Source organism: Moschus berezovskii, chromosome 5, assembly GCF_049115385.1.
Source record: "Moschus berezovskii isolate FMDL1 chromosome 5, NW_MosBer_1.0, whole genome shotgun sequence".
NCBI classification, from domain to species: Eukaryota; Metazoa; Chordata; class Mammalia; order Artiodactyla; family Moschidae; genus Moschus; species Moschus berezovskii.
This window is the reverse complement of record NC_142464.1, coordinates 79,559,588-79,703,766: the sequence shown is the minus strand read 5'-3', so window position 1 is coordinate 79,703,766 and position 144,179 is coordinate 79,559,588. Positions and strand designations below refer to the sequence as shown.

The following is a 144,179-nucleotide window of genomic DNA, read 5'->3' as shown; positions in this document are numbered from 1 at the left end:
TTATATTTGCACATGGGCATACAGAGAGTAAAATAAAAGGGTGCGTAGATAAGATTAGAATCAATTCCTAGTGTTGACTGCTTCAGGTCACACAAATTCTAGTTAGCTCAACCTAGTTATCTAATTAACCTTGAGGGTCTTCTTAAGCAAATAGTAAAATCATCATAATACCACAGCTGCTGCTGCTGCTGCTAAGTCACTTCAGTCGTGTCCGACTCTGTGTGACCCCATAGACGGAAGCCCACCAGGCTCCCCCATCCCTGGGATTTTCCAGGCAAGAACACTGGAGTGGGTTGCCATTTCCTTCTCCAATGTCTATTTTCTCAAAAATAACGAGTCTGAATTCTTGCTGTAGTCATTCCTAAATTAAGGAGAGACTTCCTGCTCCTGGTTGCTCAGATTCAGCAGTTTCCAGGAGGCAAGGATGTCAACAATTTGGCAAAAGCAGAAAGAAAAAGAAAAAAAAAAGGCAGTAGAACCCACATGAAGTTTCAACACAGCGGTTGCCTTGGAGCCCATTTGGGGGTTAACTTGAGCTTGTTTCCCCAGCCTTTCCTCGCTTAAGGAGACTTGTGCTCCAATTCCAGCGAACTCCAATAAAATGGAGATAAGATGCCCTGGAGGCTTGAAGGCAACCCTGTGGGTGTGAGCAAGGTCACATCACATCATGGGAACTAACGAGATGGGATTTTACATAGTTTGAGTGTTGGCTCTTTTTCATGTGCCAACAGTGGGACGTTTGTTCTTGTTGTTCAATAATTAAATAGGCAGTTTGTATTTATTTAACATACAGACTCTAGCCAATTCCTGCTGACAGCTACCAAAATAACCCCACACTTCCTAGCTCCAAACGGCTCCCAAGATTGTTCGCTGACTGCAGGGGCATCCCCGCAGACTGAAATTCTCCCCGGAGTCTCTGAACACCGTTTTTCATCACTTTAAACAATAAATCACTTCACAGCATGTGATCCAAAAACAAGCAGCCCAGGTTTATTGGATGAGGGTCCTTCTCTGAGGCTCTTCCTGCTGCCAGTGCTGAGCTGTCGTGAAACCGTGTTTAGCTAGGGCAGAAGAAAACGTTGGAAGGTTTTCCTTATCTGTGCATGTCCACTAAAAAAAGTGAATTTGACCTAATGATTTTAGGAATGAAGAAGGGGTGATAACTTGGAGCAGAAAGTAGGGAGTTTGGGAAGAAGCAGGCCAGTCAGGGAGTCAGGAAAGTGAATATTGAAAGGCCACATTGGGTATCTTTGGAACAACTGATGGTAAAGTTAAGGGCCCTGGCTGGTGCCCTGAACGAGGAGAGGGAGAGAGAAAAAACTGAGTGGTGGAAGACTGCATTCTCTTCCATGGTGAAGGGTGATGCTAAGAGAGATACTGGGAATGTTTCTGTACCATTAAGGCTTTACCCTATCACGTGTGCAGAAAATGGTATCCGAGGAGACGCAGACCAGACCCCTGTTGAGGTTTCCTGGAGCTCATACATAATGTTTGGAGTACTTAGGCTGTACATGCTAAAGAGGGATCTTTGGTAGGAGTTTAGGTGGGAGAAGGATGCTATTCGCCATGCCCTGTTTGGTTATCAATCAGCCAGCAGCAGGGCAATGGATGGTACCACCACACTTACCACCTTTCTTCTGATGCCCTTACTAAAGTGGGCCTCAAAGGGTCACCCTGGGAAGGAGCAACCAAAGGTATGAAGCAGCAGTCAGTGGGAAGAAGATTCTTTTCCTTCTCAGCATTCTACCCACACCCTCTCCCTGACTCTTGAAGGGCCCCTCGACTGTGAAATTTGCCTTTGAGTGACTCAAGTGACTCAATTTTCCTTTGAGTGGACTTATGGTGTCCATTCCAGTATTCTGGCCTGGAGAAGTCCATGGACTGTATAGTCCATGGGGTCACAAAGAGTCGGACACGACTGAGTGATTTTCACTTGATGGTGTACACTGAAGGCCTCCGTGTGGTCAATATTAAAACTAAGCATTGAAGAGTCAAATAGCTCCACTTTGAACTATTCAACATTAGCAGCACTGCAGAGATTGGAACTCGGGTGAAGAGAATCATTCATACCATTAAGAAGGAAGCAGCCTGTTAGGGTGACATCCACATTTCACCTAGCATATAGTATCTGAAGAAGGAGGTGTGTCGCTAAGTTATAAGTTGGATCCTCATAACCTTTTTTAAAAAAGAGATGCAGTTTAGAAGCTGGATTCCTTCTTGATTACTTTTGGCTGTTTGATCTATAAATCCCTATAAATCTCTTCCTATTATCTGTGCATATCCAACAGTCTGAACTCAAGTTTCCTCATCTGTAAAATGGGTCTGCACCACTTGTCCTTATCAATGACTTGTTCTGGAGGTTGAAATGGAAGTACTCTGCCCTCTGTTACTCACCCTTAATCCTTTCCTTTTAATCCACCCTGAGGATTCATTTCTGCCTCTTCCAGAGATGTGAAACTATGGATGTAGCCGTAGAAGTCGAAGTCAATTTTTTAAAAATGTTATCACTCTGTCCCTCATTTTCTCATCTGTGAAAGGAGGGAAAAAAATCTTTTTTGACTGGGCTGTGTAACTTGTGGGATCTTAGTTCTCCAACCAGGGATCAAACCAGAGATCTGGTAGTGAAAGCATGGAGTCCTAACTGCTGAACTGCCAGGGAATTCCTGAGGAGGAAATTTTTTAGTAAGATCTCCAAAGTTTCTTCCAACCTCAAAGAAAAAAGGGCAGGCAGTCCATTCAAACATATTGGTTGCAGAATCTTGACTACCTTTGGAACGAGAAACAATGTCTAAGTAAACTCAGCCTAGTATACTAATATAGTATATAGAAGCAGGTATTCTGGGGTTGGGTGTCTCAGGGGTTGGGTGTCTCAGGATTTGGGGCAGAGATCTTGGCATGTTTCTGAAGCATAATCAAATGGGTGTGGATAACAGAGAAGTCTGTCATCCCGCTCATTATCTGGGGCCATATTCCTAGGAGGCTGATTCAACTATTCACAGCCAAGAAACATTTTTTTTAAATCACAGTCTCAAGTCTCCCATCAGAAACCTGCTCCTGGCATGTCACCTACACTGCTGTAATGCTTTCAATTCCCTGGATCATGAATCAAGTGACTACTGTCAAAAACAATGAAGTTTCTCATTGTGTATATTCTGAAAGGGTCCCTCACCTCTCTTTGCATCTGATTTCTTCTCTTCTCCCCTTCTTGCCTTACTCCCAGAACCCTCTACAATCTTCATCATCTCTTTTCTCCCCTACTTCTTTCTTTCCTCTCCAGTTTTTCCTTCCTCAGCACATCTCCATTTTCTATACTTCAAAGCTTCCGCTGGGACTGACACAGTCTGTTTCACTCACGTTTCCCTCCTTCTCTTCCTTCCCCGTCCCATTCTAATTCCTCACCATGGAGGACAAGAAGACTGTGTCCAAACTGGGACTGAATACAATCTGCAAAGAACTTAAAAATCTAAGCCCCACAGCCACAATGCACTATATTCTAGTATAATATCAGCAGATCACAGGATAAAATATCATGCCCTTATTAGGATGGAGCATTGTTGCTCCCCATGGAGAATTGGCCTCTGTCAATGGAATCCTTTGATATCCATAATACAGAACTGGATAATGGGCAAAGAGAAAGAAGATCACAAATTGGAAGTTATAGGAAAGAAGGCAGAGACAAACCAAGTTACTCTAAAAAGTGAGGGAAGACAAAAAGCTAAATGAGATGAACAGAGAGGCTGTTCGTGACTGGGCAATCAGAGTAATACGGGGTGCAAGAGACTCACGAGGAGAAAAAAGGGGAGATGAGTAGTGTCGCTAAGTTACAAGTTGGATCCTCATAACCTTTTTTAAAAAAAGAGATGCAGTTTAGAAGCTGGATTCCTTCTTGATTACTTTTGGCTGTTTGATCTATAAATCCCTGAATAAAAGTCTCCCTAGAAGCTGAAACAGGTGGGTCAAAGAGCCATATAGGTTACACACCAGAGTTCATGGAAGTATAGAAACTTCAGAGATGTCTCTGAATTAAGTTTAGACCACTGAGGTTTAGAAAGAATGATATTTGCAGGAATTTCCCCTATTGTACTCTCTCATCAGATTTTTCAAAGGGCAGTCACTTCAGCAGAATAAGAAAGAGATAAATGGCAGCCTGTGCATTTGATATTTGATACATTCTTCCTCCACGGAGAAGTTAATGCTTTAGTTCCAACTTACCTGAAGTCATCAGGAGACTTATCAGAGATGTCAAACTCCCATGCTATGCTGAAAGGAAGTAGGTTTTAGAGGCAAAAGGAGAATTGTGTCTCTCTCTGTAGTTCAAATGGCATTCGGAAATCCAATTAATGTTTGGTTTTTAAAGCAAAATCAGTAACTGTGTTCAAAACTGCCGACTGTTCAGTTTGATAATAAAACAGGTTACTCTAAAGATGGCTTACAGTCATTAGGGAAAGTCTCACTCTGTAGAATAAACTTTCTCTTTGGAATAATAATATTTTATGTTTTATGATTTCTTTCATCCAAGAATTTCAAAGCATTTTAAAACAGTTTGGGGCGATGGGAAATGTAATGCTTCATAACTTAAGCTACATATGTCAATACTTTGCCTGGGGACAGAAATTAATTATTCCATGGAAATAATGTTGGTACCTAATTTTATTCCACTTATACTATAAAAATATCGTTATTAATAATTATGATAGCTATTATTTATTGAAAGGAGAATGCTTATTCTGTTAGGCACTGTGTTAAATGTTTTACATGCATTATCTCATTTAATATTCATATAGATCTAAATCTAATGTCATTTTAGTATGATTCTTTGAGAAAAGTACTACTTTTATTCTTCTTTCACAGATAATGAAATTTAGGTTCAGGAGGTTAAGTAATTTGTTCATTGTCATAAAGCCAGTAAAAATGACAGTATGTCGTTAGTGGGTGAGGATCAGTTAGCAACATTTCTGGTGGTCGGTTTCCTTTCCGGTTGTCACCTGAATGGCATTTTATGCAGCCTCTTAGATCATGAAGAGAGGGTTTTCTTAATCCTAGAACTGTGTGGCTGCAATCTTTGCTGATCCTTGAATGTGTCAAGAGTTCTGTTGTCCCTTGACACCTAGTAAGTAGAGAAAACTCAAGGGTGATTAAAAATATTGTAAATGACACCCCTTCTCAACTGTCAGCCAAGTCTCTAGAATTACAACTACAAAACGTACTGTAGCCAAAAATTCCAGGATTTCAAGATATAGGGCCTTTACCTTTCCCCTGGATTGTTGCGATATTCTCCTCCTAATTGGTCTCTCTGCTTCTACGCTTGTCCCCTACAACCTAATACTGATTGAGTATTCAGAATAATCACCTTAATATGCAAAAGCAAGTCAAGTTCCCTGCTTCAAATTCCCCAAAAGGATTCTCATCATATTTAGAATAAAACCCATGGTTAAATGCTCTCCATGATCCATCCAAGCCAAGCAATAATCTGATCTCATCTTAACATCCCTGTCTTCCTGGCACACTCCATTTCAGCTTGACACACTCAGCCTTTTTCAGATCTTCAGATACACCGAGTTTGTCCTGCCTAAGGGTCTTTATACAGGCTGCCATCTCCTACTGAAACCACTCATCCCTGCTCTTTTCCCAATTCCTCCCTCCTGTTTCTCAGGACTCAAAGGTTACAGTAAGTCTTCAGTGATACATACACCCCTCCCTACCACCATCCACAGACACACACCACATCGAAATTTCATCCTTGCTACATTTTCTCCTAATACCCTGTGTTTTTCCTTCATACCTCTTATCCATATTTATCATTTTTTTTTAGTACTTCTGTATCGAATGACTGTCTCCACAACTGGGCTATAAGCTTCATGAAGGAAAATTCCTTATCTCTTTGATGACCATTGTATTTGATCACCAGTGCCTGAGAATTTGTGTGATCATGTTAGGTACTGATGAAATAATTGATGTTGAGCAACTCTAAGTTTGATTTCTTATCAATCACCTAATTGCTATGTGACCTCTGGAAATATATTCAACCTCTTCTCTAAGTCTCAATCTTTTCATCTGCTAGATGGATTTCATAATAACCTTGTCACAGGATCTATACAGAGCAGATACATGATAATATATACAAAATGCTTTGTAGACCATTACAACTTTTATTATAAAATTTCAAGCCTTAGATCCAGCACCATCTCTGTGGAGCAAAGGGCATTCCCTCTAGTCTACTAAGCTACACTTGCAGAAGGAGCAAAGCTGTGGACAACACGTGGGCATTTTTCACAAGGCTTGTAACTGGGCTCCAGGGCACTCAGAGGCTCAGTAAAGAATGAAATTAACCCAGCTCTTCCTCCAAGGAATAAACTGGTCCCTTGACTGAGCCCGTGTGTTCATGTTGCTAACTTGGGCTTCATAAACTCAGCCACCTCCTATCTGGCCTTTTGTCCTCTTTCCTAACTGACTTCTCCTCCAAAGCACACAGCCAAATGGAAACCCACAGGGGCACGTGTATGGACAGAGCACATGCCCTTGCAGGATCAGAGTGCCTGGTGATTATTTTAAGGGACAGAAAAATGGAGAAGCTCTGTGGGCACATAACACATATGGTTCTCACCTGTGCTTAAGATTGACATCACTCTCTTAAATGCTTAGAGAAGGAAAGGCTGTGTTCAATGTAGGCTAAAACTTTCCCCAGGGGTTTTGTGAAACTCTTCTTTTTTGTTGATCTAGACTTGATAAAAAACAGTAGTATCAGTAACTATGTTAGGGGAAAGGTCAGGATGGCTAGAGTCCATCTTATATGGGAAGATTCAGAGTAGGTGGAGGTCACTTGGGGAAACCAAGGTATAGCATATATGTTTTCCTTTGGCTTCTTTCTTCTCAGCAGTGAGCAGATCAGTGACCTAGGTATAAGCATCCTTGGAACCTTCAAGAAGTTCTCTAATCTATTCTAGTATTCTGAGACAGAGTGTCTCAGAGCAGACTACATTCAGAGGTCTTTTATTTCCCATGGTTTGTCTTCTGAAACAGGTGAGAAAATAAGCCTCATTACAAGTGGTATTCCAAATAGCTATTTGGGACTCTTAACTGGTATTATGTGACTGGTGATGGAAGTAAAGTCTGATGCTGTAAAGAGCAATAATGCATAGGAACCTGGAATGTTAGGTCCATGAATCAAGGCAAAATGGAAGTGGTCAAACAGGACATGGCAAGAGTGAATGTCGACATTCTAGGAATCTGTGAACTAAAATGGACTGGAATGGGTGAATTTAACTCAGATGACCATTATATCCCTTAAAAGAAATGGAGTAGCCATCATAGTCAACAAAAGAGTCTGAAATGCAGTACTTGGATGCAATCTCAAAAACGACAGAATGATCTCTGTTCATTTCCAAAGCAAACCATTCAATATCACAGTAATCCAAGCCTATGCCCTGACCAGTAATGCTGAAGAAGCTGAAGTTGAAAGGTTCTATGAAGACCTTTAAGACAATCTAGAACTAACATCCAAAAAAGATGTCCTTTTCATTATAGGGAACTGGAATGCAAAAGTAGGAAGTCAAGAAATACCTGGAGTAACAGGCAAATTTGGCCTTGAAGTACAGAACGAAGCAGGGCAAAGGTTAACAGAGTTTTGCCAAGAGAACACACTGGTCATAGCAAACATCCTCTTCCAACAACACGAGAAGACTCTACACATGGAAATCATCAGATGGTCAATACCGAAATCAGATTGATTATATTCTTTGCAGCCAAAGATGGAGAAACTCTATACAGTCAGCAAAAACAAGACTGGGAGCTGACTGTGGCTCAGATCGTGACTCCTTATTGCCAAATTCAGACTTAAATTGAAGAAAGTAGGGAAAACCAGTAGACGATTCAGGTATGATCTAAATCAAATCCCTTCCAATTACACAGTGGTAGTGACAAATAGATTCAAGGGATTAGATCTGATAGAGCGCCTGAAGAACTATGGACAGAGGTTCATGACATAGTACAGAAGGCAGTGATCAAGACCATCCCTAAGAAAAAGAAATGCAAAAAGGCAAAAGGGTTGTCTGAGGAAGCCTTAAAAATAGCTGAGAAAAGAAGAGAAGCAAAAGGCAAAGGAGACAAGGAAAGATATACCCATTTGAATACAGAGTTCCAAAGAATAGCAAGGAGAGATAAGAAAGCCTCCCTCAGTGATCAGTGCAAAGAAATAGAGGAAAACAATAGAATGGGAAAGACTAGAGATCTCTTCAAGAAAATTAGAGATACCAAGGGAACATTTCATGCAAAGATGGACTCAATAAAGGACAGAAATGGTATGGACCTAACAGATGCAGAAGATATTAAGAAGAGGTGGCAAGAATACACAGAAGAACTGTACAAAAAAGATCTTCATGACCCAGATAACCACGATGGTGTGATCACTCACCTAGAGTCAGACACCCTGGAATGTGAAGTCAAGTGGGCCTTAGGAAGCATCACTCCGAACAAAGATAGTAGAGGTAATGGAATTTCAGTTGAGCTATTTCAAATCCTGAAAGATGATGCTGTGAAAGTGCTAATAGGCCAGCAAATTTGGAAAACTCAGCAGTGGCCACAGGACTGGAAAAGTCAGTCTTCATTCCAATCCCAAAGAAAGGTAATGCCAAAGAATGCTCAAACTACTGCACAATTGCACTCATCTCACATGCTAGTAAAGTCATGCTCAAAATTCTCCAAGCCAGGCTTCAACAGTACGTGAACCGTGAACTTTCAGATGTTCAAGCTGGATTTAGAAAAGGCAGAGGAATCAGAGATCAAATTGCCAACATCCGTTGGATCATCAAAAAAGCAAAAGAGTTCCAGAAAAACATCTACTTCTGCTTTATTGACTATGCCAAAGCCTTTGACTATGTGGATCACAACAAACTGGAAAATTCTTCAAGAGATGGGAATACCAGACCACCTGACCTGCCTCTTGAGAAATCTGTATGCAGGTCAAAAGCAACAGTTAGAACTGGACACGGAACAACAGACTGGTTCCAAATTGAGAAAGAAGTATGTCAAGGCTGTACATTGTGACCCTGCTTTTTTAACTTATATGCAGAGTACATCATGAGACATGTTAGACTGGATGAAGCACAAGCTGGAATCAAGATTGCTGGGAGAAATATCAATAACCTCAGATATGTGGATGACACCACACTTATGACAGAAAGTGAAGAACTAAAGAGCCTCTTGATGAAAGGGAAAGAGGAGAGTGAAAAGGTTGGCTTGAAGCTCAACATTCAGAAAACAAAGATCATGGCATCTGGTCCCATCACTTCATGGGAAATAGATGGGAAAACAGTGACAGACTTTATTTTTTGGGGCTCCCAAATCACTGCAGATGGTGACTGAAGCCATGAAATGAAAAGATGCTTACTCCTTGGAAGAAAAGTTATGACCAACCTAGACAGCATATTAAAAAGCAGAGATGTTACTTTGCCAACAAAGGTCCGTCTAGTCAAAGCTATGGTTTTTCCAGTAGTCATGTATGGATGCGAGAGTTGGATTATAAAGAAAGTTGAGTGACGAAGAATTGATGCTTTTGAACTGTGGTGTTGGAAAAGACTCTTGAGAGTCCCTTGGACTGCAAGGAGATCCAACCAGTCCATCCTAAAGGAAATCAGTTCTGAATGTTCATTGGAAGGACTGATGCTGAAGCTGAAACTCCAATACTTTGGCCACCTGACACGAAGAATTGACTCATTGGTAAAGACCCTGATGATGGGAAAGATTGAGGGTGGGAGGAGAAGGGGATGACAGAAGATGAGATGGTTGGATGTCATCACCAACTCGTTTGAGTATGCCCCGGGAGTTGGCAATGGACAGGGAAGCCTGGCATGCTGCAGTCAATGGGGTCACAAAGAGTTGGACACGACTGAGCGACTGAACTGAACTGGTATTAAGGGGGGAAAAGTATTTTTTCAATAAGAAACCCCAGTGTCTTCTGGCCACTGGGAATGCACTCTTTCCTTTCTACCGCCCTGCAACCCCATCCCAGGACTGTTGCTGACCCAGGACCCCATTGTCTCTTGCCTGGGCCACTGTAACAGATTCCAAAGGGGGTTCCCTGCCTCTGGTGTGGCTCTGCTCCACCCTCCCCCATCCATTCTCCACTTTTCACCCAGAGCGACCTTTCTGACATGACCCAATCCTACAGATGGCTCTTCTACTTCAAGCCCCTCTGCAGTGCCCCATTGCTATTGACCCAAACTGACCGGGTTCTCTCTCAGGACTCTGGGTTTTCACACATGTTATTGTCCATGAATTACAAAGTCCACCTTCTCACTGTTGCTATTTCCAAATATTTTCCCTGAGCCCTGACACCGTGCCTAGTACTGTCCTTGATAATGATAATGAATAAAGCAAAATTCCTGCCTGAGGAGATCGCAGTCCAGTAGGGCAGATAGGTGAGTAAACAAGTTAATTAAGAGTCTAAATGTGATAAAGGGAAGTAGGTACAAAATGACAGAAACCCAGAGGAAGGGGCCACTGGGTTGGTCAAAGAAGAGTCAAGGAAATTTTCCATCAGAAAGAAACTATAAGCAGAAGAATACAAATGATAATAGTTTGTTTTTATTGAACATTTCCTTAGCTCTGTGCTAAGTGCTTTGATGCTTTTGAACTTTGGTGTTGGAAAAGACTCTTGAGAGTCCCTTGGACTGCAAGGAGATCCAACCAGTCCATCCTAAAGGAAATCAGTCCTGGGTGTTCATTGGAAGGACTGATGGTGAAGCTGAAGCTCCAATACTTGGGACACCTGATGCGAAGAACTGACTCATTTGAAAAGACCCTGATGCTGGGAAAGATTGAAGGCAGGAGGAAAAGGGGACAACAGAGGATGAGATGGTTGGATTGCATCACCGACTCAATGGCCATGAGTTTGAGTAAGCTCCAGGAGTTGGCAATGGACAGGGAAGCCTGAAGTGCTACAGTCCATGGGGTCGCAAAGAGTCGGACATGACCGAGCACCTGAACTGAACTGAAATGCTTTAGGAGTATTACCAAATTTACATAACAATTCAATGAGAAGGATGCTATCAGGAGGCAGGGGAAAACAATGGTTTAAACACATAAGTCAGACCTTGGTTCAAACTGCCTCTTCATGTGTAATGTTTAGGGCTTTGGGCAAGTTATTTAATACCCAAGGCATTGCCATCATCTTTATAAAGATGATGATAAGTTTATAATAAATCAATGTTGATTATGTATATTAAGAGAGAAGACTACATGTAAATAGCAGGGTGCCTGGCACTAAGTAAGGGCCCATTGAAAGTTGGCTACTACTAATATTCTTCTTCTTGTCTACAGAGAGTTTAAGTAACTCTCCCAAGGTCACACAGCTAGTAAACGCCAGAGTCAGGATACAAACCCAAAACTGTTTTGAGTCCAGAGTCCAGGCTCTAATCCAGGATGTGAGCCTGTATAATGAGAGGAATTTTGGGGTAAGTATTTGAAAGTCCTTCCCAAACTAGGAATCATGGAAAAAGGAAAAGGTTGTTGTATGGAAGAAATCAACAAAATATTGTGAAGCAATTTTCCACCAATTAAAATTTTTTCTTAATATAAAAAAACAAAAGATGGTATTGACACAGCACCAGCTTGGGAAGAGTTACTTGGATCTGAAATCCGCAAAACAGTGCATCCTGCCTAGAGAAGAATGCACTGAGGCTGATCCAGCTCAGGTACGCAGTGCACATGCAGGGCAAGCAGCAGCAGTTCATACTAGGCCCAAGGCTAGCTGTGCCAGGCTGGGGTGGCCTCCAGGAATGCAGAACCAACTCTCTCCTCCCTCCTTCCCTTTACCCAGGCAGCTGCTGCTACTAGGATCTACCTGAGTGCAAAACAGTTCCCTCCTTAAGTACCAGGCTGGGCCTCTCCCTGCTACTCTGACCTGCTGTAATAGGAGCTAGAGGGATGCATCAATGAAAGAGCAGAGCCAGACCTCTATTCTGCAAACTTTAATTGCTCCAAAGGAGTGGTTATGGTGTGTCTATGTAAAAAACCCTAATTATCTGTTAACCCAATAAAACAAGTTTCAGAGGGCCCATGAAGACCTATTAACCAAATGTGTAATCTGTAATTACAAATCATCCATTGGGCGATCAATGGACATTTTAAGCCACCATTTGAAAGTTTATACCCTTCCATAGGAAATGGTTTTCCTGAGGTCTTTTATGTTGTTTTTAAACTGAAATACACATAAAAAGTTGATCATGGGTATCGAACCATTTTTATGGAACTCATACATCAAGATGAAATATCTGATCTCTGATGAGTTTACTGAAATAGACTATGATGTTGATAACAGTCCCTGAATCATACTAAAGGTAATGGATTTGAGGCCTTGAGAATTGAAATTGAGTCTATGGTAATAAAATGCTGGTTGTGACCCAAGAACTAGCAGCTTTCAGTGTGTCCCAGCCATGAAAACAGACCATGCAGTCCAGGCAAAATGACTCTGGTTCTTGGGCTGCGGGACACCCCGTGAGGTGGTTTCATTCATATATTCATTCATTTGGCCAACAAATTGCTCCCACTGTATTGTGTATTGGTGAGGATTAGATGGACAAGGTCCTGCTCCCATGGGGGTTATATTTGGAAGTAGCAAGAGACAAGTAAATGGATACGATAATTTCAGAGAATAGTGGCTGCTGAGAAACTAAAAAAGGTAATGGGACAGTTATTACCCAGTAGGAGGCTGGAGAGGTCCTGATTTAAATTGAATACAAGGCTGATTTTGAGAAAGTGATTTTTTTTTTTAGCTGGAGACAAAGAGATGGGAAGGATCCAGAAACATCCAGATTGGCAACAAGCTTGCCATGTAAGAGAAATAGAGGCCAATGTGCCTGAAACATAGAGAGCAAAGTGGTCTATGATAGCAGTGGAGGGACCGGCAGGGACTAGTTCATCTGCAAATTTGTCATAGGAGTTTGTATCTTGTTTTTCATGCAGTGGGAAACTATATGAGAATTCAAGTAGAGTGATGACATGGAAATATACATTTTAAAAGAACATTCTGGCTGCTGAGTGGATAATAGATTATGTAAGAGCAAGAGTAAACAGGGAGACAGGTAGGAGGCTATTGCAATCAACCAGATAAGACAAAAAAAAATGTGCTTCAATTACAATGAGAACAGGGGAAATGGTGAGAAGTGGCTGGATTTGGAATCTAGTTTGGCGTCAGAGTCAAGAAGACTCAGTTTATGTGGAAAATGAGGGAAGGTGACAAATGAAGACTAACTTCTGAGATTTTGATCCGAGCAATTGGGTGGATGTTGAAGGTAGTCACTAAAATATGGGAAGATAGATGAAGAGGAAGTTTCAGGAATAGATATGCAGAAATCAACCGTTCTGTTTTGAAAATGAGTTTCAGTGCCTGTTGGATTTCTAAATGAACATGTCAAATTACACTGAATGACTTAGAGCCTAGAGGAGAGGTCAAGGTTGGAGCTTTAGTATATTGAAAATCATCTTCATTTTAAGAAAACTAAGACTTAGCAAGGTCAAGGGATTTCCCTACGACCATATAACTTATAAGTGTATCCCCCAGGATGTGGTCTCCTGCTGTCCCATCTGCCACATCCATTGCCCCCAGGCCTGTGCTGTCAAACCTCCAGCCACATAGACTTTCACTTCAGTTCTCAATGGTATACAGTTGTCTCCTGCCTTGGAAATCTATACACAATCTATCTTCTGCATGTAGTTTTCCATCTACGTCTACCACAATGTCACTTCTTGGGAAAGCTTTCTCTGACCCCCTAAGATAGATAATATACCCCTAAAAATATGCATTTGTGGTTCCTTTTATGTGTTACATGTCATAATCTAATTTGAATATGCATGATTATTTGATTAATTTCTGCTTATGTACTATAATAACAAGCTTCATGAATGGTCTGTTACTAGTGTTTACCCAGGAGCTGTGTAATCAAGAAATATAAGTTGAAATTGATTATTGATAAATAGTGGTAATCAATAAGTATATGTTGAAAAAATGAATTATTTTTTTAGAAAATTAATTATTAGATAGATGGATGATTTTATTATCAGAAATTGATTAGCTTATCTCCATCTGCTACCAGATGTGTAAAATTTACATGAAAAAACGACAAGGATCTATGTATAGCACAGGGAACTATGCTCAATATCTCGTAATAACCTATAATGGAAAAGAATCTGAAAAAGGATATATATATATATATGTATATATAGAACTGAATCACGTAGCTATACACCTGAAACTAACAAAACATTGTAAAAGAAATTAAAATGAACACATATTTTTTATGCTTTTGGAGATTAAAAGGCTAAAGATAAAGTGCTTTGCCAGCTTAAAAATAAGACATATAAATACAGGGTATTTTTAAATCCAGAGCAAATACCAAAACATGAATTAGTTAATAGCCACTCTATTTTACCAAACCTTTGCTCAGAGTTTCAAGCAAATCCATTTCAGTGTATTCCCATTTCCCTTCCCTCTATTTGTTTGTTCATTCACTTTAAGGAGAGAGAAAAACTTATAGAAAATGTCCCAACTAAGAGCAGCCAGGAATGTCCCAAGTAATCCTCTAATAACTGTAAAATTAATCTCCAACCAGAGGTTAGAAAAGCTAACTGCATTTTTCTCTCCTGGTACTTTTTTCATTGATGACCAAATGACCTGGGACCAAATAAAGCCTTCATAGGGCATCTGTGGGCCATGAGAAATAAAGTGTCATTTGTAACTGAGCCAATTGTAACTAGTCCAGCTACGCTGCTGCAAAGATCATGTGCAGAGGGAGAGATAGTGAAACTATATAAAGAGCGAGACAATGGCCCAGCCATCCCAGCATTTCAGTGGAGCCCAGTCTTCCTGGCATTCCTACCAAGTTACCAAAAATGTGAGAGGCCGAGGCTGGAGATGTCAGTCTACCAACCCCTCAGGACTGTAGGCACAGATGACACTGTATGTGAAGCAAGAAAAACTGCCAAGTCAGCCCCCAGAATCATGAGAAATAAAAAACTGTTGTTGCTTTTAACCTTCAACTTGTGAAGGTATCTGTTAAACATCAATAGATAACAGAAATAGAAACTGCTACTGGGAATGGGATGCTCCATAACAAAAGCCTGAAATACATGGCTTTGAAACCAAATGGCAGGTTGATATAGAACTTTGAGAATACTTTTAGTAAAGGATCTGTGGACACTAAGAGCATTTTTTATTAGAGCCTAAACCAGTCCATTCTAAAGGAGATCAATCCTGGGTGTTCATTGGAAGGACTGATGCTAAAGCTGAAACTGCAATACTTTGGCCACCTCATGCGACGAGTTGACTCACTGGAAAAGACTCTGATGCTGGGAAGGATTGGGAGTGGGAGGAGAAGGGGATGACAGAGAATGAGATGGCTGGATGGCATCACCAACTCGATGGACATGAATTTGAGTGAACTCCGGGAGTTGGTGATAGACAGGGAGGCCTGGTGTGCTGTGATTCATGGGGTTGCAAAGAGTTGGACACGACTGAGCAACTGAACTGAACTGAACTGAACTGAAAGAAAAGGTGAACTGTGTTAATTAGTTGTAGAACTTTTGGTGAAACTGTTACCCACTGTCACAGGGAAGACAGGAAGGGTATGTAATTAATTAGTAGCTTATACTGCAAGGAGATCCAACCAGTCCATTCTAGAGGAGATCAATCCTGGATGTTCATTGGAGGGACTGATGCTAAAGCTGAAGCTGCAATACTTTGGCCACCTCATGCGACAAGTTGACTCACTGGAAAAGACTCTGATGCTGGGAAAGGTTGGGGGCGGGAGGAGAAGGGGATGACAGAGAATGAGATGGCTGGATGGCATCACCGACTCTGTGGACATGAGTTTGAGTGTACTCCGGGAGTTGGTGATGGACAGGGAGGCCTGGCGTGCTGTGATTCATGGGGTCGCGGAGAGTTGGACACGACTGAGCGACTGAACTGAACTGAACTGAACTGGTCAAGGAAATTTCCAGGCAGAATGTTAAAAAGTGTCAGCTTGTTTTATCTAGCTGCCTATGATAACATAAGAAGAGAGAGTTTAACTGAAGAAGGTATCGTGCAGTTTTCATGCAGAATTTAGAGGAAATACAGAGATCCCAAAACAGTTTTTTCAATCTGAAAAAGGTTCTGAGAAATTAAAAATGTTCTCAAGCAAAGATCAAATCCATTTTTACTGCCAGTTAAAAATGGCCTCAGGGTAAATTCAGATCAAACACGGGGTAAGACTTTTTGTTATGACTCTCAGGAAGATATAAGGTAGTCCCTCATAGATCCTCCCAGTTGGAAAAAGACAAAAAGACTTTTATTTTTTGAGCACTGGGAAACAAAGGAAAATTTTTGTGTGTGTAAGTAGTGAGAAGAAAGAGATGCTTCGTAGAAACTCATTTGGAAGTAAAAAACAGGATGAAAAATGCTGAGAAATGAAGAGACCAAATAAAAAATAACTACCTAGGTGTCGGAGATTGCTTCCAAAAATATTCTGTTCTTAACTCTAGAAGAATACAGAAGATTCAGCACCTATTGTAGTATCTAACACACAGTAGACATGCAAGAGCTTTTGCTAAATGAGTGTATGAATGATTCAAAAATATTACAACATTAACTGCAAAGGATAAATGGGAATAGACTAACACTCAGAAAGACCCAGCTTCAAATTAGCTCATTGGAGTAAGATGATCCAACCCTAATCTAACTGCTTGCAGAAGCAAAGGCAAACCTTCAAAATATATAATGCAAAATCTGACACAACTAAAAGAGGAAACAGAAAGATTCACAAACACAGGAAAAGATTTTAACACATCTTCCTAGTTATTGACAAGATAAGTAGACAAATATAAATAAAGATATAAAAAGATTAACAATGCCACTAATAAAACTGACCTAATTTATAAATATGTGCTGTTTTGTGCTTAGTCGTTCAGTTGTGTCCAACTCTTTATGATCCCATGGACTGTAGGCTGCCAAGTTCTTCTGTCCATAGGGATTCTCCAGGCAACAATACTGGAGTGGGTTGCCATGCTCCTCAAGAAAGTAGAAGAAAGAAAATGATAAAGATAAGAGGAGAAATTAATGAAAGAGAAGTAATATAAAATACAAGAGATTAAAAGGTGAATCTTTGAAAAGACTAAAAAATTTTATAAACTTCTTGATGACTGATTAAGAAACAAGAGATGATGTTCAAACAAACAATATCAAGAATGAAAATGTGATGTCTCTTACATTTTACAGACACTGAAAATATAATAAAAGGATATTATGATCAATTTTTTGCCAATGAGTTCAAAAATTCAGATAAATTAGACAAGTAACTAGAAAAACAAAACCTACAAAAACTGATCCTGGAATAAAGAGAAAATATAAACAATCCTGTATCTGTTAAAATCACTGATTCTGTAGTAAAAACCTTCTAGATGGTGTCTTCAGTAAATACTTATAAATATTTAAGATATTTAAGGAAGAAACAACATCAAACTTAAATTCTTCCTGAGAATAGGGGGAAAAAAGGAAGCACTTCCCAACTTGTCTCATTAGACCAACACAGCTTTGATAGTAAATCCTAATAAGCACATTACAGCGCAGGCCAGAGTGTTTCATAGACACAAAATCCAAAGACGGTTATTAGCAAATTGAATATAAGAAAGAATATACATCAGGACCAAGCTGGGTATGTTCCAAGAATGCAAAATTGATTTAATATTTGAAAATCAATAGATGCAATTTAGCACATTAATAGAACAAAGAAAGAAATAATATAAATTATCTGAATAGAAGCAGAAAAGGCATTTCACAAAATTTAACAGTCATGCATAATAAAAACCCTTGCAAGCTACAAACAAAAGTACACTTCCATAATCTAGTGAAGTGTATCTATAAAAATCCTACAGAAGATATACCTTGAAATCAAGGGAGAGAAAAAATGCCTACTTTATTACTTTGACTCAACATTATATTGAAGGTTCTAGCCAATATCATATAATAAATGCAATAACGTAATAAAACGAAATAAAAGGTAAAAGGATTGAAAGTCAAGAAATAGAACTGTCAGTATTTATAGATGATGTGATTTGTATTCCTACCCAAGAAATCTCCATATAGATTATTATAATAATAAGTTAAAAATTTAGAAAGATTAAAAAATAAAAGGTCAACAAAAACAATTATTTGTATTTTTATATACCAGTCACAGTTAGTAAATGAATTTTTTTCAAAGATCATTTACAAAAGGATCAGAACAAATACCTAGGTAAAAATATAATAAAAACTGCTCAAGATATACATCCTGAAAATTATAAAACGTTCCTGAGAGAAATTAAAGACATTCTAAAAAATTGAAGCATATGCCAATTTTCATGAATCAGAAGATCAATACTGTAATGATGTAAATCTCCACAAGTTGATCTACAAATTTAATGCAATGTCAACCTAAATTCCCATAGGTCATCTCATTAAAATTGACAAGCCAATTCTAAATTTTACATGAAAATACTAAAAATCATGAACAGTCCCTTGAAGATCAAATTTAGAAAACATGGATTATCAGGCATCCAGACTTACTATAAGCTCTGGTAGTAAAGACTACGTAATATTTGCACAAGGATATACAAATAAACCAAAGCAACATAATTGAGAGCACAGAAGTAAATCTACACATATATGAATACTTTACTGACAATAAAATTGGCAAAGTAGAGCAGAGGGGAAAGGCAAGTTCCTTTCTGTAAACAGACCCTAGTCAATGAAATATCCATTCAGAAGAAAATGCTATTAATACTTGACTCTTGCCTCACATAAGTATCATTTCCAGGTGAATTCTAGCTTTAACATGAAAGGTAAAATCTATAGAAGATAAAATGTGAAAATTTTTCATGGCCTTGCAAGAGAAATGCCTTAAACAGAACACAAAGAGTAATAATCAAAGAAAACAATTACTGTATAGATTGTATTGAATCTCTAATTCATCAAAAGATACCATTAAGGGAATGAAGAGTTAAGCAACAGAATAGAAGATATTTACAACATAGAAAACTGACAAATAACTTAGTCCAAAATAGCATAGTCCTCCTACCTGTCAATAAGAAAATCTCAGAAAAAAAAATAGAACAATACCAAAAGGACTAAGGAAATGTCCTCAATAGGAAAGATCCACAATGAGACTGTATTATTAATGCACCAGATTGGTCAAATCTTTAAATTAAAGTCAGTAAATTAGAAGTTTTAGGTGATATGTGGAGCAATGGGAGCTATCACATATTCCTGGTATGAGTGAAATTAATATAACCACTTTGCAAAAATATTTGGCAAAATCTACTTAAGTTGAACATACTCAAAGGCTCTGATACAGAAATTTCACTCCTGGGAGTATGCCCAACAGAGGTGCATACTTTTGTTCAAACCTGTTCACGGCTGTGCTTATTGTTAATAGTCCCAAACTACCAACTCAAATGTCAATCAATTATGAAATGGATATATTGCGGTTACATTTTTATATGGAATATTTTACAGCTGCTGCTGCTGCTGCTGCTAAGTCACTTCAGTCGTGTCCGACTCTGTGTGACCCCATAGACGGAAGACCACCAGGCTCCCCCGTCCCTGGGATTCTCCAGGCAAGAACACTGGAGTGGGTTGCCATTTCCTTCTCCGATGTGTGAAAGTAAAAAGTGAAAGTGAAGTCGCTCAGTCGTGTCCGACCCTTAGCGACCCCATGGACTATAGCCTACCAGGCTCCTCCATCCATGGGATTTTCTAGGCAATAGTACTGGAGTGGCTTGCCATTGCCTTCTCTGATATTTTACAGCAGTAAGAATGAATGCACTACGTCAATAATGTTGATGAAACTTACAATTGAGCTAAGATGGTTAAGAATTCGCCTGCAATGCAAGAGAATTGGGTTCTATCTCTGGGTTCAGGAAGATCCCTTGGAGAAGAGAATGGCTACCCACTCCAGTATTCCTCTCTGGAGAATTCTGTGGACAGAAGAGCCTGGTGGTCTATAGTTCATGAGGTTGCAAAGAGTTGGACATGACTGAGTGACTTTCACTTTGCCGGTGTGGGACAGATGGCCTTCCTGTGCCTTCAGATGTGGGTCCTGAGATGAGCACAACATCACTCAGTAGCAGTCCAGTCTGGAACGCAATCATAAATCCAACCTTTGGGAAACATCACTCAAACCACAAATGAGGAATAACCTACTAAAAAACAGGAGGGGAGATAATAGTATTCATCAACATCAGTGTCAGGCAAGACAAAGAAGGGCTTTGTGGAAACGTTCCAGATCAAAGGAGACCAAGGAGTCACAATCAGTTCAGTTCAGTTGCTCATTCGTGTCCAACTCTGCAACCCCATAGACTGCAGCCTTCCAGGCTTCCCTGTCTAAATGCAATTCCTAATTCTGTACAAGAGGAGTACAATTGTGAAAGGCATGAGGTCAAAGGAACTAATAATTGAAAAACAGATGGTAGTATTCTCATGAAAGCTGTATGAAAGTGTCTAGATGTAAAGATTCATAATGAACACAAATTACTTAACTAGTTCAGTAAAAATTTTATATATGTATAGTGTGTGTATATATGTATATGGAGAGAGAGAAAGAGGCCATAGAAGGCAAATGGGGCCAATATTAACAACAGGTGAATCCAGGTCAAGGATTGTTAATTGTGTTTTACATACTATTCTTATTCTTGCATGTTTTCTCTAAATTTGTTTTGAAATTAAAATTTTCAAAATACATTGACTTATTGGACAACTTCATTGCACTGACACTAATTGACATGGATACTGAAATTACAAGTGTTATGAATAAATCAATAGTTGAGCAACCTGCACAGCCCATTCTATTCCATTCTGCGTTACTGAGACATGTACCAATTCTAATGGTACAACCAGATTTCTTAAAATATATATATATATATATATTCACAGTGATCAATTCTGGGTGTTCATTGGAAGGACTGATGCTAAAACTGAAACTCCAATACTTTGGCCACCTCATGCGATGAGTTGACTCACTGGAAAAGACTCTGATGCTGGGAGGGATTGGGGGTGGGAGGAGAAGGGGACGACAGAGAATGAGATAGCTGGATGGCATCACCGACTCGATGGACATGAGTTTGAGTGAACTCCGGGAGTTGGTGATAGACAGGGAGGCCTGGCGTGCTGTGATTCATGGAGTTGCAAAGAGTCGGACACGACTGAGCGACTGAACTGAACTGAACTGAACTGATCCACAGTGATCCTGTTAGACTCCTACCAGGAGAATTAGCAACAACTTGCAAGTCCCTTTTAGTATCCCTTAAGTCTGGAAAAAATGTAATGTCTGGGACACTTAGAAATTTTCAACACCATTTATCAATTCCATCACTGAGAAAGTCCTATGCATGCACTGACCCTGGTATTAGGCACCAAGGCTAGTGCTGAAAAATAGATAACATGTATGCTTCCTGAACTCAAAAAGGGAAACTTAAGAATGTAACAGGGAGAACAAGATGGTGGAGGAGTAGGTGGATGTGGAGTACATCTCTCTCCACAGACACATCAGGAATATACCTTCAGACACAGAAGTGCATGCAGAACACCAACTGACAGCGGACAGGAGTACCTGACCAGGGGAAAGGAATATATAAAACATGTAAAACTTGGTAGGATGAAGGAACTAGGGGGAAAAACAGGAGTGTTAGGACTGGACCTGCCCTTGGTGGGTGGGGGAACTGAAGCAGGGGTCTGATCCCCACACATCAGGGCAATTGTCTGAGTCAGAGGAGAAACATTTAAGGCTGCAAGTAAAACAGCTGATCTGTGGCGGCCTAAATGGAATGAGAATGACAGTCCTTGCCACAGCAATACACACCTTGGACATGCACAGGTTCCCCTGGAAGGCGCAGCAGCTGGGAGCTGGAGTTTAGGGATTGTGGAGCAATGCCAGGGCAAGGGCTGCTGTTGACTGTGGAGAGACAGATCAAGGGGATATGAAGGAGGGGATTGTGGTGGGAAATGCCGGTGGAGGAAAGCCAGGCAGCCATGGAAGCAAGGTGATACTGTTGAGTCGCACGTAGCGGTTGGAGACATCACCATAGCCTCTCTCACTCCACATACCAGCATCGGCAGCTGAACAATAGAGAGGTTGGCCCATCAAACACCTGACACACTGAACTACAGAGTAGGACCCCAGCCAGAGGGGGCCCCTCCATGTGCCTGGCATGCCAAACAACAGAGAAGGACCCCAGGCAAAGGAGCCCTCTAAGTGCCTGAACAGGAGGAGCTATGGAGAAAAACTGGCCAAAGAGGCCTTCTGATCGCCAGCTACCAGAGGCTTGAAAAAAGACTCTGAAAGGGCCTTAACTCCTGCGGTAGAGGCAGTCCATGTCCTTGGCACACTTGGCACAGCCAGGGTCCCTGCAAGCCAAGCATCTGTGCCACCTTCACGCCCAACTCTCACTGGGGCACAGCTGCCACAGGCAAAAAAAAAAAAAAAATCTTGTGTCTATTCATTCAGGGTAACTTCAGTCATGTCCAGCTCTTTGTAACCCTGAAGCCTGTGGCCTGCCAGGCTTCTCTGTCAGGGAGGGGGGTTCTCCAGGCAAGAATACTGGAGTGTATTGCCCAATACCTGGTGCTGCTAGAACCCCTACTACCCAAGCAGTTGCACCACCTCCACACCTGGCCCTCACAGGGGCAAACCCAAGTCCCCCAGGGCAGCCTCAGGAGCAAACCCCAGTGGACGACCCACATACAGAGGTGGAAATAAAACCACAATTGAAACCCAGGGGCAGCGTGGCTAAGGAAGAAAACCCAAAACCTTCCCACCAGTTGTACAAACTGCAGATTAAACCCACACGATCAATTAGGCAGACTCTGTATCTGTGGAATATATAAAAGGACATTGAGAGCTCCCACAAAAGAAAAGGCACTAGTTCTGATAGCTGTGGACATTGGAGGCAAGAACACACAGTAGTAGGACCAGATTAGAATCTACCTGCCCCCACAAAAGGTCCAGAGATCAGCACAGAGTTGGAGGGCATCCTCAGGAGGCGAGGTGGACTGTGACTCTCAGCGAGGGAAAGGACTCTGACAGCAGTGACAGCAGAAAAACATTTATTATTCTTATGTTTTGACTTGGTACATAGATTCTTTTGTACTTTTTTTCTTTTTTTTTTCCTCAGTCACATTTTTTATTGTTGTTAGAAACCTCTGCCTCTGAATTGGACTTGTGCAGTTCTGTGGAGTTCTCCTTTTTCTTTTTTTAATTTTAATTTTTTAAACCTAATATTATTTTTTCTACATTTATTCCTTTGTTTGCTTTTCCTACTATTCTTTTCCTTTCAGTTAATCTTTAATGTATTTAAATCTTCTTTATCTACCTCTATTTAACTTTGCATATCTCTTCTTTCTTTCCTTTCCTCTCAACATATTTGTTAGTTTTATTTTCATTGCTTTATTCCCCAATTGGAACCTTTAGTTAGTTTTGTTCTTAACTGGTAGATAAAAATTTTGGCTTCCTTTGTTTGCGGGTCAATCTGTTGTACTTTATTTTTGTTGGACTGTTTTGATTTTACTTATGGGTGTATATGTGTATATTTAGTCACACTTTTTATTGTTGTTATAAACCTCTGCCTCTATGTTGGGCTTTTGCAGTTCAGTGGGGTTTTCCTTTTATTTTTTCTTTTCTCTTTTTTTAATTTTAATTTTTTAAACCTGTTATTATTTTTTCTACCTTTATTCCTTTGCTTGCTTTTCCTACTGTTCTTCTCTCCTTGCAGTTAATCTTTAATATATATAAATCTTTATCTACCTCTATTTAACTTTGCCTATCTATTCTTTCTTTCTTTCCTTTCCTCTCAACATATTTGTTAGTTTTGTTTTCATTGCTTTATTCCCCACTTGGCACCTTGCTTTAGTTTTGTTTTCTAGTTTGTGCTTTAGTTAGTTTTGTTCCTAACTGGTAAATATAATTTTTGATTTCCTTTGTTTGTGAAGTCAGTCTACTGAACTTTATTTTAGTTGGACTGTTTTGACTTTACTTATGGATGTATATGTATATGTGTGCATTCCATTATTTGAATTATTATTTGCCTGATTTTGTTACTGCCATTTGTCTGGGGTTCATCTTTGGTTTCTCATTTTTGGGTATTTGTTTTAATCTCTCTTAATGCCATAACAAACCACTTGTGGAATCGTCATTCCTGACCAGAGATCAAGACCTGAGCCTCTGGAGTGGGGGCACTGACTCTAAGATCCTAGACTACCAGAGAACTAACCCTAGGGAATATCAAATAGCAAGAATTCACACAAAGGAAACCACTTGAATACAAGACCTGGCATCACCCAACCACCAGTAGCACCCTGTGCAGGACGCCTCTTCTAAACAACAAACAAAACAAAAATACAAACCCAATCATCAGCAGACAGGATTACCACCTCACTCAGCCTTGCCCACCAGAGGAAAAACAAACAAACAAACAAAAAAACTCAGCACAAATCTCACCCTGTATGAAGCTTTCACAAACCACTGGACCAACCTCAGGAGGGCAGAAACCAAAAGGAAGAAAGAATTCAACTTTGAAGCCTGGGTAAAAGAGACCTCAAACACAATAAGCTAAAAAAATAATGAAAAGGCAGAGAAATACTACACAAATGAAGGAATAAATTAGAAACACAGAAGTCCAAATAAATGAAGAGGAAATAAGCAAACTATCTGAAAAATAATTCAGAATAATGATCAGTAAAGATGAACAAAAACCTTGAAAATAAAATGGAGAAAATGCAAGAGTCAATTAACAAAGACCTAGAAGAATTAAAGAATAAACATACAGAGACAAACAATACAATTACTGAAATTAAAGATACTCTGGAAGGAATCAGCTGAATATCTGAAGCAGAAGAACGAATCAGTGAGCTGGAAGATAAAATGGTGGAAATAACTTCTGAAGAGCAGAATAAAGTAAAAAGAATGAAAAGAATTGAGGATAGTCTCAGAGACTTCTGGGACAATATCAAACACACCAACATTTGAATTATAGGGGTCCCAGAAGAAGAAGAGAAAAAGAAAGGGTATGAGAAAATTTTTGAAGAGATTATAGTTGAAAATTTCCTCAACATGTAAAAGGAAATAGTCAATCAAGTCCAAGAGGCACAAAGAGTTCCATACAGGATAAACCCAAGGAGAAACATGCCAAGGCACATACTACTCAAACTAACAAAGACTAAACACAAAGAAAGAATATTAAAAGCAGCAAGAAAAAAGCAACAAGTAACATACAAGGGAAACCCCAAGTACTTAATAGCTGATATTTCAGCAGAAACTCTGCAGGCCAGAAGGGAATGACAGGATATCTTTAAAGTACTGAAAGGGAAAAATTTACAAACAAGATTACTAATTCAAATTCAAAAGATCTCATTCAAAATTGACAGAGAAATAAAAGGCTATTCTGACAAGCAAAAGTTAAGAGAATTCAGTACCACCAAACCAGTTTTACAACAAATGTTGAAGGCATTTATATAGTTAAGAAATACAAGAGAAGAAAAAAAATCTACAAAATCAAGCCCAAACAATTAAGAAAATGGCAATAGGGACATATATATCAATAATTACTTTAAATGTAAATGGATTAAATGCTCCAATGAAAAGACACAGACTGGCCAAATGGATTCAAAAACAAGACCCATATATATGGTGTCTCCAAGAAGCCCACTTCAGACCTCAAGACACATACAGACTGAAAGTGAGAAGATGGAAAAATATATTCCATGTAAATAGGAAGCGAAAGAAAGCTGGAGTAGCAATCCTCATATAAGACAAAATAGACCTTAAAATAAAGAAGATCACAAGAGTTAAGGAAGGACAACATAATGATCAAGGGATCAAACCAAGAGGAAGATATAACAATTGTAAGTATCTATGCACCCAATATAGGAGCACCTCAATACATAAAACAGACACTAACAGACATTAAAGGAGAAATTGAGAGCAACACAATAATAGTAGGAGATTTTAACACCCAACTCACACCTATGGACAGATCATCAAAACAGAAAATTAATAAGGAAACACAAGTCTTAAATGATGCATTAGATGAGATGGATCTCATTGATATCTTCAGGACATTCCATCCAAATGCAGAAGAATACACCTTCTTCTCAAGTGCACATGGAACATTCTCCAGGATAGACCACATCTTGTGTGACAAAACAAACCTCAGTAAATTTAAGAAAATTGAAATTGTATCAAGCGTCTTCTCTGACCACAGTGCTATGAGACTAGATGTCAATTACAAGAAAAAAACTGTGAAAAAACACAAACACATGGAGATTAAACAATGCATTTCTAAATAACAAACAGGTTACTGAAGAAATCAAAAGGGAAATTAGAAAATTTCTATAAACAAATGACAATGAAAACATGACAACTCAAAACCTATGGGATGCAGCAAAAGCAGTTCTAAGAGGGCAGTTTATAGAAATACAATCCTACCTCAAGAAAAAAACAAACAAACATTGAATGAACAATCTAACTTTACACCTAAAACAACTGGGAAAAGAAGAACAAAAATCCCCCAAAATTATTAGAAGGAAAGAAACCATAGAGATCTGAGCAGAAATAAACAAAAAGGAAATGAAAGAAACAATAGTAAAAATAATAAAACTAAAAGCTGGTTCTTTGAGAAGATAAACAAAATTGTCAAACCTTTAGCTAGATTCATCAAGAAAAAAGGAGAGAAGAATCAAATCAACAAAATTTGAAATGAAAAAGGAAAGGTTACAACAGACAATGTAAAAATACAAAGGATTATAAGAGACTACTATGAACAACTATATAGCAACAAAATGGATAACCTGGAAGAAATGGACAGATTCTTAGAAAAGTTCAATTTTCCAAGACTGAACCAGGAAGAAATAGAAATTATAAACAACCCAATTACAAGCATTGAAATTGAAGCTTTGATAAAAATCTCCCAAAAAACAAAAGCCCAGGACCAGATGGCTTCACAGGAGAATTCTATCAAACATTTAGAGAAGCGCTAATGCCTATTCTTCTAAAACTCTTCCAAAAAACTGCAAAGGAAGGGGCACTTCCAAACTCATTCTATGAGGCCACCATCACCCTGACACCAAAACCAAAGACAACACAGAAAAAGAAAACTACAGGCCAATATAACTGATGAACACAGATGCAAAAATCCTCAACAAAATTTTAGCAAACAGAATTCAGCAACACATCAAAAAGTTCATACACCATGATCAAGTTGGGTTTATCCCAGGGATGCAAAGATTCTTCAATATATGCAAATCAATCAATGTGATACACCATATTAACAAATTGAAAGATAAAAACCATATGACAATATCAATAGATGCAGGAAAAACCTTTGACAAAATTCACCCTTTTATGCACCCATTTATTCACCCACAAAAGCACCCATTTATGATTAAAACTATTCAAGAAATAGTCATAGAAGGAACCTACCTCAACAGAATAAAGGCCAAATATAATAAGCATACAGCAAACATTGTTCTCAATGGTGAAAAACTGAAAGCATTCTCCCTAAGTTCAGGAATAAGTCAAGGGTGTCCACTTTCACTGCTATTATTCAACATAGTTCCTGGAAGTCCTAGCTACAGCAATCAGAGAAGAAAAAGAAATAAAAGGAATCCAGATCAGAAAGAAGTAAAACTCTCACTGTTGGCAGATGACATGATACTGAACATAGAAAACCCTAAAGATAGTATCAAAAAATTACTAGAGCTAATCAGTGAATTTAGCAAAGTTGCAGGATACAAAATCAATACACAGAAATCACTTGCACTTCTATATACTAACAATGAAAAATCAGAAAGAGAAATTAAGGAATCAATCCCATTTACCACTGCAATAAAAAGAATAAAATATCTAGGGATAAACTTACCTAAGGGGACAAAAGAACTATACAGAAAATTATAAGACACTAAAGAAAGAAATCAAAGATGACAAAAACAGATGGAGTGATATTCCATGCTCCTGGGTAGAAAGAATCAATATTGTGAAAATGACTATACTACCAAACACAATCTCAGATTCAATGTGATACCTATCAAATTACCAATGGCATTTTTCACAGAACCACAACAAAAAATTTCACAATTCATATGGAAACACAAAAGACCCTGAATAGTGAAAGCAGTCTTATACTACAAAGCTACAGTCACCAAGACAGCATGGTACTGGCACAAAATCAGAAATATAGACCAATGGAACAAAATAGAAAGCCCAGAAATAAACCCATGCACCTATGGGTACCTTATTTTTGACAAAGGAGGCAAGAATATACAATGGGGGAAAGACAGCCTCTTCAATAAAGGGTGCTGGGAAAACTGAACAGCTACATGTAAAAGAATGAAATTAGAACACTGCCTAACACCATACACAAAGATAAATTCCAAATGGATTAAAGACCTACATGTAAGACCAGAAACTATGAAACTCTTAGAGGAAAACATAGGCAGAACACTTGATGACATAAATCAAAGCAAGATCCTCTATGACCCACCTCCTAAAGTAATGGAAATAAAAACAAAAGTAAACAAGTGGGACCTGATTAAACTGAAAAGCTTTTGCATGGCAAAGGAAACTGTAAACAAGGTGAAAAGACAACCCTCATAATGGGAGGAAATAATAGCAAATGAAGCTACTGACAAAGGATTAATTTCCAAAATATACAAGCAGCTCATATAACTCAATGCTAGAAAAACAAACAACCTAATCCAAAAGGGGAGAAAAGACCTAAATAGACATTTCTCCAAAGAAGACATACAGATGGATAACAGACACATGGAAAGATGCTTAGCATCGCTCATTATTAGAGAAATGCAAATCAAAACCTCAATGAGATATCACCTCACACCAGTCAGAATGGCCGTCATCAAAAAGTCTACAAACAATAAATGCTGGAGAAGCTGTGGAGAAAAGGGAATGCTCCTGCACTGTTGATGGGAATGTAAATTGATACAGCCACTATGAAAGACGGTATGGAGATTCCTTAAAAAACTAGGAAGAAAACCAGCATATGACCCAGCAATCCCACTCCTAGGCATATGCACTGAGGAAACCAAAATTGAAAAAGACACATGTAACCCATTGTTCACTGTAGCACTATTTACAATAGCTAGAACATGGAAGCAACCTAGACGTCCGTTGACAGATGAATGGATAAAGAAGCATGGTACGTATGCACAATGGAATGTTACTCAGCCATAGAAAGGAACGCATTTGAGTCAGTTCTAAACAGTTGGATGAACATAGAACCCATTATATACAGTGAAGTAAGTCAGAAAGAAAAAGGATCATATTCTAATGCATATATAAGGAATCTAGAAAGATGGTCCTGAAGAAAGAATTTACTTACAGGGCAGCAGTGGAGAAACAGACATAGAGAATAGACTTATGGACATGGGGAGAGGGAAGGAAAGCCTGAGATGTATGGAGAGAGTAAAATGGAAACTTACATTATCATACGTAAAATACATAGCCAACCGGAATTTGCTGTATACCTCAGGAAACTCAAACAGGGGCCCTGTATCAACCTAGAAGGGTGGGATGGGGAGGGAAATGGGAGGGAGGTTCAAAAGGGAGGGGATATATGTATACCTATGGCTGATTCATGTTGAGGTTTTACAGAAAACAACAAAAGTCTGTAAAGCAATTATCCTTCAATTAAAAACTAAATATTAAAAAAAATTGCCAGGAGAAATATCAATAACTTCAGATATGCAGATGACACCATCCTTATGGCAAAAAGTGAGGAGAAACCAAAGAGCCTCTTGATGAAAGTGAAAGAATAGAGTGAAAAACCTGGCTTAAAACTCAACATTAAAAAAACAAAGATCATGGTATCTGGTCCCATCATTTCATGGCAAATAGATGGGGAAACAATGGAAACAGTGACAGACTTTCTTGGGCTCCAAAATTGCAGAGGGTGACTGCAGCCATGAAATTAAAAGATGCTTACTCTTTGGAAGAAAAGCTATGACCAACCTAGACGGCATATAAAAAGCAAGAGACATTACTTTGCCATACAGTCAAAGCTACGGTTTTTCCGGTAGTCATGTATGGATGTGAGAGTTGGACCATAAAGAAAGCTGAGTGGTGAAGAATTAATGCTTTTGAACTGTGGCATTGGAGAAGACTCTTGAGAGTCCTTTGGACTGCAGGGAGAACCAACCAGTCCATCCTAAAGGAAATCAGTACTGAATGTTCATTAGTTAGTTCAGTTGCTCAGTCGTGTCTAACTCTTTGCGACCGCATGAATCACAGCACGCCAGGCCGCCCTGTCCATCACTAACTCCCGGAGTTCGCTCAACTCATGTCCATCAAGTCGGTGATGCCATCCAGTCATCTCATTCTCTGTCGACCCCTTCTCCTCCTGTCCCCAATCCTTCCCAGCATCAGAGTCTTTTCCAGTGAGTCAACTCGTCGCATGAGGTGGCCAAAGTATTGCAGTTTCAGCTTCAGCATTAGTCCCTCCAATGAACACCCAGGACTGATCTCCTTTAGAATGGACTGGTTGGATCTCCTTGCAGTCCAAGGGACTCTCAAGAGTCTTCTCCAGCACCACAGTTCAAAAGCATCAATTCTTTGGTGATCAGCTTTCTTCACAGTCCAACTCTCACATCCATACATGACCACCGGAAAAACCATAGCCTTGACTAGACGGACCTTTGTTGGCAAAGTAATGTCTCTGCTTTTTAATATGCTATCTAGGTTGGTCATAACTTTCCTTCCAAGGAGTAAGCGTAAGGCAAATCATTCAATATGATAGTAATCCAAGCCTATGCCCCAACCAGTAATGATGAAGAAGCCAAAGTTGAACGGTTATATGAAGACCTACAAGACCTTTTAGAAAGAACACCCAAAAGAGATGTCCTTTTCATTATAGGGGACTGGAATGCAAAAGTAGGAAGTCAACAGCTGGAGTAACAGGCAAATTTGGCCTTGGAGTACGGAATGAAGCAGGGCAAAGGCTAATAGAGTTTTGCCAAGAGAACGTACTGGTCACAGCAAACACCCTTTCAACAACACAAGAGAAGACTCTACACATGGACATCACCAGATGGTCAACACCCAAATCAGACTGATTATATTCTTTGCAGCCAAAGATGGAGAAGCTGTATACAGTTAGCAAAAACAAGACCGGGAGCTGACTGTGGCTCAGATCATGAACTCCTTATTGCCAAATTCAGACTTAAATTGAAGAAAGTAGGGAAAACCACTAGACCATTCAGGTATGACCTAAATCAAAGCCCTTATGAGTATACAGTGGAAGTGAGAAATAGATTTAAGGGACTAGATCTGATAGAGTGCCTGATGAACTATGGACGGAGGTTCGTGACATTGTACAGGAGACAGGGACCAAGACCATCCCCACGGAAAAGAAATGCAAAAAAGCAAAATGACTTTCTGGCAAAGCCTTACAAATAGCTGTGAAAAGAAGGGAAGTGAAAAACAAAGGAGAAAAGAAAAGACATAAGCATCTGAATGCAGAGTTCCAAAGAATAGCAAGGAGAGATAAGAAAGCCTTCCTCAGCGATCAATGCAAAGAAATAGAGGAAAACAACAGAATAGGAAAGACTAGAGATCTCTTCAAGAAAATTAGAGATACCAAGGGAACATTTCATGCAAAGATGGGCTCGATAAAGGACAGAAATGGTATGGGCCTAACAGAAGCAGAAGATATTAAGAAGAGGTGGCAAGAATACACAGAAGAACTGTACAAAAGAAGATCTTCACGACCAAGATAGTCACGATGGTGTGATCTCTCACCTAGAGCCAGACATCCTGGAATGTGAAGTCAAGTGGGCCTTAGAAAGCATCACCATGAACAAAGCTAGTGGAGGTGATGGAATTCCAGTTGAGCTATTTCAAATCCTGAAAGATGATGCTGTGAAAGTGCTGCACTCAACATGCCAGCAAATTTGGAAAACTCAGCAGTGGCCACAGGACTGGAAAAGGTCAGTTTTCATTACAATCCCTAAGAAAGGCAATGCCAAAGAATTCTCAAACTACCGCACAGTTGCACTCGTCTCACACGCTAGTAAAGTCATGCTCAAAATTCTCCAAGCTTGGCTTCAGCAATACGTGAACCGTGAACTTCCAGATGTTCAAGCTTGTTTTAGGAAAGGCAGAGGAACAAGAGATCAAATTGCCAACATCCGCTGGATCATGGAGAAAGCAAGAGAGTTCCAGAAAAACATCTATTTCTGCTTTATTGACTATGCCAAAGCCTTTGACTGTGTGGATTACAATAAACTGTGGGAAATTCTTAAAGAGATGGGAATCCCAGACCACCTGACCTGCCTCTTGAGAAACCTGTATGCAGGTCAGGAAGCAACAGTTAGAACTGAACATGGAACAACAGACTGGTTCCAAATAGGAAAAGGAGTATGTCAAGGCTGTATATTGTCACCCTGCTTATTTAACTTATATGCAGAGTACATCATGAGGAATGCTGGGCTGGAAGAAGCACAAGCTGGAATCAAGATTGATATCAAGAAATATCAATAACCTCAGAAATGCAGATGACACCACCCTTATGGCAGAATGTGAAGAGGAACTAAAAAGCCTCGTGATGAAAGTGAAAGAGGAGAGTGAAAAAGTTGGCTTGAAGCTCAACATTCAGAAAACTAAGATCATGGCATCTGGTCCCATCACTTCATAGGAAATAGATGGAGAAACAGTGGAAACAGTGTCAAACTTTACTTTTTTGGGCTCCAAAATCACTGCAAATGTTCACTGGAAGGACTGATGCTGAAGCTCTAACACTTTGGCCACCTGATGCAAAGAATTGACTCACTGGAAAAGACCCTGTTGCTGGGAAAGATTGAAGGCAAGAAGAGAAGGGGATGACAGAGGAAGAGATGGATGGATGGCATCACCAACTCAATGGACAGGAGTTTGAGCAAGCTCCAGGAGTTGGTGATGGATAGGGTAGCTTGATGTGCTGCAGTCCATGGGGTCACAAAGAGTTGGACACAACTGAATGATTGAAATGAACTTATCTGGATAATTGAGGACACCGGAGCTAAAAAATCTCATGCAATTTGCTCAGAATCATACAACTAGTAATTAGCAGACTCAAAAGTCCACACAAAACTGTCTGGTTCCAAAGCTCATCCTGCCAATTTGTATCTACAGCCTTGACCACTCTCCTGAGTCATATCTGGAATATACAGATATCTGCTTTATATTGTCACCTGCATGATGATAGGCATCTCTAGCATCTCTTCCATGTCAAAATGAGCATGTCCAAAATGAATTCTTGATGTTCCCCTGTCCCTCTTTACCCCCAGAATCCTCTCTTAGTAACTTTATCACCATTCACCATGTTTTCTCAATGAAAAACTACAGTTGCTATTGATTACTTTCATTCCCTAATCCCATAATGCTAATTCATCAGCAAGTCCTGTTCACTTTGTCTCCAAACTACATCTTGAATCTAGCCTTCATGTACCACCTTCACTGTAAGCACACTCCTCAAGTCAGCACTGGTCCTGCAGCAGCTTCCCACCTAGCAGCCAGGATGACCTCTTAATAATGTAAATCAGATCAAGTCAGTTCCTACTGAAAGTCCCTCAATGACTTTCCGTTGCACTTAAAAAGCTAACTCATGCCTGATAGAGGTAGGCATCAGTCATTTCTTTGGTTATCCAGAATCCTATCCTACTTTGCACGTTAGAGAAATTCCCTGACTTTTGGGTTTTGATGGGTGATAGACTCTACATCCCACTCAAGAATGCATGAGATACTCACTTTCAGACTCTTTTGTGAAGTAAGTGACCACTTAATCAATCAGCTCTCCTTGTCCGCCATGATGGTTATCTTTATGTGTCAACACAACTGGGCCATAGGATGCCCAGGTATTTGGTGAACCATTATTCTGGGCATGTTTGTGAGGGTCTTTCTGGATGAGATTAGCATCTGAATCTGTAGGAGTAAAGCAGATTGCCCTTCCCAGTGTGCATGCTCAGTCACTTAGTCATGTCCGACTCTTTGTGACCTCATGGACTGTAGCCAGCCAGGGTCCTCTATCCATGGAATTTTCCAGGCAAGAATACTGGAGTGAGTTGCCATTTCCTCTCCAAGGGATCTTCCCGATCCAGGGATCGAACCCAGGTCTCTTGCGTCTCCTGCATTCGTAGGTAGATTCTTTACCACTGCATCACCGGGGAAGTCCCCTAGACCTCATTCCATCACCAAAAGCTTTATTTGACCAATTGGCTGAGAAAGGAAGAATTACTTTTCTCTGCCTGTCTTCGAGCTTAGACATTGTCTTGTAGAAGACTGGTCTTCTTTTGCCTTCAGGCTTAGACTGAAATTTATTCCATCTGCCCTCTTGGTTCTCCAGATTGCCAACTACAGATCTTGGCGCTTTTCAGCTCTATAATCACGTGACTCAATTCTTTATGATAGAACAGATGATTGGTAGATAGACGGATAGATAGACAACTCACATCTTATTGGTTGTGTTTCTCTGGAGAACCCTGATATGCCCACATACCCACCATTTGACACAAGCTTTGGTGACTACAGGGACTCAGTGCAGATGGCAGCAGCAGTGGCATTGGCTGCCATCCAGTGGAGTATCCAGTGACAGGGATGATAGCACAATATGTCAGTGTCCAGCTGCTGTCTCTTGTTCTTGTCACTTTTCTGCATCTGTCCCTGACAATCCTGTGGGCTATCTAAGCTGCTTACAGTAAATTCCTTTTCTGATATAATTATCCAATCATTCTCTGTTACTTACTATTACTTACAGAAGGGTTTATAAATGTGGCTAATGAAAGCTGGTCACTGCCTCCTTCTCCAGTTTCATCACATACCACCTCCCCACTCAGTCCGTACACTCCATCCCTCGGAGTCTTCTTCTCCAAACTCTTCCCATCTTGATTCTTGGGTCTTCCCTGGGTATACGTAGAGGCTCCTTCTTCTTATTAAAGATTCAGCTCAATGGATCCCTTTCAGGGAGAATTTTCCTGACTGTGTGACTTAATGCAAATCCTTCTTCATCAAAGTGCGTTTACTGATTACTCTGTTTTCTTTATTGCACTAGTGGTGATGGACAGGGAGGCCTGGTGTGCTGTGATTCACAGGGTCACAAAGAGTCGGACACGACTGAGCGACTGAACCGAACTGAACTACCTGAAAGTTTATTAGTCATGCTTTTACTTGTTTATGGTCTACCTCGCCCATCAGAAGTTATCCCAGTGGAGCAGAGACCCGCTTCTGTCCTGTCAGTGCTGCCTCTGCAGAACACTAAATGGTGTCAGGTACATAACCAACCTGCAGGAATCATTTGCAGAAAAGAAAAAAGGAGGCCCCTTGAGGGAGAGCCATGGCGGCCAGGCTTCTCAGAGGGAAGGATCGCTCTTCATGCCTGAGCATTGATTTCTAAGTGCAGTAAACTCATGAATTTTGTCTTTCTGAGGATCCAAGCTTGCCCCCTCAGGGTGTCAGCAGGGGTGGCTCTGTCCATGTGGATTGCTGCCATTTAAACCCTGAAAACCACTAGAGTGTTTGACAGTAAAAAGTTAGCAGGCCAAAAGCCGCAGTCACCCCGAGCTACAAATGTCATCAAGAGAGCCCTGGCTGTGTTGTCAAGTAAGGGCACCCGGGGGTACTTTTCACTGAGAAGCAACAATAACAACAACAGCAAAAGATTTATTTCTTTGCTCTGGTCTGTCTTCATCTCTTCCTATGCCTTTTGCATAGGAAGGGGCACGAAGAGGAAGGGGAACAAAGAGCAGAGGAGGGTCTGGTTTTCCAGGCTTTGGAGCAATGTCTATAGGGCCAGCTTGGTTGACATGGGCAGGGGGAGGATGACCAAGGTTACAGGGAAAGAAGGAGTGGAGAGAAAGGGTGGATGAAAAGAAAAGACCTCAGAGAGCTGAAGGGAGCCGCAGAGAATGAGAGGAGGGAGCAGAAAGGACAAGGAAACAGGGGAAGTAGAAGAGGATGGAGAAGGAAAAAGAGAGGAAAGGAGGAAAGGAAATGAAAAGGAGGGGTGGGGAAGAGCATGAGGCTGGGGAAGGGAAGGCAAGTTCAGGGGACTGTGGATTCCAGGCCAGGTTTTTATTTTGTTTTTGTTTTCTCGAATGCCCATAAGAGCAAGTTCCATCTGGGAGTTACTGAAAGGAACTCCTGTGCTTTTAATCTGGATCCTATCTTCCCCTCCTTTCTCTACTCCTTCCAGTGAAGTGAAAGTTGCTGTCATGTCTGACTCTTTGCAACCCCATGGACTGTAGCCCACCAGGCTCCTCTGTTCATGGAATTCTCCAGGCAAGAATACTGGAGTGGGTTGGCATTCACTTCTCCAGGGCATCTTCCCAACCCAGAGGTCAAACCTGGGTCTCCCACATTGCAGGCAAATTCTTTACCATGTGAGCCACCACTCCTGTTCAGTACCCATGGTAACCAACAGGCCCATGTACTGCACTGACCCACTGACCTTGCGCCAAACATTGATTTACATGTGTTGACTCATTTTTGACAAAACTTTATTGAATGAAGTATAACTGATTGACAATGTTGTGACATTTTCTGCTGCACAGCAAAGTGACTCCGTTATACACATATATACATTTTTTTCATATTACTTTCCATTATGATTTATCACAGGATACTGAATATATTTCCCTCTGCTATACAGCAAGACCTTGCCATTTATCTATCCTATATATAATAGTTGGCATTGGCTAAAAACCTTTGTTGACTCTTAATCCTCAGAGCAACCCTATGAGGTAAAGTCAGTAGTGTTAGCCCCACTTTTTCATATGGGAAAACTGAAACATAGAGGGGTTACCTAACTTGCCAAAGGTCACACAACTAAATATCCACTCATTCACTACATATTTATTGAGGAGATACTATATTCCAAGCACCATAAAGTCTCTTCCAATTCTCCAGGCAAAGCTAACTGCTCCCGTCTCTTTGCTCCCAAGACATTGTGTGTATCCTGATCCCACAGTAATAAGTTATACATATGCGATCTGCCACCCCCAGGAACCCATACATTTCTTGAAGTCACCATCCATGCCTTCTCACCCAGTCCTCTGCTTTCTACAGAGCAGGTACTGAAAAAATAGTTGTTGCATAATTAGGATTCAGAGATTGATTATTCAGTATTATTTGGTGTGACTTTGGAAATAGTGCCCCCGAATTCTAGAACTGCAGACTTCAGGTAGGGAAAATAGCAAAGCAGCAGTTAAGGCAGCCAAAAGAGAAAGTATATATGTGCCTGTCTGAGTCCTGATTCATCTACAGCAAAGGGGTGCAGCCCAAGGCAAGATTGGGGTAGGGGAGGGAGAAGCAAGGAAGAGTGATCTTGAAAACCAGGGTAGGAGGCATTTTGCCACAATTCCTAAGGAGCTGTACACATCCCAAAAGGGTTCAGTTCTGATGCTGTGCGTCTGGGTTCTGAGTCAGGGCTGGAACTGCACCTATTATTTGCTTACATCTCGGAAAGGGCCTGGGTGGAATGACACACAAGAGAAAGGTCATCAACTGTTCTCAGCTGATTCTGAGAATTGCAGACCCTAGAGATCAACCAATCCAGTGGTTTTAACAACCGTTTTCTTGTTTTGGGTAGCAGACCTTTCTTCTAACCAGATATACAGATCAGATAAACATCAGGTAGCTCTGGGTAAATCAAGGGTGGGGACTCAAAGTCCCACCCACTGCCATCCCCGTGTTTACTGAGTATTTTGAAAACCACTAATATATCATGACCATCTCATTTCAAAAATGGTTGAGTCCAACCCCACAGAACTTAGACACCATCTGAAGTCACCTCGGTGCTGAACAGCCTTTGGGTGGGGTTCAACAGATCTGAAGAAGTTTCCTCCATTATGTCCTTCTGCTTCTTTTGTAATAAATACAAGTGCACTAAAAACAATGATGAGGACGGTACCCTGTGCTGTCCAGCATGTGGTTTGCAGGGCACTCTTCTGGAGCCCATGGCTGAAATGCTGCTGCTCATTGGTACGTCAAGAGACTTTTTAGACAAATAGCGAATCCCTGAGCTATATTCAGTGCACTTGTCAACTTGTTGGCAGATCGACGAACTCTTTTTCAGATGTGGCAGTATAATTTGTTGGAAGATTAATTTGTGTGACAGGCAGGAGCTGCCAGAAGACAACATTCCCTCCATTTTGGAGCCTTCGTTTTTTAAAGCCTAGGTTCATAGAAGTCATTATGCTAGCTTTTCCCAGAATGAATGAGGAGGCAAGTGGGGTCCTGCCAGGGAGGCTGGGGATGTAACTGGGGAGACTGTTGGAGACTCAAGGGGTGTAGGAAATGGAAAGCCTGGCCCCCAGGTATCTAGACCCTCAATCAAGAAGACCAGGAATTGAGTACCAGCCTGCCAACACTTAGCCTGGATTATCTCATTTAATTCTACAAACAGCCAAAGAGCTAGAAGCTGTTCTTATTTCTATTTAATAAATGAGGCAGCCGAGGCTCAGAGAAATTACATGACTCACCTCAAGTCTTAAAGCTAACAAATGGCAGAGCTGAGATTAAAATTCAGGTCTTCTTGACTCCAAACACCAAACATTCATCACTATAATGTTCTTTTTACAATTTTCTTAATCTAAGGTAGAAGCTGATGGAATACTACAAAGTATAATTTGGCAAAAACATTTCTGGGGTTATGGTTCAAAATAGCCTGTCCATGCAAATAACTTTCTTATGTTCGTGGAGAGAACTTACCTTTCATAGGAGAGAAGAGATGAACTTATTATCCTTTAGATGATTGTGCATAAGCATTGTTTCCAACAACTAGTCTTCTGATGGATTCGGAATGTCAGGGAGTTGGAGGTTATACGGCTTGACAGCTATTGGTGTGTAGCTATTATATTTTGATTGTTGGTTATAAGCAGGCTAATGCTTAACTAATCAGCACAAACAGGGGTAAGGATTGACATTCTTATGAGTAGGGGAACTGCAATCACTGGAGAACAGTTCAAGGAGGAAGTGATAACTCATTGCTATCTGAGCAGTGAATATCTAATGTAACCCTGGTGTGGTCTGGCTTTATTTTAATCATAGGCAACTGAACTGTAGATGCGTGTGTATGATTGGAAAATACCTCCTTTTCTTTCAATTTCCTTTAGACATCTAAGAAAAGCTAATAATCTTCCTTTTAAAATTCACTGAATAAAAATCAATCCAGGCACACCAATGTACCGTCTACTTTCTCGGCCTCTTTTTACTTACTAAAGGATATTATACTTTCAGATTTAATTAACCTTTAATGAACACACACACCTTACCTGGCATTGCTCTAGGCCTTCTCATATGGATCATCTTTATCTAATAAATTGACTAAAATCTATTATCACATACTTCCCCAACTCTGTTATTAACCCAGACAAACAAATATATGTCAACTTCTACATTTGTTAGAGGTAGGCCCCAAAATATAAGGTCTATAAACTTTTGGTAGCTAAAGTGATATTTCTTATCTGAAAACGTCAGGTTTTTGGTATGTCCATGCAATGCAAAATTTTAAGTTTCATTTACATGTGGTGATCTAGAGTGATAATCATGATACAGTATAAGTTAAAAACATAAGTTGCAGAATATATAATAATCCCATTTCTTTAAAGAACAAGAAATACATATACAAATATATATGCAGAGAGAGCTAGATAGATGATAGAGGTAAAGATATATATTTGTATAAAATAGAAAGCTATGGGAGGAATCATATCAGAGTTCACACTGTTGACCTAAGAGGGATTAAAAGTTAATTTGAAAGCAACAGCCTTGGTGCTGGAGAGAACTGGAAAACTTGCAGACAAGGAAGGTGTAAGTCCTCCAGTGTCTTCCCGTTGAGTCAAAAGAGTGTCTGTTTAATGGCTGAGAAATGCTACCCAAATGCCCCCAGACAGGAAACCTTCTAGTAAGAGGAGCCATCAGCTAGTCAAACACATGGAAATGGGACAGAATTTTAAGCTACTGAACTGTAGGGAACTTCTGTGGTTTCCCAACTGTGGTCTGTGATGGACTAGTCTGGGGTGACTGTAGAGAAGGGGAATAAGAGTCTGCCAGGCACACCTCTGAGAACCCCACTGCCACAGAATGTTTTGCTTCCTAGAATTTCCTTTTAACTGGGGATTCAGCAGCAACCCAGCAAAAGAAGTTGAAAATTTCTGATTCCATTGAGAGAGACTTTGGAGCCAAACAAAATTTGCTTAAATTCCCTGCATCTCAGTTTCCTCATTTGTGTAATGGAGACAAAGTCCTACCTCCTAGGACTGTTGTGAGGATATGAGGAAACAATGCAGAACGTCGCTGGTGGTCCAGTGGCTAAGACTCTGTGTTCCCAATGCAGGGGGCCCAGGTTTGATCCCTGATCAGAGAACTAGACCCCAAGTACCACAATTAAGACCGGACACAGCCAAAGGGAAAAAAAAAAAAAAAAAAAGATGAAATAATGCAAGTAAAATGCTTAGCACTTAATAAATAGTTGTCTAAATTTAAAAAAAGTTCACTTGAGCTGTAAACAGAAGCACAGGTAGGGCAAGTGATGGGCTTGGAATACCTTTCACAGTCTCATTAGCTTCAACTTTCCCTGTCAGCTTTAAACATTATGCATTTCAGAGACCTGGGTTAGCATGGACTTGTGGTTTTTACCCACACATGTTGAGCACCTGGGGAATTCCTCCTTCTCATCCTGGGGACTTCCGCCTCTGCTGTGACTCACGAATAGATACCTTCTTGTATCTGAGGCCAAGGGAAAACATGTGAGGCTTTTATTGAATGAGGCTAACCCACGTAGTCTGTCTTGATTGAAACAGGACAATAGAGGCAGTTTGACACAGTGCTTTAGAACCAAACTCCAAAGCCAGACTCCCTGGATTCAAATTCTGCCTTGGCAACTTACTATGTCAAGTTACTTGACCTCTCTATGCCTCAGTTTCCTCATCTATAAAATATTAAACATGGTCATTGAGAGGATCATATTAATGTATGTAAAGCACTTAAAACATAATAAGAGCTACATAAAGGTGTTATGTGGGTTAACAAATATACAGCATTCCCCACACCCATGTCCAGGCAGACATCACTAATCGACAGCAGCATTCTTTTTCACTGAAGCTGTTTGAGGTTCTAGTATCCTTCTCGAGAAAGCCACCTGAAGAGGTTATTGATAGATTAGGTCACCGAATGAAAACCGTTTTCACAGACTAATATCATATCAACTGGATGTAAGCAGTAGAGAAAGTCAGTTTACCCATACCAGTTTTTTAGACCACCCACCCCCTCAAGAGTAAAGCACACCCTGATTAGAGCAAATGATGCCATATAAGGGAGATTTAGCACTCAGGTCTGGTGACTTGTCATGTCAACACAAAAGTTTTCAGCTGCCCTAGAATGTCTATTTACATCCTGAGACAAATAACCACTACAGAAGTGCTTGCCTGTCCTCATTCTTCATTAGCTATGGAACAAAAGCAGCTGCTAAGCCACAGACCACAGAGAAAAAGGTCAGCCTCATACAATACACCAGGGTCTTGCTGATGTGCTTGAATAAGCACGCACACATTTCAAAGCCAACGGTGGACAGAGACACCTAGAAGAGCCACTTGGGAACATGCATTACAATTAGGAGCCTTTACCCGGAGGACCCAGCCCTTGAGAGGTTAACACTGCCTCCCCCCACAACCCCGTCAAATCCACATCATGAAAGCTGCATTTAACCAACAAAAGTGGAATCGACAGTGGAGACATATGGGCGACAGCTTGTTAATTTATAAGCAACAATAACAACTGTTGGAGCAAAGGAAAGGTGGTATTTTCACCCCCACTCTCACTGATCTGCAATTCCTGATTTGCCCTCTTTCTCCAATGCTTCTCTGCATTTCAGACTCCAGCCACTGCTGCAAACACTATTATGTTTATCTCACAAGGCTGGAATGAATGAGACTGTTCTTTTAAATACAAAGGGGAAAATGTCCTTGAAGGAAATGAGGAGGATCACATGGCACATAGGTGAGAGAGCAGACTGTGAATCTGGGAAATCAGCGGTTGATTCTGGAGCCTCACATTGACTTCAACCACCATTCTCACCAACATGCAGAGGAGTTGGTATTAACAGGGAGCAAAATGGTTGATTCGCTTTCTTTCTTTCTTTGCAAAACTGCAGGTGAAATGAAATGGCTAAAACCTCATCCAAAGTGCAGAGGATACACAGAGCTTGCCTGTCTATATAACCAACTAGTTTATAGTGACGTTGCTGTTTAAAATTCAGAGATCAAACGAACTAGAGCTTCCCTCTCAACTCGACCGCTCCTAGCTGTGGGGTTTAAGGCAAGCCTCTCAGAGGCAGTTTTCTGATCTTTAACTGTAGATAAATTATACCTACCTCCTAGTGTTATTTTGAGGCTTAAATAAGGTAATCTGTGTAAAACATCTGTTGAAGGACAGGGAGAATAAAAAATACCTATTGAACTAAGAAGTTATCCTGAGACCAAAAAAATGAGTCAGGCAGCTCCATTTAATCAATGAACCAGCTTATTATAGAGTAACTTACCGGATGGAGTTAGACAAAGATCTGGAAGTATGTGCAGTGCACCCTACACTGATGAGGGGCCACTGGGACAATTTTATACATAACCAAGGGTATGGGGGTACTTGCTTGGCATCGGGGAGTGCATTCCTAAGTCAAGATTTATGAAAGGGGAACTAGTCTCGCTTCCCTGGTGGCTCAGCGGGTAAAGCGTCTGGCTGCAATGCAGGAGACCTGAGTTCGATCCCTGGGTCAGGAAGATCCCCTGGAGAAGAAATGGCAACCCACTCCAGTACTCTTGCCTGGAAAAATCCCATGGACAGAGAAGCCTGGTAGACTACAGTCCATGGGATCGCAGAGTCGGACACGACTGAGCGACTTCATTTCTTCACTTCAACTAGTCTCGTGGGTACTGGGAATACGTCAACAAAGGTCTTTGTCATTATTTGAAGACTATCAGAGCATAGAGGCCACCTGGTTGTAATGGTTATAAGCAATATCTATTAACTACAAAGCTGTTAGCCACAAAGAAGGGATTTACCACAGAGCACAGTCCTGGGTAGGAACAGTGGAAGGACAGGAGGAACTGTGTGGGTCCAAGATGGTGTCAGTTATGTCAACCAGCATCCAATATAGACCCAGGTACATAATAGGCATTCAACAAATGGTAGCTATCATTATCATCATCACCATTGTCTGCATCATCACTGATAATATCCAAACAAGGCAACCTATCAGTTATTTGACCAAAACATTTAGAGAGATCCCAGCGATCTAAATAACTGGGTGCATTCTATAGAGTCAAATATGTGGTGTCATCTTACAAGGCAAGAGTAATCAAAAATTAATTCATTAAAATTATTTGAATATTCATTAAGTGCAGACAAACATGAGATAAATTTTGGAGAAAATGTTCTAAAACTATATCATGGGGATGGTTGCACAACTCTATAAATTTAATAAAATCACTGAATTGTACAGTTACAATGAGTAGATTTTATGGTATGCTAATATTTCAATAATGGTGCTTAAAAAAAAGTTCTCCTTAGGCAGGAGCTGAAGGGGTATTCAGATAACAGGAAGAATAAAAATTACCCTGTAAATAGCGTAAAAAGACAAAAAGAAGGGAAATATGAAAGATTAAGTGACATGGAGGATAGAGTGAGATGCTCTAAGATGCAATGAATTGGAATTCTAGATGGAGAAGAGAAACAGGATGGGCAGAGGCAATTTTAAAAGAGCTAAGAAATACCCCGTATCCATGAAAAACATCCATCCATAGATTCAGAGTCCAAAAAAATCTCAAAAAAGAAATTTGATCTCTGTTTCTGCTTTGTAAGTTCATTTGTATCAGAGCTTAGACATTTCATAGTGAAATCAAAGACAGTCTTAGAAGCAATAAAGAAAAAAGATAACCATCTTCAAAAGAACAATATATTGATCTGACTTTTCAACAATAGAAATCAGAAGAGGGCATGGAAATAAGGATGCTGAAAAATTTAACTGCCATTCTGGAGTTTTATATCTAGTGAAAAATGTTTTTTCAAGAATGAAGGTGAAGACATCACCTTTAGATAGCAAACACAAAGAGACCTGACATCTACAGATCTTCACTAAAATAAAGTTCCTCCTCTGGTTTTTTACAGTCATCAAAACTCATTTCTTCCACATGCTGGAGCTTGATTCCTCAAATCTAGACAAGGGTTATCAGATTTAGCCAACAAAATATAGGGACACACAGTTACATTTGGATTTCAGATAAACTATAAATATTTAATATCTATGTCCCCAATATTACATGGGACATATAACTGGGTGTCTTCTATTTTATCTCACAACACTAGTCTATACAGGGAGAGAAATATCAGAGACAGAGCTGGAATCATCTTACCATGACAGCCACATCCCAGAGATGATATGAAATAGATCAGGAGTTGATGGGAGCATATCAGATGAGAGAAGACATTAAGGACCAGACCCTATACAATTCTGGTCGTTTAAGGGGTGATAGAGAGAAACAGAGGAGGAAGACAAAAGGGAGTAAGGGGGGCAAGTTCCAAGGGGGAGCATAAAGTTTCCTTCATTCAAGAAGTATTGCGTGTCTAACTGAAAAGTGTGCTCTGAAATTGGCATTTTGGAGATCATTTTCTTAGTTTTTCAGAGAGCCAATTTCAGTACACGAGTGAGGATCAGGTCACCTGCTACAGTACAGAAGGTTTCTGAGACTCTTCTGCTATGGACTGAATTGGTATCCCACCAATTCATATTGAAGTCATAACAGTAACTTCTAGGATGTCAAAATCGACCTTATTGGAAACAAGACCATTGCGGACATAATTAGTTAAGATGAGGTCATACCAGAATAGAGCTGGCTAACCCAACATGACTGCCATTCTCAAAGAAACAGGAAATTGGACACACATACACACATACAGAGGGAGAACACCATGTGAAGAAAATAGAGATCTACAAGCCAAGGAATGCCAAAGATGGCTAGTGAACCACAGGGAGCCAGGTGACAGGCAAGAAACAGATTGACGGCCTTCAGAAAGAGTCAACCCAACCCTGCCAACACCCTGATCTAGGACTTCTAGCCTCCAGAAGACAGTGAATGTCTGTTGTTTCAGCCTCCCAGTTTGTGATACATCATTACGGCAGATGTAACAGACTAATACACTTTACAGGTATCCACTGGAAGGCTGCCCAGCTGGTACTAGCCAGGCTGGTCCCAAGGTCCCTCCTGGGAGTGGGTGTGCAGGGTGTTCTTCATGGAGATGCTGGCCCTGCTGGGCCCTCCCAAGTTCAAGTCTAGGGTTTAGGTCTCTTGTCTTGTTTCTGTACCTCCAGCCCAGGAGGACCTTGGTAGCCTCCACACTGCACAAGAAAGAGAATTTCTCTTTCCCTTCCTCCCCAACCCTGCCCCAGCTACCCAAGCCCTCCTTTTCTCTACTTCTCTTCTCCTCTTTCCCACAAGGCAGCTGGGTGTTCCTCGGTGAGGCTGCCAGAAAGAACTTAGTTCCCCTTTCCTCTTCTCCCCGAAGCCTCAGCCCTAGGATGAAATGAAGCTGCCTTTCCAAGGTGCTACTCTGGGTAAATGTTGTACATTTCCCGTCTTTCCAAGACCCATTTCCTCCCATGCGGCTCTCCCTTACTCCGTGCTGATGGAATGTTTAATTATTCATTCAAAAAAGATTAATTAATCACTCATGAAACACTGTGCTAGAAGCCTCGGGAGCATCTGAGAACACCTGTTTCTCAAGAAATCTTGAAACGTGGTGATCATTTAAGGGTGACGGGTGAATCTCTCCTTAGGCTAACTCCCACTGACAAGTACAGGCTTCCCAGAGAAGCTGAGACTAAGGCATCTCCATGGGACAGTGCTGTGATAGAACAGGGATGACTACGCAAACACAGGCGGGGAGATGCCAGCATGGTAAGAGCAGGTACTTGTCACCATGGAGCTGCAGACTCCACAGACCACTGAGTGAACTTGGGCTAGTCTTCACTCCTAGCAACTTCTCAAGCAATTTAACCTCTGGAGTGTCTAATTAAATACTGTAACAAGTGAATGATAACCTGTGATTTCAGAGACCCTAGCCCATGTAGGCGGAGAAGGCAATGGCAAGCCACTCCAGTACTCCTGCCTAGAAAATCCCATGGATGGAGGAGCCTGGTAGGCTGCAGTCCGTGGGGTCGCTAAGGGTCGGACACGACTGAGCGACTTCACTTTCACACATTGGAGAAGGAAATGGCAACCCACTCCATGTTCTTGCCTGGAGAATCCCAGGGACAGGGGAGCCTGGTGGGCTTCCGTCTATGGGGTCACACAGAGTCAGGCACGACTAAAGTGATTTAGCAGCAGCAGCAGCCCATATAGGTATGCTAATTCTAACACTGAATATAGTACAGGTAGGGAGGAGCTAACACAAGAATCAAAATAATTATAGTACCAGGCAGAATAGATTCTAAGAGCAATAAAAAGGATGGGTACCAAGTGTCATGGGGATTCAGAGGCAACTTCCAATGAGATTATTTGCCCGGTCTTGAAAGCTGGGGGCTTGCTGAGAGAGAATAGACAACATGAAGTCAGAATGAATGGAAAGAGAAGTGTGGGGCATGTTTATGAGTCTATGGTAGCTGGAGCAAAAATAAGAGCCTTGAATTCCTGGTGATTTTTAATAAAATTTTAATAAAACAGAGACATCTCTCTAGCAAAGTCAAGTTGCACAGCAAACGAGTACAGTTTTGTTTGCATTTTAGAGGAAGACAGTAGCTAGAAGCACATTTCTGACCACAGAGTTCTATGTGGGGTAACTGCTGGGTTACGCTGATAGTTGGTACAGGAGCATCTTCTTCCTTCTTAAGGAGCCTCATCAGTCATGACAAAAGTTACCGTTTTTGAGTGCTATTTATGCAATAGGCATAGGAACAGACTTCAATCGAGTATAATGAGGCAGTCACCACTGTTATGGGAGATGAGATTTCAAGAGTTCATCTGTTCAGTGTCACAGAGCAGTAAGAGGTCGGGACAAGGCTGGCACCTCTGAACCCAGAATGCTGACACCAAGAGATTAAAGCTGGGTCAGCGAAGGAAACACCTAGACTAATAGAACAGGACCCTGGACTGCTTCTAACTCGAGACTGCACATACACGAGGAAGTCTAAGTGACACTGAAAACACGTATAAAGGGTTTCCTTGTTTTGTGGTCAATTAGCATGCATTCTTGTCTGCAATACAGTAATGGAAAATGCTTAACCGAAATGTGGGTCTATTTTTCATTGACTGTTAATATGTTTCTGGTCACACCATGCCCCCTCAGACTTTAAAAAGGATTCCTCTTCATTACAGGTCACCTTTAACCCCTCTTCCCTCTCCTTTCAGGAGTTACTTCTGCAGGAGTAGATGCCATGACAGTAAAGAAAATAAAAACTGATGGTGTCTGGTGTGCTTACCTCATTTTTAATAGGATTTTGTGGTTCAGGGTGAGTATTTTAAGCTGGAATAACTCTTAGGCTCTATGCAGGGTTCACTGGTCTGGACAGCCCTCCTGAATACAAAGGATGCTCCAGTCACAAAACATACTGAATAATACAAGTCACCTCCCTCCAAGCAAATGATAGAATCTTGTCCCAGAAACAAGTGAGAATAAAGACTGAAAGGTGGAGCGCGAACATCTCAGGATGGATGTTCAAAATCTAAGCCAACAAGAATACAAACCATTTTCTCAGGATTCCTCATGCCAACCTTATGAATTACTTCACTGTTCATATTAATTTTTAGACAATCTCTTTTAGGAGGAAACAAGCTAGTTATAGCAGACTGAACCACATAAAATTGCTGCTAACCAAGATGGGTCATTTCACATGAATCAACTTAATATCATCTTAGCAATGTTTTCCATATTCACTTTTGAATTTAAATGGAGATCTTGGGTTGTAAAAATAAAATGAGAAAACACAGCACATACAAATTCTTAATAAATGTTTATCGAATCTTTAAGTATACAAATCCTAGTGATCTGATAGCCTTGCATGTATCTTACACGCACACACATGTGTGTGCTCAGTCGCAAGGTCGTGTCTGACTTTTTGTGACCCATGGACTATAGACTGCCAGGCTCCTCTGTCCATGGGATTTTTCAGGCAAGAATATTGGAGTGGGTTGCCATTTCCTTCTCCAGGGGATCTTCCTGACCCAGGGATCGAACCCAAGTCTCCTGCATCTCCTGCATTGGCAGGCGGGTTCTTTACCTATGAGCCATCTGGGAAACCTTACCTTACACATACTAGGTACAAACCATTCTAATGTCAGGGTGAATGCACTTTAACACTTTCAAGTTTAATTTCACCGACTCTGAAATAATAAAAATTCCATTTGACTTTATATTTACACTTTTATTAGAATTCTTTAGAACTGTGAACAATTGGACAACGTATCAGGAAAAAAACACATAGAACATCAACATCCTTTAAACTTGCACCGCTTACATATTTACACATAAAGTTACTGTATATATAAAAAATATTTTCAAGGACTCATGGGCTTGGGAATATTCAAAAGACATTATTGCTACATTTCAATATTTACAAAAAAAAAAGCCACAAAATAATTTCAAACATTAAGCTACTGCAAAGAAACATCAGATGTAAAAAAAAAAAAAAAAATTATAAAAATATAAACTTTCAAGAATATCCAAGACAAAACTCTCAGTGAAGTGCCCCTGAAGTACCTAGACATCTACAATTAACAACCGCTTTTCTTACTATAACCAAAGTCAATAAAAACGCAAAGGAAATTTGCAGACAAAGTGTGGCAAACAGCAAAAACGTCTTACATTAGCAACAAAATGCCCCAACCTGTTACCTTTGGAAAGGTGCGAGAGCATAGAACTCCAGTGCAAATGGTTACTTTCAGATAAATGGCCACAGTTCTCTAAATGAAAGCTAAGAGACCTAGGAGGGGAAAACCGTGAGGGCAGCATACCTGAATCTTGCGAGACAACATATAAACCTTGCCATGTACCCATGGACCTCTTATAATTGGGTAGAGGCAAAAAACAAAACAAAACCAGGTAACACTAAGAATAATATCCAGGCTACAGCCTAAAGGGTAGAATTGAAGTATGTTTCAGTAGGAGAGTAGCATTAATAAGGTAAGGAACAGCTACAGTATGTTGAGTGTAAGTAACAGAGTGCCTTAAGTGCAGGTGGATTGCAAATAAATATGGACTTAAGCACTCCTCTATGTAAGCTTTTGGTAAGCCTCTCTACACAGCAAGGTGAAGTGAAACAAAAGCTGGGCTGCTGCTGAAAGCCAGGCTACTTCTTGGGTGCTGAAGGACCCTCCTGGGCTCAAGGCAAGACTACTCCCCAAATATTTTGTCTACAAAGCATACATACACACGCACACATACACACTTATATAGATACTGGCCAGGTGTCCAGGACATGCCTGTGATGGAGGCTGAATCTAAAGTTTATTTTTGGCTACAGAAGAATCCAAACTAAGATAGCACTGGTTGTCACTCCTGCCAGAGTCATGCAATAAATCACTTTTTCAAATGGCATCAAATCCACTGAACACGATGACATTCTGAAGCTGGTCGGCTTGTTATGGACAATCTCTTAGAGCAAGTTCATCGGCTACAAAAGGAGATTTTTGTTAAGACTGTGCTTGGCAATAATTTTTTTTTTAAAGCATTGTTTCCTTCAAACTTGTTCTGGCTCATCAGTTATTCCTATATACAGCAGACTCAAGCCAGAATTGTATTCAGAAACTACACCTTGTGGGTTCCCCCCACCTCAAATATATGAATGTGTACAATTTATAGATGAGTATATACAAAATGTGGGCTGGGAGGCCGTCTCTCCAATTCAGCTACTATTAGTGAATTTTATTTAGAAACCAGGTCAGAAGCACGAAGGCTCATGCCCAGCAGTCTTTATTCAGGCCCGGAGAGCATTTTTCCATGGCCTATGTCTTACTCCCAGCATGAAATACTAGATTTCTCGAGCCCAGATATTCATAGGCTTCTGGCCTTTGAATAACATTCTATTTTCCGCATCAAGGGATAAGGTTTCAGCTTCTAGTCTTGCTCCATCATCATACCATCATGGGTGATTATGAGGACTGAAGGTGACTACTGCTATGTACTCAAAACTATCAACTACATTTTTCAGATAGAAATTGGAGAAACCTTGGGAAGGACTCAGTGTGTCTAGTCCATCCCACCCTTCCTTTCTCCAAGTCTGAAGTCTTCTCGTTAGCAGGGGCTAGTGTGCTATTAGGAACATAGGCAGCTCGATGGTAGCTGATGACAAAAATCATCAGCCACTCAAGGGTGCTTGTAAAGACAGGATTACATCAGGGTGTCCACTACCCTGGAGTAGGATTCGAGTCGAAGGAAAACAAAGGAACCATTGTGAAAACCAAAAGAGAGTGGGGTCGGGGTTGTCAGGAGACCCCTGGATGCAGACTCTGCTTCAGACATCTTCATGGACAAGCAGAGGCTGCGTGGAGGAGGCGCTGCTGCCCACAGAGTTGATGCGCACAGAATGGTCCACCGCGGGGTTCTCCCGGTGGGGGCTGCAGTTTGCTAAGTTGGAATAAATCTGAGGAAAATAAATCCACAGTCAATACGCCAGTCCCCACAAGAAACAAAGGGGCACATGTGCAGCTTAGGAACTGCAAATAACTTAGGAAGATTCTTACAGCCAGGAGGTTGATAAGACCTTACAGCCAAGAACCAAATCGCACTGACCAAGGATAAGCTTTGTTTTATCCCTCATTTTCCCATGGTCTCATTATGGAAGAAGTGATAGTCCACAATGTGCTTTTCTGCTGGGATGCATCTAGAAATGAGAATGACCTAACTTTTTTTAAAAGGTGCATAAATTTCTACAGCCGATTCCCATCTAATGGCTGATGTCAGTCACTAAGAAATTGGTGGTTCTTCCATTGAGAACCAGGCACTTGGGTGTGAAATGTTGTCTAATTTGAAATGTGCTTTGACACCCAGCAAAGCAAGCTTCAACCTGAAAGTATCAATGGTATAATCTTAAAAAAAGAGAGCTCCAAGCACAATCCAGAAGAAAAAAGCAGCTTAAAAAAAAATCTGAAGTAAGGATCACTCATTCTTCCTTAAAAGCAAAAGAAATCATGAATTTGAGTTTTTAACTCCCCGCTTCTCAAATCACTGGGTGGGATCCCTCAACTTCAAGCAACTCTTCATTCTCTACGGTTTGTGGCCATGAAAGCTATCTGCCATGTTCTGGTTATACTTACTTGAGCAGAAGGTTTATTTTACTGCAGGAAATAAGCTGTCTTTTCTATATGCCTTACCCCAACCCTCCAAAGGCTGAATGGCCTGACACGTGAGACAGAGAAGATGCAAACCCCTAAGACCAACACTTGGGATGGAGAAGGAAAAGTGGCAAATCCTTATGGAAACTTCTATGTCCACACTTCTGAGTGCCAAGCCCTCTACTCTTTCCCCTCTTCATCTCATATCCCTTGGCTCAGAGTAAAAAGAACTTGTTTCCACTGCTTCACGTTCCTACTCAATTTATAGCCTAAGTGAAGCAGAGAAAGGGTGGGTAGCTTAGTCCTCACCCCCAGAACCTGAGAAGGAGGACATGCTTTAGACCCAAGAGAATGGAGGTCCTATGCCTGGCTAGAGTATACTCACATGATTGGTGCTCTCTGAGATCTGCTTCTCAATCAGCTGCACAATCTGCTTAAATGTTGGCCTTTTCAAGGGATCAGCATCCCAGCAGGTCTTCATGATGTCATACCTGCAAGACCAGGGCCAATTATCATTCCTCAATGCCCTTAACTGATCAGCAGGTATATGCCATTCAACAATTTCAAACATAATTCCAGAGCTACACAATTGGACATTCTGAATGACACGGTATAAAATAAAACTGTGTGTACTGACACTCTGCCAAAACTTTATTTGGTAGCAAGTTTTATGAAACTCAGCGACAGAAATAACATTTGCCCCGGATGTCATAACAAGGAACCAAGTGACATTTCAAGCTATGCTTAGTGAAAACCCTCAACATACGGGTTTCTGTCTTTAAAAAAGGAAAACAAAAGAGGAAACGTTATCTGAAGGAAGGACATCTGGGCCCTTACATTTCCGCAGGTGCATGCTCCGGGCTGAGCATTCGGAAACCTTCCTTGATCATCTTGTAGAACTTAGAATCGACTGGCATTCCAGGGTAGGGGCTGCTTCCTGAGGCGCAAACAGTTTGCAAATTAGCATGACAATAAGCAGGGAGAGCACTGGTGGCACCTTAAAGAAGATGCTCTGAGTGTGATTAAGGTGCCTTTGGCAAGGCTCACTTTACCTAAAGAGAACAGCTCCCACAGAAAAATCCCATAGGACCAGACATCACTTTCAAACGTGTACACACAGTTGAAAATACTCTCTGGTGCCATCCACTTCACTGGGAGTCGAGCCTGCAATGGAAGCACAGAAGATCCAACAATGTTAATCACAAAGCTAAAAAAAAAAAAAAAAATCAAAAACTGAATAGAAAATATTCCTATAGAGAGGTGGGGTGAGAACTTCATGGGCATCTCACAAAGACCTTCTACCCATATGACCTCAGAGGGCCATGATTGTCTCTGAGAATTATGTTATGCGTGGTTTTTTTAGTTTGGGGTGTTTTTTCTTTTGTGGGGTAGAGTGGGGTATGTGTGCCAAACAGTGGGCAGGACCTCAGTGCCCTGACCAGGGACTGAACCCAGGCCTTGTCAGTGAAAGCCCAGAATCCTAACCATGGGACTGGCAGGGAACTCTTGTGAATTAGGGTTTTTTACTTTTTTTCTGACTACCTCTGAAATAAGTAGATCACCAGTACAGCTGAGCCCTGAACAATGAGGGTCTGAACTGCGTGGTCCACTTATACAAGAATATTTTTCAATAACAAATGTTGTATGATCCATGCTTGGTCGAATCCAAGGACGTGGAGGAACCATGGATATCGCGTTCTGGCTTTCACTTATACGGAGATTCACCCCTGCCTTGTGCAATGGGCAACTGTATACTAGCTTCTGGAGTGGGTTGCCATTTCCTTCTCCAGGGGATGTTCCCACCCCAGGGATCGAACCTTGGTCTCCTGTACTGCAGGCAGATTCTTTACCGTCTGAGCCACCAGGGAAGCCCCAATACTATCTTCAAGATGGGGGTCAATGAGTCTGTACAGCCTGGTGGCTGGGAGCGCAGACGTCAGAGACAGATACTTGGGTTCTAACCTGGGCTCCACCACTGGCCTTGTGTAACACAGAGGTTAGTTACCAAAGAAGGTTAGTTACCCTTATCCCTTAATAGAAACGTGGCCTCCCAGGGTAAGGACTACATTGCCCAGCTCCTTCATAGCTGTGTGCAGCCATGTGGCTCGGTTTTGGCCACTAAGTATTGTATGACAGGTTTTGGAAAACTTCCTTAATATGAAATTGGCATGTGTCCTGTGGCCTTTTCCTTCTTGTCTCTTCCTCCATTGTCTTGCCTTCTGGATATGTTGGCTGGCTTTCTTGAGGTCATCTTGGACCATGAAGCTAAGGCCCCACCAGGGATGGTATAAAATGGAAAGGTTGAGGAATTTGCTCCCTGGTATAGAACCTCCATACGAGGCCTGGCCTGCAACTCCTATACTTATTTTACTTTCCTTTTAGGTGTTCTGTCAAATACAGCCACAATTATCCCTTACTAACACACTGGGAACATCACATACATCTGTAGTTGAAGCCTCAGGGTATTCTTCTACAAAGCAAAAATCATATCTCAAATTCTATGAGTTGTCTTGTGGGTTAAATGAGATGATGTGGGTACCAGTGCTTAGTTCGGTATGGCTGATTCACTAGGATCTGAAAAATTGCCCTGTACAAGCAACCACTCAATAAGACAGTAGTGGCTTATGCTGACTGTGACTACTCCAAGATGGTAAGTGGCAGATTCAGAGTTGAAATTCAACAGTTGAACTTCACATCCTGAACTCCTTCCGCTAACATCCAGCCAAACTTTCTGTGACTATGCCTCTTAGAGACATTTCTGGATTCTTGGATCTTAATTTACCACAGAAAGCTAAATCAACCCTTCCCATAATCCATTTAGGACCCAAAACTGGGAAGACAATTTTTTTCTGGTTTTAACGTTATTTTAGTCAGTAGGAAAAAAATAAAAATGCCTTCCAGTATCCCCTCCCAGATTTTGTGCTAAAGTTCTTATTGGGGCTCTTAACCTGAGATCTATTAATAAAAGGTGTCCTGAAATCAGAGGTGCTGGGGTCATCTTTACCAAATACTACACACCGACTAAATGATAGAACCCGGTTTGAACTCAGCAAGACTGGGCCGGAAACCATTAGCCTTAAGGCCTGGATAGAGAACCACCTTTCATTCTTCCTTCCAGTAGAGCACCAGGATGGTGGGGACTTGGTGCTATTAACACTCCTAGCCTCAGCGAGTTATTATTATAGAAACGCATGCTGTCATCAGAAAGTAAACCCAGCAACATTTCTACAAAAACCAAGTCTAGTACAGCCCACCCACAGAGACGCCTTAGTGATGGAGAAGGAAATATTACATTATGTGTAGGCACACAAATAGCTACCTCTAGGAATAGCTCTGGACTGGAGATACGGGCCTGGGAAAATAGATGGAGAAAAATATATGTTCAGGACTACTGGCTTCCCATACTAATGGGATATTGCTCTGGAAATCATAGGCTCTGGTTTCAGCCTCTACTGATCCGTGTCATATTTGTCAGACAAATATCACTAAAATACACTGTGCTTTTAGTTCCAACTTTTAAAATGTGAAGACACTGCATTCTAATACCAAGGGGTTGCCCTGATGATACAATGAAAACTGGCAATGAAATAAAGCACTTTGAAATAAAATCACTATATTCCATAAGCCAATAATTCCTTATGAACGTCTTTAATAAGCTCTCTTGATTATAAGATCCAACATTCTATTTACCTAATTCTGAACATTATCTTAGATTTTAATCTTTTTCACACAGCCTGTCAATCTCAAAATAAAATTCTCCTGCTGTGACCTTCAGGTCCACATTTGTTTCACTTGAACAAAGTCGAGTTCATTGCTATTCTCAAGCTATAATGAAAATTAAGGCTATTTCTGTTTCCTTCACATGCCCCATAATTACACAATTAGAATTAGGAATTCTATTATTGGAATTTTGCTAAAGTATACTTAATTTGACTGCTAAAATGCATGATATCATAAAGGTAGGATTCGCATTATGAAAATCATAAAAAGACAGTATTTTTTAAAAACTAAAACAAAAATTTTTCACTGGACTGTCAAGAGAGAGTGGATACTCACGTTTCCTTTGACCACATAATTAGAATCATTCTTGATGTCTCTGGCTAGACCAAAATCACAAATCTTTGTGATTCGACCGTGAGTAAGGAGGATATTTCTGGCTGCCAAGTCTCTATGAATACACTGTTAGGAGAGTAGGAGACAAAGAAAACCATTTAAATTTATTTTAAACTTTTTAAAGAGTGAAAGCTATATTTAATGCTAGAATGCTGCTTATGTTATATAGCGCCAATAGTTTTGCTTTACATTTAAACTATTCGGCGCACCAAAAATAAATATCTAGATTACGCTTTGAATGATGCTCAAATTTGTATTTTACATTGTTTGGACTTTAATTACTATAATTGCTTTCAAAACCAACTTGAATAAATGTTTTTTTCCCTCTTAGGACTGCTTTCATTTTACATGCTTCTCTTTGAATATGTCCTTTTAAAAAGAGTTTCTCAAATGTCTACAACTTGAATTGAACCCCTCCAAAGGACAAAGGGAAGAGGCTCTTTATTTCAGCCATCCTATATCCTTTTTTAGTTTGGTAACTGTTTGGAAATGTCACCAATGACACTTAAGGGTAGGATCTGTAACCTCATCCTATTCTGTTAGCCTGGTTTCCTAAGAAATTCCTCTCACCCTTCTAGAGACCATGTTTCTTGCTTTGGTTCCTTCATTCTCTTCCTACCCTCAACCTTCTGATCAAATGTTTATTATTCTCTCTCGACTCCTTACTTCCCCAGCACTTGGTAAACCATACATGCAATATTTGAGGTCTAACTTCAAAAAGACTCAAGTATATGCTACATCAAGCACAGCAACTACAAGAGACACCCTTTCCTTTGGCTGATAATAACTATCTCTTTATTTTCTAAGAGCAGCTCCTACATCCTAAAAGCCAAATTCTAAATGAATTCATTGCATATAAAAAATATATTCATAGAAAGCTCATTTAGACAGGCTTGCACTTTAAAACTTATGAGAACAGGAATTTCAAAGAGACAGCAGTTGGAACATGAAGAAACTACATTTCCTCTGCTTTTGGTTACCACACTTCAAGCGACAATCTGCATTCTAACTATGGCTCTAAATACTCCTTGGGGACGGTGGGGGCAGGGACAGGACCCTTCTGAGAATCACCCCCACTTACATTCTTTGAGGCAAGGAACGCCATGCCCTTTGCCACCTGGTAAGAAAAGCTCAGCAAGTCCTCCAGGTCCAGGGCCAGCTCGTCATCTTCCATGATAGCAGGAGTCACGTCTCTTTCTATGTATGAACCTGTTAGGAGAAGAAGGATTTTCTTAGCAATTAAAATCTTAAAGACAAGGAGAGTAAAAGACAGTGACAACAACGCCAAGGGCTGGTTATCAGGGAACTGATGTGAACTTGCAGGCAAATCCTCTCCCCAGTGTTAAGGACAGGAAGGTGCTGAACACAAAGTTAATACTCCCAATCCTGGGCTAAGTTACAAAATCTTTAAAGAAGAAAAATGCTGGGTGAACACAAAAGTCACATTTTTTATATGTATCTGATGTATTTTGATATTCATATGTTATCATATATGCAACAAGATGCTCAGATACAATAACACGGGCTCTGACTCCAAATATCCGCTTACCCTGATCCTATTGTAAAGAAGAACCGGTTACTACTAGCAATGGTGTTAGATTCCACGGTGGTGTGAGAAACTCTGAGTCAATGAGGATGTTCTTATTGTTTGACAGGTACCCACCTATTCTTGCAGATCTCCTCTTGTCTGCCTTGGTTGGTACAACATAAGAAACTCCAGGTTTCATGTCCATGTACTCATTAGTACTATCATTGCTGGGAGAAATGAAACATCCATCAAATCATGAGTAAATAAAATGGGAGATGGGGGAGAATGTGGGAGGCAGGCTATCTCTCCACTCCCTTTTTTACATAAGAGGCTGATTTATTTAAAGAAAGTATTGCCAAGTTTGAATGAAGAAAATCTTGTTCAGTAAGATACGAGTTATTTAATATTCAACATTCGGGTCCAATCCCTAGAAATTAGATGGCCTTTTTTTGTATTCAACTGTAGAGGGGACTCTGGTTAGAAATGTCCTCTCTCTCGACACCAGGGATTTAATGAGAAACAGAACCAAAACCATTATTCCACATCACTTCAAACTCTCTAAATTAGCCTCAAGAGAGATAAGATGAAAGAGACAAGAAAGAGACAAAGAACCAGAGCTCCTGAGATGTGTTATTAGTGGGGGAAGACAGGGATCGTTAACATATAGCGACTGATGGAAGATGGTTTAAAAAAACCAAGTTTGGTTCAGATAAACACCAATAATTTGGATGATTTTCTGAACCATCTGGACCTCTTGAATCTGTAACATTTGGCTGGAGAGTCTTCAAGATTTCTAGTACTTCCTGCTTCTGATTAGCATAGAAACACCATGACAACAATCTCCTTCAGAGCGTGCTGGTGGTTCCAATCCCATATGGGATCCCAAAGCACAAAAAACACTACATAGGATTAAACTATTTAGGCCATTATTTCAGAAAATCAAAAAATATATATGGGGCCAAGGTTTTAGAAATAAAGCAAAGTGGTTCATTTATTCATATAAAGAGCATATGTGCTAGAGAAACAACCAAAGGTGGTTTGGTTTATATTGTATTTTACTGCCACTTGACACCACTCAAAGTTTACAGGACTGAAAAAAAATAAAAAGCTTCACCTAGGGTTTAAAACTTCAGCCAGAGGTACAGAAAAACACTTTAAGAGGTAATCGCCCATCAACCATATTTACCGAGGTCGCCTTGAGGGCCTGCGGTTACGTTCAGGAGACAAAGTCTTGCCTTCTCAAAATGTAGGGGATATGGTAAATAAAAAGGAAACAGGAAACCCATCACACAACCGCAGAGATAAAATGTATAGGGAATTAGGCATGATGACTGTGATTCTGTCGGGCTGCATAAATCTAGAAAATCTTAAATGGTGGACCTTAACAAACACTTGGAAAGAAAAGGCAGAACATGGCAGAGAATTCTATTCTGATTGTAAACTACACCAATTCTTCTTAAAGGAACTTGAAACTCTTGACATATTCAAATTCAGAAAGGTATCAAGGATAAAAGAGATGAAAATAAGGTGCAGAAATTTTAAAAATGTGCTCCAGTAGTTGTGCCTCTTGATAACCTAAGTTAAGGAAAGAGGGCAAGGAATACAGAAATAATGCAGAGGTAGATGGTGAGAAACCTTGGTGCAGAGAGCTGTTTGGAGCTCTCTGCTGTTCTGTTAAAGATTTTAAAGGAATTCACTGTGACAATTTGGCAGCCTTTCCCATGTTCCCTATAAACAATGTCTCACTGTAAAGATGCATATAGGACCCTATTAGACAGTATAAAGAAAATGACACACAAGAAAAGAACCACAGTAAGAGAAACAGGTACAGAAATTATACAGGACCCTGGCTCAACAGTATAGAGAATGACACACAGGAGAGAACCATTCTAAGAGAAACAGGTACAGAATTCATTCAACTAAAGAGAACTAAAGTTCAGAAAAACACTAAAGATACATTTTTAAAAATCAACAAAAATTTAAGTTCAAGACTATTTGAATCTCTAAAAACAGTTTGAACTTTCTAAACCGTTAATCACATTTAAATGATTTAATAATTCTGATTTTGCACCTCAAAGTACCTCAGCTCACTTTTTTAAAGAATCAGCCTTGATTGCAAACCCTTATGACCCCACGAACTGCCTGTCAACAGCTATTTATGTAAATCAGTCTTACCAGGAAGACTCCTTTGAATGAAGAAGGTTCTTATAAAGCGCCACTTCGGCGTGATCTTCCTGCTTTGAGCAAATAAATGAATCACGTTTTCTTCTCAAAAAATTCAGAAGATCACCATAGCAACAATATTCTGTAATGACCAGGGTGGGCCCTATAAGCATTTAAGAGAAAGTTAGAGGGAGGTGAGATACACAGATCATCCAGTCTTCCATAAAAATACTCAAGGGCGATCACAGCCATTCACATTCAGGGTCAATGCTAAAGCCTACCAAGTACGAGTACAATCCTATCTGTGAACATTGCTTAGCAGAACGCGGGATTCTGTGGAGTAAAACTAAACAACCTTTTTGTAACCTGAATTTCTGCCTGATTAGGGGTCAGGCGTGACTGCTGGTTTTAGACAGGAGTTACAGCTTTCATCATTAGTTATCAAGCTTCCTACATGAGTCCGCCGATTCACTTCTGCTTACAGAGAGGGCTTCACGCCTTTTGTCATGTCATTATGGAAATGATGATGAGCATAAGCACAAGCATAACAGTAAAACCAACCACTGGAACCGCCAGCTGAGACTGGAAAGTGGGGAGAAACCCTGAAAAGGAGGGCCATCACGTGTGTTCGGGGCCCTATCCGTTGAACTTCTGTTTTCTTTCCCTGTTGTAAAAGCCTAAAAAACCATAGCTCTGAAGTTATTTAACAGACAACTAATTAACTCAGGCAAAAATCTCTCATGAACAATTCATGATGTCGGTGAAGCAACATTTATGGGGACTGTTTTAAGAAATTTTTAAGAAAGCTGTCAACTTGACCGTGGATCTCTCCAGATCTTGAGGAATGGCTCATTTTAACACATCTTTGTTCCTTTAGACCAAAATGTTTTCTGGAAACATCGTAGAAAGCCTTGGTGGGAGGACTAATGAATGCTTCAAAACTGGAAATTTCTTTTTTTATCCAAGTGAAGTCGTTGCTCGTTTGGTGTAGATTTGAGGGCTGGTAGGCTTGGAGGCCTATTTTTAATGATAGCATGCACGTGAACATTAACTCTTTAGTGGCTAAAAAGTTACCCAGCCTATATAAAAGCTCTCAAGATAAAAGAAAAGCTTTCTGCAGGAGATGAGACATTCTCGAGATATTCAAGAGGTCAATGTCGGTGTATCATACATGACAGTAACTAGGTATGTCCTGGGTGTTCCACCCCATGATGAGAAACACAAAATATAATTCTTAAGAACAAGACACATGAGCCTGGGTCTCCCGCATTGCAGGCAGATTCTTTATCGTCTGAGCTACCAGAGAAGCCCCGTATATTCTTATATACATTAAAATATACATTCTTAACATTCAGTGGGGTCGCGGGGAATCCAGCAAGAGGTTAACCACTTGGGTCAAAATCCTGCAAGGAGCTTATAATCAAGCATTGTCAAAAATCACATCAAAATCTCCCACATTTTGATAATTTGACCAATTACAAGAGGCAGGTTGGCCATGACCTTACCTCCAATGGTGCACGCTCCCAGAAGATTCACAATATTCATATGATTACCGAGGTAACTCAAGACTTTGAGCTCAGACATTAGGGCTTCTCGTTCTGTTAAATGGGCGCTTGCTAAAATTAAAAACATCTTATTTTAGCAAAAAGCAAATCTGGGACACTGACGGTGAGCACCCATAACAGCCTGCAGGAACTTACGTTTGAGCATCTTGACAGCAACAGTCATGGCTGCATCCGATTTAATTAAGCCATAAGCGGTAGCCTCAACGACTTTCCCGAAGGCACCAGCACCCAAGGTTTTCCCTGTAGGAAGGAAGACAAGGGAGTAAGTAGTGGTGGTGGAATTGCAGAAACATTTGTGTCATTTCAAAACCAATAAAGGAATTAGGGACAAATGTGTCAAGATACATTTGTGTATCCCTAAAGTGTACTTGATGCCAAATCTACCAAAGGCAGTGAAATCGCAGAAAAAACCCTTATTGTTTCACGTGAAATAAAACAAAGAAAGCTATTGGGATTCTCTAAAGGCACTGCTACGTGAAAACAAAAAGGTGTCATGGAAAACCCCTGTAGCATACTGACCAAAACTCAGCCTGTTCCTGGGAAACTCCCATTTGTGATCATAAGGAAGTTGTGTTGGGTCTATGTAAACATAATTGTTTCCATTTATCTCCTCGACAACCTTCCACTGTACTTCATACATGGGTTTCTGGTGTAGGGAGAAAGGGAAAGAGGAGTCATCTTTTAATGGTTAATGGTTCTGCCATTACAGCATTTGAGGAAGAGAACAAATAAATGGTTACCTGCAAATATTTGTACGTAAGAATCATCACGAAGATACACATTAAACCAGCTGCGATCACAAAACCAATCAGCAATGGCGTGAACAGGGTGTGAGCATGGATTTGTTCTAAAATCAAAGAGAGATGAGGAATCACAACCTATTAGCTGGGTCGGGTCTTCACACAACACCTCTCACCTCCAACTCACCCACCTCCCGCACTACCGCCCATCACAGCAGGAGTCAAACCAGGTGCATCTGAGCTCCCTGCCTCGGCTATTATCTTACTCTAGGAATCTTTTAATATAAGCACTTTTAACCAGAAAGCTGTGGGAAAGAAGTTGAGATTTCCACAGCTCAAGAATAATGTTAGGCAGATTTTCAGTAAAAAGTGACATCTGAGTGAACTGTGCACTTCAAATTCCTGCTGTGAACTTTAAGATGTTTCCTTTATGAATGTTTTATTACTATGTTCTTTATGCTTTCCTGTATTTCCCAAATTTTCTACATGGAGCATTGAGTGTCTTTCACAACTGAGAAAAACATTTTTTAAAGTGTTCTTTTCATTGCCCTGCCTGGAAAAAAAAAATCCATGATGAAGAACAATATAAGACTCTTCCCGTCATCACTCAAATTCTGAACAAATACCACTTTCTGGCACTCGTCTTTGCTAACTGAAGAAAACAAAAACAGAACCCTACGAATGTATGCACCCAGTTCTTTCGTCTTCCAACTTCATACCAATTCATCAATTTGTCTACAGGATCATTTACCTTATGTTGGGAGAGCTAGTCATTCATGAATCAGATTTTAAAGATGTTAAAAGAAAATAGCTCATTAACATGATTTCACAAAAGGTAACATTAACTTTCTAACATGGTATCTGGTGATGTGTTAAAATAACTGATTTTAAGTAACAATTTAAATAATTTTTAATTGAATTTAAATTTTTTAATTGTCCTAATTCCATTTCTGTTTGGGTATAAGGTAAATCTACTTCCCCTATTTTATTTCTTTACCCTTTTCTAATAGAAAGAGTTGGAAATACACGATCAATTTTATATATACACACACATGCACATGCATACATACATACATATGCACACACGCATAAAATGCATAGAACACATAAAGGGCATGGTTACTGCACACACTTTATTAACAAACTAGCACAGAATGAAACTTAGTACGTTTGATGACAATCACATGCGCAATGTAGATATTACCGGAAATGACATGCCAGTGATGGAATGGACTTAGAAGTCATGATCGACATGGCAGGCAGAGTCTAAATATCCCCTTAAATTGGATTAAAAAGAAATATACCTTTGCTGTTACCTTTAAATGCAAAGTTAAAAGAGGCAGAACTCTTGCCCACATCGTTGTAGGCCCTGCATTCCACTGTCCCATTGTGCTTGAACGTGCTGTCATCAATGGTGCTATAAACCACTAGTTTTCCAAATGGTGAGACAGATGAGTTTTGGATCTGTACATCCACTGGCCCGACGGGAACAGAACACCTAGGTGGGAGAAACAGCAGCCCAGACTTACTCTCAGAGAAAATCAATTGATCGCATTGGATACGGCATACTTTTAAAACCAAGTCAGAGATCCATAATCAGATATTCCCTTTTACAAGTGGAAGCGTGATGACAAATGAACGTGTCTGTGGCACCGAGCAAGAAAAGCACTTGGAAGAGGAGAAAGAGAAGAGGTTTTGAGGTGAGACGTGGGTTTGAAATCCGGACTCAAACACCTACGCTGATGACTTGTGAGTAGTACTTAAAAGTCTCTAAGACTTAGTTCCTACAGCTGTAAAATTGGGGTAGTAATACCTATCTTGCAGGGTGACTGAAAGGATTAGAGATGAATTCAGTAAGACGGCTGGCTCCCATCCCTGCACACAGCAGCCATTTATAAATAAAGTCATTGTGAACAGATGCATGCAGGGTTGAACAGGAAGACGGTGGAGGAGGAAAGCAATCAAGTCTATAAGGATGAAGATAGGGCCACCCCCACACCCCGGAAGTGAGGATGCTCTGGCTCGAAGTGCCATGGAGGGAGATGGAGACAGTGCCTGCTGGGCTGAATGGACTCCAGGTGGGAAAGACTATCAGGAACCGGACTCAGATGACTCTATTTTAAGTTATCCCCCCCACCACGTGCCTAGCAATTCTGTTCCCATACCTGGCTTTGCTTTCTTCCTTAGCTCATAACACCTGCATATGGTAGTTATCAGTCTTCTATCTATCTCCACTCACGAGACTATAAACTCACTAATGGGACTCAGGTGTGCTTTGTTCACTAGCCCCACGTCCAGCATACAGCTGGCATTCCATAAACATTTTCTCAGCGAATGTCTACAACTACTAGGGCCGTGTCCCCTGTGGGCAAACTTTCCAGGGGTCTTGAACCTCCCTACTTCTCCCCCAAAGAAAACACTCAACTAAAACCCAGCTGAGAACGAGAGTCTTAAGTAACCTCTCCAACCTGCTGTTTATTTTTTCAAAAAAAGAGCTATTCTGTAAAAAATGAAATTTCTATTATTATTGTGACTACTCAATTGTGATGTTACACTGGGCTTTAAAGCCTGAGCGTAAAATAGCATTTGATGGATTAAAAACAGTGAAGCTGACCCCATTTTCATCTTCAGGTAATGCGAAAGGACAATTGAAGGCTTAAGTGTGGATTGTGAAAGAGAGGAAGTACAATTCCAGATGAGCTCTGCTCAGGGGCTGGGCACCTCATCAAGAAAACCTTTTTAAAACATGTAGCTCCCCAGCGCCATGTGTATGGTAATTGTGCGATCATTACTTTTTTGGTAACTTGGCAATTAACTTCTGAGGTAATTTTTTTCATGATAACTACAGTCACATTTCCCACACATATTACCTCCTGTGTATATATTGGAAATCTAATTACTCTGTCCTGGGAAATTGCTTTATCTACCTGCAGGCTGGAAATTGCATGATAAATCCAAAAGATAACCACCAAAATAAAGACGTTGTTCAGTAATCATGTTTCAGCAAACAAAATTAATGTCTACCAAGAAAAATATAGCAATTATGGTCTCTAAAAAGCCACATGGATAGAAAAAAATTAATCAAAACAAAGTTTAAAAATAATAATAATACTTTGAAGACATATTTGAAATTCAACTGAATTGCAGTCTTTTCTCGATGAGTGTTAAGTGGTATCCAAAATAATCATCTCACCTCTGCTCGGTTCCTGGACAAAAGTACCAATCGATGGTTGGCTCCGGGAACCCTGCGGCCACGCACTGTAGCATGCCATTCACCAGCCTGTCATGCGTCAGGATTTCTGGTTTTGCTGCAGGAAGAGAGAAGCAGCCATATGTCAGACTGCTGGAAAACCTCACCAAGGCTCCCTCCACAATTTCTGAATTTTTAAAAACTTTCTCAAGGCTTAAGGGGACCCTGAGGGAACATGATGCTCAAAGGTGAGAATGTAAACCAGTGAATGGAAGCTATAGGGAGGTGGATGTGAAGGTCTGACCAAGAAAAAGGCTTTCCCGGTTAGAGCTTCCCAGCCCCCGTGTGGACTGTTCATCCTGTGGATGTGGAGGTCTCTGAGCTCTCCCTGCCTCAGGGATGACTGAGGTTGCAGAACCACCTGGCAAGGTTTCTGTTCCCAGGGAGGGGGAACCTGAAAGATGGGTTCTAATCAGGATTCTAAGGTTCCCAACTGTCTAACAGGTGAAAATGCTGAAGCTCCAATACTCTTGGCCACCTGATGCAAAAAGCTGACTCATTCGAATATACCCTGCTGCTGGGAAAGATTGAGGCCAGGAGGAGAAGAGGGTGGCAGAGGATACGATGAATGGATGGCATCACCAACTCAACGAACATGAACTTGGGCAAACCCCGGGAGATAGTGAGGGGCAGGGAAGCCTGGTGTGCTGCAGTCCATGAGGTTGCAAAGAGTCAGACGTGACTTAACAACAACACTGTCTATTAAAGTATTCCTGCCATCAGAATCTCAAATGACTCAAAGTCTCATTGGAATTTCAAGTTATTGCAGGAACTAGAAGAAATTAGGAGTTACGGGAAAAGAGAAGATCCCCCCCTTGGAAATTCCCCCCCTCCTTTTTTTGATGGGGGAGTGGAAGGGATGGTGCAGACAAGGAGCTGAATCACCCCTTTAAAGAGAAGCCAAAACATCAGAGTAAAACACAATATGGGCTTTTAACTCCAAACTTGTATTTCAAATGCAAAATAGGAATAGAAAATTAGAAGAGAGTTTTACTTATACATATGTCTAAACCTGAGTATAATCACTGAAAAAGTAAACTGTATCAGCAGGAATGCTCTAATTTGACATTTCTGTGTAACTAGAATAATCAACTAATATTCAATCAAAGGTAGCTGCAAATTCTTGAGATTAGTGAACGGAAAAAGAACTTACATTCAGCTGTTCTACTGGTAATACACTTGAAGGATTCGAACCCTCTGAGAATGAGTAAGCTACACTGGAAGCATCCGACGGCAGGGACGGTGATGAGCTCATCCCGTATCACTGGTACAGCATCGCGGGTGCCAACCCCAAGCCTGTGCACAGAGCTACGGGCGGCCATGAGTATGGCAGACAGAACTGTACCCAAGCTCTGGCTCTTGGTGGATCTCTGCTCTCCACCAACTCTCCGGGTATCCAATGGGAATAACAACAGTAACAACAGGAACTCTTCATAGTGATGTTGTGACAATGAAATGAAATGATTCTTGACAAAGAATCAAGAATGATTCACAGAAATCAAACAGTAAAAGCGTTAATTAATGGGACTTTCCTGGTGTTTCAGTGACTAAGACTCCATGTCCCAGTGCAGGGGGCCTGGGTTCGATCCTTGGTCAAGGAACTAGATCCCACATGCCTTGACTAAGACCCAGAACAGCCAGTAAATAAAATTTTAAAATACAGGGAGGCCTGGCGTGCTGTGATTCATGGGGTCGCAAAGAGCTGGACACGACTGAGCGACTGAACTGAACTGAATTACTGATTTATTACTCATTTATTATTTTTTCTCCTTAGAGTACGCACCCTCCTAGGTTAATCAAGTTTGGTGCCAATTAAGTTAACTTTATTGGTCATTCTAAATATTCTCTTCAATATCTAAAGATATTAGATTTTGAAGAGAAACTGCTTAAGACAGCATGATAACATGTATGTGTTTTAACCTGAAGAACTGGGAATCTGACATTGATTACATTGCAACTGGTAGGAAAAATAAATATATTTGGTCAGAGGAAAAGGCCAACAGGTCAGAAACTAATTTCTTCGAAGGAAGGTAATGTTGATACATGACATCTTTGTAGAACAACCTCTCAGCACCTCACCTCCTTGCAGGCAAAATGGCTTGGCAGGGATCAAAGTGTCTGCATGCATGGCACACCCACCTGTCATTCAACCTGGCCCTGCTGATGGGCAGGCCATTTGGCTAATACACACAAAAGAGCAACACTCCAAAAGCAATCTCAAGGTAGGGGCATCCTTGAAGAGTTTGGATCCAATGCCAGCTTTCACAAATAGAGCAAGAAGACAAGCCATCGTCTTGCAAAAGCATCCATCTGGCAAGTTTCATTTAATTATCATGGGCAACTGTGTGACCAGGCTGAAAAGTAGGACATAACACAGAAAATAGTGGAACTTTAGGAGAACGCTATTTGCTGAAGACGGCAGGCGCCATACGGCAGGTCTCTCTGGACTCAATTCAAGTGTCATCTCCTTTTCCTAGCCATCCTCAACTCTCCAAAGCCAAGTTGGTTGGTCTTGCTTCCCGACTCCCGAAGCACTTTAGAGCACCTGACGCACTTCTATAATATCCCGGTCTGCCTCCATCCGACTGTTCTCAAGGGCAAGGACCATGTCTTACGGATTGTACCTCTGACTCCTAGCAGAGTCTGACCTATGGCAGACACACAGTGAGAGCTGTTAATTATTAAGCCCTCCCAAGGAAACAAGTCCTTCAAATTCCAAAGGAATTCAATTAGTGTCACAAGAAGGGACCTGGAATAACAGCTTATGGTGACTTTCTTGTTACACCATTTTTGCAATAGTGGGCCACAAGATAAGAATTCCGTACATACACCTGGCCATGTGGATTTTTTCTTCCATACTGAGATTAACGATGAGAGGAGAAGGTCCACACGCAGACAGCAAAGATAACTGGATAGAATCCAACTGGACAGAATTCAAATGGGAATCAAGTCCTCATAACAACCTTCCTCTTGTCATTCATTGTTCCTAATTCTGCATGCTGGATTTTTAGTGAAATTAACTATTACTCAGTAGGAAAAAAAAGAGGGTGCTGAACGGATGCACTATGTTTACAGTTCTTATATCTGGGTAGTAGAGTTATCTGTTTCATTCTTTTGACTTATTTTCTAATTTTTTTTTTTTACAACGAACACAGCTAATAATAAACCTATAAAACATTTTCAATTTAAAAAATTGGAACAGCTGAAAATTACATAATCAATTACATTTAGCTTTGGTTACAAGTGCCCTAAGATCCAAGCCTTCCAGCATGACACCTGGTAGCAGTTATACAATGGCCAGGGCTGGCAAACAGTGTGGTCCGGCTGGCCTACTTGTTCCTGTGTGCAGGTTAATCAGGCACATTTTTAAGCTACTATCCCAACTGTAACCTGAGGCAAGCCAAGCAGCTTTTGTCCTGTTGGCCCATAGGCTGGCCAACCAAGCTCAGAGGGCCCCTCAAACTTCAAGGTGCATTTGAAGCACAGAGAGATGAGGTTAAAAAGCACATTCCTGGCCCACCTCACCTCCCCCAAGATTAAGTAATTTGAGACTCTGACCCAGAATGGGATTATTTTAGAAAATATTCAAGGGACCCCAGCAGGGCCAGGACAAGGATGTGGCAAAAAAAACACCTAAGGTGAAAAATTTAAGAAGGCTCTCATCATCCAGGTCCTGCAAATTCAGGTGGACACCAAGAGTGAGCACCTCCTTAAATTCTGCACCCTAGCCACTCCAGTGTTCTTGCCTGGAGAATCCCAGGGACGGGGCAGCCTGATGGGCTTCCGTCTATGGGGTCACACAGAGTCGGACACGACTGAAGTGACTTAGCAGCAGCAGCAGCAGGCATCTCTCTTGCCTCATCATAATTCCAGCCCTGTCCCTAATGCTGGTGACAAGAGACTTCATTCTGAAAGGGCTAAATTACACGAGTACAGCTTGGGCAATACATGGCAAGTTGCACATGGAACATGTTTAATGCATAAAGAATGAGCTAGGTATAATTCTGATTCCTAAAAACGAAAATCTGGGCTCATCTGCATTTTGTAAGTGCCTCAACGCACCATCTAAGTCATTAAATATACATTTTGCTTTTAAAGATACATAACTCCCCGCAATTCGCCAGGTTAAATCTAAGCTGTGTTTTCTTAGATATTCTGCAATCAGCAGTATACCAAATGACACATTCCCTAAATCCTCCCAAGTTGGAGGTTTAGATAAGCCTAAGAGGTGTATAAGTTATGTATTTCCTGTAGAGATAAAAAAAATAGCCTTGTCTCCTTTCAAAGCACTATGGACCTGAGTCATCTGGCATCTCTGACAACACTGATCAGCTCATAGGCAGATTTCAGAGTGCTTGTAACTCTTCTGAGAATTTATTGCTCATGCAATTAAAAACCCCAACCATTTGCTGATTTATTCCCACAGATATATGATCTTAAAAAAAAATGCTTTTTCACCACCATCAGGCCCATAAGGAAGGCAAGAACAAGTTGAATTTTAAAGAACACAGCACAGATAACAGGAGCTGAGGGGCTAGGGGTGGGAGGAGGTATACAAGTGACTGGTGGGAAAGAGATGAGCATAGTTTTTGGCTTACCCTAGCTGACTCCACCCACTCTTGCTACAAACACACATCTGCCCACTCTCTAATCAGCAAAGAACTCAGACTTTAGTGTCCATACGTGTGTGTGTGTGTACATGCATGCGTCCAACTCTGCAACACCAGGGACTGTAGCCCGCCAGGCTCCTCTGTCCATGGGATTTTCCAGGCAAGAATATTGGAGTGGGTTGCCATTTCCCTCTCCAGGGGATCTTTCTGACCCAGGGATCGAACCTGCATCTCCTGCATTGGCAGGTGGATTCTTTACCACTGAACCACCTGGGAAGCCCAAGTGTCCATATAACAAAAGACTAAATGAAGAGGAACCACAAGGATGAATTTGTTTTTACAATTGTAGATCTGATGATATTTAACAGCAACCCAGAGATGCTTTGTAGCAATTTGTCACTATCCTGATTTGGATCTGGGTCAAATCCACATTCCTGCCATAATATCATTATAATATAGGAATTTAAATCAACTGAAAAAGTATTTAAAAACTCGGGTTAACTTTTACCTATAAAAGGAGTATTATACTAAAAAAAAAATCTGCCGAACAGATATTTTGAAAGTACATTTTGGATACTAATATATACAAAATAAACTACAAGATCCTACTGTATAGCATAGGGAATTATATTCAATATCCTGCAATAAATCATAATGGAAAAGAATATGAAAAAGAATATATATACACACACACAGCACTGAAACACTTTGCTGTACACCAGAAATTAACACAACACTGTATAGCAACCATATTTCAATTAAAAAATTAAAGAAATTACATTTTGTTTTATACATTCTTAAAGACATCTAGAAACTGGCGTGTGAGTACTTTAACAGAAAATCTTTTAACCAACTAAAAACTCTTCAACTACAGTCTTCTGCATCCAGTTATCTTTTGCAGAATGTCTATCATTAAAAAAAAAAATCATTCTCCTAATAAAGTGATGTCCAAAATGAAAAGTATGCAAACTTTTAATGTGAAAGGTGAAACTAAATATTTTACATTTTAGGGGTTATGAGCCTCTCTTCAGCTCAGTTCAGTCGCTCAGTCATGTCCGACTCTTTGTGACCCCATGAATCACAGCACGCCAGGCCTCCCTGTCCTTCACCAATACTCAATTCTGCCACAAATGTAGTCACAGACATGTATGCAAATGTGCAAGGCTGTGTTCCACTAAAATGTTATTCACACACTGAAATTTGACTTTTTCACATCTCACAAATCTTGTTTTTTAAAATCATTCCTACCTCCCACCCATCCCAAAGAAATAAAAAAATTCTTAGATTATGAGACATTCAGAAACAGGATACTTGTCAAATCTGGCCAGAAGGATATAGTTTGTCAATCCTTATTCTAAACAGCCATCAAAAAGATCTCCCTATCCTAGAAGTCAGCTTTACAAAAAATGATGAAAACTACCTGGAGAAAGCCTTCCTCAGTCAGAATCACTGTGCTCAATTTACAGGAGCACCGTCAGCGGTGACCCAGGGGTTGGGGTGGGGGGATGTGTACACACATTACAATGCAGTCCAACTTGCTGCCTAGGAGTGCAGACGTGTGATAAAGTGCTATTTTTCTACTCTGTATAAGTAGTGGATTCATTTTGCCACGTTAATTTAGAAGTGGAAAAGAAGGGTTAACACAATGCCCATGGAAAAATTACATACCTATTCGTGGATTAATTTAAATTTCCACTATACATTATAGGTGACCGTGTATACATCTGTAACCGAAGGGGACTAATTTGATGTAAAAACACATAGGGCTCAATTGGAAAGGAAATTTCCACAGAGAAGCAGTTCCACTCATATGAAAGGGACTACTCAGACTATTTTTAGAAAAGTATGTCCCAGGGCCAGGGTCAATTCTAGCTGAAGTTTGAAAGAGAAAAGTGGAAGTGTCTCAGTCAGGTCAGACTCTCAACCCATGGACTGTAGCCCATCAGGTTCATGGACTTCTCCAGGCAAGAATACTGGAGTGGGTGGCCATTCCCTTCTCCAGGAGAGCTTCCAGACCTAGGGAATGAACCCGGGTCTCCTGCATTGCAGGTAGATTCTTTACTGTGTGAGCCACCAGGGAAGGCCCAGGAATACTGAAGTAGACAGTTACAAACCTCTTCTCCTGCTTTCGCACCATAAACATGAAATAATGGCCAGATCATACCAACAAAGGGCCTAATGATCTACATAGGTTACCCTGTTCTCCAATCAGTTCAGTGATTGAACAGATTCCCCAAATTAGCTACACACCCAGCCAGACCACCAACTTTCTTAGGAGACATGAAAGAAAAATAATGCCAACATGCCTAAATTTTTGCAAAATATAAGAGACTCAAACTCCATTTTAAAAGTAGGTTACCATGATATTCCTTTATTCTTCCAGTTTAAATGTCTATAGCAATTTTTGCATCCACAGAGATCCTCTTCATAAGGAGGAGATATTAAAGTGTCACATCAAAAACAACACTCATAACTCCCAAGCAATTTAAGAACAAAAACTCATTTCAAGTTCAGGAAAAGAAAATAAAAACAGGCTTCAGATACTGTCAAGTATCTCAAATTACCTATAAAAATATTACTGTAGAAAGACAAGAAACTATTTTTACATAGATTAGCTACCCATACTAACATTATTCCTTAATTTGGAACTGTCCTGAAAGCCAGCACAGTGTATCTTCCTAGACATATGTTCAAGGCATAGGAGCATGAAAGACAGTGACAGATGATAACCTCACTGACTTCCTGCCACGAGAGTAAGGTTGCTCATTTGAGATTAAATAAGATAATTATAAACTTTAAATAATCATTTAATAGATTTCTTTTAAAAGTCAATCACATCATTTCAGAGTTCCACCTCATACACCACAATATCTCAAAATGGTATCAGATACTGGTTAAGGAAATCATGAAATATCCATGCAAGGAGATAGCAAAGTGATACTTGGGCTGCCTGGGTGGCTCAGATGGTAAAGACTCTGCCTGCAATGCGGGAGACCTGGGTTCAATCCCTGGGTTGGGAAGATCCCCTGGAGGAGGGCATGGCAACCGACTCCAGTATTCTTGCCTGGAGAATCCTCATGGACAGAGGAGCCTGGTGGGCTACAGCCCTGGGGTCACAGAGTCGGATACGACTGAGCAACTAAGCACAGCACTGTAGAAGAAATATTACGGCATGGAAAATGGCTCACAATGCATTCACTGCTCAGCACCAAAACACAAGGTGATGCAAAAGAATTCCATTTTTGTCATCCCCTCAAAAAAAGTTTTTTTAAGTGGTCTGTAAAGTATATATTAAGAGATAAATTAGCACTGGTAATCCATAAAATGTAAATCAGCTTTAAAAGGAAGAATTAAAACTTACTTCATTCTTATTTTTGCCTACTTATAATTTCAAGTTATCATACCTGTTATATAACAATTTTGTAATATGGAAACATTGTTTTAATCTAAAAACAAATGTGTATAAGTGTTTGCACAAACCAGGCCTCATTCTGGGTATACTGTGGGAGTCTTACAGCAAACTCTGAAAAGCAAGTAAATACATCAGAAAGGAGTTCTGATTTATTTAGCACTTATCTTTGAAGCACTAGCTTTATTTAATGTTGAAGAACTCCAACAATTTAATACAGAAGTAGGTTGAATAGAATCCACCTAACCAGAAGAAAGAAAAGAAAAATACTAAAAAACAAAGCCTCTCAAGCAAAACTTGATAAGTGTGTTAGCATTAAGTCTCAAAATTTTAGCCTCACCAGTTCAAATGTTTGGAAGGTTCTATCACTTTTAAAAATGGTTAAGAGGTTGGAAAACATGTCCATCTTCCAAAAAGGCAAAGTCCTAGTGACTCTGCTCTCTTGACTCATGAAGATCTGGAAAGGTGCCCCAAACCAGATAGTATTACTTTTACCCTAAATATAGTCACTGAGACTTGCAGCCAGGTGGGTGACTCAGATGGCTGGCAAGCAGGCTATCCAAAGCCATCTAGCTACACTACACTAGCCCTACACTCACCTGCGGCAAATGGTGGGCTGCCCAAGGTGTTGCAGGGTATTCCACGTTGGGGAGCTTCTCCCTGGAAGGATGGTCTAGCCATCCGTAACTGGATTTAACTATGACCACAAATGGGCTTCCCTGGTGGCTCAGTGGTTAAGAATCTGCAAGACACATGGGTTCGATCCCTGGGTTGGGAAGATCCCTTGGAGAAGGTGGCTTCCCAGGTGGCCCAGTGGTAAAATAATCTGCCTGCTAATTCAGGAAACACAGGAGATGTGGGTTCAGTCCCTGGGTTGGGAAGTTCCCCTGGAGAACGGAACAGCAACTCACTTCAGTATTCTTGCCTGAGAAATCCCATGGACAGAGAAGCCTGTTGGGCTGCAGTCCGTGGGGCTGCAAAAGAGTCAGACACGACTTAGCAACTAAATAATAACAATGACCACAAATATATAAAAAGCAGCCCAGATTCTGCAGATGTGGTCAAAGGGGAACATTCCCATCGAAAGGCCTCATTCTGAATGATTTATTACTTTGACTGATTTGGGTATACTGTATGATCTATAAATAATCGCTTACACCAGACAGGATGTTAATTATGTGATGCAGTGGTTTAGAAATAATACATTAGTTAGCATTTCCTTAAATTGTTTCAACACCTCTGTTAACACTTTGCCATAAATGAAGGGAAACTGGTGATTCTGAGAATTTGGTGTAGAGTTCAGCAGTCATGTGGATATCCAATCGAGCTTCACATCACTTGCGTTCCATGGAAGCCCAAAGATGAAAGGCAAGCCCTTTCATTCTCCAGACTTTCCTTGTCCTGCTGGCCATTCTGCACTACCGTCTGAATACCACCCTTCTTCTACTCAACTGGTGAAAAGTGAAAGTGTTAGTCACTCAGTTGTGTCTGACTTTGTGCAACCCCACAGACTGTAACCCGCCAGGCTCCTCTGTCCAGGGGATTCTCCAGGCAAGAATACTGGAGTGGGTTGCCATTCCCTTCTCCAGGGGATCTTCCTGACCCTGGGATCAAACATGGGTCTCTTACATTGCAGGCAGATTCTTTACTGTCTGAGCCACCAGGGAAGCCGAAGTAGGTCTGTCATTAAAGGACAGATCTTTGAGAGTGAAGAGAAATCTCCAAATACCATTTGCTACAAATTTTAAATTCATAATGTGGATCTGGAAATGCTGCCAGATAACATTTTATTGATGTAATGCTACTAGTGTCATTCTATTACTAGCAAATCAAAACTACAATGAGCTATCACCTCAAATCTGTCAACCTGATTATCATCAAAAAAAAAAAAGATAACAAGTACAGGCAAAAATGCGGAGAAAATAAAACTCCTGGTTCCTTAACATAACGGGAAGGTGGGAATATAAACTGCTATATCCACTATGGAAAACAACACAAAACTTTTCCTTATCTAGAAGGATATGTGTACTCCCATATTCACTGCAGTAATTTTTACAACAAAGTATGAAAACAATGCAAATCTCCTTCACTGGATGAATGAAGAAAGAAAATGTGGTGTGTGTGTGTGTAAGAGAAGAGACAGAAAAGTCGAGAATCAGGATTCAGTTCAGTTCAGTTCAGTCGCTCAGTCGTGTCCAACTCTTTGCGACCCCATGAATCACAGCACGCCAGGCCTCCCTGTCCATCACCAACTCCTGGAGTTCACTCAAACTCACCTCCATCGAGTCAGTGATGCCATCCAGCCATCTCATTCTCTGTCGTCCCCTTCTCCTCCCGCCCCCAATCCTTCCCAGCATCAGTCTTTTCCAGATTAATTAGGGTTAATATATGTTTGGCCTTTTATCTGTCCTAGATCTGGTAAACACCTTCATTATGTGAAATTGATTATTACCAAAGAGATAAGTTTCTCCCCCCGCCCTTTTTTTTGTGTGTGCTAATTTGTAAGATTTCTATAATTATATATTTTTTGCATTTAAAAATATTTAACCTTTTTATTTTCTATTAATATCACAATATTGTGATATTTTTAGGTGAACAGTGAAGGGACTCAGCCATATATTTACATAAATCCATGCCGTGCTAAGTCACTTCAGTCGTGTCTGACTCTGTGCGACCCTATGAACTGTCGCTCACCAGGTTCCTCTGTCCATGGGATTCTCCAGGCAAGAATACTGTGTGGATTGCCATCCCCTTCTCCAGTATATGTATCCATTCTCCTCCAAACTCTCCTCCCATCCAGGCTGCCAGATAACATTGAGCAGAGTTGCATGTGCTATCCAGTAGGTCCTTGTTGGTTATATATTTTAAGTATAGCAGAGTATACATGTCCATCCCCAACTCCCTAACTATCCCTTCTCCCCAGCAACCATTTAACTCATTCTCCAAGTCTATGAGTCACCAAAGAGACCACAGATTTCTAATCAACCATCACAGGCTACCTAACCTACAGAATCTTGGTGTTATCACTTTTTCTGACACCTGCATGAATCTTGGAAAGGGTAACGCGTATTTAAGAAAACACTTTTGGGTAGTTTTATACTTCCTAAAACCCTATTTTTCACCAAATTTTGATCTGAAATGGAAACAAATGGCCGTTTTCATCAAAGATATGAAACTTCCTTTTAGTATTAAGAATCTGACTTCTATATACATCTTCAATAAGCAATTCAAGAATAATTATAGCAATGCAAGTTCAAGGCAAAGAATCACTGATTTTTTTGTTTGTTTCGTTTTTTGGCCATTACAAACCACCTTTAAGGTCTCTGAGTCAACAGATCCATGCAAATCATGCCTTGTTAGAGAAGCTAAAAATAGTACTAAAACATTTTAAAGTTTAAATGTATATAGCTTTCTCTTAAAGCCTCCCACATAAGTGATTAAAACACAAACACACACATGTACAATATTGTCAAATTTTCAAAGCAAATGAAGTCTTCAACTACTCAAAATCAAAGATTTCCTTGAGCATTTCTCATGGCTGAATCTATTAAGCAATTATGCATCCCTGTCACTAAAAGTAGCCTGAATTTCTACACTAACAGCATGCATTTATTTTTCTGATTTTTATTCATTCTAGTTTCTGCAGAGCACAGTTCCTTTCACCCTTGGGGCTCAGCTTATTTACAGAATAAAACACGCAGCAGATCTACATATGCATTTGACTTGCTAAAATAATATGTCAAAATGGACACAACTAGTCCAAGTTTAAATTTTAAAATTAGTTTTAGCTTTTGATTTTAAATTTAACATAAAAAATCTTACCCCATGATAGCATTAACTAGTTTTTTTTTTTTAATCCAAAAAATAAAAAGTCAGCAAAGAAATTAGCTAATTATATCTGTGAAGGGCTACTGGGACACAGTTCCCAAGAAACAGATAAAGTATTCACACAAAAATGCTACCTCTGTCAAAGCATCTAGAGATCAAGAACTCCAATGTGTTAGGTAAGTGAAGTAAATGCCTTAAGTCAGCTTAGTGTCTGTAATAAAGCGACTTCAATGAATAGACCCCTGAAGAGCTTAGCCAACGAGAGGAGACACTGCACACCGTCATCCTTGTGCCCCGTGCCTTGACGCAGGAGCTCAGCACATGCTGGCAAGTATCTGTAACCCAGGCCCCAGAATTATAGGGAATCCAAGAAAGGATCATTTGGGAAGGTTCAGGCCATTTCCTCTCTAGTCTCAAACAGGCATGAGTTCACCAGCAGAGGTGATTAATACGGATCCTGTCAGATGGCAAATTAGGCTGGTAAGTAAAAACGTAGCAATTTTGTCACCCAGAGAAAAGTAAGGGTGACTTCGGAGATGTCTTTCTAAGGTCAATGACTCATGACTGACTGGCAGGCCACATACTGGCAAATGGAAGCAGGAAAAAAGGGAAGAGAGATCTTAATGAACCCTTGACCTTGAAGACAGGGAAAGAGAGATGGATACAAATGACACAATTTTAGAAAATTTCCAACAACTAAAAGTCCATCTAGTCAAGACTATGGTTTTTCCCGTGGTCATGTATGGATCTGAGAGTTGGACTGTGAAGAAAGCTGATCGCCGAAGAATTGATGCTTTTGAACTGTGGTGCTGGAGAAGGAAGACTCTGGAGAGTCCCTTGGACTACAAGGAGATCCAGCCAGTCCATTCTAAAGGAGATCAATCCTGGGTGTTCATTGGAAGGACTGATGCTAAAGCTGAAACTGCAATACTCTGGCCACCTCATGCGACGAGTTGACTCACTGGAAAAGACTCTGATGCTGGGAGGGATTGGGGGCGGGAGGAGAAGGGGACGACAGAGAATGAGATGGCTGGATGGCATCACCGACTCGATGGACATGAGTCTGAGAGAACTCCGGGAGTTGGTGATGGACAGGGAGGCCTGGCGTGCTGTGATTCATGGGGTCGCAAAGAGTTGGACATGACTGAGCGACTGAACTGAACTGAACTGAACTGAAGCTTCTCAAAGTGAGGCCTGTCAAGTAGACCATGGCCATAATCTACTAGTTCTGGTGTATAGTATGTAAGCACAGAAGCCAAGACTAAACATTGAGAAGGAGCAATTTCACTTAATTATATCTGTTGAGTCTAGTAATAAAAAAAAAAATCCATTCTGGGATTTTATATATCTTTGTTCTTTTCCATTTCTCTATTCTAGTGACCAGTTCTTTCTGTATTTTGTTAAGAAGTATTGATTCAGAACAAATTGGAAACTACAAATACACAAGGTCCTTGACCATAGCTTGAGAAGCACTGCACTAGAAGGCCTAAAATAAGGTTTTGTATAGACAGCAGTGCATATGATGTTTGCAAGGATATTGATTCACCTGCAATCATCTCTTCAATTACTTGAACATGAAGATTTCTCAGAAGCAGGCAATTTTGCCCATGTGTAATACACTGATCTCTGATTAACATCTGAATTAATCTAGAGATACCTGAATTACAGGCCAATGAGAATACCATGTAATCAAAACTGTTCTGAAGAACTGAGATGTTAATTAACATGTTTCCCTTGGAAAAGCAGTTTTGTGGTCATACAAATTTGAGATATATGCTCAATCCCACGCCTCCTTTTGAGCAGGTAAAATATACATTAGCGTATTAAGGATGCTGAGAAAGTCCATAGCTCAGAAAAATCTGTATGCGGATAAGATGCTCTTTATCTAAATACATCTTAACACCTTGTTCAGGAAATGCAATTTTGGAAATGCTGGAACAGACAAAAGACTCCAGATTAGCAACCAAAAACCTGTCTTGAGTATCACTCGCTAGCTGTTTCCATTTTTAAGGGGATCATGCTTCCCACCCCACCATGCTGGTGAGCAGCACCATCAAGGAGGTAACAATGGAGAATCACTCCACACAGCAAGTAGGAAGCTTCTGGAAGATGGGGAACTGGCTCCCCTCCTGCAGCCCAACACATATGAAGGGCTCAGCCATTACTAAGCTGTTTTCCAGGGAATGTTCCAGGTTGTCATCTCACCCCCCCCCCCATACACCCCGGATAGCTAATTCTGATGGCTATTTTGTGGACAGTCCCTTGGGATCCCATGTCTTTGGAGGCCTCCAGCCTTTGGTCCCCCGCTGGTGTGGTGTGGCAGGCACCTGACCCTCTTTCTGGGAAATGCAGGTGACCCCACAGTAGAGCCAGGAGCAGGTCGTACACTTGAGAAAAGCCCCAGCTGGTGAGGACAGCCCCTGCGGCTCAACCTTTGTACAGAGACGTTGTGGGACGTGAACCACACAGGGCTCAGGTGTTCAGGTGTCCACGGCCACCCTCCCACCTTAAACCACCTGCTCCCTTCTCCCCCAGTCCCCGCATGGCACACAGCAGGGACACTCTGAGCTGATCAACACTGCACTCATTTCACACAAAATAACACCCTATCCCTGAAAGAAAAGGTGCTGAAACAAAGAAATCGCTTGTCGGGGCTTGATAGCACCTCCTTCCCACCCACCTAATACTATAATCCAGCTCCTATTCAACCTCCGGCTCCCCATCTCAGCAATCAATAATAATACATTCTCCCTCAAACTGTTGTTATTTTTAACTTCTATGTCTCTTCTGTTGACTTCAAAGGGCAGCACCCAGCATCTGAGCGCCAGCTACAAGGTCATGTGGTCAGCGAATTGTAGGACAAGGAATTGGTTTTTGTACACATCCTTCCAACCACCAAACCACGAGGTCTTTGTTAAGGTCAAAATTATCATGAAACATTATTGACCCAGTACACAATGAACTCGGGGCGGCAGCTGTTGGAAACACCAGCCGCAACTTAAAAGAATAAAAAATAAAAAGATAAGGAACCATTTGTTCTACTCACTGTTCACGTAAACATTAAATGTCACGGAAGAATTGACATCAGAATTGGACACGTGGAGTGTGTAAGTGCCTCCTTCAGTCCCTTTTAATCTGGTTAGATGAAGTTCATTTACGTATCTACAAAAAAAAAAGAACAACCCATCAGTCACCTGTGGATCGCCTTACCTCGAAATGTGTGGCTTTTTCACAGTTTCCATCTGGAAATCCATGCCCGTTTTGGAAAACTACGTCCCATGTAATTCAGTGTTAACAAAATCCACGTTAACAAATGTAAACACACACATATATTTCATTGAGACAAATGCCTGGTATATGAGAACAGAGTGGGGGATGGCTTCTCGCCAGAAGGCAACCTCACCCTCATCCTGGGCTGTTCGGATGGCCAGCATCCTTCTCCGCCCTGGTCCTCTGTTCAGTCTCCCTCTCACCAGTGTCCTGAACTCACCTGCCCTACTTTAATAGCACCCGCCTGGCAAAACCCCAGACTGGCCGGCATCTCCATCAAGGTGTCTCAGAGCAGACACTTCAGGGCCATGCAGCAAGGTCAATACCATGGCCCTCACCTTCATTCAGACAACACCAGCATCTCCCGGTTCTCCTCCTACCCTTGCCACTTCTTCCAAGTGTCCCCGGGAGCATGTGCTCCCAGGGCTTCTGTTTTACACCAAGGTGATCACAGGTGGCTGTGTTCAGCACAACCATCAGGGAGTTACTGACATGGGCTCCAGTGTGGATGGAGCACTCTGGGTGGCCCTAGACCCCCAAGGGCCACAACCAACTCTGCACGTGGGGTGGCTTGTTCAGTCTCCTGCCACACTGCATGCATTCCCTGGGCATTCACACTCCTCTGAACTACTTAATGTTGCTTACAACTTTCAAATCCTGACCTCTAGTCCGGACCTCCCTGTCCTACGCCTCTTTCCTCTCCAGACCTATGTTCATGGCCCCCAGTCCAAAGCTCCCCTAGGACGGGACTGCAGCTCACCCGCATCCTGTTTCCCTCCTTTACCCTCCCTACCCTACTTCCCCAACTTTCTGCCAGGTCTCTCTCTTTTTAATGAAGCCCTTGCCTGTGAATCCCACTCTCAGGAGCTGCATCCAGGGAACCTAACCTACGAAACATCCTACCTGAGTATATCCACTCAAGATCCCACAGGCAAGTTCAAATTCAACAAAACCCAAACTCAGCTCACTGGATTTGCCTCTCTCCCTCCCCCTGGAATGGTATCACCTCTTATCATCCAATCTGGCGGCCCCAGCCAGACTCCTCCCTCTTCCCTGCCCCTTCAGTCACTGAGTCCTTTAAGGAGGAAGCCTGGACAGCACCCAATCCATCCTCCTCCCTCCAACCCTTAGACTTTGGTCCAGGACAGTATCCTCTCTCACCCATATTCTTACAACAGCCAAGAGCTCCCAACTAGGGGGAAAAAAACACCAGTTGTAACTAGGCACCAACCTCTTATAAGCCATCGGCTCTTGATGAGATTACTTAACTCATCGAAGTCTCAAATTCCTCTTCTATAGAAAGGAGGGAAGTAAGCGTGCCTCCTCATAGCATTTGTGAGGACTAAAATTATTGAGTTAATGTACATAAGGGAATGAGAACAGCGTATGGACAGAAACAAGCATGTACAACTTATCTGAGAATCGAATGAGAAGTCTGATGTAAAAGAAACTTGGGTACATTGCTTGGCCCAAAGATGCTTAACGATTCTTCGTTTCCTTCTAGCTTTAAAAATGTAACTAAAGGCACTAACATGCCTCTTTCTCTGAAAAGAATTATTTAATGTGGCCTTAGTATATGCTAGTCACTGCTCTGAACTATCCTCATAGCTCTAGGACAGGACTATCCTCTAATTTACAAAAGAGACAACTGAGGCATGGACTTTTCTGTGTGCTCTAAACACACAGCAAAATGAAATGATGAAGACCCAGGGAGCAGCCCCAAACTTCCTTCTATATCAGCTATTTTCTCACACATTGATGGTTACAGAAATAGGATGAGGTAGCAGTTAAGAATCCACCTACACTGCAGGAGATGGGATTTTAATCCCTGGGTCAGGAAGATCCCCTGGAGAAGGGAATGGCAACCCACTCCATTATTCTTGCCTGGGAAATCCCATGGCCGGAGGAACCTGGCAGGACTACAAGCCCATGGGGTCAAAAAAAAGTCGGACATAAGTTAGTGACCAAACAAGTGAAGGGGAAAGGTATAACTGCGTTAATTGCCAGTAGAAGGCCCTTTTCTTACCTGATGTTACTTTCATTCTCAGACTTGGGATAATCGTCCCACTTATCAGTGGAGGTTCTGTTCATATATATCCACTGTCGGTGTTCAGGTTTGGGATAAGCCTCATACTCAACAACCAGATCCACATTCTCTCCATCATTTACAAATACTGTTGTGTTCATCATAGGGAAGATATTAATGAATCCTTTATCTAACCACAGCAGAATGAAACAGAAAGAAACTGTTACCTGCAAAAATCTTAACAAATAACACAGCTTCATTTTTGGATTATAAAGGTATTTGACTGATTTCCAGTATTAACTGGGAGTGCCAAGTAAGCTGGTAAAGAATCCGCCTGCAATGCAGGAGCCCCTGGTTCGATTCCTGGGTTGGAAAGATCCCCTAGGGAAGGGATAGGCTACCCACTCCAGTATTCTTGGGCTTCCCTGGTGGCTCAGATGGTAAAGAATCAATCTGCCGGCAATGAGGGAGACCTGGGTTCGATCGTTGAGTTGGGAAGATCCCCTGGAGAAAGAAATGGCAACCCACTCCAATATTCTTGCCTGGAGAATCCAATGGACAGAGGAGCCTGGCTGGGTACAGTACATGGGATCACAGAGTTGGACAAGACTGAAGTGACCTAGCACACACTTAGCACGCCAAGTAAGAATTTTAACTAGCCATTTTACATTTTGTTTTGTTCTTGGAGAAGCACGGTCATAAATAAGAAAGGACACACATTGGAAATGTTTATTCTCTTATTTTTATCTCTTAAGCAACTCTGTTAAGGATCTATCACCTGGGATAAGTCTTTTAGAACTCAGCAACTTAGCAGCAGCAGCAGTCTTGATGCATATTATGCTAAAAATTATTTGGACTAAGTAGCCTATTCCTAGACCCAATATAATTGCGTATGTGATAAGAAGATGTCATAAATCAAGGAGGGGAAGATAGCCTCAATGTTCAATAAAAATATTGGAAGAACGTAATTTAGTATTTAAAGAAAACTAAACTTAGATCTCTTATATCATACATCACAGATGATTCAGAACAGCATTTTAACATTAAGCCATATTTTTAACTAAATTTTAACAAAACTGACTTCTATTAAACTTCGACCAAGCTGGGGGTGGGGTTGGGGGCAGTTTTCTAGGCTTTTTAGACGCAATCAAAGAAATAAAACTTATAAAAGACAAATCTGAACACATAAACATTTTCAAATGTCTACATATAGAAAAATTAATTAAGGTAATAGGAAAAAGAAGACATGAAAATATAGAAGGAAAAATAAACTAGTAATTTAAATAGGGGATCCCTTTTCACATATTAAAAATAGCAAAACTTCAATAGAGCTGTTAAAAATAATGTATATCCATTCTATGGAAAACTAACAAAGCTAACTTGAAATAAACTTAATAATTTTGCAAGTGTAATTAAAATAGCATGCTGAATTACACATTGTAATTTGGCACAACTCCTTTAGAAAGCATTTAAAAAATCATCTATTTTTTCAGTTTAATCCAGAGAACTCTTCTTAGTGAGGTAGATAGGTACATGCAAAATAGAAGTGCTATTTACCCTAGGCATAATAATCTTAAAAATGAGAAAAGGGAGAACTGGTTAAGTAAATAAAGCAGCCCTTAGAAATGGTTATAATACAATGAAGAGCTTGAAAAAGACCATAATAAAATAATTGCCAATATTATATTTATAACCTCCTTTTATGAAATGTTTACTATGTGTCAAGAACTGCATTAAGTTCTTTAGCATATTTTATTTAATAATGATGACAAATATTTAATCTTACAGCAATACTGAAAGAGAACCTTGTAACCCCTAATTTATAGATGAGAAAAAAAAAAAAAACAAGTCCTGGAAAGTCATATAGCTGGCGACCCAAAGGCAGAGCCTAAACGGGAACATACACAGTTAGAGGCCAAGGCTGGCTCCTTACTGTAGCATACCCGAGAGTCTCCACATAGTTTAAGTGAGAAAGAGAACCTAAGATTACATGTATAATTAAAATCCTGTTTCAGTTGGAGAAGACTCTTGAGTCCCTTGGACTGCAAGGAGATGATTTTCCAGGCAATAGTACTGGAGTGGATTGCCATTTCCTTCTCCAGGGGATCTTCCCAACCAGGGTCTCCCATAATATAGACAGAAGCTTTACTGTCTGAGCCACCAGGGAAGTCCATAAACCATATACCAAACCCTAAAAATGGTTATAGCAAGTTAGTGGAATTATGAAGGAGTTTTACGAAGGAGTTTTAACCTTATTTAATCTTTTCCAAATTTGAAGATGGAATTTTAACATTTAAGACTGTCATTCACTATCTTTGGTACTATTTAGTTAAATATATTTACACCCCAGGCTTCCCTAGTGTCTCCGTCGGTAAAGAATTCGTCTGCAGTGCAGGAGACACAGGTTTTATTCCTGGGTGGGGAAGATCTCCTGGAGAAGGAAATGGCAACCCATTCTGGTATTCTTGCCTGGAAAACCCCATGGATAAAGGAACTTGGTGGGCTGCAGTCCACGAGGTTGCAGAAGCTGGACACAACTTAGGGACGAAACCACCACCACCTACTGCGTAGATACCCTCTGGAGAGCATCTAGCATGCAGCTGGTGCCCCACATGAGGTTGCCGTTTGAATATTTACTGTTTAGTTTCCTACGGATTCAGAATTTTTAAAAAATGGAGTCCAACTGTCCTTTGTACCAATGGAAAAACATCTTTCAGGTGAAATTTTAAAAAACATCCAAATGAAATCAAGTTGGAAACCAGCAGCCTGCTCCAATACCTTCATCATAAATGTTGCCCCTCTGTCAGTTTTCAAGCTAATTTAAGTTAGTTTTGAGGAAATAAATGTTTTATCTGAAAGCTACATTAAATTTTCAGGTACTCAAGGTCATAAATTCAAAGATAAAACACAATGCAAAATATAGAAATATTACAGGCAATATTATTTGCACTGATTTCTGTCACAATCATCATGAATAAAATACTAGTTCCTCCGGAGTTTTCTACAGTCTGATTTGGTCAATATGGTTTTATGTCCTATAATAGAACAGTTTCAAATTCATGAAGTGTAAGAATTATTAGAATCAAAAAATCCTACCTGGCTTGTTATAAAGGATGGTTTAACAAAGTGATGAGACATGAACAGTTAATCAAGTGCAAACACTACAGCAGGCACATCTATAAAGTCTGTTGCCTTTCTCCCTTCTACAGCCGTGGGAGTTAGAGGTTGTGTGTCTCATAAGAGAAAATAGAGGCAGAGTTAAAGCGCAGTGCCTTTGAACGTTAAGTGGTAGAGCCCCAACCCAAAACTAGGTAGGGGTCATCCTAAAGTCTTGTGCTGCACACCACTCCACTGTGTCCAAATTCTACTCCCAGCCCCTAAAGATCATTTTTGTCTGTCTCTTCCTGCTCTTGTCCCATCCCAACCCTCTCCCGAAACAGTACAGATTCAGATTACACGGCCCCAAGTCTTTCCAGTTATACAGTTATATTCTTGGAAATTGATGAATGGATTTTAAAAATCTGATTACATACAACAATATGCTCAAAACATCCTTACTAATTGCTTTCTGGAGCTGAAGCTGATATATCAGCATGCTCCCTAATCAACTTAGCAAATTAGCACTTATGCAGTTTAATATTTTAAAAGCATAGCCTTTTATTCAAATTAATAAATGGTTCACAATCATGTTTAGGGACAGAATAGTATCCTTTCTCTGGGCTAGCTCTGTAATTGCAAATAAAGCGCCTTTTCCATGTTCATTTTGGTGAGACACTTTCCATTACAACATGAACAGAAACACCTAACTCATATGAGATAATTGTGGGATAAATTGCAAAACTCTAACACTGCTACATGAATTATTGAAGAAATATGGGGGGAAGAGAGAAATGAAAACAAATATATAATTTTATTATTGATAAAATTATGAGGAAGAATTTTACCACCCTACAAGTACTTAATCGAAATCAAGGATTGAAAATATGGTGGCATCCAAAAAAACAAAAACCAAGAAAACAGATTAAATGCAAACAATACTGAGAGCCCAAAAAGTGTAAAAGAAATAATTTTAAAATTACTATATTTTCCAGTAACTCAAAAACATCATGTACTTTACCATAGTCTGCTCTCATTAAGTAGATGCTTGGGAAATAAGTATTTAGTAAGATTGCTAGATCAGGGAAAACTAAACCAGCTGTGTATACCAGTTATGATAGGTTAGGGCACAGGTTAACATGTTTGTTTATGCTCTGTAGAAACAAGGAGCCATGCCCAGTGGGCTGCCTTCCTGAAGGTTTATGCTATAGCCTGTAGGCTCAGAGGACAGGGTAAGGTGAGAGGCATACTGAGAAGGAAAGTCAGTTCAGCCCTTTCTGCTGCCAAGTGACTAGAGCCCATGAACTGTAAAACAATAAACCAAAAGGCTGAAGAACCTCACCAAAAGATCAAGAGAAATATATTAAGGTCTAAGCTTACGTCTTTCTCCAGAGAAAAAAGTCTCCATCCATTTCCAAACTCAGGTCATTCAGCAAGGAGTAAAATTTGGGGAAAAGCTCAACCTACCTTTGCTGGGGTAGGGGGGTTAAGCAGAGAATGACATGTTCAAACACCTTCACAGTTACAGCTTTTCACTTGCCTCTATTAAATGGGCAGAATTTGCTTTTGTGCTCTGGTTGGAAGATCATTTTTTTTTCATGTATTCATTCATTCATTCAGTGATACTAAAATCCCTAAGAAATCTGTTAACATTCCATTAATGTAAAAAGGAAACTATCAGTTAATTTCTTCATTCACTATGCCAAGTAATTTACCCATTCCCAGAGATATTTACCTACTACTTCTAAGGTTGTTGTGACATTTGCTGATCCAAAAGTATTATTGGCGTAACACATGAACACACCAGAATCATTAACTCTTGCTGAGCTGATAGTCAACCTTTCTTGACGGAGATAACTGAAGTCACCCTGATGCCAGCTATTCTTCTTTGTCTGTGCTTTAGTCTGCTGCTCTCGGAAGGGGAGGGGAAGAAAGAAATCAAAGATTACCATACAATTTATATTCAGGATCTTTCCTAGATAAATTAAAAATAGCAGCAATTAACTTCTCCATATTAGCATTCATTATACACTACTTAAGTAAGAATAATAAAACATCATGACAAGTCTGTCATTGGAACACTTCATATTACAGGATTATATTGAAAGATAGTCATTATTAATGATTGGGAAAAACATGAAAATTCATTTCTTAATAACCACAGCATACGTAATTCCAAACTCTCTGCAGTGCTAAACATTTTTTTAAAAACAGTGCCAAACTTTAAAAACTAGTATATAAGAAATACTACAAGATACTGATATTTTACAAGTCAGTATACCTGCATTCTATCAATATTTCCGGTTTTATATACATATTTATGTATTTTCTATTCTGTAGCCCAGTGATTGAAAGAAAACACATCACTACTAACAATCATGTTCTATTTTATTAACATTTATATTATTTTCATTAATAAAAATAAATTTACAATGTCTAAGGTTAACTTACCCAGCAGAATTTTGGCAACTATTAAAGAGCGTTCAGAAGTACACAAGACCAAACTCCAAACTATTTACACATGAGCTGAAGAAAAAAGGTTGTGCATTTACTCTTGTGATATCACCATCCTACTGTTAATATCTGTCTGCACATAAGACATGGAGAAAGTTCTTGTATGGAAAACTCATGGGGAAAAAACCATAATATAAACTACAACCATTTTCTGAAAAAATGAAAGGGAATAGCATAGAGTTGTATGCATCTTCCAATTTTTTTTTTACATGAACACATTCCTATTACAATGGGGAGGGGTAGGTGGAAGGGGGAAACAACTGAAAAAACCCAAAACAACAGCGGATATTTACATGGAACAAGATCAAGGGTGACTCCCTGTACAGGCTATGGTGGACCTATTAGCATTAGACCATTTTGACAGTACTGTAAAGCAGAACAATCCTTCTGGAAAGCAACTAGGAAGCATGTTCAGAGCCCTGATCAACTCCAGCAAATTCATCTCAAAGAAACAACTCAACAGGAAACAAAAGCTTCAACATATTTGCTGAAGTGAAAAACTGCAGATGACCTAATGTGTACCAGGTATCAAAACGACTATGAATACATGAAAATTAAAAATGCTTATTTTATGTAAAAAGTGTAAAATGAGTATACCTTAAGACAGTAACCATGTGTTCATACATATGCATGGGGACAGAGAGAAAAGAAACATGAAAAAAAATGTGGGCAATATAGCATTTATAAGGACTAACCACGAGACTGCAAGCACTTGAAATGCAAACTGAAGGGTGTTGTAAATATAAAATATGTCCCAGACTTTAAAGACTTAATATGAAAGAAAGTAATATAAAATAGCCCATTAATAATTTTTATGTTACTTACATGATAAAATATTTTGGATACATTGGACTAAATACATTAGAATTGATTTTACTTTGGTTTAGTGTCATGTGCCTACTAGAAAATTTTAAATTACATAGGAGGCTCACATTCTATTTTTATTGCACAGTGCTGCTAATGTACAGTGGCAGAATTATAGCTATTTCTCTTTTTTCTCATGTTATTATATTTTTAGAAATTTTTTTACACTAAAATAAGCACACATAAAAGCTGACTGCCAAAGCTAAATGTTTTGAAATAAAAAGAAGAGAAACCTGTTTGGTTAACTAACTGTGAGATCTTGGCCAAGTCAAGGATGCCACTATGGTCTCAGATTTTATTTCCAAAAATGAATAAGAGAATAAAAGTCTTTAAAGGCCTTTCTAGTCTGGAGCACTGTTCAATTTGAAGATACTCCCTTCTAAGAGATTCTTTTAATAATTGGCAGAAATCTGACATTTTTGCTGCCTAACAGCAATTGTTAAGAAGAGACGAAGGGGAAACGACATTTTTCTCTGGCCTCTCCTAGTCCATCATGTTACAGACTTCTCTTCTGTAAAGGCAGAGAGACGATGGACAGGTCACATACTATATTCTACACTTACTGAATCTTCCCTCTAGTTCCTGCAAGAGCCCAGGAGTCCGTTGTTAGGGAGCTAAACAGGACAATGAATACACTGGTGCTGGAAGGAATAGTTGGTTGATAATTGATACAATATCAACATCCAAACCCGAAGGCCATAATTTAGCATACTGCCAAAGATCATGATTAAAAGCAGTAAAAATATGAGAGTTTATAAGCCTGAGAAAAGCTAACCAAGATTTACAGTGTTGAATAAACTCCAAGATTCTCTTACATTTTAAAACAAACAACTGCAAAAACTCTCCAACACTTGATTCACCCTAAATTTCATTGTGAGTTAAACTTATTCTAAATGATTCAAATCAAATTCTACAGATTTTTTAAATAGTTTGATAGTGCTATAATAACTAAGTATTCCAAATTAAGCCAAAGGATGTCAGTAAAAGATTCATGGATGAACTCTGGCATTCAGCCATGAGCCCCATCTGCAAGTCACACGTTACATAGTGTTTGCACGTGATTTGGTTTTCCTTAACCCTTGGAGGTACGCACTGGGATTTCCCCAAAGAGCTCCCAACACTGAAGCCTTATCTACCAGCGCCAGTGGATTAATTGGGAATGGCAAGCAGGGCTCCTGGGAAAAAATGGTTCAGAACAAAACTGCCTGGGGCAATTTATTTCTCATCTCAGAAAGGCTAATTTTCAAGTTATACAGAGGATCAGCTACACACACAGTCTAAACTGTTCTCTCATCTGAAATCAAGGATCATAGAAAGGCAATTAATATGGGATTGTGTTCTAAGCTATTGTTTTTATTAGGTTATATGATACGAAAACTAGGACTTCTTTCTCTGAGACATTGGTTCCATTCTTCTAGTCAATGGAAGACTTCACTTAGCAAGGTATCATCCATCACAGGTCTGCAGGAACACCATCATAATGTTTTGCATTATGCTAATCACTATGGTTACTTATTTAGCATAGCATTCTCTAAACAGGCATAAAATAGCCAATTCAGAGCATGAGGAGGAAGAAGAGGAAGAGGAGGAGGAAAAGACAGTATTTTCTTCCTTCCAATGTAATACATACGTGTGTACTGAAGAAAAACTACTATGATAGCAAATTAACTAGATGGCTGAGATTACACAAACAGAAATTATTGAAAACTCAGTCAATGGGAATCTTAAAAGCAAATACTAGGGAAACTGGACATTTCAAAGTCCTTGCTATTAATGTGAGTGAATTCAGAGGCAAAAAACCCTTCAAATATAACTAGTTAAAATTTATTAAGATATGCCTAACATAGTATCTGACATATAGTAGACATTCAATATGCATTTGTCAAATGAATGATAACCTAAACATGTCCAAATGCTTCAGATTGAAGATAACCATTTTATTAATAGCGACTAAAACAAACAGAAAACCATTAGCAACCTGATCTCAGGTAAGCAGTCTCAAAGGAGGAAATCAGACCCATACACAAAGAAATCCATCTCTCAAATGGACAGGCCTTTTCATGGGGGAGGGAAGGGCTTACTGGTTAATATCTGAGATCACATTTCTTAATATGGAAGGGGAAAATGGCAACTTTTCACGGTATTTTAAATAATCTGGCCTGAATAGTTTCCATAATAGCTTTATAAAAATCAAGGTAGCTATTCACTGAACTGTTAATTTTTAAAAAAATTTTCCCCACTAAAGTCATTCAGAGAAACAGTATGGAGTAATAACAAGTCTGCAGTTTTCGATTTTCTCAAAATAAATTTACAAAATGACATTTGTTTGTTACTCATAATGAACATACACGTCTGCATATGGTGCTATGAAATGGGGAAATACGCATCTCGACACACTCCAGACAGTTCCACCTCTGACAGACACACCAGCTGAGCCATCCTCAGGATGATTAATAGACTCTCTCAGAATTTGAAAAAGAATGCATATATATGTACCACTGAATCACTTTGCTATACAGCAGAAATTAACACAACGCGGTAAATCAACTAGACTTCAATAAAATACATTTCTTAAAAAACAAAACCTCTTTAAAGAAAAACCTTCAAACCTCCCACACAGCATGATACACTGAGGAAAACTGAGAAGACAATCCACTCACCTGGCTGTTTTCCTTTATCCACATAGAGTCCACGGAACTAGACACGTCTTTTATCAAGCATGTCACTGCAAATTCCTCTCCTTCCCTGAGAAGATAGCTGGTTTTGGACACAGAGACAACTGGCACAGCTTTGATGGCTAAAATAAAATGAAAAGTGGCCCTCAAACAACTGGCTGCACTGTAACTTACCATTTTTCCTAAGCCATGCCCAGCTCACCCTGTGGTCTTTTAAGTGAAACATAAAGTATGGCACTAACCAATCTGCATTACTTGTGTACCTGAAGACATCAGGAATTAAACTATGCGTCCCTCAAGTAATTAATTAATATAGAGTGAAAAAGAGAGAAGGTCTACTTTGAGATGATAATAATCCTGAACAAAGCTAGGTAGAAACCCTAGCATAGTGAAGCTGCCTTTACCTTTACTTCACCTGATGGTTTCATGAGGATGTGACCAGCAACTAATTACATCCTTTTAACCGAACAGGCAACTTTCCCATGTACTGTAAAATTAATATCTTGATTATTTCTTAAAATCACAGGTTTTAAATAATCTAACTTTACTTAATTCCAAAGAGAACCCTTTTCAAAAGCCTGAACGATAACTACTCAATAGCTAAATGCCCACTGGCATTGAGTTAGACGTTCTCTGAAAAACAAAATTCTAGGTATCCTCCAGCTACCAAAATATTCTACCGCATGTCGCATTCATAACAAAGTCCGCTGTTGGCGGGTACTTTCCTTCTCAGATTGTGAACAGTCTAAGAAGGCATTAAACTTAAATATTTGAGGCTGGAAGAACTGATCAGAGCAGCTGCCTGAGTGACCAACATACTAAGATGGACCAGCAAGAAGTCTTTTAAATCAATGGACGTTCTGACACCCAGCAGAAAGCAAACAAGGGCCTGTACCTGCCCGCACTTTCAGGGTGAATTTCTTTGACAGCATGGACTTGCCCCTCTGCTTCGCTGAGCAGTGCAGACAGAGCCGATGGTACTCGCGCTTCACATTTCTGATTGTGATGCCTGCCTTGGGGTCGGCCACAAACGTCAAATCCTTGGGGAGAGGTTTCCCCTCACACCCCGTGAGAGAGTAATCGGTCACCTCGGGGTCTGTCAGGGGACAGCGAACCAGCGTGTCGTTTTCTTCTTTCCCATACAAGGGAAGGTCAATCAGGAAAAGCTTCTCAGGGTCTACGGCATAACCAACAACCAGTATTTCAAACAGCACGTATATAAAATGACAATGAAAACATTTTATAAAGATCTAAGATGCTGCCTTTCGGGGCTTCCCTTGTAATCCTGTGGTCAAATGCTACCACTGCAGGGGGCACAGGTTTGATCCCTAGTTAGGGAATTAAGATTCCGCATGCTGTGTGGCTTGGTCAAAAATTAAAAAATAAATAAAATAAAAATGCTCTCTCACAGCAAAAATCCCCAGTAGCCCAAATGCCTGCTGACTTTATTCTTTGCAAATGAAAGTAGAATTTATCTGAACTATACTAATAAGGAAAAGGTAACACTTAAACCATACGTCAGGCACTAAGATTGGACCATTACACATTTACCTTTCTCATTTAATCCTCAAAACACCTATAAGGTGATAGGTGCTATCATTATCACCATTTTATAGATAAACCGAAGTCTCAAAACTAGCAACTCTCCTTAAGTGATGTGGCCCAGAAATGGCTAGAAAGAACTCAAACCCAGGTCTGACTGATACCACAATCGGAGCTCTTAAAACTCTGGGAATATTTTACTATAATATTTATATTTATAAATATTATAAGTTTTAAATTTTATTTTTAAATTATAAATTTATAAATATTTATACATATAAATGTTTATTATAATATTTAGGAATATAAATATTTGTAATATTTATTATAATATTTACTTTTTTTCTAAAATGGATAACACTGCAAAGAACATAGGCCAAGAATAGGCAGCCTGATGACATCTAGTAGTGTGAGGAAAATTGTTCTCCACTAACCCGAGTGAACTTCTTTCTGGAGTTCGCAGTCTCCAGGATCCTCCAGCTTCTGAAAAGAATCTAGAAAACTATCAGGGGGCCACACAGTACAAATAACATGTGGTCCATGCTCTATTCATATTCCCTGAAAGATACGTATAAATAGAACTTCTGGAAATCAAATAAATTGATATGCACAAGGGGAGCTTATGAGGTTCAGAAATGCTGTGGCAAATACATGATTGTCCAAACCAGGACACTTGGAAGTGAAAGAGATACAATTAGTTATTATGCTGGGATACCTGGCATGGACTGGGAAAGCCTTAGGCCGACTGGGACCTCTATACAAACCTCATTCTGTACACACAATATGCTGCCACCACTATACTATGTAATGATCATACAGACACGTGGCTGGGCCAACAGATTACACTTAAAACGTTTTTTCATCTTTTGGCCACACTGTGCAGCATGCGGGATCTTAGTTCTCCAACCTGGGATCGAACCCGTGCCCCCTACAGTGGAAGTGTGGAATATTAACCACTGGATCACCAGGGAAGTCCCTAAAATGTTTTTTAAATGTCCTTTCCACATGCAAATTGAGTGCTCCACAAAAATCAATGACATAATTGAAATCCACTTATCATATAATTTTGACCAATTTTCAAAGAGTTTTCTTAAACGAATTATGCACCTCCCAGCCTAACTAATTTATTCTGCAAATAAATTATCTCATAATGGCTGAAATATGGTTCGAGGCTATAGCTGGTTATTTTCCCACTTATTCTTTCTCAGTCACTTGAGCTATAGTTCCCACAACAATGCCCTGATTTCCTTCACTGCCATAGGACAAACTATATAGGCACCTAAACATCTTAAACCAGTAATAATTAAATATAGTTCTAAGTTATTGAGGATGACTTCCCCTATAAAGAAAACCTGAGCGCTCTGTGAGCCTGATTTGGCTAATGCAGCAGTTTCCCTATTTATTCAGACGTCTACCCATCCTATTAATAAGCAGAATGACACTTCATTACCACCTGGAAATTACAGAGTACCTTCTTGAATGTCAAAGAACAGAACACGGGTGGCTCAACAATTATGGAAACATACCCAGAGGCTAGCTGTGGCTTGTGAACGTGTATTCCTTTCCAGCTATCCACCCAGGAAAGAGTAAAAGATAAACTAAGGAGAGGCAGTTTCAGTTTCATGGCAACCTTCTTCATAGCGAACAGGAGAGTCAATTTTACTAACCTTCCATAGAGCTAGAATGTGCATTAATTCTGTCTCCCTGAAAACAATTATATAAGGAAGACAGAGCAGGTGATCTTATCCAAGTGTTGCTGTGAGGAACTGTGACTCGAGGTTGCTCAGATCCACAATCCAGGACAAATTTACTGGATCTTCTTTCACAATATCATCAACGAGGCTGCAATGACAACCTCAGGCCAGGTACAAACAAAGGACAAGAACTGAAACTATTTCTCCTCCTATAACCTTGGTAGGTCTCTTAAGCTTTAAGTATTCTAGTTTTCACACCAACAAAAAGACCCCTCTCCTATTCCTTCCCCTGGCCCCGCCAGGAAACCTCCTTCTGACAAGGTTATTAAAAGCACAAACACAGATGAATCACTGCATTCATCACAGGAAACGAGGTACAGAAATCCAACCATCACATTTTCCTTTTGTTTCTCAGAGGTCACAAATTTTTTAAATGAATGAACTGACTACTATTAAGAACTCAGGAAGGACAGAGGGTCCTTAACCAACTGAACTGTTTCTGGAATTTACTCTCTAAAAGTGGGTCAATTCATTTGAAGCTTTGGTCTGTTTGGGGCCTTTAGAGGCCTTTAGTTCCCTGAAGTGTTTTTACTAAGTGGGACTATCTGGGGTCTCAAGGCATTAAAATGCTGTCTTCCCAAAGGGCCTAATTTATTCTCAGGGTTTACTTACACCACCAGGACAAATGGGCTAAACCATATTGTAATCTCATTAGGGAGAGCATCACAGCCTTACAAGACCTTCAGCTGGAATCATACCCGAAGCCACTGTGTATCAGAAGATGGGGGAAAACTAACCAAGAAAATTGTGTTTTATGCTTTCTAGACCCAGCCAGTAATATTTTATCCATGACTCAGCCGTCTATATGTCATCCTTAATTAAGGACAGGATATAAAGTCCTCTATGCATAGCATCAAAGAAAGCTGAGCATTTACCTCTAACAAACACATAAATGGAACTGCTCAAGCCGCCTTTATTGGTGCACGTGTAATTGCCTGTATTTGTGGCCTCTGCTTTCTCGGTGATCCATTCCGGGTTTGTTTTCTCACTCAGCTGACCCAGGATCTCAAAAGTCCACTTGACAAATCCTGGATCAGTGCATAACAGCCTAATCTCGTCGCCAACACTGACAATTAACTCTGATTTTGCTGGATGGATAGATGGTAGAGACAGTTCCCCTGGACTCACAGATGGTTGAGAAGAGCCTGCCAAGAAAAACGAAAATCGTGTTGAACATGATCTTTTTCTTGGGCGAAATAAAGCATTTTTTCCAATATTGATTTCCATCTTCTATGTACTCGACAATAAAAATAGGACAAAGCTGCCCAGCTATTTATGGTGAGAGAGTTCTGTTTAAAGTTTCTAAAGTTCATCTAGAAAATTAAGTTATTTTCGGCAACTCTCAATTAATCCTGAGGGTCACCCCTGGTATGCAAGCCAAGACTTGCTGGATGCCATGGCATTCTCTGGGTTAAACATATAACAGGGTCAAGTTTCCACTCTGAATATGGGCCACTGCAACGACACTGACATGCTGACACTCAGTCTAGAAACAGCAAAAACAAAACCTCACACGATTAAACACAACAAAAAAACTACCGGCCCATCACTCTTTAGGCAAAATATACATGATCATGATAGTTTGGCTTTTCTTACAGCTTTGTGAATTCAGTTATTTCTATGCAATTCTCTTTACTCAATGATGGTCATTTAAAAAAAAAGATCTTTGTGTTTCAAATGATAAGGCAGAAAATGAAAATCTTATTTTAATGATGAGATCATGAGATTTCACAGCAGATGTTGGGTTGCAGCCTGGTCAACCTAATGCCTACAGAGATTTGTTACAGAGCAAACTAAAGATACAAAACTAAAAGGAGTGTCTAAATAGCTCAGTTGGGAGAGTGTCAGACTAAAGATACAAAACTAGAGACTCTGAATATGAAAGTGGAACCTTAGAAAATCACAGCAGCCAATCCATTCATTCATTTGTGCATACAAGTGCATACATGCACCTGTTGCACGAAGGTAAGTATCTGTTCATTGCTTATGAGCTGCAAAAGCACTGTGTTAGATGCTGGGAGAAAATACACGTAGAGGGGACACACAGTCCTTACACTCCAGAGCTTAAGGTACACTGTGTTCAATGTCAGAATAATGAAACATAGATACAAGACTTAGCTTCAGGCTACAGAGAAAGAAGTGGGCTGGATTTCCACAATATCAGAAGAGGAGAAAGAGTAGACAGACAGATACCATAGACAGACACCAGACACTCGTGCACAGTGAGATATCTGAGGTCAACCAGACTCAAGGAGATCAGTGAAAAGTTCTGGCCCTCAGGTCAGCAGAAGCCACAGAACTCACAGTTAAGGATTTAAGACAAAAGAGGAAGATGTGAGGCTGCCAGAGAAAGAGCACACTAGTGGTGACGGTGCAATGAAAAACACAGAAGGTTGACCCACGTACGAGCTGGGTGAGGGGGGCGAGGGCCCCAGAATCACAGAGCTCGCTGGGGGACTTTCAGTCACTTCTGCAGGATCATGGGGGGAATGGTTCATGTGCCTTGGATTTGTGCCCCGCTCCACACATACAAGGTCAGAGATAAGAACTGACGTGGGTTCTGAAGGAGCAGCAAAAGCTGTCCAAGCCAGTGGAGGAAGGGGCGGGTGGGAGGCAGGGGCAGCCAGAGTAAGCCACAGCAGGAGCCTCTGCACACGTTCAGGGCAGAGATGGAGATAAGGTGAGAAGGGGGCAGAGATGGGAGAAGCAGGACACCTGCTCCCAGGTGCCACACCTGGCCAACAGGTGGACTTCTCACCTGAAGATGTGAAATTCAGATGGTGGAGAAAGAGCAGTACCTGTGAAGTTATAAGACAGGATCGAATAATCCAAGGAAACGGTTTTGTAGAAAAAAGAGGAACACAATGGGTACTGGTCGCAGAGTTCTTCCAGCTAAGAGTGGGTAGGAAAGAGTCAAGACAGATTTTTTTTTTAATGGGACCATCAGAAAGGAAGGGGAGAGGCTAAAAGACAAGGGAGGCAACACATCAAAAGGTTTCCAAGAGAAGGTGGGTGGGTCCCAGGGCAGATGCTGAGCAAGATCAAAGGGAACGAACACAGGTCCCCAGATCTGGTTAGAAGACACCACAGGAAATCCAGTTTCAGTTGACTGGGAATTTCTGTTGGCTTCAAGGTTAAGCCTTCAAGTGTAGACCTCTTCCTGGAGAACTATGGCAGGAGAAAGCACAGAAATAGATCTGTAGTTAAAACTTTAGTTAGTTAGTTCAGTCGCATCCGACTCTTTGCACGAATGAATCACAGCACGCCAGGCCTCCCTGTCCATCACCAACTCTCAGAGTTCACTCAAACTCACGTCCGTTGAGTTGGTGATGCCAACCAGCCATCTCATTCTCTGTCGTCCCCATCTCCTCCCACCCCCAATCCCTCCCAGCATCAGACTCAGTAGTAGTTAAAGGGTTACAAGTTTAAAAAAAAACAAACAGGAGGCATGCTGACATCTGAAGACAGAAGAAACAGAATCCATGGAGAGGGACGGCCCAAAAGTGCTCTGCAGAAGGGCTGAAGTCGCCCCCTGAAGGTATGTATAAATCATCAGTCTCAGTTTAGTTATCCAGACAAATATTTCATCTGGGTGCCCTCCAACTATGCCATCAATCATAGCCTCACGATGTCACGCATAGTACACCCCAGATCAGAAGATGCTGGGCAGCCTTGAGTCACAGAAGCTTCAACAACAAGGTGAATTAGTCATCAAATGTTACCGAGCACCAACAGCAGAGAAGTGTGATGGCCAAGACTGTGTGAGCCCCCAGACGGAAGCTCTAAATGGTGGAACCAGACTACGGAAATGAAGTGGTTGGGGTGATTTTTAGTCATACAGACTGTTAAATTATGAAAAATGGGCACCGTGGTAAGTGAAGATGCTGGCTTTTCCAGTATTTATCTCCTTTAAAAATGAAGTACTTCCAATTTAATCCAAAAATTCTTAAGAATTTATACTGCCAATGTATTTCAATCTGGGCTTCCGTGGTGGCTCAGCTGCCAACGCAGGAGATGCGAGTTCAGTCCTCTGGTTGGGAAGATGTCCTGGAGAAGGAAATGACCACCAGGTTCCTGTCCATGGGATTTCCCAGGCCAGAATACTGGAGTGTGCTGCAGTATTTCCTTCTTCAGTTAGTTATTACAGTGAAAGCAGTAAGGCATCCTAGGTAATAACTTGACTCTTTTTCTTTTTTTTTTTGGAGGTTTCTAATCTTTTTTTTTTTATTGAAGTATAGTTGATTTACAAATATCTGTTAATTTCTACTATAAACAAAGTGATTCGGTTATACATATTCTTTTTCTTACACTTTTCCATTACGGCTTATCACAGAATACTGAACATAGTTCCCTGCGCTATACAGTAGGACCATGTTATTTAGCCATTCTGTATGTAACAGTTTACATCTGACTTACTTTCCTCAGTACAATCACATCTAGAGATAAGACTGTTCAGATTTGCATCTGCCAGGATGCAAGTGTGTGATCCTTAAGAAAGTTACCAAGCATCTCTACCTTGGTTTCCTCATCTGGAAAGTGGGGTCAGTAACAGCTAATTCATAAAGCTGTTATGGAAAGCACTCAGAACTGTCCTCAGGCACACAGAAAACACATAATAAATACGAGACACGATTATTCTAAAAACAGGCTCATTTTTCCCTCCAATCAGTCCTGACATTTCCTATGGAAGTAACTGGGCCCATCATTCCCCAGATTTCTGACTTCTCCCTCCTTGGCAATAAATCATATCAGTCATTCCCCAGAGCCTCTGTCACACATCCCTGTATGCCTCTCCACTCCTGCTGCCCTGATCCTAGAACGTCATTTACAATGTCCAAAAAGAACATTTGTTCCTGAAAGATCTCCATGCCTCCAGCCTCCACTCACCCCATGCTCAAATCATCCTGCCTCATAACCCTGAGATCCATCAGCCTGAAACACTTTTTCAACAGCCCCAACCCCAGCCTCAAAAACCCTAACAGAGGCAAGCAGCAGCTAACACTGATATCATGCACAGCTTACAAAGCACTCTCATGGTGTTAATTTCTAGCTGTTTCCTCTGGACACAACCTGCCTCTGCAATCCTTCTAGCCTAAGGATCCCGTGAACACGCTTCATTCCAGGCTACGCCCAACTCTCTGCCCATGCATCCAGGACATAACTACTCCACCAATCTGCCTCCTCATCAAGAAGAAGGCCCAATCTTCATGGATACTGTTTGCTCGCTAACTATTCCAGGTCATGATCACCTGTTTCCACTAAATGCTCCAAAATCTTCAGCTCCATCACCCATTTGGCTTCTGATGCACAACAGTGGCCTACATCTAGATCTTACCTCTGCCTACTCTGGAGTATTAGGGCCCTCAGAACAAGGATCACAAATCATACTCCCTCCCCACCCGAGCACAGTTACACAAAAATTCCCTTCAATCACTGACTATATAAAAGATTGGTGGAAGGACAGGTTCTGAAACACCAAGTCCCAGTAACAGATATCCACAGTCTACTGACCTATTCTCCAAAGGAGGACAAGGTCTATTCTGCTGCTCTACTAAGAAAAAGTAATGGCTTGATTCATCCATTAAAATTACTATAGATACCACCAAAAGAAAAGCTTCCAAATTTGAGATCACTAGCTTACACTTTACTTTTAGAGTTAAAAAAAAATTTTTTTTTAAATAGTCACCACCAGAGGCATTCAGGGTTTTCTTTTCAAAATAAAGTATAAGTTCAACCCTCAAACTTGAGCAAATACTACAGCGTGGCTGTAGATATTATTTATTCTCTTTTCTCCAAACTATCTTGAGTGCTGTTATAATGTTCTCTCTCTCACACACAAAGATTAGAGGTTCATGTTAAATATATATATATGTATATATATATACACACACACCCACACATATATACATACAAACACGCAGACATAGATATATACACGTAGGGCTTCCCTGGTGGCTCAGAGGTTAAAGCGTCTGCCCCCAATGTGGGAGACCTGGGTTCAATCCCTGGGTCGGGAAGATCCCCTGGAGAAGGAAACGGTAACCCACTCCAGTATTCTTGCCTGGAGAATCCCATGGACGGAGAAGCCTGGTAGGCTACAGTCCATGGGGTCGCAAAGAGTCAGACACGACTGAGCGACGGAACGGAAACCTTTATATGTGAAAATCAATATCAATAAATTAGTCCAACTGAGCTTTGAAACTGCTCTGGAATCATACATTTTGAAATGTATCTGTATATAGCAAGTTCTCAACAAACATTTGCTGAATGAGGTTTTATCTATGTCAGGACTCTTTGCATTTGGAATGTACTTCCCTAATGATGTTTGACTAATAAAAACACTGAGTTATTTTCTGCTTCCTGAACATATGTTAATTAATAAGTGCCCCAAATATGACAGATGGCAAAACCCACCATTCTGAGGACCAACTAGTATAGTGAATGATGGCTGGGGGCTAGGAACTCCAGGATCTATTCAGAAAATATTCATTCCAGGTATCCTGTTAGGTGTTGGACCTAGGAGACAGTCCCTGCTCTCAAAAACCATAAATAAGAGAGGAAAAGGGTACTTATGAACAGTCAACAATGCAAGATTTTAACAGTAGTTCAAAACAAATACCAACATACCCTCTATAACCTTTGACCAGTATAAAATTCAACCATACCCAAAAGAATTGAAAGCAGGAATGCAGATACCTGTACACCAACATTCATAGCTGCAGTATTCACAACAGCCAAAAGGTGGAAATAACCCAACTGTCCATCAAGAGATGAACGGGTAAACACAATGTGGTGTATACACAAAACAGGAGTATAATTCAGCCATAAAAAGGAATGAAATTCTGACATGCTGCATCATGAACTTTGAAAACATTATGCTAAGTGAAATGAGCCAGACACAAAAGGTCAAATATTGTATGAATCCTCGTATATGAGGCACCAGCAATAGGCAAATTCATAGAGACAGAAAATAGAAGAGAGGTTGCCAAGGGCTAAAGAGAAGAAGGACTGGAGAGTTATTTAATGGCTACAGAGTTTCTGTTTGGGATGATTTTAAGACATGGTGACGGTGGCACATCATTGTAAATACACTTTAATAGCACTGAATTCAGTTCAGTTCAGTTCAGTTGCTCAGTCTTGTCCGACTCTCCGCGACCCCATGAATCACAGCACGCCAGGCCTCCCTGTCCATCACCAACTCCCAGAGTTCACTCAAACTCATGTCCACAGAGTTGGTGATGCCATCCAGCCATCTCATTCTCTGTCGTCCCCTTCTCCTCCCGCCCCCAACCTTCCCTAGCATCTGAGTCTTTTCCAGTGAGTCAACTCGTCGCATGAGGTGGCCAAAGTATTGCAGTTTCAGCTTTAGCATCAGTCCTTCCAATGAATACCCAGGATTGATCTCCTTTAGAATGGACTGGCTGGATCTCCTTGTAGTCCAAGGGACTCTCAAGAGTCTTTTCCAGCACCACAGTTCAAAAGCATCAATTCTTCGGCGATCAGCTTTCTTCACAGTCCAACTCTCACATCCGTACATGACCACGGGAAAAACCATAGCCTTGACTAGACGGACCTTGGTTGGCAAAGTAATGTCTCTGCTTTTTAATATACTATCAAGGTTGGTCATAACTTTCCTTCCAAGGAGTAAGCGTCTTTTAATTTCATGGCTGCAATCAGCATCTGCAGTGATTTTGGAGCCCAAAAAAATAAAGTCTGACACTGTTTCCACTGTTTTTCCATCTAATTAGACACACCTAAATCAATCCTGGGTGTTCATTGGAAGGACTGATGCTAAAGCTGAAACTGCAATACTTTGGCCACCTCATGTGACGAGTTGACTCACTGGAAAAGACTCTGATGCTGGGAAATGTTGGGGCAGGAGGAGAAGGGGACGACAGAGAATGAGATGGCTGGATGGCATTACCGACTCTGTGGACATGAGTTTGAGTGAACTCCGGGAGTTGGTGATGGACAGGGAGGCCTGGCGTGCTGTGATTCATGGGGTCGCCTAGAGTCGGACATGACTGAGCGACTGAACTGAAACGGTACCTTTTATATTATGTATATTTTGCCACAATTTTTAAAAAACTTAAAATCAGTAATTTTAGATTTAAAATCAATAAATCAAGAATAATTAAAATTGGTCTAATTTAAAATCAAGGCCCAGGTGAAGCCTCAAACTTTCTCAGCCTCCTTGGCTCTTTATTACCTGATCCCTCGGACCTTCAGTAGCAGCCTCTGTGAGCCCCCCAAATTTATCTTAAATCCACATCACTGAAAATTAATCACTGTTATTATTTTTATTCATTCCACACAGTTGTGCTTAAGGGCATGAACACCACCTTTTCTTCCTAGCTTTCTACTACCTTATACAAAGTAGGCATTCACAGCAGAAGCTCTTTAACTCTCTGGGCTGAATAACCCAAAGTTTTAAATCACACTGACTACTGCCCAAGAGACTTGAATGCTCAAGGCTACCAGATTCTTCTTCCATCCATTTTTCCTTCTCTCCTCACATTATCTGAGCCTTTTGGTTTTATTTTCAAACCTGTCTAGAGAATTTGGACTTGACAGTATATTATATATAAATTGTGTATGTGCTAAGTTGTTCAGTAGTATCTGACTCTGTGTGACCCTATGGACTATAACCCGCCAGGTCCCTCTGTCCATTACTGGAGTGGGCAGCCATGCCTTCCTCCAGGGAATCTTCCCAACCCAGGGATCAAACCCATATCTCTTATATCTAAGCACATGTTATGAAAGTTGATGAAATATGAGTATGTGTTGGGGGGAAAGCTGTTGATTCTCTGATAACTAAGCAACACTGTACAAGGGTGGCTTAACTGAAAAAAAAAACAACCCACAAGTACTTCAGGTTAAATGTGGATGAAACACTAGAAGAGTGAGACAGGGCCTCCAATTTGCAAACGTGGGGGGATTCTGCATTCCAAGCTAAAATTAAAAATTGCAGACTTTGTATTGTGGGTGTGGAGGACTGCAGTTCAGAACGGTCTGAGAATGCCCATCAGTCAACCCAAACTCAGGAAAGGTTTTGCTTCTCCATCAAAAAGAACAAAGCTATCAATCTTTCTTTTCCTAAGCAAAATAAGCCCATTCAAGGTAGATCTGTTATTTTCTGTAATCTCTGGATTAAAAGACTCATTGAGAGTCCACGCTGGGCTTCTACAGAAGGCTCTTAATGTCCTGTGTAAGTGAGGGTGACTTGCTTGAGCACAGGAGGCTCCCCAAGCACCTACAGTAGTGGTTGGACCATGTCAATTGTTCATTCAAACAAGTCTCACCTGTTCTCCTTCACAAATATCTAAAATATCCTTCACAAATATCTAAAGCTTCAAAATTCAGATTTACAGCTGAAGTTCAAAGTAAGGAAGTCATTACAAAACCCTGTCCTCTTTGGACACAAATATAAGGAACCAGGCAAAATAATGGCATTGAAGAAGACCCACGTCGACAAGCTATTCTAGTTTTGGGGAAGTAAAGCTGTGACAAAGGCAAAGTGCAAAGCTCTACTGCAGTTCAGGTACTCTTTGGTTCACATACTATTCAACCACAATTCGTAATAAAAGAGCTAATGATTTGTATATCCTACCGTTTCTGACATACTTTTATATTCCCATAGGAGTAAACTGGATAAAAATCAAGATGGAAGGATTGTAGTAATTGCCCACAATACCCATGAGGCTTTAAAAACAAGTGGATGATACTGGAAATAGAATAGAGCTGGGGGAGGGAGGTATGAGCTCAGTGAAAACCACACAAGTCATAAAAAATGCTCTTACCCAGCGGCAGGGAGAGTGTGAATCCACTCTGGATCCCCACACAAACTGAAGGAAGCCCTGGGACCCCAGCATGGTCCCCATCCCACAATGGTGAAGCCATGCCACCAGAACCATTAAGAAGTCACTGGTGTCAACACAGATCTATGGCATGATTATTACCATGGTAGTGAACTAGATGCTGGGGGGGGAACTCAGTCTTGTAAAGGAGACAAATCCAATGCAAATGAAGCAAAAATACTGAAAGATGACAAACAGGTCCCAAGACTCAAGGGAGGCAGCTATCATTCTGCCCAAAAGGATCATGAAAAGCACCAGGGGGAAGCACTGTGAGAGCTGAGCCAGGAAGACTTTGTGGGTTTGCATGTGTCTGTTTGTATGTGTGTTTGAGGAAAAGCTCATCCTATGAGGACCCCAACCCACCCGCTAAACTGTGAGCTCTCAGAATCCAAAGCAAGCTTTGCACCCATCTCTAGCCTCAAAGCCTCACGGGGTACCAGGAATACAGAAAGTGCTCAGTTAAGTGCACAGTGAAGGAATGACTACATACAGGAAATGCAGAGGCGCAGGATTGGGGAAGATAATTTAGGACGTCACCTTACAGACGTCTAGAAGATTGCTTAACAGTCTTCTTGAAGGTCAATTTCACTCAGTGACAAGTAATTGTCAACGTTTGTTTTATATTACAATACATACCATAAAACAGAAAAAAAAATCAAATACATCTTTTCAGGGGGAAAAAACATGAGCTTTCAAAGAAACTGAACTACATTCCAACTACACACTCCCAAACACATCACCCAAATCCTGACTATCTCCAACCTTGAAGAGTACCTCCACAGGTAAATCTGAGAACAGTCCTAAATGGATCATGTGAATTCCAATTTACAACTGTTCTGTTTCCGATGGATTTGGGGCAGTAGGAGAAAAGTTCAGAGTTATCTTTAATTTTATAACATAGAGATTTAAAGGACTCAACTGAGTAGAACTCACTGCCTAAATCGACTTGGTTTTAGATTTGAGATGAATAAACAGTAACTGACACAACTTCCTCACCATCCTTTAAGTCTCTCACTGTAATATTCCCACGTTTGGGGACTGAAAAAACATTTCCTTGGTACAATGCAAATTTGTACTTCGCTTTTGAAAATAAAGAAATTTTCTCTCTGCCTGCTAGGTCTTGGTACTACTTTAGGTCCAGGATATTTAGGGATTACACAAAATCTGTTTCCATGTTCGAGACAGTTTACGGTTTCAAGTAATAGCAATAGACCATTGTAAAATGATCAGCCATTTGAAAGTCAGTTTAAAAATCACAAAATAACAAAGATTTCCTGCAACAGAGCTTTTTTTTTTTTAAGCAACTCAAGTGTCTTTCAATGTTGGTCTAAAGATTATGAATTAATTGAAAGAAAGAAACCAAAGGACAGAGACAGAAAAGCTGTAGTGTTAGTCATTAGTGGCACAGAGAAAGGGCTCAGAAACAAAGCCAGCACTTCTGAAACGTGTGTTCACGGATGCAATGGTAATTGAGCTTCTACTATTTCGCCTGGGTGGGGCCAAGGACCAGGAATACAGAGCAGGGGATGGCAGCCCAGTGGGGAAGCTGGACTCACACAGATAATGACAGTACAATGAAACAAGCATAGGCAAAAAGGGCGATGGGGGGGATGGTAAGAAGAAGAGTCATAAAAGATTCCTAGAGCTCAGATTAAAGAATGTGTGTGACCTGGCCAGGCTGCATGCAGACAGAGAAGGTGGTCTATCAGGGCAGGGACCACAAGAGCAATTGTCACAGAACCAGTAAGGAGAATGCTTAGAAGTCACGTGTTACTCAGAATCCCTGCAGCATCAGGGTGTATAAGGTCAGAGACCTGTCATGTTAAGGAAGTGAGCCTGCCCTGATGGGGAGCTACTGGTGCCTGTTTTGAGGGGACCCCTCTGGGAGCAGGGAAGGATAGTACTGACAGAACAGGACTAGAGACAAGAACAGCTAGGAGACTAGATCCAGACAGGAGCTAATGAGAGCATAAGCCAGGTGTGGGGATGGACAGGAGAGATGGGCTTCCTGGGTGAACGTGGGGCCTTGGGATGGCTGGATCTGAGCAGTGAGCAGTAAGTGGAAGGAGAGAAGACACCCCAGTTTGGAGCTTACACCTATGAGAAGAGAGGGTGCCAAAAGACTAGGGGAGGATAAAACTGATTTAGAGATATGTGGACCAGCAGGCGGTTGCTAGAAGGTCCTGCAAACTGAGAGGGGGTGGTGGGGGAGATCAGGGCCGCAGACATACCCATCAGCACCCAGTGGGTGGTCAGAGGGTGGTATGAGGGGTGTCCATGAAATCATCCATCAAGGTAGTGAGGACTACAAAGAACAGAGGGGCCAAGAAGAAAGTGACAAGGCCCAAGGTGGCTGGAGTAGGGCCGAGATGGCGAAGACTTGATTGGTAAGGAAGAAGCAGGAAACTCCAAGCTAGATGGTGAGGAGGGACTCCTAGAAGGATGCTAGATTCTCACGGCAGCAGGTGGGGGAGCAGAAATGGTCAGAGAACCAGTCTCAAAGTCTTCAGCACAGAATTGATCACTGACAGTAGGGAGGAGGGATGAGTCACAGAACTTATACCACTCATTCGGCACCCCTGACTGCACACCAGCACCCCAACCTCCCAGCCCTACCCCACGCCAATCCCGGCGGAATCTCTGACGGCACTGCAGTCAAAGGATATGGGAGAAGGGGAGCCCTGACTGCGTGGCAAGGGAAGGAGGGGCAGGAGCGGAGGGATGAGTGGGGGAGGTGAGGGAGGACTCCTGACGTCAGTGAGAAGACCCATGTGAAAAAGTGGGAGGATGACTATCCACAGGAGCAGGCAGCCCGGGTGAAGAGCAAAGGAAGAGGGAACAGGAAGAAGCGACAAAGAGGAGAGAGAGCAGAGACGGTCCCTAGGCAGACCTGATGGACGCCCCAAGGGAGCCACTGCCTGACCTCAAGGGCTGACGACTGTGGCCACGAGGTGCATGAGGCGGAGTAAAAACACTATTATTTTTAAGCCTCTCTTTCTTGGGACCGGTTCTTTTCAGAAAAATATCGATGCACAAAGGAGCCATGGGACCACACGTGGGTCCCACATTCTGATGGACGTCTGAGCAAGAGTGATTCATTCATGCTAGGAAGGGAATGTCCCGTTGCAAACGGGGGTGCCCTTCTCCAGGAGGCAGGATTGAGTGACACTATCCCCACCACCCCCTTCACTGGCTCACCCTTCTGCAGGCTTTCAGCCTGGGTGGATTCACCTGTGGTTTGGGCGCTTCCTGCCTCTGCTCCCGAGAGTGGTTTCCTCCTGGGGCCAGAGTCAGCCCCTCTATTTTCTGCCTTAACCACATGGACTAACCTAGAACTAATAAATCACCTGTGTTGATCACACCGTTCCTGCAGTACTGGTATTTTCTGCTATTCTGGCTGTTACGATGATCCTGGGCCAAATCATGCAGGCCTGGTGCTCTGCTATAAAGCGTGTCCCCACTCAGATCCACCAACAGCCCCCAACTAGGAGCCTCCCTGTGCTTGAACCCTAAACTCCTTCCTTCCATCAGTTCTCCACTCACAAGTGTGCCATCTGGTGGCAAGAGAAGACATCCCTGGGCTGTTTTTGATGTTTGAAAAGCACAGCCAAGATCAAGGAGATGTTAGATTTTCTGCACACCTGTAAGGAAATAAACTAAGAGGACTCAGCATCAAGGATTCGAGCTTCCAATAAATGCCTTTTAAAGATACACCACCTGTCAAAGCTTTTCTCAGGTTGGAGGCGACAAGCAAAGTTATTAATTGTCTGGTGTCTGCTAAGATATTTAATATCTGTATGTTTTAGATGAAATGTGTAATTGCATATTTTTCCTCTGAAGCAGTCAGTGAAGGAAGTGAAGAAAAAATGTAATGGTGGGGACACAGAGAAATTCTAGATTCTAAATCTTGAGCAAGTCCACAGGCCTGTTTCCTCTTCTGAAAAACTAAAAAGAGGGCATTGAAAGCCATCAAAAGCTCTAGGATCCGTACCTAATCAAATACTTAGGCCTTAAAATTAATAATAAAAAAAAAGTATAAAAAAAATCCAGTAGCTAGACATAAAAAGTACTCAATTATTTGTGGCAATAATGAACAGCAACGACTCTCTTATTATATAAGTAATATAATTAATTGCCTGCTTTGTTTTTAAGCTATTTTTTGTACACAGAATTAGAATAAGGGCCTAAACATGGCCCTAGCTCTTACATCTTACAAAGTGAACAGTAAGCATGTGTCATTCATTGGACAAAACGAAAGGAGGATCCTTCTCATTTTATTATCCTGCAAAATCTCTTCTAGATACACACACATCCTCCGCAGCAAAGGCTTTCACAAGGCTACTTAATGTATTTCCTACTCACTTATCCTAACAAAAATACAACCTGATGTTTGAGGAAGCAGAACTTCCCCTTTTGATCTTAGACAAAGATCTGCAAGGCCATTATGAAGTGGGTCTTTGGGGAGTCAGATAAGGTCTGGACTTGACAAGCACGATGTATCAGGATCCACCCGTGCAGCAGACAAGAGGAACTTCCTCATTTCCAGTGGGTTTTCCCCAATAGCCTAGTGCAGCTCCTGTTGTAAATATGTAGATTTCCGTGTTTTGAGTTCTGGAAAGCACTTACAAAAAGAAGCACCAGATAAGCAGCAGCAGGACTCAAATCAATAAACACCAGAACAAGACCCTTACCATCCGTGAAGTCTGGGGTTGGGGGTAGTGGTGGGGGAGCTCTTGATTTCTTTCAATGTTAACTTCCTTGACTTAAAGAACAAATATTAAATATCTTAGAAGTCACAATTAATAACTCTGCTCATCACCTCCAACCTGAGAAAAGCTTTGACAGATGTCACTTCTTTTAATGGCAAAGTGAAAAGGAACAGGGTAAGAAGGGCATGGAAGGTCAGCCATGCTAGTCAAAGGCTAGCTTCACCCCAGACCTACCAAGGGCCAAGGAAAACTGAAATGCACGCATCTCACTTCTAAACAGGACCCCCCTGGCTGAACGCTTCACAAAGGGCAGAATAGCCAGACCCTTGAAAGGACCCGCAGAAGGACCTGTCAGACAGAAGCTGACTTCATGTCAGTGCTGTCCTGGACATGTGTGGTTGGGAATGAGTGTGGGCGTAGAGTTCTAATCTAATCACCACACCTTGTCCGCCAGCCAGGAAACTGACAATTCCTCAAAATGCCGATTCGCAGGCTCAAATGGGGAAATGAGGCTGAGTTACAAGCAAATGAACGCTTACACAAAATAAAAATGTGACACTTAGAAGTTCTAGTTTTAATTCTAAAGCATCTCATTCTAATGACATAAAATTGTTACCAATAAACAAAGGACTGTCATATACATTATATGTAACATAAATATATGCCAATGGGGGTATTTAGAACATTTTTTGTTGACAAAATATATGGAACATAAAATCTATCACTTTAACCATTTTTAATTAAACAACGGAATGGCAGTAAATATATTTACAATGTCATGTGACCACCACCACTACCCATTTCCAGAGCTTCTCCATCCTTCCAAAGTCAAAGTCTGTACCCATTCAGGAATAACTCTCCATTATCCCATGACTCTCACACCCCAGCCCCTGGTGACCACCGTTTTACTTGCTGTCTCAAAAATTTGACCGCCCTAGGGATCACTCATAAGTGGACCCATACAATACTTGTCCTTTTGCATCTCACTTACTCAGCATAAGGTCTCCAAGGTTCATCTATGTTGTTAGTGTGTGTCAAAATTTCTTTTTTAAGGCTGAATAATATTTCACTGTGCATATCACATTACATTTTAGTTTCTCCATTTATCCTGATATTTGAGTTGTTTTCCTGAGGTGCTTTTTAAACTCTGTCTTCAAATGTGAGCTATATTTTTGAAAGAGCTGTCTCTGCTTTTCTAACTCGGAAAGATGCTTGGAATAACACGTGGCTTAAATAGATGTTTAAGCTAATTTTCACCATAATGGGTAAATCAATACATTTAATTAGTGATTATACTTTGAATTCTGCTTTTAATAGACCTGTCAGACAAGGGAAATTGCACCTTCCCCTCTATTCCAAACACTAGGAAGACAGAACTTTTTCCTTTTGTTTCCACTTTCAAAATGTCGTTTTATAGCTGGTTTAAAACAAAGGAAGTAAAAACAAAATTCCTGATTTTAAAAAAAAAAAGAAAGGAATTTTATCTGAAGCACTTGCCAGAGAAAAGGTAACCAGCATTGGTTGTGTCTAATTCTTTGCGACCCCATAGACTATACAGTCCACGGAGTTCTCCAGGCCAGAATACTGGAGTGGGCAGCTGTTCCCTTCTCCAGGGATCTTCCCAACCCAGGGATCGAATCCAGGACTCCCGCACTTCAGGCAGATTCCCTACCAGCTGAATGAACCACAAGGGAAGCCCCAACTCTCTTGAAAAGAGAAATCAAAAGGAAGGGGTCAAATAGTTTATCTGCAGCCCTGAACAAGGTGGAACGAAACCCGATTCTCCCCCTTTTACATAAAGTAAGTAGAAACATATGAGGAACCCCTTTTTATTTGCCTGTACTAGGTGCCATAGAAGAGGGTCTGTTGGTTAGGTGCTGGAGAGAGCCCATTTTCAGAAAGGCAGTTACATGGGTTTTAGGATCTAAATTAAAGGACTGGGACTAAGGCTGAGAGCAAGAGTGAGCTGAGGCTCCCTGCTTGGGGCCAGGCCCCAGCCTGGGGGTGGGGGAGAGGTAGAGGGGGTAGAACCACATGGATTGGGGCCAGAAAAGGAACTCAGCCTGGGTGGCCTCCATATTCTCATAAATCCAAGGCTGAGGCTCAGACAGGTTTTCAGGGAGGCACATTAGCAACTTAACTCTCAAAAAGAGTCAAAAAAACTAATATGTATATACATGGACAAAGCAAAAGTGGCGAAATGTTAATCTGTGAATCTAGGTGAAGGGTATCCTGCAGTTCTTTGCATTCATCTTGCAACTTCCGTAACTTTATTCAACAGTATTTTAAAGTCTAGAAGCCAACCCAGAGACTGGAGATGACTCTGCTTTTCTGAGCTTAGATGAGCAAGGGAGGCCACGGGAATAAAATGGAAAAGGTATGGGTTAGCGGAGAAGGCAATGGCAAGCCACTCCAGTACTATTGCCTAGAAAATCCCATGGATGGAGGAGCCTGGTTGGCTGTAGTCCGTGGGGTCGCTAAGGGTCGGACACAACTGAACGACTTCACTTTCACTTTTCACTTTCACACATTGGAGAAGGAAATGGCAACCCACTCCAGTGTTCTTGCCTGGAGAATCCCAGGGATGGGGGAGCCTGGTGGGCTTCCGTCTATGGGGTCACACAGAGTCGGACACGACTGAAGTGACTTAGCAGCAGCAGCAGCAGCAGCAGCATGGGTTTTAGAGATTCCAAGTTGAGTGATGTGAAACTTGGGGAAGTTACCTGACCAGTCCAAGCTTCAGAGTTCCAACATCTATAAATCAGTAGTGAGCTACATCAGGATTCAGACATTATCTCTAAATCCTATACCTACCTATGGTCAATAAATGGTTGCAAATGAGAAATAGTGTTTATATTTGTTCCAAAACTTACTGTGTTTATTCCATTTCACTTTATCTATCAGGAGTTTACACTGGGTTTGACAGTATGCTGAGTCCCAAATGTAAAATAAACATAACAATCCATTAACTGGCAAATACAGAGAGCAGATTATCAGCTTCCTATATCAAAAGTAAGAGTCTCAACAAGCCACTCTAGATCTTGAAACCACCATCTTTAAGGAGGATTTAAGTTACTTCCCTGGTTGTCCAGTGGTTAAGACTCTCTGCTTCCACTATCGGGCACACCAGTTCAATCCTTGATCAGGGAACAAAGATCCCCTGTGCAGCAACCCCCAAAAACAAATGAGCCCTCACTATTAATACGTGTATTTTAAATAAATTATATCCATGGATGCTATTGCCAATCCTTCCACTGATTGTCAGCAAGGCTCACTTAGTTTCTGATTTGAGGCAAAATGCTCCCACTTTGAAGCTATCACCTCTGGGAGGTAACTCGCATATTGTCACCTTCTACAATAGGAATGAAAAATCCTAGCTTTATCTAGGCCAAGACAAACTGACCAAATTAAGGCAAAGGAGTGTGTGTCAATTCTATCAAACAGATCTGAAAGTGGGTGGGGAGAAAGATGGTGCCCCAATATCAACTTCTGTGAGCAGAGTGAGCAGGTCTTCCTGGAAGCCCTGAGGGGACAGAGGACAACAGTCATTTTTCTGAACCCCCCCCCCCAAGCCACCTTTAAAGTGTCATCTTTACCACTGGGGCTACTGGCCTATGTAATATGAATATCTCCATGATCAGAGGATTTCCCCCTTTCCCCCATCCCTGAATGCATAATACTCAAGAACCTCTCTTGGGTGTCCCATAAGCCAGATTCCAAACTAGAAATCATGAGATTCTGCTCCCCTGGGCAAGGGACTCCCCCTTCCAGCAGTAGGATTAGATGACGGTGGCAACTGCTCTTTTAAATAAAACTCACTAGGTGACACACCATCAAAATTGCATACATTAACCACCCCACATGTCCTAGGAATAAAAATGGGACTACTTCTCCCTAACTTTCATTCATGCATCCAAAAACTTTCCTTGAATGTTTGCTATAGGCTGGACCCTTGGGCAGCAGTGAAAAAGGCAGGGTCTCTCTCTCCCCCTCACGGAATTTATATTTAGCTACACCGGTCAACCAGTAATTGTCCAATCACACAATTACAGTGTGCAGAGTGGGGAGACCTGCATCGTACAAGGTGCCCTGACCTGACCTACCCTGGGGGGTCAGAAAAGAAACACGCCAGCAGGAAGGGCACCAGGAAGCAGGGAGACACTGGTGCCCCTGGCAGAGAGCTCCAAGGAGCAAGCACAGCCTCAAGGAGTGAAGCAAGCACTGAGAACAGAAGATGAGGCAGGTACTGTGTGCAAAGTGGAGATCAAGTGGAGTCACTGGAAGTCTCGGATGGGATCTACATGGACAGACTTTATTCCAAGAACACTGAGAAGTCTCTGAAAGGTCTGACTCAGAGAGGAACAGAATCACATTTGTTCCTTTAAAATAAAATCCAGAGGGGCCTTTCCATCACCGTTCCCCCACCCCCACCTCCATTAACGACTTTTTTGCAGCCTCTACCAGGGGCACTGTCCCCCAGAACTGCAATTGTCTGCTTTCCTGTCTGGAGCAACTGAAATGCCTATCTATCTTTTCAGTGCAACAGAAAGAGAACAGAGAACTGCACACTCTTCTAATATTCAAGAGGCTACATTAGCTTTAATTTTTTTGACTATCTCAGCCCAACACTGTAACAAAGCTCAGTCACTTTTATACTCAGGACTGGTGGTTTTAAAACTTTGGCCTGCACCAGGTACAGCTGGAGAGCTTGGTAAAAGGGACCGCTGGGCCCCGTCCCCAGTTTCCAAATTTGGTGGGTCTGGGGTTGGAAGGGAGAGTTTGCACTCCCCTGAAAAGCCCCAGGTGATGCTGCTGCTACTGGAGGTCTAGGACCACACTTGGAGAACCAACCATCCCCTCCCCGACAAGGCAGTCAGTTACCAGGAGAAACCTATGGCATTAGTGCAACAAATAAAAATTCTTTTTAACCAGAATTCATCTGGATCTGTATCTTGGAATTCAAAGCGAACCTGCAAAAACAGATTTTCTTGAGTGAGCAAATCTGCCTGGCTTTTACACCTAGAAATCGGCCTCGTGCTGGGTCCCCCTGACAAGCTTTGGCAGCCACTCGGGCACAGATTTCTCGAATCCCCAAGCTTTAGAAGTGGGAAATATTGCAGAATTCACCAGTCACAGCTACAGGACTCCGGAAGAGTGACACAGGGTGACAAACACAACTTCTGCAGCACACCAGACCTCAATCTGGTACATGACATGCAAGAGCCCACATCCACAGCCTAGGCTAACCAGCAACGACCTGAGGGCTCCCACCTGCAGTGGGTCAAATACAGACAACAGCCCAAGCCTCTCCTTGGTCTGTGTGTGCTCCCGCACAAAGTCCTATGAAATGCCAGGCACTGCTTGGTGAGTAGTCAGATACCACTCACCAATTTTCTAAATTGCTAATCAGATAATTGCTGCAATCATTAATTCTGCAGCCATTCTACATTTGAATACACAAAATAAAAAATAATTAGACCAAAACAATCACATTGGTCTAAAAGCACACTAATGGACAAAATTAGTTTATTCAAATTTGTTGCAACATTTATCAAAACACTTGGCTGGTCAATTTGCTTAATGAGTATTGACTTTTCCCTTAATTTTTCTTGGGTGACATTCACTTAGAGCAATACATTAAGCCTGCTACCCTTTGCAAAGGATTCTTAAAGACCAGCTCCATTTTGAAATGATTTCTTCTCAATCTCTTCATAGAAAACCAGAAGGAAATGTCTGAAAATGATCTTGCTCTATTTTCCAGAATTTTTTTTAAAAAAAGTTTCTACTATGCCCATTGAGTAAGTTTTACTTCTTTCAATGGCTTTAGAATAATGGTTGTCCCTAAATACAGGAGGAAAAGGGGGCCAATTCTAAATTGTCACCTTTTAGCATGTAATTTAAATCAATGGCCGATTGGAGGAAACTCAAGTTGGAGGAAGGAAATTTCGTATTTTTGGAAATCTAAATTAATATTATGTCAAATCCTGGCAGCATTTTTTTCAAATGACTATAATTAGAGATATGCAAATTCTTCACTGGGGGAAAAAAAGCTGAAAGAGAAAAATGCACCTAATTAAGTAATGATTTTATCTTTATTAGATGGTATTAAAAGTGCAAATGTGGTTTAATCCTTTTAAAATTATAAAATAGAATTGTCTCCTTTAGAACTCAAGGAATATCAACCCAAACAAATAATGGCAAAAGTGGGTGGCTCTTCACACCTTTTCCTCAGAAACAACAGCCCAGAGATGACTTCCTGGTCCTCAGATAATTTCAACCATTACATTTTGTAACACTCAGTTTAGAATATGGCTTAGGTAGCTCATAAAGTGGCCAGTTTTCAGATAGTTAAAAGCACTAACGTTTCTATCACACATTCTTATATTTTGAAAGAAAATTACTTTTAAATAAGACAGCTATTATTAGTGATTTAATGTTTTAAGACTTTGCTATTTTGCTAGCAGACCCAAAGAAAGTGAAGTCGCTCAGTCGTGTCCGACTCTTTGTGACCCCATGGACTGTAGCCTACCTGGCTCCTCCGTCCGTGGGATTCTCCAGGCAAGAGTACTGGAGTGGGTTGCCGTTTCCTTCTCCAGGAGATCTTCCCAACCCAGGGATTGAACCCGGGTCTCCTGCATTGCAGGCAGACGCTTATGTTAAAAAGCCCATAGACATTCTGGCAATATGGTGGTGGGAGCGTAATTCATTGAATCTCCCCAATTCATCCTAACCATAAAAACAGACAAATAGAGCAGAACCAACATCTGACAGCATCTACAACAAACCCAGGTGATAAGGTATCCCCATGAACCCTGTGTATGAAGGAAGTGGAGACGAACTACTGGGAGTTTGAAGAACTGCCCCTAGATACACCCACAGAAGCTGGCAGAGTGCTTTTCTGCAGGTTCCAACTGCCCTAGGAAATGTAGAGGGACTGTGTCCCCTGTATTTCTAATGTGCTGGAATGTTCTGGGGGTGGGGAAGGTCTAATCCCTATGAACTAATAACTAAGTCAAAGCTCCACACTGAGGAGAAACTGCTCAGGATGAATCCAAGGTGAGTAAAATGGGGCAAAGGAAAGATTCAGTCAGGTAGGAGCTGGGGACAGAGACCAAAAAGTTAAGATCTTAGAAGTAGAAAAGTCAAGTCCCCTTTTTTTAAACCACTTCGTGAAAACAATGTAAGTGGGTTCTTTAGAACTGTGAAGCTAAAAGAGCTATAATGGTCCTAAGAGTATAGGAAAACTAAAACTCATAATGAACAACAGAAAAGAATCACAGGTGAATTCCAAACGTTTTATTTAAAGAAAGAGTAAGGAACAGAATCACATCCCTAGTATAGACAATAAAATCATGCCAGAAAGACACATATGAAAACTATAATACTTCAAAAACGAGCTAAAAGAAATCAAAAGGTTATAAAGAATAGACTAAATCGGAATTTTAAAGTCATAAATGAGCTGATTGATTGAATATATATGCATATATGTAAATGAATCACTTTGTTGTATACCAGAAATTGACATAACATTGTAAATCAACTATACTTCAATTAAATAAAAAAGAAAAAAATGAGCTGACTGGAGAAAAGATTTGAAAAATGGAGATAAAAAACTAAGAAAAATGAAAGAAAAAAATCATTTCAGAAATAAAGGGTAAATAAAAAGAACACAAGAGCAAATAAAATAATGCCTCAAAAGAAGTAGAAGAGAAGGAGGAAAATGTTTTAATTCTATCAAATTATGAAGATATTAAAAGGATTTGAGAGAAAAAGGTCCAAATAAAAGATGGGCAAAGAAGATCTAACATACACACAATGGGAGCTCTAAAAGCCAAGAGAAAGAATAGAACCAAGAGCAAAAGCTGCACTGCAAGCATTTAAATTTATAGTCGAGCCCAGGTCCCCTGCATTGTCAGTGGATTCTTTACCATCTGAGATACCAGGGAAGTAGCACATTATGTCCCTGGGAAAAAAAAAAATTCAATTCAGAGCATCTAACACTACAGAACTACTACACTTCAAAGAATAAAGGTAAAAAACAGTCCTTTGGGTATCTAGACAAACATATCAAGCTAAATATGAGGGAAAGAAAATCAGATTGCCAGCAGACTTTGACAACACTTTATGGGCAAAAGACAATATAGTAAAATATTAAAGATCCTTGAGCAAAGAGAGGATGAGCCAAGGATTTATATCAAACAGCCTGACTTTTAAGTATAAAAGGCAAAGGCTACAGACAAGCTCCTGTGAACATAATTCAGGAACTACTTCCCATGAGTGCTTCCTAAGGTACTTCAGAGAATGTGCTACAGAAAACCAAAATGTCAGGAAAGACAAGACATAAGCCCTGGTGGCAAGCATTAAATATACATTTACTTGCAGAACTAAGATTAAATGATGATTATAAAAGGAGATAGCAGAATATGTGACTGCTATATATTGTGATAAAGTAATTTTGGTGCAGTTTCAGAAAAGTCAGGGGATGGAGGAGTATCTGCAGAGCGGAATATGCTTGCTGACTGCCTTACAGATAGTAACTGGGAGTACAAGAGTATCTCTTCATATCCCAAGCTAGGAGAGAAAAGGGAAAGAACAGACTAGTAACTAATTTAAATGTTGCTCACAGAAGGCAACCAGTGGGAAACTGGGCCCAGAAAGAGTGAACCAAGAGTATTATATAAAGGTATCAGTATAAAGGCAACCATTAGAACAAAAGCCAAAAACTTCACAAATACTCAATAGTATACCCAAAACAGGGAAAGGAAATAAAATTATAGAGGAACACACCATCTATTGATGTTATCTTGTTAAAAAAGAAATCAAACCTGAGTATAATCATACCTCTATACGACAAGTTTACAGGAAGTTCAGGGAACAGAACATGTTAAACAGCACCGCAGGAACGCAGGCAGCAGCATTTGGACCGTGGAAAACCGCACAGGACAAACCCTCAGTTTCCTCAAAAAACACTGGGGAATACAGCCTACAAATCAGAAATGACTTAAAGGCCGTATCAACCAATTGACAATGTGGCTCTTGTGTGGGTTCTAGCAAAAATTTATATGTTCACATATGTTTTCGTACTTATTTTCAATAAGGGAAATGTAAATCTGGATACTCAATGACACTGTGGAACTTTATTGATTTTGAAGGCTGTGACATCGTTATGTTCAGAGAAGGGAATCTGTTTTAGAACTACACACTGGAAACATTCACAAATGAATTTCTACAATGCTTGAGATATGCTTTAAAATAATGGGAGGACAAGGTGGGATGGATTCCCCGGCAGTCCAGTGGTTAGGACACAGGCTTTCACTGCCACAGACCAGGGTTCGATTCCTAGTCAGGGAACTAAAGATCCCACAAGACACATGGTGCGGCCAAAAAAAGAAAAACAAAATGGGAGGACGAAGTAAAGAAGAAAGACTGGTGCTGATCCAATTGCTGAAGCTGGATGACGGGTATGTGAGGGTTCGTTACATTTGTCTCCATTTGTGAGACGGTCCCATAATTATTATATATATGCCTATGTACACGCTATGTCAGTTCAGTTGTGTCTGACTCTTTGTGACCCTATGGACTGTAGCCAACCAGGCTCCTCTGTCCAAACAATTCTCCAGGGAAGGGTTCTATAGTGCGTTACCATGCCCTCAAGGGCATCTTTCCGACCTGGGGATAGAACCCACATCTCTTAACATCTCCTATATTGGCAGGTGGGTTCTTTACCACTAGCACCATCTGTGAAGCCCCAATATATACATTTAATTTCTGTGTATTTTAAAGGTATATATTTATACAGTCTTTAAAGTTCTTGTGAGATACAATTCCTCCATCTTGAAATAAAATGGCTGCTAATTAAGTTTTCAAATAATCCAGGAAATAGCTGAGAAGTCACAGGCCCCTCCCTTGTTGTTTTTTTCAACCCTTCCCTGGTCAACTGAGAGCAAACTTAAAGTCATTTAGGCCCTGATGCTCTCACCCAAAACAACAGGTGCTAACGAATGATGATGACACTGGATTTTTATCTTATTTCTACTCTCAGCTTAGAAACACTAGTCTTCCGTCAAATCTAGACTAAGTGCTTTAAAGCAACTGATTTCATAATTACTTAAGCACCCGCACTTGTATACCTACTTTCATCAGAATTGTTAATTGACACTGTACCAAGCACCTGAGTAGCCACCTCAATGCCGTCATTAAGTAACCACAGCTGCAGTGAGTGGGGATGCCTTCTCTTCCATACACAACTGCTGAGGGTACCACTCGCTTCCCCAGACAGTCTTCATCTTGGATTCTTTCCTGAGGATCCACATTACCGCCACCAAAGGCAGCACGAGTCCTACTCCGTGCCCAAGAGTGGACACAGAAGGAACTTTCCTGTCCTGTGTACCCAGAGTATCCATTCTCACTGTGGGGGGGAGTCCTCGATTTGAAACTGGAGGGCTTATCACTTCATGGACCTCTGAAAGTTCATCCCAAGGCTAACAGGCAAAGAAGCCATCCTGTCCTCATCCACGCCACTGCAGTTAACAGTGGACTGGAAACACCACACCCAGCATGACAAGACAGTGGCTGAATTGTGTTTTAGCTTCAACACGACTTGAATGTTTTGTCAGACTCAAAGTGCTAAATACAGGTATTATTAAAAACTGAAGATGGTCAATTTTGACAAGAAAAAGATGAAAGAATGTGAAAAGGAGGTACAGAGCCTCCCGTCCTTGGAGACAGACTGGCGAGCATTCAGCCTGCATCCCTGAAGCATCTCTCTCAGCTGTGAAAAGCCATTCTGGTCCATTCTGAGGGGAAAATGGTTCCAAACCTACAGACGGATGACGCACTTCTGGCACATTCAAGGCTCCACAAACTCCTGAGAAGTGAAGACACTCCCTGGCATTGCGGACACTTCTGTCACCCACTTTGGTACCTCCTTCATCAGTACAGTCTCATACCTGCTAGAGAGGCTGAAGTTACAAAGACTAGAGCCATGACAAGCTGGGAGACTGGAATGTGCTCAGCCCTTTGAGGGCACCACAGAGGCAGACAGGACTCAAGAGACAAACATCTCACAAAGCTCCTCCTGAATTGCCGCAACCCGGTTCCCTCCCCACTCCCATCTCTCTCCATTTGCCTCCTCTGGCCCCTCCTTCCCTGTGACCCCCAACCCTCTGAGAAATCTTGCCTTTACTTCCTTAATTGACCCTAATGCAAAACTGAAATAAATCTAAATAAAGCTGCTTTCTCGCTGAGAGACCCTAGACTTTTTCTTTCTTCTGGGCTCTTTGTAAACCTGTGCTCATGAAAGGAAAAGCATTCACTAGAATATAAGCCCCCAAAGGACAAGGATCTTTTCCTGTTCATGGCTATGCCCCGCCACCACATCAATAATTATTTGTAAACAAATCTATAAATTCCTGGTACACGTAGGGTCCACTGAAAAGATACTGAAGGGACGAAGAGAATGAAGCTGTAAACCTTAAGCGCTATAGCTTTATGGCCAGAGGTGCTGTTCCAAAATTCCCACATGGAGAGAGAAGCCACCTGCACCTGGATTGTGCTCACCTGACGGCAGGCTGCTCACTACCGTAGCACTTTCGGCATCCTGGCCAGCCTCTCCTTAGAAGGCACTCATTCTGAAACTAAAGTGATCATTTAAAATAATATCCCCTGAAAATGCTGGAATGGAAATTAGGCTACACATTCAGATCTCCTTAAAAAATTCATAAACCCTTCTACATATGCTAGTTTATTTTAAAAGACTGGAAAGAAGGGTTCTTTTTCATGAAAGTGAGCTAGAAACCTGCCTACAATTTCCTTGTAGTAAATATACTAACTATACTAAAATAGGGCTTCCCTGGTGGCTCAGAGGTTAAAGCGTCTGCCTGCAATGCGGGAGACCTGGGTTCGATCCCTGGGTCAGGAAGATCCCCTGGAGAAGGAAATGGCAACCCACTCCAGTATTCTTGCCATGGACGGAGGAGCCTGGTGGGCTACAGTCCATGGGGTCACAAAGAGTCGGACACGACCGAGCAACTTCACTCACTTTTTTTTATACTAAAATAACCAGAAAAACACTTAAACATCCCAATTAACTGTTTTCAAGTGGCGATTCTAATGACGTATTTTTAGAGAAAGGATCCTAGTTTAATTTAACTAATGACGAAAAGCCTAAAGCCAGTGCGGTTTTACCAGGCCGTTTCTTGAGATGAAAATCTTCCATCAGTCCTTAAAAAAGAAATCTACATTGTGAAGAACATGATGGAAACACATTTTTAACATTTTACAAACTATAAAACACACTTTAAAAGGAGCCATAGTCTTTCCAAGTAGAATAATCTCAATTTTTTAAACCATTTAGTCTTGTTTTCTTTAAAACAGATCCTAGCCAAGTAGAAAAACAGCCAAAGGCCACACAAAACCACTAATATTTTCCTCAGAAGTCAAATCTATATTAGATCCAGTTTCTACAAATACTTCCCTTTCAATAAAAAAGAGACACCAAACAATTACCAAACCTGATAACGCCTCCTTTGTTCAAACCCTGCAAAGCAATTCCTCTAAATCTGCATAGGCCATTATATTTAACTTACTGGCAGCCCTGATTGTTTTCAAGAATTTTAAAAAGTCCTTTGAAATAATCTGAGTCACCTGGGGTAAAACCAAATGTTTTTTTAAGAGATACAAAAGAAAAAGTAAGGACTTCTCTTTTCATTTACCCTATTATTTTTTAATCCATTAGGTCAAGTACAAGGCATTCCCTGGAAAATACCATCATTGACATCTTTATCTCAAATAATAGATTTCCACCTCTCACAAACAGCTACCTCCGCCCCGAGGGATCACTGCTTTGGAAAGGGCAGTAACCAGCACCTCTCAGGATCACTGCTTTGGAAAGGGCAGTAACCAGCACCTCTCATTACCTTTTAATTACCTTCTAATGCAGGGCTAGGGAATCCAGAGCAGATCAGAATTCTTTTCAAGGCTTGATGGTTTTACTTGCTGCTGGGTTTGTTTGTTAGTTAAACAAATGAAATTATGCATATCTATGCATAAATTTATGTTACATACCTGAGTTACCATTATAATAAATATTAAAAATTTGTTAATAAGCTAAGACTCAAAGATTAACCCTTGCTACTATCAGATGTTGAGCATACAAAATCTGTGATCTTGGCTGGGGGTGGGGGGGGGTGGGTAGGTAGGAAGGTAGGGGAGGGTAATCAGCCCTGGACTTAAAAGCAACTCCAAGTACATATCCATGGACCTACTCTGGATGCGCATTGCACATACTGAGTGTGTGTATATGTGTGTGTGTGCATATGTGCACGCGCGTGCGCTGCGAATAAGTGTATATGTGTGTGTTAGTTGCTCAGTCGTGTCTGACTCTTTGTAACTCCAGGCTCCTCTGTCCATGGGATTCTCCAGGCAAGAATACTGGAGTGAGTTGCCATTTCTTCCTCCAGGGGATCTTCCCAGCCCAAGGATTGAACCCAAGTCTCTTCGTCTCCTGCATTGGCAGGCAGGTTCTTTACTACTAGCGCCACCGAGGAAGCCCGCAATATATGTAATACCATGCAAAAGTGAGATCTACACTCTTCCTAAAATTACTTCTCTGAGTAAGCACCTACTTGACCAGATGACACTTATAAAAATCTCATCACATATGGCATTATAGGAAATACTGCAATTACTGAAGAAAAATCCAGGTGCCCTAAAACTTATCCTATCTCGTATTCTGTTAGTCTCCACAGAGATTGTTTTCTACGGGAGTCTTTCAGCCGTCACCCTCTGCTTCCATTGTTCACACCCTGACCAATCGCCCCACTCTTCAAGGTTTAACTTGGCTTCCAAATCTTCCTTGCAATCACCCATTCTACCTGAAAAGCGAAACTTATTCCTTCAGCCCAATGCAATACACTATGTGTCTTACTTAGCTTCTGGACCCAAACTGTTATTTAAGTCTTATTATAAATTTTACTACATTAGCATCTACCTAGCACTTCTGTTTCCATGGATCCCCGGCTCCTCCAAGGCAGGAAATCACATCTCAGAAATCTTCATGCATGACGACATGACAGGTGAAATGATGTAATCAACTAGAGACTGCTGAATTGCAGTTCCATTTCTACCACCGTCCCCTGCTGGATGGTCGGCTGATTTAACAACTGCCACTGAACCATGACCACCAAATGACCAAAGGGAAGGGGCAGATGGGAAGGGAAGTGAGAATGCTGGGCCAGCCCCAGAGCAAACAGTCCATCCCTGAGTAATCAAGGGGAAAGGGCTCCTTCATCCTTACAGGCCTCAGCCTGCGTGCAGCATGGCTGACTGTCTCAGAATCACCAGTCGGTCGGGCAGTCACAGAGCACAGCCATTCACGGGTCAGGGCTAATTATGGCTGACTATAGATTACTCTAGACCTCGAACTTCCTTGTTTTTATTCTGGCCCTCAGCTTATGCTATCACACTGTACAATTCATTCTGTGGTTATTTTCAGCATCCCCACCTCCAATACATCAATCAATAACCCAATTTTAGGTGCAAGTTCTTTATCGGCTACCGCCAATATAACCAAAAATTGTGAAGGATCTGTAAGTCTACCCAGAATTGATGAGAAACACTCTACTCCACAGCCACGGCAGTGAAGAGAGAAAAGGGGCTGGTTATTTTATTTAGCAAAGATTTCAGGCAGGCCCCTAAAGAGTCATCAGACAAACCGAGGGGTGAAGGACCTAACCATTTAAAGACGAAAATTACTTACTTGGCTTTTGTCATACCTGCAGCCAAGACCCTATAACTAGTTCTGGTAATATAATGTCTTTCCAACCCTTCCAATCAAAGGATTTTCCACACACAAAAAAACAAAAAAACCTGACTTCCCTTCTGAGGCAATTTAAACTAGTCTTATTTAGTCCCATTCTTCACTCATATTCTGCAAATATTTGAAGACTGTCATTCACTAAACCTCCCTTCACCTTATCTTCTTCAGGCTTAATAAATCCAATTTCTTTAAGTTGCTTTCAAAGGGCCTATTTCCCAAAGCTTTAATCAACTCTATATCCTCTTCCATACCTAAAACATCCATTTTATTCTCTGAGAAAACCAATAAACATACTTTTTAAGTGGTCTAACACAGAGAATAAATGCAGAATTATCTTCCTGTCATCGATTTCTTTTCAGGAAAATTTACTTTTCATTACATGACTGGTACACAACACACAATTCTTTCTAATCCCCAAAGCCTACTGTAACATTACAGAGCCACGTTCTGTTGACTTTTGGAGCTTAAGTTTTGTTTTTCACTTGGACCTGACCCGATGTGAGAGTTGGACTGTGAAGAAAGCTGATCGCCGAAGAATTGATGCTTTTGAACTGTGGTGCTGGAGAAGACTCTTGAGAGTCCCTTGGACTGCAAGATCTAACCAGTCCATTCTAAAGGAGATCAATCCTGGGTGTTCATTGGAAGGACTGATGCCAAAGGTGAAACTCCAATACTCTGGCCACGTCATGCGACGAGTTGACTCACTGGAAAAGAATCTGATGCTGGGAGGGATTGGGGGCGGGAGGAGACAGGGACGACAGAGAATGAGATGGCTGGATGGCATCACCGACTCGATGGAGGTGAGTTTGAGTGAACTTCGGGAGTTGGTGATGGACAGGGAGGCCTGGTGTGCTGTAATTCATGGGGTCACAAAGAGTCGGACACGACTGAGCGACTGAACTGAACTGGACCTGACCCTAAGAAGAATTTCATTTATATCTATCGTAGTTTCTGTGAAATTGAGTTTCAAGAAAATGCAGCCTGTAAGTAACCAAAGAACAAACATAGCATTGCATGCCCTCTTTCAAAAGGGCTCATCCTCTTAGCTTTATTTTTGTTAATTCCACAGCACCCCCAGTTCTGTTACCACACCCACAGTAACTCCTGTTCCCCCTCCTCACTATCTCATCAGTGACTGGCAAATCCAAGATGCCTGTAAATTGGCCAAGTGAGTAAACCAAGTCTGCCACCTTTATCTTCCTCTTGTCTCTAAAGTGTTTCTCTTTCTCTCCAGAGCATGCACCCCAACACCCAAGCGCTCAGTTCTTCATCCAAAGACCATCTAAAGAGTGTGACTGATGGACCCTTGCTCAGCTCCCCACTAACATATAACACTCAGTCAAAGGCTTAACTTCATTCTAACAGAGGCTCAGAAACTCTCCCTTAGGTATCTGTACACCCATGTTCATAACAGCATTCTTCACAACAGCCAAAAAGGGGAAGCCAAGTGTTCATTGAGAGGGCCAAGTGTTCACTGACGGATGAATGGATATACAAACTGTGGTAGACACGTACATATACGTGCACTGCCTTCCTTAAAAAGGAAGGAAATTGACATACACCACATGGTGGTGGTTTAGTCACCAAGTCATGTCTGACTCTTGCAATCCCATGAACTGTAGCCCACCAGGCCCCTCTGTCCATGGAATTCTCCAGGCAAGAATACTGGAGTGGGTTGCTATTTCCTTCTGCAGGGGATCTTCCCAACCCAGGAATCGAACTTGGCAGATTCTTTACTGACTAAGCTATGAGGGAAGCCCTGAACCTTGAAGACAGTATGCTAAATGAAACAAGCCAGTCACAAAGACAAGTACTGAATGATTTCTCTTATGTGAGGTCCACAGAGCGTCACAATCATACAGACAGAACGTAGAATGATGGTTGCCAGGGGCTGACAGACTGTTTCATGGGTTGAGAGTGCTAGGTTTTTCTAAGATGGAAGTGTTCTATCTTAAATAACAATGTGAAGATAATACCACTGAGCTGTACACCAAAAAATGTTTACGATGGTAAACTTCACATGTATTTTACTAAAATGTAAATACACACACACATTCCTTAGTTTCAGCTGCCCACAGCAAGGGGGTGCCCAAGTTTTCGGAGCTGGCTGGGGAGTGTGCATCAGGACGAAATGGTGGAGCAAACCCTGGGCTAGTGAGCAAAGCTGGGAGGGCCCCTACTGGGTCAGGTCTACCGTAGCCTTGACTACAAAAGTATTTTGCAGAATCTGGACCAAACCCAACACTAAAACAACACTCCCCCACCAATGATCCTTGAGGCTAACCAAAGTCCACCTTTCCAGCCTCTTCCCTCCAATTCCTTACCCCTAGTCCTAACACGAACTGAATCTTCAAATAAGATCTTTATCTCTTGCTCCCGCTTTCAGGAGTTTTTTTTTTCCAATACAAGCCTAAACTACAGACACTCTGCCCTTCTTTAAAGTGTAGAACTTAATGTCAAATATTATCTCCCATATGGACACTTTTACTGATCCCTGATCTCTATCACATGCCCACCAAGATGTAAACTCCTTTCCTTTGAAATATTGCCTGGGTAGTCTGTACTTATGACACCAAATCCTACTTTGAATTGATGGTTCTGCTCTCACTTTATTCCTCCACAACCCAGGAGTCCACACGTACAGTACCTGCAAGGACCAAAGCACAGGGATTGATCATCCTTTGCTAAACTAAATCTGAAACGTTGACTGAACAAAGCTCTATACAAGTGCTGGAGAACAGGCGAGAGTTTAAACTAGTATTGACTGATCACTGCTGTGTGTCCACAGTGGGGGCAATGGACGAGCCCAGCTTGGTCCTTCAATGGCTAGAGAAGCACCTCCTACAGTCACGGGGAGCCCCTCCCTCTCAAGACTTTCAGTGCCACTTTACAAGGCATAGGGTTCAGGGACCTCTGTGAGCTACACTTACTTAGTCACATTGAGAAAATGGCCATCTACAGAACTTTCCCCTCCTAAACTTTTATCCAGAAAGCTGCACCCCCTTTTGTAGAAAGCAGCTATGAATAAGGTTAAACATAGAACCAGGGAGAGAACTACGCACAACGCTAACTGAATCTTTAAAAAAAACCAGACAATAAATGGACAAGCTTCAGGACTTCCCTGGTGGTACAGTGGTGAAGACTCCACGCTCTCACTGCAGCGGGTGCAGGTTCCACCTCTGGTCAGGGAACTAAGATCCCGCATACCTCTCCACGAGGTCAAAAAATACATATAAAAGTAAAAAAATATCAATAAATCGATAAACTTCATCTTGATCTGGGCTTCCCTGGTGGCTCAGATGGTAGAGAATTTGCCTGCAATGCAGGAGACTTGGATTTGATCCCTGGGTTGGGAAGATTCCTTGGAGAAAGGAATGGCAACCCACTCCAGTATTCCTGCCCCATTCCAGTATTTCTGGAGAATTCCATGGACAGAGGAGCCTGGTGGGCTACAGACCATGGGGTCGCAAAGAGCTGGACCCAACTAAAGCGACTAACACTAACTGTCTGATTAATACTAAGACAAACCCCTCTACATAACCTGGTTTTAAACCATTTCTAAATATCTTTCCTAAGATCCAACCAGTCCATTCTAAAGATCAGTCCTGGGTGTTCTTTGGAAGGACTGATGCTAAAGCTGAAACTCCAATACTTTGGCCACCTCATGTGACGAGTTGACTCACTGGAAAAGACTCTGATGCTGGGAAGGATTGGGGGCGGGAGGAGAAGGGGACGACAGAGAATGAGATGGCTGGATGGCATCACCGACTCGATGGACATGAGTTTGAGTGAACTCCGGGAGTTGGTGATGGACAGGGAGGCCTGGCGTGCTGTGATTCATGGGGTCACAAAGAGTCAGACACGACGGAGCGACTGAACTGACCTGAAGAGACAAAGCTGAAAAACAAACGTTAAAATCAGCCTGATGGTGGAGTTCCCATGCTTTCCCTGTAAGGGACGCTATGCAAAACGTGTTTTGAGCATAACCTAATTTTCCCCTTTTAGTAGCCCTGTGCCATCATTCCCATTTTACGGGTGAGGAAATGAAGCTTGAGCGAGGTGAAGGGTCTCATCCCAGATCACAGAGCTGGCAAGAGGTAGAACTGAATAAAAACTCAGCTTGTCAATTTCAGAGCCCAAGCTCTTAACTCGGATGCCACATACCCTGAATAGCAATTTCGCATAAACTTTAAAGTTTGCAAAAGCCTTAAAAACATAGCTGTCAGAAAGGTATGCAGCCAAAGATATCTAGCAAAATCATTTCATAACTAAAAGGTAAGCACTAAGGCTAAAACATAAGATGAATGGAAAAAATTAGGAGGGATAAATATTTTCACTGGAGAAACCTGGGTTTTTTTTCCTCCTGAGGAAAAAATAGTCCAAGATCGGTTCAATCTCTACGACTAGTGATTCCCAACTGTTATGTCAAAAGCTATATAAAATTCAAGACAAAAATTAAAGTTTATTTCATTTTAAAAGTTGTCAATATCTGTTGGTATCTGCATGCAAGGATTATGAAGAGAAATAGTCAAATTCTATACACTTATAAAGTTTCTTCATTTGTTAGGTGGCTATCCCATCCCAGACCCTGTGCCAAGTATTTTTACAAGAATTTGTTTCTAATCTTTAAAGAAATCATATTAGAAAAGGCATTAATCCCATTTTAGGGATATCAATAATTTCTAATTCATAGATAATAATTATGTATTAAACTTGACATGTATTGAGTTTGTACCATGAGTGTGCTAGGCAGCACCATGCTATAAACTTTATATGTAGCCACATACTTACTGACACAGAAAGGTTAAGTAATTTTCCCAACGTCACACAGCTAAAACTAAGATGAAAGAGGGACGCTCAGCAAGAGTAAGCAATTCGTTCCAGGGTCACAAAGCCATCGGTCACGGAGTCAGCAGACTAAGACACGGCTGTCTTCATTCCTCAGGCCTGTGCTCCTTCCACCAGGTACCTGCAATATCCCACCTGTGCTCACTGGAGCCCAAGGCTAAACGCTCAAAAGCCTGACCGGCAGTAGAAAGGGATTGTCTAGAGCAACAGGAAGAGCTAAGGTCCCACGTAAAGAGGCCATTTTCAATTCTTCAAGAGAATTGAGAAATCTAGATTTTGATACAAATTCTCCATATTCTAAATGCTTCCCCAGTGTTTTCTAAAAAAGCATTATGTGAGCCAAATAAAACACATCCAAGTAAGGGCTATCCATTTACAATTAAGTGTCTGAAGTCAAAAGATGGGCTGTCTCAGGTCCAAAATGTCAGAAACCAGAGCTGCTAAGCCAGGCTTATTCACAAGTCCTCTCTACTTTCAACAATGATTTACACTGAATTCGCTCTATATTCAAACTTTTACCTCTGTTAACTCCCTTGTAGTCCCTCTTCACTCTGGATTTGCAGCCATGAAAATATCTATTCAAGTTACAGAGACCACATGTGAAATTTTGCATGCTTAAGGTTTCTTCAAATGTCTTTCAGTGCCTGTTTTTAAAAAGACACCAAACACGAACACAGCCAACATTTAGCACTTCCCTAGCCTGTTGGCTGTTAAACTAAATTCATTCTGGAAAATACCGCTGCAGCCTTGACCATTGCCTTGAGGGGTTCCTGCACTGCAGTCCAGCTTCAAGTATTCCGCTCAGGACACCACGGCTCATTTCCTGGTATCCTTTAATCAGCTGGGGAGACTTAAGGAAATGAGTCAAAATCCTAAGGACAACTTTTAGCAGCCGTCAACAACAGCAGCAAAATCCATCACAACATCTGTACATAAACGTGCTCCAAGGGAAGCCCACAGAATAACTTGGCACACCATTTGTTTGGGGGAGAGAAAGGTTTTGAGTGGTAAACTGCATTGTAACTCATGGTGCTCATCCAGGGTAAATGGCCAATGGTGTTATCCATCACTGGGGGTTTTCTCTCTTACAAGTTCACCAATGCAAAGACCACATTTTTTTCTTATACAGTGGGGATGGAAAAAAATTTCAACTAACTTGCATCATCATTTTAGAGACAGCGCATCTTCATTTTGGAGGGATTTTAACTGGAACACCTAAAGCCCTCATCCTGTGCTAAGTCCCTTTAGCCATGTCCAACTTTTCTCGACCCCATGGACTGTAGCCCGCCAGGCTACTCTGTTCATGGGACTCTCCAGGTAAGAATACTGGAGTGGGTGCTCTCATACCCAGCGTCAAAAGGGGAGCTATTTATTATACATGCATATCATACATAGCCCTGGGGAGCTATCAGTGAATGATTCCCCCTTCAATGAAACTTCCTCAAATTGAGAACTCTTAACTCAGACACCCTGTGACAGGCAATCCAAGGTCTTTTTTCAGTTCAGTCGCTCAGTCATGTCCGACTCTTTGCAACCCCATGAATCACAGCACGCCAGGCCTCCCTGTCCATCGCCAACTCCCGGAGTTCACTCAAACTCACAACCATCGAGTTAGTTGGGAAGGTAATAATCTTGACCAGCCTGTATTCCCAGAATCTCCAACAATGCCTAGCATATAATATATAATAGTTTCAAATAAATCTCACTTTATAGCTGATTGAGAAATCATGTGAATGGATACACCCCTGGGAGGACGGGGCCAATCTCAGGCTTCCCCACTGATGACTGTGGGAACTGGCTTATTCACAGCCAGTTTCTCCAGCTTTGGTAGGGATGGTAACAGGACTACCTCCAGGGCTTATCAAGAGGACTGGAAATTTCAGGCAATGGACCCCAACACAGGATCTGGCACTAATGTGAAATTTAAGGCACACTAGAAAAACGTGTTGCAATAACACAGCATGAGTGATTTATGAAGTCTTAAGGAAAAAAATGTGTGGATAGGTGGGAGAGACAAGAAAGGGCATAAATGAATTATCTGGGTTTCCTGTATAAAACCATCATGTTATTTCCAGCAGGATAATAATGTTCTGTGTCCAGCTGCTGAGGATGACTCTAGCCTCACACCTGCAGGAACGAGGGGCAGGGTATGATTCACTATTCCTTGCAGGTTCATCCTGCTGGGTACAGGAGTTGTAAACATTGGTGGGGGGGGGGGAGAGGAAATGGAGGATCCTGAAGAGTGGGCACTTCCCAGCCCTCAAAGGGAAACTGTAGGCGAGCATGTAAGAGAACACACACCTCGCTGCTTTAACCAGAGGCAGATGAGTAAGGTACCACCAAGGAGTTTCTGTGATCAGGAGAGGCAGCGGAATTTCAAGGAGGCAGGAAGGATTCAGGGAAAGAGTTCAGAAGTAGAGAGTCTATGCTCACGACCCCGAAAGAGGAGAATTTAGGACCCAAAGGATCCTTCATGGTGCAGACCCCTCACTAACCTGTGAAGGACCCTGTGCTCCCCTGAATCTAAGGGACTGGCACAATGGCAGGCTGCCACTAAAAGCTGAGAAAAGAACCAGAAAGGCAGCACAAGCCTTTGTCACTATACCACACTGCCCCCCAGGAGCCAGACCTTAAAATCTCCTCTGCCACAAAATTCTCTAGGATGGAGCAGCCTAATTCTGAGGAAGAAGGAAGCTATTCATTTAATTTTCTAAAAAATGGGAAACAGGCTGTGTGGTGGTTCTCGTGGCCCCATCAGGTCCAGTGCACGTGTCTTAAATGAAATTAAAATATCAAGGCACCAAGATATAAAGGGACCAAACATCTCATTTGAAGCTTAGGCAGTCAAATAAGCCACCGGAACCCGGCCTCTCCTTCATGATCCTTCCTACCTCTTCCCCCACAGGAAAGCCCTCACAATGCCTTAAGATTTTATGGGAAAACTGACCAGCAGTCAGAAAACTGACGAGACAGTTCCACAATAGTTTACGTAGCGATGCTTCCTCTGGAGCCCTTGAATTCCAGTTCAGACTCACTTTCTATCCTAACATCATCAAGTTAGCCTTAAGGATTTAAAAAAAAAAAATTACGTGGGAAATAGCAGAGCTTCAGGGGATTAGCTGGCCGACTTGCACTCGCCTGCGCATCAGAGACACCCAGAAAAAGAGACAGGGGGCAGGAACGTGATTGAGGACTTCCAGGAGCCTGCAAATCCTCCTCCTCCACCTGAAGACCCAAGTTCCCGCGCAGATAACCGATTTTCACAACGGCTTTAAGATTTAAGTAAGATTTGCTGAAAGTTCCACTCCATCTCCCACCCCCCACCTGGGGCAGCCGTTAAGTAAATCACTCGAGAGGGTGTGTTGCGAGTCTCAATATTCCCAAAGAAAACAGGGACCTGCGTTTAGAGGTCGCAGACACCGAGTCGGGGGCTGGCAGAGCCCCGTCAGCCTGGCCGGGCACTCTGGCCGGGCGTGGGAGGCGGCTGGGGTCGGAGACCGCAACGTCTAGGCGCGCCATCCCTGTCTCCCCGGGGAGCAGGCAGCAAACGCAGCCACCAGCCGCTCCGAGGCGCGTTGCAGGAAAGAAACGGCACGCGGCAGAAAGGGGGCGAGCCTCGGGCACGGGATGTACAAAAGCAAAGTCTGCAACCTGGCGGCTGCTTTCCACACCCCTGCCCAAGTTGTCTCCGGAGCCGCACCTCCAGGTTCGCGGCCACAGAGCCGCACGCTCCCACCCCCTGCTAAAAGCATAACCGGGGAACCCGAGGACGCCGCAGCCTTCGACTCCGGTCCAGCGTGGCGCCTGGAGCAGGAGGCAGCGGGTGCATTCCCTGCTCTGGGGCACAAAGAGCGCCGCGATTTGGAAAGCAGCCGCTGCAGAGCAAAGAAAAGGCTCTCCTCCAACTTCGCCCTCGGCGCGGCTGAGAACCTGCGGGCCGGTTCTCACGCACAACTTTTAACAAAAGGAAGCAACGGCCGCGCCTCGGCCGGCGGAATAACGCGCTGCGTGAGAACTCCCTCGCCGCCCGCCTCTGACCCCGCTCAGCTCGCCCTCATCACAAAAGCAGCCCTAAACTCACGCGCACCCCGCTGCCCTCAGCCTAAGCCCCTCGCCCTCGCCTTCCTGGAAGACCCGCAGCTCAGCGCCCCCACCACCGGCTGCGGAGGGCTCCCGGCGCAGGTGAGCAGGGCAGGGCGCAGGAGAGTCCCGGGGCCGCCCCGAATCTTCCCGAGGCTGAAACGCACCGGCAGCAGAGGGGCCGGCGGCCACCTTTCCCCCAGCCACCCCAACGTATTCGGACCCTAACGCGGCACGGGCTGCGCCGGGCGCGGGGGCGTGGGGGCGCGGTCCGAGTACACGCAGCGCCCTCCCACCTGTCTGGACGCGGAGCAGGAGCTGCAGAACGAAGAGGAAATCCCAGGCGCCGCGAGCGCCTCTCATCGCGGTGGCTGCGCTGGGACCGGAGCTCCGTTCCACGTTCCGGCTCTCGCCCGAGTGCCGCGAGCGCGGCAAAGCCGAGCCCCCAGAGCCGCGAGCGCCGAGCCGCGGCCCCTCCTCCCAGCGCCCTCCCCCTGCGCGACGGCCACGCCCCTTCGGCGCGCCCCTCCGCGCCTCCCCTCCCTCCCTCCCGCCTGGGTCTCGCTCCCCGGCGGCGGCGTCTGACCCCTGTTCTTTCGAGGTGCTGATCCCGGGGGGCTGAGCCCGCAGGGAGTGGTTGGGCACGTCGGCCCTCGCCCCGCGCTCACGACCCCAGAGCGCATATATCTCTCCACCTCTCCCCGGTGCTGTCCCCGGACGACAGTGGTGTTGCCCGCCGCGCGCTTTGTGAAGCTGGGCACCACGCGCACATCAGGGGATCGGCTCGCCACCTGGCAGATGCTCCCCAGACAATAAAAGGTCCGCCACCGCCCCTCGAGCAAGCTCCCGAGGGAGGAGGCTGGACGCCGCTGGTGGTGGAGGGGTGCGGGGAACAGGAATTGGGGGGAGCGGAATTGGGCCCCGAGATTCTTCTGTATTCCTGTTCGAGGGGGACCAAGCGTGGCGCCAGGAGCTGCGGTAGAAGGCTGAGCCCAGGCGTAGGAAATTTTTAATGCTCAGTTTCTGCACCTGCTCCTTAACCTGGAAGAACACAGTTGGTTTCTATTGGTCGGCTTGGCCTCTGCCGAGACCTTTCTGGAAGCTGGGGCTTTGGTGGTAAGGAGGGGCCTTGTGAAGTTTACTCTTCGAGCTCGAGCTTTTAAATCCATTTGCGCCAAAGTTCTTGTACTAAAAGCCCTCTGAGCGTCTATTTTTTTTCCCCCTTGTACTGTTTCTGTGCCTCTCTGTCAGAAGGTAGTTACAAGGGTGGGGATTCTTGTGTTCCTCTTAGCTGCCTTAGCCTGTACCAAGAGCAGAACAATAGTAAAATGATCCTCTTAAGCCAAGTTTTTCACGGCCTAGGAAGTGCTTTACCCAAGGAAACAACAGTATCTGTGTAGGGTTTTATAGTTCCTCCTTATGCTGAATGTTATTTCATGCTCACAATAACAGCTTTGTGAGGTAGGTAGAGCAGATACGTTTATTATTTCAGTTCTAAAAGTGGCCCAAGATCACACAGTTAAAAGAGGGGAGACCCAGCCGTTATAAGATTGACTCCAGGTATGATGAGTCTTCCCTCTGCATTCTAATAAATCAGTAAGACACCTCTCCGTTCTCTTCAGAATGGAAAATAAATGGGAACTGCCCATAAGAAAGAGCTGTGGAATAATTTAGATGCATTTAGACTCTTCTCTAAAGTAGCAGCCAAAATTTATCACTAACCAGTTCTCCTCCTCCTCCCCTTATTTCATACTGGAAGTTCCCTTGTTCCATGTTGGTAGGGCCTAAACTGGTTTAAGAAATGTAACTTTTAAAGTTAGCTAATCACCTGAAAAGACTCTGATGCTGGGAAGGATTGGGGGTGGGAAGAGAAGGGGACGACAGAGAATGAGATGGCTGGATGGCATCACCGACTTGATGGACATGAGTTTGAGTGAACTTCGGGAGTTGGTGATGGACAGTGAGGCCTGGCGTGCTGTGATTCATGGGGTCGCAAAGAGTCAGTCACGACTGAGCGACTGAACTGAACTGAATCACTTAAAAATTATCACTACTCGATCAATATGGATATATGATCACCTCTCTTTAAATATATTTATTCATTCAGTAAGCACTTAAGTGTCTATGGAGAGCAAGGAGGAACTAGGCACTGGGAGGACCATTGTTCCTAGACAGGTGTGGGCATCCCGCCACAATCCTTACAGTCAAGTGTGGGAACCCACAGTCCAATGTCATAACAAAAGGTTCAAGTCACACAGCTATGGGATGACTGAAATTCAAAGGGTACTGTACTCAGGGCCCCCAAACCACATCTTTTTCTGAAAATGACAGAGAGAAAAGGTACCACTCAGAGCAATGATAAGTTTCTGGGATCTTGATTTATTTCTAAAATCATTTCATAGTGGGGAGAAAAATCACTATGTGTTAAAATATCAACATTATGCCTGAGAGAGAAAGTTTACAATTTTCTTCTTCAATCAACTGATATTGGAGAGGATAACAAGTCTTCAGAAGATTGGATGAAAAGAGACCATATTGCAATTTAATTCTAGGCAGGAAACTTCTATCCAGAAAAGAAAAAAAAAAAAAACTAGAGAATTATACAATGCTGGACTATCATTCATGTTCTCCATTCAAAAACACCTATGAGCATCTAGGTAAGCATATGCTACAAAAACCAATAAGATGGAGTTTCTGCCTGGAGGATTCTCATTCCAGGAGGGAAAACAGTTACCCCAATAACAAACTATAATATCTGTTAACAGGGGCCATGTTCAGCCTGTATATACCCAGGGTGGCCATATTGGTTGGGAGAATATTGAAATCTTTCTGTGCTCATTGAGAAAAACAAAAAACTACTTCCCTAAACACCTTTTCATCCCAACTCCCCTTAAGAACACCCAAAATCTCCCCAGATATAGTAATTAAAGGTTTAAGGCCAGGCATGGCAGAGAATCACCAGTCCTAGTGCCTTTAGGGTTATTAGCTATTTTTCATAATATCCTGTGCTAGTTCTGTCCTAAAAGGAGGCATGTAGAAGGTGCTATGAGTGAAATGCCAGTGGAATGCAGTTCCAGTAGAAACATTTACAATAATGGAAATATTTTATATCTCAGGTGATGATGTGTGGGACCAGTTCTATACTATTTTGTGATAGCCCTTGCACCCTTTCATGAGTTATACTTTATATATTTTTATTGTTTTCATAATTGTATCAGTGAGGGCTCTTGATTGCAAGTTGTAGAAACTCAATTCAAACTGACTTATGCAAGCAAAAAAACATAAAACTTATTAGCTCAGCTAACTGGAAAGTCCAGGGATGATGATGTTCCAGGCTTTCCTAGGTCTAAGAGCTCCGTCATCAGGACTTGAAAGTATGTGTGTGTGTGTACATGCATGCGTTATTACACATGCATTCTTCTTAATCTCCATCCTTTGGCAATGCTTCCCTGTATTGCTTTCCTGACTTCATATGCAGCTCTAGACTTACAGCTCATTGCAGATGCAAGCAGAGTTTTTCGGCCCTCAGGAACATCTCCTACAAAAGTGCTGACTTGGCTTAAGTCACATGCTCATCTAGAACTAGTCACTGAAACCAGACAGATGGAACATAAGGATCAGCCAGGCCTGGGTCACATGCCCAGGCCTGGGTCACATGCCTATCCCTGGAGCCAGGGTTGGGGGCCCACTTCATCCACATCACAAGGCTTCAGAATGTGGAGGGCTGTGTTCTCAAAGGAAAACTGAGGAGGAATGTTGCTGCACAAAGAGAACCAGAAAGGTTCACTATAGCCTCCCACAGCCCAAATCTGTAATTTGAAATTTTTTTATATTTCTGATTGTAAAAGTAAAGATGCTTATAGTAGAAAATTTAGAAAATACCAAAAATTATATTGAATGAAACAAAACAACAATCACCCAAGGTATACTTACCGAAGAGTTCATTTTGTTATGTTTCTTTTGAATCTTTCTTCTCTGTTTATTCTAACTTTTCTTTTTCATTATATGATTTAAGATTTTACAATATTTGGTAGGTTTCTATTTTTTCACTGATCATAACACAAGCATTGTCCCAAATCATTATCAATTCTTTGGAAACATACCATATAATGGTAATATAATGTTCAGTCAACCCTATTGTATGTACCATAATTCTGGATGTTTCATCATTCCCCTATTTTTTCCAGTTTTTTTTCTATCATAAATTCCTTGGTGATGATCTTGGTGAATAAAACATCCCTGCCTCTGATCACTCATTTAGGATAGATTCCTATAGATGGAATTAATACATTGAGGGGACAATCATTTTCAAGTTTGCTCCTTGATAATCGCTGTTTTTCCAGAAATGATTTGAAAGTCCATCAGGTGGGAGAAATGAGTATATGATCTTTATTGGTAGACTCTGTTTTAGTGATAATGCTCACAGTTAGTGAGGACAAAAGATGATGTGTGCTCTTAGTAGGAGCTTTCATGCAGTATTTGTTGAATACCTTCTGTGTGCCAAGTGTGCTCTATTTGGTGCTAGGAATGTGGAGTTAGAAAAATCTCATGGGATTTGCAGAGAAAGAAGAGGGACACATCAGGGGGTCAAAGATGAAATCGTTATATGTGCTCTAACAGAAGTCTGCACAGGGTGATGTTTGAATGCAGAGGAGGCCCTTGATCATATTGTACAGTGGCCTCATGAAGCTCCCGCAAAGAGTTGGCAGATTCTGAGGCACGCAGAAGAGAGGAGGGCCGAGAGGGAGAGGGAGGCAGCAGGCACGCAAAGGGCTAGAGGCAGGAACCGGCATGAGGCAGATGAACCACGCTGTCGTTCATCACAGCACAGCTAGGGAATCAGGGCCTCACAGGAATGGGAGACCACAGAGATAAACAAGAATCATTCCTGCCAAGAACCATGAACTTCATCCTCTGATGAAGAATGAAACTATGAAGAGTCACTACAGGGCTACTCTGGGGCCAGATGTGATTAAGATTTACATTTTGGAAAGATAGTGGGAAAACTCAGTGAAGGGTAAATGAAAAGGAGCCAAAACTTGAGAAAATAGTCAGGAGCCTAATGTGGTGATCCACAAGAAGAGTGGTGAACTGGATTAAGTTAATGGAGGTGAGAATGGTGATAAAAGGTGAAAAAGAGATACTGAGCAGATCTTAGACCTTGATCCCCAACTGTGCTGTGGAAGGGGGGGTGCAAAGAGGGACGGATTTCTGATGTTCCAATGTGCTTCCCTTCAGCAAGACCCAGAAGCAGGCTTATAATGGAACATGAAGGATGTGGCGTTGGACCTGGTGGGTGTGAGGTGCTCATGGATGCTGTGTAAGCTAGACGTGCAGTCCTGGAGCTCAGCATGGGTCCTGGCCATAGGGAAGTGGCAGCAGCCAAGGGTTTGGATAAGGTCACCCCGATGGAGTGTCCCCCGTGAGGAAAACAGGGGGCTGATGTCATACCTAGGGAAATGCCCATATTTAAGCGATAAGCAGAAAAAGGTCTCACAAAGGATCCTGATAAGCAAGGGTCAGAAAGGCAAACAGAGCTATGGCTCAAGGAGCTTTCAGGGGCATGGGCATGTTCAGGTGTTGCCTATCTCTTAGGAAGGTCAAATAAGATAGAAATGCATCGGTTGCCTTATAATCATAATGGGAAATGGCAACACCTAGCAAGTACCAAATTCTTTATGTTGATAAAAACTAACCCATTTCAACCTCACGGTAACGCTACCAGGTAGGTACTCTTGGTACCCGCCAGTTTATAGATGAGGAAATTGAGGCTCAAGAAAGTTAAGTAACTTACACTAAATTTACACCGGGATTCGAACCCTGGGCAGGCTGATTCCATAACCCTGGGACTTAATTCCTGTGATAAGTCACCTCCCTGCTTAACCTCAAGATTATTGGTAACTAAATCCATACTCTCTCACTCAGACACACACATAGACACACACACTCACACACACACAGACTTTGTGACACCAGAATTTAGGCTGCAGTGGGTTGAGTGATACATTAGGGGTGAAGAGATGGAGCCAGGGGTTTATTGCTAGATACATTTTCAAGAAATTGAGTGGTATAAAAAAAGGAGGGGGTGGGGCAAAGGACCACAGGGAGAGTGGGAAGCCTTGAGCAGTTTGTAGGGTGAGGTGAGAACACCAGAAGAGGGAGACTGGAAAGATACAGTTGGTGGGAAAGGGGAGATGAAAATAGAATCTAGGGAATTCCCTGGTGGTCCAGTTGATTAGGACTCAGTGCTTTCACTGCCAGTCGGTTCAATCCCTGGTCTGGAACTGAAATCCCACAAGCCAGGCAGGCAGAGTAGGCAGAGAGAGCCTCTCTGTGTTCAATCATTCAATCAGGTCTGACTCTTTGTGGGCCCATAGAGTGTAGCCCGCCAGTCTCCTCTGTGGGATTTCCCAAGCAAGAATGCTGGAGTGGGCTGCCATTTCTTCCTCTAGGGGATTGGGGGTCAATTTTTAAATCCTGAAGTCATTTATATGTATATATAAATATATACATATTCAGGTATTTTAGCACTTAATATTTAGTACTTAAATATATATTTTGGAAATTTATATATATATATATATATACTTTTTATACTTAAAAGATGACACTAAAAGGTTATTATACTTAGCAGCAAGTACTCCTGGGTCTCTGTAAAAAAAATAAATAAATAAAAATCAACTCGATAGGGCCTCTTATCTAAATCCTTGCTACTTCCCAGAATCAGAAGTATTTCTAAACTTAAGAGTCACATTTGTGTTACATAAATCTCCACAGCACATGGCTCAGGCATCTCTGAAGTCATACATCTTTCCTTGCCTTTTATTAGAATTATTTGTAACCTTGTCATAGCCTTTCCGCTAAATAATACATTCTTTGAGGAAACTGTGCTGTAATTCAACTGTGGGTCTCACTGAAGGCCTTGCACAAGACAAAGCCATGATACACACAGTAGGGACTGAATGTTGGCAAGATGGAATTACTGATAAATGTGCACCTAACGGGATGCCTTTTCCTTTAATTTTTATTTTGCCAAATTTTATTTGGGCTCCAAGAAATCTAGCTTCTTTTTCTGAAATTATTATTGTTGTCGTAAATTTGTGTAACCCAAGTTTGTCTTAATCACACACTAAATGCCATGATCTTTTCACCTTTGACATTTTTCTTAGGCTCTGATAAAGAAGTCACGTTGCAGGAGAAAGGAAGGGAGAAAAACTTGCTTTAAGATTGAAAGTATTAAATGATCAAGTAAATACCAGGAGGAAAAAAGTATTTAAAATACACACAAAAAGGAATACATATAAATCAGATATCCTGATTGATAAGGGAGGGAGAGAATAGAATTATTTAATCTTCTTGCCTTTCTTGAAATATGAAACTAAATGATCTCAGATTAGGGACTTTTCCCTCATTCTTTGCTTTTTCTTTCATTGAAGGATAGTTAATTTACAATGTTGTGTTATTAAGTGTACAGCAAAATGGTTCAGTTTTATATATATATATATATATTCTTTTTAGGATTCTTTTCCATTATAGGTTATATAAGATATTGAGTATAGCTCCCTGCACTATACAGTAGGTCCCTGTTTACCTATTTTACATATAGTCGTGTGTACATGTTAATCTCAAACTCCCTTCATTCTTGATTGATAGAAACTACTTCCATGATCGAAGGGATAGCAATACTAACATGGTCCTTTTGACTCCAGTGCTGTAGCAGAAACCATTCCCAGTGACAGAAATGGCTCTGGTTGTGTCTTGTCTGCTGGCCCCCAGTGGTTAAAGTGACTGTAGAGATGGGGGTATATACAGAGCAGGCAAGGGTAGGGGTGAGCCTGAGGAAGGGGCCTGAGACACTTTGAAGAATGGAAAGGGACAACAGGCATAACCCAAACAATCCAGGAGGAATGGTTATTCAAAGCATAAAGATTATAGCAACCTCTCCACCATGGCTACCTCATTTCAATTCGGAATCAGATCTCTTCTATCCCTTGGGCCCTTTAAGACAGAAATGTCTTGGAGATGTGTCTGCAGGGATTGAGTCCTTCTGACCTCAGCTTGGAGGAGGGTGTGAACCCAGAGAATCAGAGAGAGAGAGGATGCAAGTGCAAAATCACTAGCAGATTGTGGTCGACAATTAACTTTAATTGAGTTGCACATTAAAAAAATAAATCCTGGCCAAAATCATCATCCTCATCCTTCTCATCATCATCATTGTCCATAGTAATTATTATTTGTGTATTATAATTATTCCTAGCATAATAACCAGAACTCCCCACCTTTCTACTATAGAATGCCTTTAAGACTTATTAATGGGTCATAACCACTTCCAGATATAATAATAGTAGATGTTTGTTGAGTAATTATGATGCTTTGTGTGTTGGGGTGTTTGCCTGTATTAACACATTGCTTTTCCAAACAACCCTTAGAGGTCAATCTATCTTTAGCCCCATTTTACAGATAAGGAGAGGAGGGCACTGATAGATCAAGTGACTTAGTTATGGTCCCCTGGTTAGTAAGTGGTGGAGATGGACTTGAACCCAGGCAACCAATGAGCAAACATCTATCCTGTGCTGCTTCCCTCTGCACACGGTTTATTTCACTTAGATAGTGGGTTTTCAACTTCATACTCAACTGCTCAGAACCAAACAGTAAGGATTTTTTTTTTTTTTTTTTACCATCTATGTATCGTCCACAGGGCTTCCCTGGTGCTCAGAGGTTAAAGCATCTGCCTGCAATGCGGGAGACCTGGGTTCGATCCCTGGGTCGGGAAGATCCCCTGGAGAAGGAAATGGCAACCTACTCTAGTATTCTTGCCTGGAGAATCCCATGGACGGAGGAACCTGATGGGCTACAGTCCATGGGGTTGCAAAGAGTCGGACACGACTGAGCGACTTCACTTTCACGTCACTTTTATCGTCCACAGTCTTTTGTACTTGTTGAAAGTTCAAAATTTCCTTGCTGCAAATTAACTATTCTAAAAGAAGTTGAAATGTTAGTCGCTCAGCCGACTCTTTGTGACCCCATGGACTGTAGCCTGCCAGATCCCTCTGTCCATGGAATTTCCCAGGCAAAAACACTGGAGTGGGTTGCCATTTCCTCCTTCAGGGGTATTCCCGATCCAGGGATTGAACCTGGGTCTCCCACACAGGAGGCAGATTCTTTACCATCTGAGCCACCAGGGGCCTAAGTGAGTGGTGAATGGGGCAGGCAGTTGGAACCCTGATAGGCTGTTTGATTATTATTTTTAAGATAATAGCATTCTGCTAATATTAAAGAGTCCTTAGCCATAAAAAAAAAAAAAAAGAAATATTGCAGCAACATGGATGGACCTAGAGAATATTATGCTTGGTGAAATAATTCAGAAAAAGACAAATACTATAAAGTAAAAGTGAAAGTCACTCAGTCTTGTCCGACTCTTTGTGACCCCATGGACTATACAGTCCATGGCGTGGGTAGTTGTTCCCTTCTCCAGGGGATCTTCCCAACCCAGGGATCAAACCCAGGTCTCCGCATTGTGGGTGGGTTCTTTACCAGCTGAGCCACAAGGGAAATACAAGAATACTGGAGTGGGTAGCCTATCATTTCTCCAGTGGATCTTCCTGACCCAGGAATCGAACTGGGGTCTCCTGCATTGCAGGCGATTCTTTACCAACTGAGCTATCAAGGAAGCCCTAAATGATATCATTTATATGTGAAATTAAAAAAAATACAAATGAATCTATATACAAAATGGAAGAGGACTCACAGAAAACAAACTTATGGTTACCAAAGGGGAAAAGGAGGTGGGAGGAGGAATAAATTAGGGGTAAAGGATTAACAGATACAAACTACTACATAAAATAGATAACCAAAAAGGATTTACTGTATAGCACAGGGAATTATACCCAACATCTTATAATAACCTCTAGTGGAATATAATCTGCTGAAAAAAAACCCACCCAAACCACTATTCTATATACCTGAAACTAACACAATATTGTAAATCGCCTATATTTCACTAAATATTTTTAAATGAGTCCTTATAGTTTAGATATATACTGAACTTTTTATGATGAAATGTGTGATGCCTGATGGAGGAGGAAATAGCAACCTACTCCTGTATTCTTGCCTGGAGAATCCCTTGGACGGAGGAGACTGACAAGCTGCAGTCCGTGGGGTCTCAGGGAGTTGGACACGACTCAAGTGACAGCATAATGCCTGAGATTCCCTTCAAAATTATCCAGTGAGGGCTGGTAGGTGGAGAGTGAGTGGGAATACAGAGGAAGCCAGATTGGCCAAGTGGCTAATGATTGTTGAAACTGGGTAGTGGGACCGCTGGGGCCCGTTATACTATTGTAGATGTTTAACTTTCTCCACAATAAACAGTGTTTGGTTTTTTAAGCTGTTTGTGGTATTAAACCAAGTGGGAAAAACCATGGGAATGACAGGGTAGTGGGCAGCAAGATCTACGCCCCCACAAGTTCATCAACAAGCTTAAACTTGACCCAGCTCCCCTAAATGCTCTGGACCCGGCATCTTTCTCGCTTAACATGAGAGGTTTGCCCTTGACATATTTCTGAGATTCCAGAAATATGTCCAGCTCCAAAATGTTGATGACTCTGATATGGGGGCAGTAATTAAAAGAAAGAAACAAACAAACACCAACTCTTTGCCCTTGTGGCCAGGAGGAGATGCTGTGTGTGTGTGTGTGTGTGTGTGTGTGTGCTCAGCCCCTCAGTTATTTCTACCTCTTTGTAACCCCAAGGGTTGGCTGTAGCCCGCCAGGCTCCTCTGTCCATGGGATTTCCCAGACAAGAATACTAGAGTGGATTGCCATTTCCTTCTCCAGGGGATCTTCTCAAACCAGGGATTGAACCTGAACCTCTTGCATGGGCAGGTGAATTCTTTACCACTGAGCCACCTGGGAAGCCCTAAGAAGAGATGCTAAAGCCGCTCATACTCTTTAAACTTCTTTAAGCACTGCGCCTCTGGCTTTTAATCCTTTCGCTCCCTGGCTATGTGATTCTGGTCTAGATACTGATATTTAACCTCTGCACCTCAGTTTTCTCATCTGTAAAATAGGGTTAAAATAGCACCCCAACCATCTCATAGGGCTGTGAGTTAATATATGCAAAGTGCTGAAAGCAGTACCTGGTATACAGTAAACACCCAATAAATGAGAGATCTTTTTTTTACTATCTTAATTCTATAGCTATTAAAATGAATTGTGATTCAATGAGGAGAAGTGATTTGGCCGAAGTCTATCCATTTTAATAAACAATGGAGCAGACATTTAAAGGCAAGTTTTCTGATCATAAATCCAAGGCTACTTCCACTCAAATTGCCCTCTGAGGGCATTATTATGAAAGATAGCAATTATGAAAAATTATACTAGGCAACAATCTAGGAAGATAGGGTACTAGCCTAAGACTCCGGCAGTCATCAGAAACCAAGTTAACATTTGTTGTTAACACAAAAACTTAGTCTGAGTCGCAGACTACAGGCTCTGGGTCTTGGAGCCAGCCAGCCTCTCTCCCAGACAGCCTGGAGCCCGGCACAGTGCAGAGGGAGAACGCTGGGTGG

General features: G+C 41.5%; 1 protein-coding gene across 4 annotated transcripts; it reads right to left on the bottom strand.

Annotated features, from left to right (window-relative positions):
- Positions 1 to 48,440: 48,440 nt before the first annotated feature.
- Positions 48,441 to 133,137, bottom strand: KIT (KIT proto-oncogene, receptor tyrosine kinase). 4 transcript variants are annotated; one of them, XM_055434921.2, is made up of 21 exons: positions 132,911 to 133,137; positions 95,178 to 95,447; positions 91,902 to 92,183; positions 90,992 to 91,128; positions 86,689 to 86,860; positions 81,858 to 82,047; positions 79,608 to 79,723; positions 64,658 to 64,772; positions 62,769 to 62,962; positions 61,465 to 61,571; positions 61,244 to 61,370; positions 60,860 to 60,964; positions 60,665 to 60,775; positions 59,172 to 59,322; positions 57,132 to 57,223; positions 56,550 to 56,677; positions 55,412 to 55,534; positions 52,408 to 52,519; positions 52,193 to 52,292; positions 51,741 to 51,846; positions 48,441 to 50,664 (listed from the first exon to the last, which is right to left on the bottom strand). In XM_055434921.2, exons 1-21 carry the CDS (start codon positions 132,975 to 132,977, stop codon positions 50,536 to 50,538), a joined length of 2,934 nt encoding a protein of 977 aa, XP_055290896.2. In that variant the 5' UTR covers positions 132,978 to 133,137; the 3' UTR covers positions 48,441 to 50,535. The 4 variants fall into 4 exon arrangements, with proteins under 4 accessions (XP_055290896.2, XP_055290897.2, XP_055290895.2 ...); XM_055434922.2 differs by having other exon boundaries at positions 62,781 to 62,962; XM_055434920.2 differs by lacking the exon at positions 132,911 to 133,137 and having other exon boundaries at positions 95,178 to 95,529.
- Positions 133,138 to 144,179: the final 11,042 nt, after the last annotated feature.

Excerpts from the sequence above, each read along its gene's own strand:
- KIT (XM_055434920.2), bottom strand. The coding sequence starts at position 95,529 with ATGGAAATCAATATTGGAAAAAATGCTTTATTTCGCCCAAGAAAAAGA. Across the intron at positions 62,963-64,657 it reads TGTCCAGGAACCGAGCAGAG|GTGTTCTGTTCCCGTCGGGC; the intron begins GTGAGATGATTA and ends TCTCCCACCTAG. Across the intron at positions 61,572-62,768 it reads ATTTAAAGGTAACAGCAAAG|AACAAATCCATGCTCACACC; the intron begins GTATATTTCTTT and ends CTTTGATTTTAG.